This window comes from Macaca mulatta, chromosome X, assembly GCF_049350105.2.
Source record: "Macaca mulatta isolate MMU2019108-1 chromosome X, T2T-MMU8v2.0, whole genome shotgun sequence".
NCBI classification, from domain to species: Eukaryota; Metazoa; Chordata; class Mammalia; order Primates; family Cercopithecidae; genus Macaca; species Macaca mulatta.
In genome coordinates, this window is record NC_133426.1 from 114451231 (window position 1) to 114595409 (window position 144179).

General features: G+C 45.2%; 2 protein-coding genes across 15 annotated transcripts; one reads left to right on the forward strand and one right to left on the reverse strand.

Annotated features, from left to right (window-relative positions):
* Nucleotides 1-32250: 32250 nt before the first annotated feature.
* On the reverse strand, nucleotides 32251-96666 carry TSC22D3 (TSC22 domain family member 3). 14 transcript variants are annotated; one of them, XM_028841752.2, is made up of 4 exons: nucleotides 96287-96666; nucleotides 94414-94839; nucleotides 34943-34994; nucleotides 32251-33793 (listed from the first exon to the last, which is right to left on the reverse strand). In XM_028841752.2, exons 2-4 carry the CDS (start codon nucleotides 94731-94733, stop codon nucleotides 33563-33565), a joined length of 603 nt encoding a protein of 200 aa, XP_028697585.1. In that variant the 5' UTR covers nucleotides 94734-94839; nucleotides 96287-96666; the 3' UTR covers nucleotides 32251-33562.
* A 387-nt stretch (nucleotides 96667-97053) lies between these two features.
* Nucleotides 97054-114410, forward strand: NCBP2L (nuclear cap binding protein subunit 2 like). The gene is made up of 2 exons (XM_028842268.2): nucleotides 97054-97179; nucleotides 112708-114410. Exon 2 carries the CDS (start codon nucleotides 112780-112782, stop codon nucleotides 113239-113241), a length of 462 nt encoding a protein of 153 aa, XP_028698101.1. The 5' UTR covers nucleotides 97054-97179; nucleotides 112708-112779; the 3' UTR covers nucleotides 113242-114410.
* Nucleotides 114411-144179: the final 29769 nt, after the last annotated feature.

A 144179-nucleotide genomic window follows, 5' to 3' on the forward strand; every position in this document is an offset into this window, starting at 1 on the left:
TCCTAGCCCTTTGGAAGGCCGAGGTGGGAGGATTGCTTGAGGCCATGAGTTGGAGAACAGCCTGAACAACATAGCAAGACCCCATCTTAAAAAAATAAAATTAAAATAAGAGACCATCAAATCAGTCTGGCTGCAGTATGGGGAATGGATTGGAGTGAGGCTAACCTCAGTGTGGGGAGAGCAGTGAAAGAACTTCTGCAATGGCCCAGGCAAGAGTTAGTGAGCTCTGGCGCTAAGGTAGTGGCAGAGGGGCTGAAGAGGAGGGTTGAGAGTCAGAGGACATTTAGGAGGTTGAATCAGTGAGAGTAGATAAAAGGATTGAGGGGAGGGGATAAGTTAGACAGATGGAAGAGTCTAGGATGCCATTCTGGTTTCTGGCTTTGACAGGTGGGCAGATGGTGGTACTACCAAACCCCACAGGGCTCAGTACAGTGTCTAGCCCTCAGCACAAGTCTGTGGAATGAACACACGATTGAATGATTGAATGAAGTGTATTCATGTCCTCCCCTCCCTCTCTGTGGCTCCTTATCACCCACAGGGTAGACCTTTGAACCTCAGCATACTTGATTCCACCACTGCCCATTTAGAGGCATGGAGCAGCCTGGAGATTCTGCTGTTCCTGGGTTCAGCTCCAGGATACCATTATCTTATTTCTTTCCTTCTGGTCCAGAAACCGCCTGGTCACCCAAGAGATTCTTGGCCGGGGTGGAGGGATGGGGGGGGAACTTGGGATTGGATAGCCACCAAGGTTCTGAGGACCCTTGTCATGAGCTCAGGACCCTATCATATCATTAACCTGCATCCTCACCCAGGCTCTGCCACTCATCCACAAACCCGCCTCCTCCTACCCAGCTATGCCTCCCATCAATTAGTGATGCGACTGGAGTCCTCATTCCTAGGTTTCCCACTGTGGGCCTATGTTTCCTTTGAAGTTCCCACTGGAATAAGCCACTTGCCAATCCACCAGGCCGGCAGTGGGCCTCTCAGCATTCTCTTTGGACCACCTGCCTCAGAACCACGTGGATAGGGAGATTTATTAAACACGCAGATGGCCACACTCCATGTCTGCTCCACTAAATCAGATTCTACGGGGCTGGGTAGAAGGAATGCATCAGTCCTGCATGTTTCAGAGGTTCCCTGGGTGGTCCTGATACCCAGTAATGTGGGAGCTGCTGTGGTGGAGAGTGTGAGTGTGGATTAAGGGTGCATGTGCTCCTGCCACCCTGCACACAGCCCCTGGGGGCCACTCAATGGATCCTTCCTTAGAATGCTCTCCCAACATGGGCATGCTCCCTCAATGCTCATCTTTCCACCAGGAAACACACTCCTGCTCTGCCACTAATCAGATCTTGCAGTCTTCTGCCCCTCCTCCTTCCCCCACTAAATTTCCACAGGACAATCAGTACTCAATTGCTTTTTCCTCTGTCCTCCCAGGCACTTATCACAGTCTGACTTGTGTGAGAATTGGTTGTTTACATGTGAGCTCGTGAAGAGCCCGGGCCAAGTCTGGTAAGACTAATGCTTTTAGACTAGCAGCATCTAGGACAGGGCCAGGCATACAGTAGGTGCCTGATAGATACTTAGGGAATTGAATCCCTCATGAGAGCAGTAAGAGGCCTGAATAACATAAATCAAAGTCTTGTGCATTTGGCTTTAGGATGACTGCATTCCAGATCTTTTCCGAGAACAGATTTGCCTGACGGTGAGGTTAATAGGTCATCACCACTGCTTTGTAAGCCCCAGAGAGGTGGAAACAGAGTGACCTGCCAAGGCCATAGCAGGGTCAGGAGCTGTGGGGCTGGCACTGTGGACAGGCCAAGCTGGCAGGGAGCTTCTTGCATTCATTCTTTCAACCAATTTTTAGTGAGTTCCCCCTATGTGCTAGGCACTGCACAAAGTACCAAAGATAAAGCTGTGAATAAAACAGACAAGGTTCCTGCCCTTACAGTGTTTACAGTTTAGAAGGGGAGATGGGTGTTAATTAATTTCATAAAGAATTATAGTTATGATAAGTGCTGTAAAGGAAAAGAACAATGTGAACTGAATGTGCATATAATAGGAGGACTCGATTTAGCCTGACACGAGGGCAGTGGAGCTGTTCAAGGAGGGTTTACCCAAGGAAGTGGCCATAAACTGAGATCATAAGCATGCTCAGGAGTTAAACACAAAAACCTTGAAGAAGAGCATCCAGGCAGAGGGTGCAGCTATGTGAAGACCCAAGTCAGTTGCAAGTTTGGCATGTGTGAGGAACATGAAAGAGGCTGATGTGGGTAGAACAGAGGGACTGAAGGGGTGAGAGGCAGGAGTTGAGACTACATAGTTAGCTGGGGGCCAGGTCACTAGGGCTTTTGTGGGCCATGGTAAGGAGCTTGCATTTTACTAAAAGTGGAATGGGAAGGTTTTAAGCTGGGGAGTGGTACAATTTAACTGTGTGTGTGTGTGTGTGTGTGTGTGTGTGAATAGAGAGGGGAGTCTCACCATCTTGCCCAGGTTGGTCTTGAATCCCTGGGCTCAACCGATCCTCCCACCTCAGCCTCCCAAAGTGTTGGAATTATAGGCAGCGTGACCCACCACACCCGACCTCATTTGTGTTTTAAAGAGAGTCCCTTGGCTGCTGTGTTGTTGGTCATGGATTGAGGTGGGGACAAGAGTGGAAGCAGAGAGACAAGTTGGGAGGTTATGATGGTGACCTGGCAGTGGGTGGTGGCTGTGGAGGCCTCCTGTGAAAGTTGAGCCCACACATTTTACAAATGAGGAAACTGAGGCCCAGAGAAGGGGAGTGACTTTCCCAAGGTCATCCTGCTTCCTGGTCCTATTCTCCCATAAGAGGGAATTTAACAGAGAATCAAGCAGATAATTCTAAGTGAATTCGGTAGGACGAATTTGTTGGTGCACTGTGGCAAATTTGGAGTTCTGGAAGCTGATGCAGATGCTCAGAGTGGGAAGGAAATGAAGAATTCTGGTATTTGGGGTTCTCTGTTGTTCCAGTTCCTGGGGCTGCAGTAGGCTGGCATCAGCCCCCAGTTACATATCCCTACCCTGTTTAGTCTGGCCATTGCTCAGACAGGAGCTAAGTGCTTGCAGGCCAACTCCTTCCTGCCTCCATAGTATAAGGAAGTGTGAGCTGGGCAGGACTCCCAGTGCTCTCTTGGTCTTAGAGCAAGCAAGCAGAAACCTCATGAGGGGCCATGTGAGGTCAGGAGGGAGGGGTCCGAATACCTGAGCTTGGTTGAGATTGGCTGCTCTTTGACACACCACTTCTGTGGATGGCCAATCACAAGAGCCACAGTATCCTTGCTCACTTCTTCCCCTGCTTCACTTGTCCTTGCAAAAGCCACAGAACTTCCCGCCACAAAGTGAGCAGGCGAGAGAAGTTCCTTCCCTCCTCCACTCCATAACCGGTCCAAAAGGCCTTGGGGAGAGGCGCCTTGCTTACAGCCAAAGGACGAATGCCTTGCTTCCCAAAGCTTGGAGAGAAGTATTTGCTCTTTGTGGCAGACCAGGTTGAGCACCAATTAGGGAGAAATGACACCAAATGGATTTTCAACCAAGGCTTTGCCGAAATAGTCTAGACTGTAGATAATCGTGAAAATAATCCTAGACAGGAAAATCCCTCTTCTCACAAGGCCTTATCTCCTTCTCCTTCTCCTTCTTCTTTTTCTCTGTTGCCCGGGCTGGAGTGCAGTGGTGCGATCTCAGTTCACTGCAACCTCCTTCTCCTGGGTTCAAGTGATTCTTCTGCCTCAACCTCCAGGTAGATGGTATTACAGGCATACACCACCACGCCTGGATAATTTTTGTATTTTTAGTAGAGACGGGGTTTCACTATGTTGTCTAGGCTGGTCTCGAACTCCTGACCTCAGGTGATCCACCTGCCAGCCTCCCAAATTGCTGGAATTACAGGCATGAGCCACCGTGCCCGGCCAAGGCCTTACCTTGTAGACGGCACTGGTACCCTGTTACACTGCACCAGTCAAAGGGGCATTTGCCATCTCCCCAACCTGACCTCTAGCAGGTTGGGCCTCAGTTCACTACCTACCCATCTGCTTTGGACAAGAGAAATACCATAGTGGAGTGAAAAGGGTCAGGAAACCGTTTCTAATCCTTGTTCTTTTGTCGGTGAGTTGGATAACCTCCCCTCTAGACCCATTTCTCCATCTAGAAACTGAGGGAGTTGGAGTAAATACTCTCCAAGGTCACTTCCAGTTTTGACATGCTAAGGGTCAAATAGCTGCTATGCATTAGATACCAGGCTAAGCATTTTACATTTCTTATTTAATTTCATTCCCACAACAGCTCCTGTGAGGCAGATACTATTATGCCCCTCACCTCACACATAGACGTCGCAGATGAGGAAATCACGGCTCAGGGAGGTTAAGTGACTTACCCCAAAACACACAGCTAGCAAAGGGCACAGCCAGGATGTGGATTCAGGTCTGTCTGATCCTGATTCCACACTCCACACTCATAACTGCTTCCCTAAGCGCGACTTTACAGGTTCTATGCCATCCAAATTGCCCTTAAAGCCCTGATAAGCTGGGACGGCCGAGGAGCGAAAATGACCCTTCCTCCCAGTTTCACACTTTGAAGGTGGGATTGACATGTTGGTTGAAGCAGGTGGGCACTTGGATCCTGTGAGCTGAATTGCCAAGAGCGATCGCCTGGCAATAATCTACTGCCATGCTGGGGTGCCCTGGGCATCCGGGGAGAAGCAGGAGGGCACTGCCAGCTGGGAACGTTGGCAGGAAGAATGCCTCACAATCCCCTAACTTATGTTCTGAAATGTCTGACAAATCCTATACAGGTTCTCAGTGCTATACTCTAATGATATTAATGAGGTCAGGGGAGCCTAGTGAAAATTTAATAGACCAGGATAAAAAGTTGCACAGACTCTGTCTGCAGTTCTTTTGAAGGTCCACACAAAGCCACAGAGCTGCTTGGAACTCTCCATCCAAGGAAATTATTAACCTTCCTCATTTCTGGAGGACGATGCAATCTGTTTATTAAATGGCTAAATTAAAGGGAGAGGACACAGTGCAGTTGGGGGTTTTCCACCATAATTCATCTGAGGCTCTCGGTCAGGGAAATTTGAGCCTGGGGCCCACTCAGCTTCCTGACCACTTCCTGCTCCCAGGCTTCCTCCAACCCTGTGTCTTTAATAAGTTCAGGTTGTTTAGAGTTCAGCTCTAGTTAACTCTTTGAAGTCTGGGTGGATAAATCACAGCTCAAGTCCACAAACCACTTAATGTACATCAAAGATTGACCAGTGAAGCAATTGTTCCAGCATGGAAGCTCCTATCGTAAGGATCAAATGAGATAATGTATGAGTGTAAAATGAGATAATGTACGAGTGTAAAATGAGATAATGTATGAGTGTAAAAGCACTGTGTGATCTTTGAAGCACAGTAAATTACTTTTATGATTATTTTTCTCAATAGGATGGCTTGCTTATCTACAGGATAGATACCTGTTCTCATTGGAGGCCTTCAAACAAATCAAATTGGTACGTGTTGAGCCTGGAAGTACTAAATTTTCCTTGTACTTGCCTCCTGTGTTCTTCAAGCTACTTGACACCTGTTTAGGTAGCTTCTGATGGGCCTGTAGCCTTGTGTACTTGGATTAAGAGTAATTTGCTTATTGTTTCTCCTCAACAAAGAATGTGAAAGGCAGACGATGCAGGAGCATTTCCAGCAACATAAGGCTTGATTTTGTCCATTGCTCCCCATACCCCAACCCTGGGATGTGAGTGCTTAAGAGGCAGGTTGTGTTCTGAGTGCCTGAGGGGCCTTCGTGTGCACTGGGATGAATCAGTCACAGACAAAGACAGGTCAGCTAGGAAAGCGAGCTAGTTAATGTTCTGAAAACACCCTCTTTCAGAAACTCCTGAAGTGGCTCTCATATGTGGCTGGAGGGAAATAAAATTTGTACAGTATCTCACAAAATTATACATGCATTTATCTTTTGACTTACCAATCCCATTTTTAGGAATTTACCCTGAAGATACACCTCCAACAATAAGGAAATGCATATGTGCAAGTATTTTCATTGCAGTGTCATTTATGATTACAAAATATTAGAAACTACCCAAATGTCCATACATAGAAAAGTGGTTGGATTATGACATAGCCACAGAGTGAAGTATTACGCACCTGTGAAAAATAATGCAGATGCTGTCTATGCACTGATATGGAGTGATTTCCAGGATATATTGTTAAGTTAAAAAGTCACGTGCGAAAACAAACAAACAAACAACAACAACAAAACAAAAATGTCTGTAGTATGCTTCCTTTTGTGTAAGAAGGAAGGGGAAGTAAAAAAATTTAGAGCAGCATCTGCTCATTTGTACAAAAAGAGACACAAGAAGAATAAACCAGAAACTGATGGAATTGGTTACCTACAGGAGTGGGTAGGAACAGCTCATAATAGGTGCTTAATATGCATTTCCTGGTGGTGAATTATAGGACACTACAAAGGGAATGATTGACTCAGCCTGAGAGTATCGGAAAAGGTTTCTATTGCTGTCTTGAAAGATGAGTGTGTGGTCATCAGGTTTGCTGACCATAATGGGGAGATTGTTTCAGGCAGAGGGAACAGTTATGAGCAAAGATCCACACAGGGGAAGTAGCCTGGTATGTAAAGCGGCAGGAGCATTGGGTAGGATGGGGACTACTGTGAGAGAAGGCTGGACAGAGCAGGCAGGAACCAGAAGGTGGACTTCCTTCTATGCAATGGTAAAGAGTTTGCATTTTCATCTCAGTAAGATGATAACCCATTGGGATATTTTCAGCAGGATTGATATGGGCCAGTTTATGCTCCATCAATCCCTCTGCTCTAGAGTAGGTATGGACTGAAGGGGATGAGAGTGGAAGCAGGGAGGCCAGTTAGGAAGCTATTATAGCCATCCAGGTAAGAGAAGATTGTGGCTTGGACCAGAGAGGTAGTACAGGTTGAGCATCCTAAATCCAAAAATCTGAAATCTGAAATCTGAAATGCTTCCAAATCTAAAACTTGTTGACATGGCACTCAAAGGAAGTTCTCATTGGAGCATTTCGGATTTAAGATTTTTGGATTTGGGATGCTCAACCGGAAAGTATAATGCAAATATTCCTAAATTCAAAGTCTGAAACATTTCTGGTCCCAAGCATTTCAGATAAGGGATACTCAACCTGTAGTAGAAGTGGAAAGAGGTGGCCATGTCCTGGGTATATTTTGAAGGTAGACTCAGCAGGACAAATTGATGGCTTGGATATAAGGGAGGGTAAAGGAGAAAAAGAAGTCTTGGCTAATTCCCAGATTTCTGGATTAAGTGATGGGTGTCTGATGAAGCCATTTGGCAAGATGGGTAACAGGGAACAAGGAGCAAAATTCGTGGCATAAGGTGATGAGTTCAGTCTTGGATCTGTTACATGTGAGATGTCAGTGGGATACCTAGCAGTTGGACATATGGATCTGGGGCTCAGGGGAGAAGGCCTGGCTCAGGCCACGGATGTGGTAGCATATAGATGGAGGGGGGAAAGATGAGATTGGATGGGGCCAGAATGGGAGAGTGTATGTACTGGAGTGGGAAGAGGTCTGAGGACAGAGTCCTGGGGACCACTGACATGTAAAAGGGGCAGAGGAGGATGACTTAGTAAAGGTGGCTACAAAAGAGTGGTAATAGCACAGTAGGAAGTCTAGGAGAAAAGAGAGTTGGAGAAGGCTGAAGAGAAGAGAGTTTCCAGGGAAGCATGTTCAGTATGCTCAGGGCCCAGGGCTGAGAAGCCCTCTAATATAGGAGTGGAAAAACATCCATTGGGTCTGGTGTTTACATTGGATCTTTGAGCAGGTCCAGGGGAGTGTCACGGGCAGAAGCCAAACTGCAAGACTGAGGAATGAAGGGAAGGAGTGAGGTGGGATGGTAGCCAGGGGAGGAGTGGAGGGTGACAGGTTGGAGGAGAGTCCTTATTATAAGGGTAAGAGACAAGTAATCCTGTGTTAGCCACAGAGAAAGAGTCAGTAGACAGGCTAGGCTGAAAACCTAGAAGACAAAGGAATTAACTAGTGGAGCCATGTAGGGAGTGGAAGGTGGGGGCTTAGAACCCAAGAAGAGGGGTTCGAGTTGAGTAGGAGAAGGGATACCTCTCTTTGAAGGGTTATTTCTCATGAAATCATTTTCAATGTGAAGGAAGAAGCGAAGATTAAATTATCAATGCATGAATTGGGGCTTTTCTTTTTTCTTTTGCAAACTTGGATAGTGTGGCCTAATCATGTGTTGATTCAGATAGAACCCTGAGCCTTGGTCATAGGCATCTGGAGAGGACAGTGCTGACAGAGACATTGGTTCCCTGCTGGAATGTGCAAACGATGCTGCTTCAAATGTGCTTATACAGATTCAAACACATTTTAATGTATGCATGGGAACCTACGGTACTAATCAAGGTTTAAAAGTCTCCCTTAAAACAAATTATGAGCCTTTAGAATGAATAAATAGGATCTAATGAATAGGTGTGCTAATGGTTCTATCCTGCTCTGGACTTGGGCCAGGAGCAGGAGCATTAAAAACAGAACAGGGAGAAAGGCCTTGGGCTCCTTTTAAGTTTCTCCCCTCTGAGGCCTCCCCCAGCCCTGAAGATTCAGCAGAACTCATGGCAGAAGTGAGGCCTGGGCTTGGTAACAGCATTGATCTCTTATGAAGCAGAAGCCCACCAATCATAGTGTTTGCCTTCTAGGGAGAACGGCTTAGGGCTAAGATGTTCTGTCCCTTTGCAGACAATAGAACCTATAAGCTACTTCAGAAGAGCTCATGCTAGTCATTGTCTAACTGAAAAACAATGGCCTGACTCTTGCTACATGGCAGGGTGACATATATTGGACAGAGACGCAAGACATCTGGTTTTGACCCAGGCTGTGCTACAAGCCTGCTGTGTGACTTTGCGTAGGTACCTTCCACTTGCTGGGCCTCAGCTGCTCCATCAACCAAGTAAATGGAGTGGACAGATTGATCCCTTGGGGACCTGAGACCCCAACTTTCTTTTTTCTTTTCTTTTCTTTCTTTCTTTTTTTTTTTTTTTGAGACAGAATCTCTCTCTGTCACCCAGGCTGGAGTGCAGTGGCAGGATCTCCGCTCACTGCAAGCTCCGCCTCCCAGGTTCATGCCATTCTCCTGCCTCGGCCTCCCAAGTAGCTGGGACTATAGGCACCCCACCACCACGCCCGCCTAATTGTTTTTTTTTTTGTATTTTTGGTAGAGATGGAGTTTCACCGTGTCAGCCAGGATGGTCTTGATCTCCTGACCTCGTGATCCACCAACCTTGGCCTCCCAAAGTGCTGGGATTACAGGCATGAGCCACCGTGCCTGGCCTGTATTTTTTAAAAAATACACTTTATTTATTTATTTAGTTTTGAGACAGGATTTCACTCGGTCACCCAGGCTGGAGTGCAGTGGCGTGATTTTGGCTCACTGGAGCCTCCGCTTCCCGGGCTCAAGCGATTCTCCAGCCTCAGCCTCCTGAGTAGCTGGGACTACAGGTGCAAGCCACCATCACCTAGCTATTTTTTAATATTTTTTTCGTAGAGACAGATTTCACCATCTTGCTCAGGCTGGTCTCGAACTCCTGAGCTCAAAGTGATCCACCTGCCTCAGCCTCTCAAAGTGCCGGGATTACTGGCATGAGCCACCATGCCCAGCTTAAGCTTTATGTTTTAGAGAAGTTTCAGGTTCACAGCAAGGCTTAACAGAAAGTACAGAGTTCCCATGTAACTGCTTTCCCCGCCCACACACATGCCGCTCCACTATCAATATTCCCTATGGTACATTGGTTATAACTGATGTCCCTACACTGATACATCATTATCACTGAAAGACCTTAGTTTACATTAGGATTCATTCTTGCAATCATACCTTCTATGGGTTTTGACAAGTGTATGGTGACATGCATCTACCAGTACAGTATCATACAGGATAATTTCATTGCTTTAAAAAATCCCATGTTCCACCTATTCATCCATCCCTCTCCATTAACCCCTGGCAAGCCCTGATCTTTTTACTCTCTCCAAGATTTTGCTTTTTCCAAATTTCATCTAGTTAGAATCATATGGCATGTAGTGTATTCACATTGGCTCCTTTCACTTAGTAATATGCATTTAAAGTTCCTCCATGTATTTTCATAGCTTGAACACTCGTTACTTTTTAGCACTAAACAATATTTCATTGTCTAGATGTATGACAGTTTATTTATCCATTCATCTACTGAAGGACAACTTCGTTGCTTCCAGGCTTGGGCAATTATGAAAAAAGCTGCTATAAACATCCATGTGCAGGTTTTTGTGCAGACACAGGTTTTCAAATCATTTGGGTAAACACCCAGGAGTGTGATCAATGGATCATATGGTAAGAGGATGTTTAGTCTTGGAAGAAAACCGTCAAACTGTTTTCCAAAGTGACTGTACCATTTTGCATTCTCAACAGAAGTGAATGAGAGTTCCTATCGCTTCATATTTGGTGTTGTCAGTGTTCCAAATGTTGGCCATTCTAATAGGGGTCTGATTGTTGCTTAACTTTGCAATTATCTAATGACATGATGTTGAGCATTTTTTCTTATGCTTATTTTTCAGCTGTATATTTTCTTTGTTGAGCTTTCTTTTCATATATTTTGCCTATTGTAAAATCAAGTTGTTTGTTTTCTTATTGTTAAGTTTTAAGAGTTCTTGTGGCTTACGCCTGTAATCCCAGCACTTTGGGAGGCCGAGGGAGGGGGATCACTTGAGCCCAGGAACTCGAGACCAACCTGGGCAACATGAGAAGTCTCAGCCTCTACAAAAAACAAAATTAGCTGAGCATGGTGGCACACGCCTGTAGTTCCAGCTGCTCAGGAGGCTGAGGCGGGAGGACTGCTTGAGCCCAGGCGGTCAAAGCTGCAGTGAGCCGTAATTGTACCACTACACTCCAGCCTGGGTGACAGAGATCCTGTCTCAAAAAAAAAAAGAATTCTTTATATAATTTTGGTTAACAATTCTTTATCAGATGTATCTTTTTTTTTTTTTTTTTTTGAGATAGGGCCTCGTTCTGTCACCCAGGCTGAAGTGCGGTGTCATGATCACAGCTCACCGCAGCCTCAACTTCCCAGGCCCAAGTGATCCTCCCACCACAGCCTCCCAAGTAGCTGGGAGTACAAGTGTGCACAACCATGCCTGGCTAGTTTTTCTTGTGTTTTTCATAGTCATGGGGTTTCACCCTGTTGCCCAGGTTGGTTTGGAACTCCTGAGCTAAAGTGATCCACCTGCCTTGGCCTCCCAAAGTGCTGGGATTACAGGTGTGAGCCACCACGCCCGGCTCAGATGGGTCTTTTGCAAATCTTTTCTCCCAGTCTATGGCTTGTCTCTCACTCTTGACAGTGTCTTTCATAAAGCAGAAGTTTTTAGTTTTAATGAAGTCTAGTTTATAAGTTATTTATTTCATGGATTGTGCATTTGGTGTTGAATCTAAAAAGTCATCACCATACTCAAGGTCATCTAGGTTTTCTCCTATGTTATCTTCTAGGAGTTTTATAGTTTTGAATACTACATTTAGGTTTGTAATCCATTTAGAGTTAATTTTTGGGAAGGGTGTAAAGTCTGTGCCTTGATTCATTTTTATGAGAGTCTTATGATAAAAACTCTCCTGAATAATTTGAATTCATTAGTTGAATGAATAGGCCTATGCCATTTCTTTTTGTGTGACTTTTGGCGGATTGTATCTCTTAAAGAATTGGTGAATTTCAACTAGGTTATCAAATTTGTGGGCATAGAGTTGTTCATAAGATTATTTTATTATGCTTTTAATGTCCTTGGGAATTGTAGTAATATCCCTCTTTCATTTCTGATGTTAGTAATTTGTGTCTTTTCTTCTTAGTTTGCCTGGCTAGAGGTTTACCAATTTTATTGATCTTTTCAAAGAACCAGCTTTTAGTTTTGTTGACTTTTCTCTATTCATTTTCTGATTTCAATTTCATTGATTTCTGCACTATTTTTTATTATTGATTTTCATATGCTTACTTTGGGTTTAATTGGTTCTTCTTCCAGTTTCCTCAGGTGGAAGCTTAGATTATTGATTTTTCAACCTTTCTTCTTTTCTAAATACACGCTCAATGCTATAAAACTTCCTTCTAAGTGCACTGCTTTTGCTGCATTAAATAAATTTTAATAAGTTGTATTTTCATTTTCTTTTATTTCTTTTTTTGGGGGGGGTGATAGGATCTCTCTCTCTGTTGCCCAGGCTGGAGTGCAGTGGTGCAATCATAGCTCACTGCAACCTTGAATGTCTGGGCTCAAGTGATCCTCCCTCAGCCTCCCAAGAAGCTAGGACTATAGGCACTGTAGGCACATAGCTAGTCCTATTGGCTAGGACTATAGGCGTCATACCCAGTTAATTTTTAATTTTTATTTTCTTGTAGAGATGGGGTCTTGCTATGTTGCCCAGGGTGGTCTTGTATTCCTGGCCTCAAGCAATCTTCCCCCCCAGCCTCCTAAAGTGCTGGGATTACAGACATGAGCCAACATACCTGGCCTATATTTTCATTTTCATTTAGTTCAAAATATTTTAAAATTTCTGTTGAAACTTCTTTGATCCATGTATTACTTGGAAGTGTGTTGTTTAATCTCCAAGTATTTTCAGGATTTTCAACTATCTTCCTGTTATTTATTTCTAGTTTAATTCCATTGTGGTCTGAGAACAGACATTGAATAATTTATATTCTTTTATATTTGTTAAAGGTATGTTTTATATTCCAGAATGTGGTCTATCTTGGTGAATGCTCCACATGTTCTCAACAAGAGTGTGCCTTCTGCTGTTGTGGGATGAGGTAGTCTGAAGATTTCTATTATATTGAGTTGATTGATGGTGTTGTTGAGTTCAACTATATCTTTACTGATTATTTGCCTGCTGGATCTGTCCATTTCTGATAGAGGGGTGTTGAAGTCTGCAACTATAATAGTGAATTTATCTGTTTCTCCTTGCATTTCTTTCAATTTTTACCTCACATACTTTGACCCTCTTTTGTTAGACATGTACACATTAAAGATTATTGTGTCTTCTTGGAGAATTGACCTCTTTATCATTATGTAATTCCTCTCTCTTTATCCCTAATAACTTTCCTTGCTATGAAGTTTGCTCTGTCTGAAAATAATATAGGTACTCCCACTTTCTTTTGACTAGTGTTAGCATGGTACATCTTTCTCCATCCCTTTACTTTTAATGTATATGTGTCTTTATAAGGTAAAGCGAGTTTCTTGCAGACAATATATATTTGGGTCTTGGTTTGTGACATACTCTAACAATCTCTCTCTTTTAATTGGTATATTTAGACCAATGCTGTTTAAAGTGATTATTGATATAGTTGGATTAATATCTACCACATTTGTTACTGTTTTCTATTTGTTACCCTTTATCTTTGTTCCTATTTTTGTCTTCCATGCTTTTTCTGACTTTTGTGGTTTTGATTAAGCATTTTTATGATTCCATTTTCTCTCCTTTCTTGGCACATCAGTTATACTTTTTAAAAACAGTTTTAGTGTCTGCCTTTATGCAATATTGGGTTAACAACTAATCAAGTCCATTTTCAAACAACACTATACCACTTCAAAGTACTGCAAATATCTTATAATAACCACGTAATCCCAATTCTTCCCTCCTGTTCCTCGTACTATTGCTGTCATCCATTTAACTTCTTATATGTATAATAGAAGTTAATAATAGAATATGTATATTCTATTAATGTCTTGATATATATAACTTAATGAACTTCTTTATACAATAGAACTTCTATTATATGTAAAATAAAATACATTGTTAATATTATTATTTTTAACAAACTATTAGATTACTGAAGAATAAGAAAAATAAGAGTATCATGCTCTACAGACTGAGCTAGCCAGGCACTATGGAATACTACACAGTCATAAAAGAGTATGAAATGATGTCCTTTGCAGCAACATGGATGCAGCTGGAGGCCATTATCTTAAGTTAATTAATACAGAAGCAAAAAATCAAATACCACATGTTCTCACTTATAAGTGGGAGCTAAACCCTGGGTACACACACATATAAAGATGGAAATAATAGACACTAGAAACTCCAAAAGCAGGTTGGGAAGAAGAGGGACAAGGATTGAAAAACAAACTATTGGGTACTTTGTTTATTACTGTGGTGATAGGTTCAACAGAATCTGTACTCCCTGAATCTAAAATACAATTTATTAGAAATAATAAGAAAAATAATTTTTAAAAAATTTTACCTTCATTTATTACATTTCTGATCTATATGTTCTTGTCTCTGAGGAACTTATTTTAACATTTCTTGCAAGGCAGGTCTACTGGCTACAAATTCCCTCAATGTTTGTTTAAATCTTTATTTTTCCTTTACTTTTGAAAAAAATATTTCACAGGGTACAGAATTCTAGGTTAGTTAGTTTTTTTTTTTTTTTTTTTTTGGTCCTCTCTCAACACTTTAAATATTTCACTCCACTCGCTTTTTGCTAGCTTGGTTTTTGGGAAATCAGATGTAATTCTTTTTTTTTTTTTTTTTTTTTTTTTTAAGTCAGAGTCTCACTCTGTTGCCCAGGCTGGAGAGTGTAGTGGCGCACAATCTCGGCTCACTGCAAGCTCCACCTCCCAGGTTCATGCCATTCTTCTGCCTCAGCCTCCCGAGTAGCTGGGACTACAGGCGCCCGCCACCACGCCTGGCTAATTTTTTGTATTTTTAGTAGAGACGGGATTTCACTGTGTTAGCCAGGATGGTCTTGATCTCTTGACCTCATGATCCACCCACCTCGGCCTCCCAAAGTGCTGGGATTACAAGCATGAGCCACCACGCCCGGTCCAGATGTAATTTTTATCTTTGCTTCTCTATAGGTAAGGTGCTTTTTCCGCATCTGGCTTCTTTCAGATTTTTTTTCTCTAACTTTGATTTTCTGAAGTTTGAATAAGATATGCTCAGGTGTAGTTTTTTTGTGGGAGTTGGGGGTATTTATCCTGCTTGGTATTCTCTGAGCTTCCTGGATCTGTGGTTTGGTGTCTGACATTAATTTGGGGAAATTCTTAGTCATTACTTTCTTTCTTCTCATTCAGGTAGTCACATTACATGTATGTTATATTTTTTGTAGTTATTGCACAGTTCTTGCATATTCTGTTCTCTTTTTTTGATTTCAGTCTTTTTCTCTGCTTTTCAGATTCGGAAGTTTCTTTTCTTTCTTTCTTTCTTTCTTTCTTTCTTTCTTTCTTTCTTTCTTTCTTTCTTTCTTTCTTTCTTTCTTTTTTTTAGACGGAGTCCCGCTCTGTCGCCCAGGCTGGAGTGCAGTGGCCGGATCTCAGCTCACTGCAAGCTCCGCCTCCCGGGTTTACGCCATTCTCCTGCCTCAGCCTCCCGAGTAGCTGGGACCACAGGCGCCGCCACCTCGCCTGGCTAATTTTTTGTGTTTTTAGTAGAGACGGGGTTTCGCCGTGTTAGCCAGGATGGTCTCGATCTCCTGACCTTGTGATCCGCCCGTCTCGGCCTCCCAAAGTGCTGGGATTACAGGCTTGAGCCACCGCGCCCGGCCCTTCCTTCCTTCCTTCCTTCCTTCCTTCCTTCCTTCCTTCCTTCCTTCCTTCCTTCCTTCCTTCCTTCCTTCCTTCCTTCCTTCCTTTCTTTCTTTCTTTCTCTCTCTCTCTCTCTGTCTCTCTCTCTCTCTGTCTCTCTGTCTCTCTGTCTCTCTCTCTCTTTCTTTCTTATGAGATGGAGTTTCACTCTTGTTGCCCAGGCTGGAGTGCAATGGCGCAATCTCGGCTCACCACAACCTCCGCCTCCCAAGTTCAAGCGATTCTCCTGCCTCAGCCTCCCGAGTAGCTGGGGTGCGCCACCACGCCTGGCTGACTCTGTATTTTTAGTAGAGACGGGGTTTCTCCATGTCAGTCAGGCTGGTCTCGAACTCCAGACCTCAGGTGATCCACCTGCCTCAGCCTCCCAAAGTGCTAGGATTACAGCCATAAGCCACCGTGCCCGGCCCAGATTTGGAAATTTCTAATGACAATCTTCAACTTCAGGGATTCTTCCTTGGTTGGTCTAGTGCAGTGCTTCATGCCTATAATCTCAGCACTTTGGGAGGCTGAGATGAGTGGATCACTTGAGGCCAGGAGTTTCAGACCAGCCTGGGCAACATAGCAAGACCCAATCTCTACAAAAAAAAATATATATAAAATAGCTGGGCATGCTGGTGTGTGCCTGTGGTCCCAGGTACTCCGGGGAGGTCCAGGCGGCAGTGAACCATAATCAAACCACTGCACTCCATACTGGGCCACAGAGTGAGACTCTGTCTAAAAATAAAGAGATTTTTCCTCAGCCATGTCTAGTCTACTAATGAGCCCATCAAAGGCATTCTTTATTTCTGTTACTGTGTTTTTGACTTTTAGCATTTTTTAATTCTTTCTTAGAATTTTCATCTCTCTGCTTATGCTACCCATCTTTTTAAAAAATTTTTTTAGATTTTAAAAATTTAAAAAATTTTTTCTTTTTTCTTTTTTTTTTTCCTTACCAGCAGCTAAACCAATATCCATCTATCTTTGCATGTTGTCTCCTTTTTTCCATTAAATCTTTTAGCATATTGGTCATAGTTTTTAAACATCCCTAGTCTGATCATTTCAACATCCCTGCCATATCAGACTCTGTTTTGTTGTTGCTGTTGTTTGTTTGTTTGTTTTTGATACAAAATCTCACTGTGTGACCCACACTGGAGTGCAGTGGTGCGATCTCAGCTCACTGCAACCTTCACCTCCCAGGTTCAAGTGATTCCCCTGCCTCAGCCTCCTGAGTAGCTGGGATTATAGGCCCGTGCCACCACACTTGTCTAATTTTTGTATTTTTTAGTAGAGACGGGATTCACCAAGTTGACCAGGCTGGTCTCAAACTCCTGACCTCAAATGATCCACCAACCTTGGCCTCCGAAAGTGTTGGGATTACAGGCGTGAGCCACCGCGACCAACCCAGACTCCCAGACTCTAGTTCTTACGCTTGTTCACTCTCTTCAAACTATATATTTTTTGTCTTTAAGTATAGCTTGTAATTTTTTTTTTTTTTTGAGATGGAGTCTCGCTCTGTTGCCCAGGTTGGAGTGCAGTGGCCACAATCTCAGCTCATTGTAACCTCTGCCTCCCAGGTTCAAACGATTCTCCTGCCTCAGCCTCCCGAGTAGCTGGGATTATAGGTACACACCAGCATGCTCAGCAAATTTTTGTATTTTTAGTAGAGACAGAGTTTTGCCATGTTGGCCAGGCTGGTCTCAAACTCCTGACCTCAAGTGATCCACCCACCTCGGCTTCCCAAAATGTTGGGATTACAGGCGTGAGCCACTGCGCCTGGCCATAATTTTCTGTTGATGAGTGGAAATGATGTACTGGGTAAAAGTAACTGCTATAAATACTTAGGTTGGTGCAAAAGTAATTGCAGTTTTGGCCATTACTTTTAATGGAAAAAAACCACAATTACTTTTGCACCAGTTTAATAGTTCTCTGGTGATGTGTTGGTAAGTTGTGTGGGGAGGGGAAGTGCTCTCTAGTCCTATGATTAGTTCTTAGTCTTTTAGTTAGCCTGTGCCCCTAGGCAGTGAACTTCACCAATGCTTCTCAATCTCTATCCTCCTTAGATGGGACAAGATGGCTAGAGAGGACTGAATTTGTGTATTCCCTTTCCTAACATGGAAGGCTAGAGGAAGCTGCAGTTGGAGATTTCCATCCCCTGGGTTGGTTAGGCTCTGAGAAAACCCCATCAAGTTAGGCTTAGTTTTTGCTAAGAGCAGGCTTTTTTTTTTTTTTTTTTTTTTTTGAGACAGGGTCTTACTCTGTTGCCCAGCATGGAGTGCAGTGGCACCATCATGGTTCACTGCAGCCTTGGCCTCCTGTGCTCAAGTGATCCTCCCATTTCTCAGCCTCCTGGGTAGCTGGGACTAAAGGTGCACATCACCACATCTGGCTAATTTTTATTTATTTATTTATTTGTATTTTTTGCAGAGATGGGGTTTTGCCATGTTGCCCAGGCTGGTCTCGAACTCCTGAGCTCAAGCTATCTACCTGCCTTGGCCCTCCAAAGTGCTGGGGCTACAGGCATGAGCCACTGTGCCCAGCCTGGGCAGGCCTGTTTAAGAACAGAATGCTCTGGCATATTTCAAAATGGTTCCCTTTCCCCTCCTTCTTCAGGTAGCATAATATTTCTACCTGATATTCACTGTAAGGACATGTAGAACTTATGGAAGTAAAACTCACAAAAGTGTGGCACCTCCCTTCTCCCCACCATGACTGGTTCCCCCTGGAGTTTTTAAGTCTCAGGCTTGTCCACACTGAGCCTCCAGGAATTTGTCAATTATAATTCAGATTTTCTCCCTGGCACTGGTTCCCACAGAGATTTCTGTTCTTGAAAGTTGTGATTCTCTATATCAGCCTTTCTCTCTAATTTTTGAGGTAGCAGTTTTCCCTGTGATTCCACTCCCCTGAGAGATCTAAGAAGAGTTGTTAAACTTTCAGTTTGTTCAGCTTTTTACTTGTTGTTGGGATGGAGTGGCAACTGCTAACCTCCTTACATGCTGGACCTGAAACCAGAAGTCTCTCTGTTTTTTTGCTTTGTTTTGTTTATTCACTTTCTCTCCCTAACGATACTATAAACTCTGCAGGAACAGGAACCTTGTTTGTCATATTCATCCTATAAACTCAATGTCTAGTGCTGTGCCTGGAACATGGTAGGTGCTTAATATATGTTCAGAGAAAAAAGGAAGGTACTGAGAGTCAGAAGACCTGGACTGTGATCTCACGCGAGTTCCTTCCTCTCTCCCAGTCTCAGCTTCCTTACTATATGATGTTATTCTTGTTTGTTTCTCTATTGTCTGTCTGCCTCCCTCCACTAGAGTGTAACCTCCATGAGACTAGGAACCTCATCTGTCAAAGACCCTGCCGTATAATAGGTTCTCTATAAATATTTGTTGAATGAACAAATGAATGACTGAATGACTTAATCTACAAAAGGAAGGGATTGACCTTGATAATTTGATGGCAGGGATTTTTGGTAACTTTCCCCTTCCCTACTCAAATGGGTTACCTGTCTGGGCTAGTTTTAAGTACTCCTAAGAGAGATTAATGCCCTTCTAGGAGAGGAACTCAAATAGGTCACATGGATTAGAATGATCAGAAGTATATGGAAAAACAACTCGCCTAACTTTGGAACTCAGCAGCTTTTCTTCGTGTTATCCAGGAGAACACAGGCTGTGCTCCAACATGTGTGTGTGACAACAGTTTGAATCTCAATGTTCAGCCCTTTGAAACCACATAGACTTATGTAATGTGACCCAATTCCTTGGTTTTGCAAAGAAAGGGGGTGTGCAACTGGGAGAAGAGAATGCAGTTATTTACCAGTTTCTTCCTAAGAGCAAAAAACAGAATGTTCAGCATTTGTGGGAGGGGCAAGAGTTTGTGTTCTGCCTGAGTAATTCTTGCTCACTGGATGGGCAAGGTCAGGTGACAAACTTCCATATCTCTGCCTGGCACCAGCATGAGCCCTGCCCAGAGGCAGGAAAAAAATGTTTTAAGTCCTAGTTTCCCCAGCGGCTTGTAACAATGCCCTGGTGTCCCATTTCACAGGCTCAATGAGGGAGACTGAAGGTAATCAAACTATAGGACCTTCAAACAAAAAATCTCGAGGCAGAAGAGTTCAATTGGGAGCCCCCAAGACCAAAGAAGTTCCAAAGGGCCCCTTGCCTTTGCTAAAGGCAAACAACAACAACAGCAACAACAACAACAACAACAAAACATATGCTTTGACCTTCTGCAGGGCAGACACTGACAAGATGATATTGATGCCTTTGGAGGGAGAAGGAGAAAGAACTTATGGGGAATGATCTGGCCCTCAGTGATACTCAGGTGTCTATGTCATTCTCTATAAGGTTAGCAACTGCTCTTCAGCAAGGTTGAAGACTGTTGAAATGGATTCTGTAATCCTACATTTGGGGAAATAGGTGTTACTGAATAATTTTTACCCACAAAAAAATCTTTTAGCTCTGCAGAAAGCTACATTCCCATAAAAAATAATTCCCTCAAATTAACATCTCAACACAGCCTGTCTGTCCTAAATGTGAGACTACAGGGTGGAAGACAGTGTGATCAGTGGGAAGTGGTTTACTTGATGACTCTCAAGGCCTCTCCCAGTTCCAAGATTTGAAGATTCTGTGCTGTTGTTCCTTTTATAGCCATTAAAAACTAAGAGGATCTTTTCTAGAATTTTGACTTTGGATATCAGGGTCCCAGATTTTGACCTGAGGCTGCCCATTTTAAGGATCACTATCCCCTTTGCCTCCATAAAGACATTTAAGAGGATAGTCTGGGCTCCCAGTTTCTGCAATTTCTTTAGTAAGAGGCCTCTGGGGTCATTTCCTGAGATCTCCCTTGCCTGGGCCATTCTGGCAAAACAGCTCTGCAGCAGCAGGGACATTCCCCTAACCCTCAGGGATTTGCTCTTTTCACTGCCTTCCCAAAGCATATGGCCACACCTGCCAGCCAGCTCTGACCTGCTTGAGTAGGCATAGCCCTCTGTGTAGAAGTCATTGGTCACAGAGCCTGAGAAGCTCTTTCCTGTGCTCTCTTCCTCATTTCTTCTTCTCCCTCCTTTTCATCTCTCAATATATCCAAACACCTGAAGAAGAAACTGCTGGTTGCCTACTCCAATGTCTGTTCTTCCTTTCCTTAATAACAGAAACTTGAATCTGTTTGGGGCTAGCAATGTACTCCGTTCAAGAAAGCCCTTCTTTTAGTTAGGAGTGGGCAGACTAGAGTCTGGCTAATGAGCTATAAGCAGAAGTGTTATGCAGTATGTCTGGGAAGCTTTCTTAAAAGGGAGGAGCCATCTTTCTTCCCCTTTCTTCTTTCTGCGGCCTGGATTGTGGATACAATGACTGGAGCTTGAGCAGCCATCTCAGACAATGAGGCAATATGCTAAATATGGTGGGCAGCAACTAGGAAGAAGTTTGGGTATGTGGTGACTTTATAGAGCTGCCCTATGAACTCTGGACTGTGTACCTTCAGACTTCTCTGATGGGAAAGATGAATAAACTATCTTTTTAAAGCAACTGTTATTATTTTGTTCTGTTATTACAGTCAGGGCTAATCCTAACTTATGCTGTGTCACCCCCACCCTGAGAATGAGACTATGGCTTGACAAACAGATGCAGATAATGGTCTAGGGTTTTATGGGTTACAATATGGATATAGGGAAAAGTAAGCATTTGGAATGTCTTAGGTATGGAGGGGATGGGATCCCTAGTCAAGAGGCACAGGAATACTAGTAGACTGTAGGCAATTTCCCTTCATAGTACAATTTCCCTTCATAGTAAGCCCCATGAAGACCAGCACATGTCTCTCAGATTTACCACAGTATCCCCAGTGCTTAGCCTTGTGCCTGGCACATAGGACAGGCTATATTAAAAATTATTAACAGAGGCTGAGTGTGGTGGCTCACACCTGTAATCCCAGCACTTTGGGAGGCCGAGGCGGGCAGATCACTTGAGGTCAGGAGTTTGAGACCAGTCTGGCCAACATGGTGAAACTCGGTCTCTACTAAAAATACAAAAATTAGCCCAGCATGGTGGCGCACATCTGTAATCCCAGCTACTCGGGAGGCTGAGACATGAGAATCACTTGAACCCAGGAGACAAAGGTTGCAGTGAGCCAAGACCACACCACTGCACTCCAGCCTGGGTGACAGAGCAAGACTCTAATTGACAGAATAAACAACTCAATGTTTTCTTTTTTTTTTTTTTTTTTTTTTGAGACGGAGTCTCGCTGTGTCTCCCAGGCTGGAGTGCAGTGGCGTGATCTCGGCTCACTGCAAGCTCTGCCTCCCGGGTTCACGCCATTCTCCCGCCTCAGCCTCCCAAGTAGCTGAGACTACAGGCGCCCGCCACCACGCCCGGCTAGTTTTTTGTATTTTTAGTAGAGACGGGGTTTCACCATGTTAGCCAGGATAGTCTCGATCTCCTGACCTCGTGATCCACCCGCCTCGGCCTCCCAAAGTGCTGGGATTACAGGCTTGAGCCACCGCGCCCGGCCCTCAATGTTTTCATAATGGAAATAATCAACAGGCCACCAGTTTACTTACATGATATGAAAGAATCTGGGAAAGCTTTCCCACCCCACTGTCCCTACCCAAAAATGTCTTCCCCAATCCATGACTACTACAGCATGTGAAGCTCCCAGAAGTTTCTTTCTTTTCTTCTTTCTTTCTTTCTCTCTCTTTCTTTCTTTCTCTTTCTTTCTTTCTTTCTCTTTCTTTCTTTCTTTCTTTCTTTTTCTTTCTCTCTCTTTCTTTATTTTTTCTCTCTCTCTCTTTCTTTCTTTGTCTCCTTCCTTCCTTCCTTCTTTCATTTTGTTTGTTTGTTTGTTTGTTTTTTGTGTGTTTTATTTTTTATTTTTTTTGAGACGGAGTCTCGCTCACTCTATCACCCACACTGGAGTGCAGTGGCACGATCTTGGCTCACTGCAACCTCCACCTTCCAGGATCAAGCGATTCTCCTGCTTTGGCCTCCCGATTAGCTGGGATTATAGGCACGTGCCACCATGCCAGGTTAATTTTTTGTATTTTTAATAGAGACGGGGTTTCACCATGTTAGTCAGGACGGTCTCGATCTCCTGACCTTGTGATTCGCCTGCCTCGGCCTCCTAAAGTGCTGGGATCACATGCATGTGCCACCATGCCCAGCTTCTTTCTTTCTTTTCTTTCTTTTTTTTTTTTTTTTTTTTTTTTTTTGAGATGGAGTCTTACTCTATTGCCCAGGCTGGAGTGCAGTGGTGCGATCTCAGCTCATGGTAACCTCTGCCTCCCTGGTTCCAGTGATTCTTCTGCTTCAACCTCCTGAGTAGCTGAGATTACAGGCACCTGCCACCATGCCCGGCTAATTTTTGTATTTTTAGTAGAGACGGGATTTCACCATCTTGGCCAGGCTGGTCTTGAACTCTTGATCTCGTGATCCACCCACCTTGGCCTCCAAAAGTGCTGGGTTTACAAGCGTGAGCCACTGCGCCCGGCCTTATTTATTTCTTTATTTGGAGACAGAGTCTCACTCTCACCCAGGCTGGAGTGCGGTGGTGTGATCTCAGCTCACTGCAACCTCCTCCTCCCGGGTTCAAATGATTCTCCTTCTCAGCCTCCCGAGTAGATGAGAATGTAGGTGTGCGCCACCACGCCCGGCTAATTTTTGTATTTTTAGTAGAGATGCGGTTTCACCGTGTTGGCCAGGCTGGTCTCAAACTCCTGACCTCAGGTAATCCACCCACCTCGGCCTCCCAATGTGCTAGTGTTATAGGCATGAGTCACCATGCCTGGACCCAGAAATTTATTTTTTGATCAGCAAGTATCAGGCACTGTGTTCAGCTCTGAGGATATAGTGGTGAGCAAAATCCGTATGGGTCCTGCCCACAGGGATATTCCAGAGCGGTGAAGCAGAAACAGACAAAAATTTGTGAACAAATCATTACAATCTGGGATAAATGCAACAAAACAAAGGTAATGGAGAAAACTTCTTTAGACAGAGTGACAGGCGAAGATGTCTCAGAGGAAAGGAGAGCCCAAGGATTAGAACAAGCATCCAAGCGAAGAGTCGGGGGAGGGTGCTGGTGGAAGGTTCTGGTTTGAGGGAACCAGACACACAAAGGCTCTGAGGAGTATTTGAGGAATGAAAGCAGTTCAGTGGGCTGGAACTTGGTAAGAGCAGGGGAGTGACACGGGAAAAGGCTGGAGAGGTCAGTGGAGGCCAGATCACGCAGGCACTTGTAGGCCATGGGAAGGAGTTTGGACTTTACTAAGTACAATGATAAGCCACTGATAAGCCTAAAGCAAGGGAATGCCATGATCTGATTTTGCATTAAGAAGGAGGTCACTCTGGCTGCTATGTGGAATTGGACAGGGTCCAATGTGGAGGTAGGGAAACCAATGAGGCTTTTACCTTTGTGTGAAAGAAGAGGGTGGCTTAGATCAGGGAGTGGGAAGGGGGCTAGAGAGAAGTGGAGGGATTCAAGGTGTGTTCTGGAAGTTGAATGGACCAGACTGGGCAATGGATTGGATGTAGGAGCTAAAGGTTGGGGGAGGAATCAAGGTTTCTGGTTTAAGCAGCTATGTAGATGGTGGTGCCAAATACCAAGGTGGGATACGCTGCGGGAGGTGGGAGTCAGGACTTTGATTTTGGTCATGCAGATATTGACATACTTGTGACACAAACAAATGGACCTGTCAAGGAGACAGTTGAATATTGGAGTCTGGAGCTCAGGTGAATGCTTAGGACTGGAGATACAAATTTGGGAGTCATTAGCATGGCAAATGTTACTTAAGACCTTGGGAGTAAATGGAACTGACCAGGGAGAGAGTACAGAGAGGACAGAGCTGAGCTCAGAGACACTCCAAATAGGGGAAGAGAAGCCTGCAAAGGTGACTAAGAAGGGACCTTAAGATTATTTATATATTGCCCATCTCTGTAGAATGTTCTGGAGTTTGAGGACACTGATAAATAGCACCTCTTTTCTTCTACCTGAAGTCAGAATCAATCAAGACACACACACACACACACACACACACACACACACGCCAGCCAGGAAACAAAAATATTACCTTTAGCAATCATAAAGCTATTTGGAGAAAAAGGAATAAGGGTGCAGCTGAACAGACTTGCTAATATGCACTTTTGCCCAGTTAGACAGACTCAGGCATCCTGTCCCTGTCATAGGTGGACAAGCAGGGGATGAGCCTGCATCACTGAAGTTACTGCAGGGCTGTAAGAGCAGACCAGAATACAGAATATGTGTGCTCTGCAGGCTGAGAGAACCTAGAAGGTCGGGAGAGAGGAGGGGGCAACTCTCAGTGTGCTCTGTTTTGCCTTGCCAACTCCCCATTCTGACTTTCATCTGCTCTCACCATTGGAAAACATGAAATAAGCTCCAGGAGCACAGAGGCCTCGTATGACCTGGTCATTGTTTCACCCCTGTGCCTCACAGGGTACCTGGCACACAATAGGTGCCAATGTTTGTTGAATGAATTAATAAACAGATGTGGATGTCAAGACTAGAATAATCCTCACATATCATACAGGAATCACCTATGCCCAGGCCTCAATCCCAGACCAATTTTTATCAACATTTCTGAGGATGAGGTTCAGCATTCAGGATTTCTCTAAGCTCTCCCCAGGTGATTTCAATGTGCAGCTAAGGTGAAGAACTATTATCGCCCTGGTCCAACCCCTCATTTTACAGCAAAGTTATTTGTAGAGGGTGTTACATCAGAGGGCTTGTCCTGGCCCTACTGCTGACTGTGTGTGGGACTGGGACTTGCCTATTTCTCTGTCTGGCCCTCATTGCTCTCATGTGGGAAGTGAGGGGGTGGGGACAGATGATCTCTAGAGCCCTGTCCAGCTCTAATGGTGTATTACTCTCTATTCTGATCCCAGATATGAACTTAACTCACTGGGACATCAATTGTGCCTCACGATGCCTTTGCACGGTGGTTAGGTTAGTTTTGTGCTTGAGATGACAGAGCTCTGGATTGCAGTGGACAGCAAAGTAGAGATGTTTGGAAGAGTTCAGGACCTACAGACTCAGTCTTTGGTGGTTAATTCATCCTGTTTTTTCCTTGGGTGGTGGCAGCAAGTTGACCAGTGGAACAGCAAAGAAACAACAGAGGAGCCCAGCTAAGGAAGCTGCAATGAGCTAGGGCTGCCCTCTTTGCTCCTGCTCCTCCTCTTCTAGCTCTTGTCTTCCCCTGCCCATCCCCCTCCCAGTCATCTCTTTCTTATTCCTTTCCTGTCCTCTCCATGTATCTGCATCAATCACAAGTCTTTCAAAGGCAAGCCTATTATTTCTGTCTACCCGTGCAATCCACCCACCTCCCTCCCATTCTAGTTTGGTACCCCAGAGCTTGTAAGTGTGTTGTCACAATGCGGGCAATCAGAAGTGGCTCATGAAATGAAAAAGGGGGGAGGCCAGGTACAGTGGCTCATGCCTGTAATCCCAGCACTTTGGGAGACCAAGACAGGCGGATCACCTGAGGTAAGGAGTTCAAGACCAGCCTGGCCAACACGGTGAAGCCCCGTCTCTACTAAAAATATAAAAATTAGCTGGGCGTGTTGGTGCAGGCCTGTAATCCCAGCTAGTGGGGAGGCTGAGGGAAGAGAACGGGCTTGAACCTTGGAGGCAGAAGTTGCAGTGAGCTGAGATTGTGCCACTGCACTCCAGTCTGGGCGACAGAATGAGACTGTGTTTCAAAGAAAGGAAGAAGGCCTAGAACTTAAAGTATAATAAAAAAAAGAAAGGAAGAAGGAAGGAAGGAAGGAAAGAAGGAAGGAAGGAAGAAAGAAAGAAAGGAAGGAAGGAAAAGAAAGGGGAATAAAAAGGGAAGAAATAAGGCTGTAGGTGATTCTCTTCCTCTCCAAAATTGCATGGAGTCTTGAGGGTGCTGTGCCATGTATCCATCTTTAAAAGTGGCTATTTCCTCAGCATTCTTCAACCAGGGTTACTGGACAAGAGCTAGATATGAGGATGGATAGAATTTCGGGGCTAGAAGCAGAGCTGAGGCCTAGAGCAAAGAGGTAATGTATATGAGTCTCACAGCCAGAGGACTCCTCCTGGCCCCAGTACTCACAAAGCACTTGACTTATAAACGATCCTGTGTAGCCACCTTGTTTTGCAGATTGGAAAACCGAGGTCTAGAGATGCCAATGACTTGTCCAAGGTCATGTAGTTTGCTAGCCAAAGACTAGGACTACAGCCCAGAACTCCTGACTGCCTTTTCCTGAAATACTTCCGCTCCCTCAGCCTTCCTCAAAGTGCCTGTCAGTTTAATTTTATAAGATGGCAGGGCTTGTGGTAAGGACTCTGAAAAGAAAATGTCAAAAGAATAGACCAAATGATGGAAACAGGAGATTGCCAAGCCTCAGCGTTCTCTCCAGCTTTCCCTAGCCCTTTACCTGCCACCTCCACAGCCTGCCTGTCTTCCTACTCCCTGGAACATAAGGCTGCCCTGGGGACAGCCTCCCAGGGTCGGCTCTGGAGCTCCTGCTCATCCTCCTCTGCAGCCACTTCTCTGGGGCATCTGTCCGCACACGTCTTCAGCTCCTACGACACACAGACATGCCCGCATCTCGAGCTCTAGCCCTCGACTTCACCTTCACATTTGTCTTTCTATAGGATATTTCCATATGTAAATATGCCTCACTCAGCCAGAGATCAAAATTGGAATTCATCTTCCCTATGCAAAGCACAACCTTTTCCTACCCCTCTGTTTCTTTCAGGGCTTCCATAGTACACCAATCCTCCTGACTCAAAACTTCCGTGTCACCAGAGGCTGGGGGAGGGGGAAATGGGGTTGGGGGGCGGTTAGTGTTTAATGGGTACCCAGTGCCAGTTTGGGATGATGACAAAGTTCTTGAGAAGGATGGTGGTGATGGTTACACAACAATGTGACCATAATTAATGGCATTGGACTGTACATTTGAAACGGGTGAAAATGGTAAATTCTGTGTTATGTCTATTTCACCACAATTAAAAAAAAAAAAACCCAAACCCAAAATTCATGTCATCCTTGACTTGTGGCTACCTTGCTCTCTTCTCCCCAGCTTACTTTGCTACCAGGTCATTCTGATTTTTCACCTAGTGGAGATTCCTCAAACTTTTCCATACTCCAGAACCACTAGGGACTTGTTAGAGTTATCAATTCCCAAGTCCTACCCACCTCTTTGGTGTAGGGGTGGGGCGTGGAATCTACATTTTAAACTTCCCAACAAACCTGATGTGAGTGGACTGCAGACTGCACTTGGAGAAATAGTGCCTCTCAGTGTCTTTCGGTTTTGTCCCTTCCTCTTCCTTCTACTACCCCTATCCTTGCCCCGGCTGGCCCTCATCACCTCACACCTGGATTACAGCAACAGCTGGTCCGTCACTAGCCTTTCCCTATTCTAGCCTCTCCAGCTGCCAGGACCCATCTTCTACAAATATCTTTTGCATCACATCACTTCTCTGCTCGGAAGCCTACCATGGCTCCCTGAGACCTCTTAGATTCTATCTAAAGTCACTTGGCTGGAAGCCAGCCAAGTGAGCCTCCCACCCTCCCGCTTACCTTCTTCTCTGTTCACTGCCACCCCTCCCGTGCTCATTAGTCATTTATTTTCCTTATGTTAGTCCCTCTGCTAGTTTGGGGTGGTCTTTCTTCTACCTCACCCTTCCCACAATGAGCCCTGGAACACTTCTGATTACGTTGGAGGAATTGTGAAAACTGTTCAGATTCTCTATCCTGCTTCTCATTAATCTTGCCTTCCCCCATTGTGGGCTTTGCCATTCACCAGCTGTATGACTTTGGGCAAGTTGCTGAACCTCTCTGTGCCGTAGTGTTTTCACGTCCTCATGTGTAGAATGGTGATCTCAATAGGGCATACCTCATATGTCTGTGGACAGGATTAAGAGTCAACAGATGTAAAAAGTCTTATGACGGTTTCTAGCATAAAGTAAGTGCCATGTAAAGTGTTAGCTACTATTGGTAATTAGTATGATCACCTCCTCTTCCAGCCAGCTCCTCTCTGGAAACCATGTCTTCTTGGAATAGCTAACAGATGGAGTTCTCTGTTAAACCTTGCCTGATCTTGTGGAGGCGGTTAAGTATTAAGTGTTTGGGTTTCAACAAGCTCCTGTACATGAGATAACCTGAGGAACTGGGCTGTCTACAAAGCTGTAATTATGTCCATTAATTTCTAACCAAGTAGGAGGAAAGGGGCTGAGATTTGAAAGCAAGATTTTCCAGAATAAATAGGATTGACGTTGTGAGGGCAACTTCGCAATACCTTTTTTTTTTTTTTTTTGAGATGGAGTTTCACTCTTGTTGCCCAGGTTGGAATGCAATGGCATGATCTTGACTCACTGCAACGTCCGCCTCCCGGGTTCAAGCAATTCTTCTGCCTCGGCCTCCTGAGTAGCTGGGATTACAGGCATGCGCCACCATGCTCAGCTAATTTTGTATTTTTAGTAGAGATGGGGTTTCACCATGTTGGCCAGGCTTGTCTCAAACTCCTGGCCTCAGGTGATCTACCCGCCTTGGCCTCCCAAAGTGCTGGGATTGCAGGCGTGAGCCACTGCACCCAGCCAACTTCACAATACCTGAAGGGACAGTGGATCATGCATCTTGTTTCCTATGGTCTTTCTGGAGTCCTTCTGCTGATACTCCAGGTCCCGGAGGCCCTGCCCCTAGCTTTCTTGTCTGAGCCCTCCTAGAACACCCTCCCCTGTGGCCATCCCCAGCTTGAAAGCCTCTCACTTTGTGTCTTAAGCAGTCATTGTCTGGAAATAACCCATCACCCACATTTCTGTTCTAGTCTACTTTTTCTTTAAATTGACAGACACAACTAAAATTATATGCATTTGTGATGTTTTGAAATATATACGCATTGTGGAATGGCTCAATTTAGCTAATTAATATATGTGTTGTTGTTTTAGCTTTCAAATCCATGTCCTTGATTTTGTAGTGAATATAATTAATTCCTTTAAGGCCCACTGAATTCACAGTCAGTGTTTGTAATTATGTGTTCCCCCCAGCCCACCCGCATCTCTCTTTCTCTCTCTCAATGAATACCAAAAGTTCAAGTACTATAGAGTTGGGGGAGGTTTGGGAGTATTTTCGACATAAAAAAAGGGCCCTTATTGTCACTAAGGTTGGGAACCACTGCCCCGTGGGACATGTGGGAGCCATGGGAGTAGCACTAAGTTCTCTGGCTCTCAGTTTTCTCGTCTGTCAAATGGAGGTAAATCATAACTGCCTGTTTTTCCAAGGGCAGGAAACAGAGTGTTCTGTACTCAGGAGTGGGGCCAGGGAGCAGTGATCTTGTGATCCTTGCTGCTATGCTGGGAAGCCTCCATGAGGATGAGATGAGAGAATAGATGGGAGGGCACATGCAGAGGTGGCAAATGCAGGCAGGGGATGCGTACTGCTTCAAGCCTCATTATTATTTTCCTCGTTCTGGGTCCAGCTGGACCAGCTGAGCCCAGAAGCCTAAAACCCATGGAAGCCTTGCCAGGAGCAACGTGTTCTTTTGCCTTTCTCCACCCTTAGTTGCTTTTCTGTGGAGAAAAAACAACAGAGAGCTGCTCCTGTATGTGACTAAGAAACATCTACAAACTTCCTCTTATCTAGCCTAGTAACTGCTGTGGCCTCAGAAGTTGCAGTGTTTGTCTCTGTTTAGTCAGCGTTGCCTAGGAAACAAAGTTGTTCTCTCTTTACCACTACGTGACTGTGGGGCCAGTTTTTTCCCCTTTCTTGTAGAGAAAGGCTTGATGACCAGAGAGGTTTGGGGCGTTGCTGGGCTATTTTCTAGGTTTCCTTTTTTCATCTGCTTTTTCTTGTTCAGCTGGAAGTCTGGCGTGGGAAGTCTACAGAAGATTAACCAAATAGCCACAAAGTCTCTAAGCTAGTTTTGAAAGGGGGAGGGATTTGGGAGTAAGTGGGGATTGGGAGAATTGGTCAGGGTGAGAAATGGCTGCCAGGGGGCTTTGAATGCACTCGTTCGAAGTTTGTATCTGTACCAGCAGCTGTACAATCTGCATGCCATGAACCAGTTGGCAGGTATAGACAATGAACATGGCATTATGAATATCAAGGTTGGGAGCAGGTGGGGAAACTGGGATTTGAGAAGCCAGCAAGGAGGAGTTTGCAATGTTCTGAAGGGTTTTGGTGATTAGAAAAGAACAGGTCAGCTGGGTGCAGTGGCTCATGCCTATAATCCCTGCACTCTGGAGGGCCAAGGCAGGCAGGTTCCTTGAGTCCAGGAGCTCAAGACCAGCCTAGGCAACATGGCGAAACCTCCATCTCTACTAAAAATGCAAAAAAAAAATAAAAATAAAAATAAAAAAAATTCAGGAGTGGTGGTGCACACCTACAGCCCCAGCTACTCAGGAGGCTGAGGTGAGGATCATCTGAGCCCAGGGAGTTGAGGCTGCTGTGAGCTGTGATGGCCCCACTGCACTCCAGCCTGGGCAACAAGAGTGAGACCCTATCTCAATAAAAAAACAAAAAACGAAAAAACAAAAACAAAAACAAAATGTCAACGTGTATGACCTTTACAGAGGAAGAAGCAGGTCATTTTGATTACATTTAGGCAGTGGTTGATGTAAGGGGCAGAGGGCAAGACATCTTGGTCACCTTGAGGTTTGTGGCTTAGGAAAATCAAGGAATTCTGTTTCCCCAGTTTCAAGTGGGAAAAGGATAGGTATATATGCTACCAGAAGCTGAGATGGAATGGAATCACTTAAAGAGAGGTGATAGTTTCCCTTGGGAACATAGTGGGCTTAGAACACAGCTCAGAGTCCAGAGGAAGTTCAGGTTAGGGCGTGGTAGAGGAGACACTAAGCACTCATCAACAACCAATCAGAGAGCTGCTAGGACTCTGGATGCTGGGGACATGGAGCTGGGAAAGGGTGATGGGTGATAATGAACCCCAAAGAGAGGTGGATGAAGGAATCTGGAGTCGGGAGCCTTAGACTTGGCCCTGCCCAAGTGGTTGGTGCGTTTGGTGAGAGAACTTTCAGCAGTGTCCCTGAGAACTTTGAGCAGGGACTGAGGACATCTTTCCTTGGCTGGAAGTAAGGGGAAGAGCAAAGGAAAGGGGAGTGGTTTTGCTTCCTCATATATTCTCCCTCCTTCTCTTACTAGGGCCTTCTTAGCTCCTTTGCCAAGCCAAGTGTCACATGTGGATTGGTATTAAGGAGAATGCATTAAGTGACCCCAGTGATGTTTTCAGAAGAGAGGAGGCCCACGCCTGTTGATTTGGTTCCTCTCTTCTCGCTCCCTCCTATGTATACCCTGCCTGTTTCTTTTGGGCCTTCCTGGGGGTATCTTTTCTCCAAAATCATCCCCTCAAGCTACGGTTGTGTGTTATGAGTCACCTTGCCACTCACTCCGAAGCTCTCATATGAAAGCAGAGCAGGAGAGAGAGGAAGGATCTGGGCTTGAGTCCTAATTCCCATAATAGTCATGTGACTTCGGGCAAGTCACTTAAACTCACTGAGTCTCAGTTTCTTTATCCAGACAGTGAGGGCAAAGAGCATGTCCTTCATATGGGTATTGTGCAGATGACACGAGATCACGGCTGCAGCATAGGCCTGGCACTGACAGGGTGCTCAAGGGATATTCAGGGGGTCAGCAAAACAGCCCCTACTGGCTGAGGGGCCTCTCCCACCCAGTCCGTTTATACTCAGTCAGACACCAAGTTTATTTTTAGAAAAACAGAGCAAAGTTTATTGAAATTTCAAGCTACATTTGAAAAATCAAAATCCAAATCCTGGAACCATACATCAGGATAAGGTGTCAAAAAGTGGAAAGTGTTCACTCTCACAAAACCCGCTACAGACAAGCTTTCTGGGCACACCTCCCAGGCTCCATTGGATCAAAGCCATTCCCTTGTTCATCCCTCATCCACAGTAGGACACCATCCTTCTGTTCACTTGAAAGTTTTCCACAATAATTACAAAACAAAACAAAACAAAACAAAACAAAAAACGTTTTCAAATGACACTGTGAAGCCCAAACTGATCTTCTCTCAACCCCATTCTATGTAGTCAGCACCAGTGAATGGTGGGTTTGGCATTCAAAAGAGGACTTCACGTTTCAGTGGACAGCTGGGGAAAGGGTTGCAGCAGCAAGGCATCCGTGGCCGCATTCAGAGCCTGGCCCCTCTCCTTGCCTTTACTCTCGAGTCTTACTTAACCTAAAGGACAAACTGGGTCAACTTGGTAAATGAACACAGTCAAAGACTTAGCCATAAGAGGTAAGGGACCAGTCAATATTCCCAAGGCTGGTTAGGCCCTTCAACATGTAGGTGGATGTGTGTATGTATACATCGCTACACTAAGATACAGATCTAGCCCTATGGGTATATATACGCATTTATGGCTATATAGAAAAACTATGCCAATACTAACCAAACAGAACTTTGTAAGCGGTCATCCCAAAGCTGTAATCCCACACTGGGCTGTGCACAAAGCCATGCATTATACCATATTAACCAACAGAAGGCTGACTTGGCTCAATCTCTCCCATCTGTGTCCCCTGCCTTCATGAAGCAGGGGAGAAGAGAGAGGTTGTCTCTGCTTAAAACAAGTGGCTTCTTCATAGGAACAGTCATTGTCAGGTGAAGCTGCTGAAGATGTCCATGGAAATGAGAAACAGACCCCTTAAACTTTCTGGAGCAAACTGGTGTCACACCTCAAACTACCCTTCTCCTTTGCCAGTTGCAGCTAAGTTGCCCAGGCCCTGGGAGCCCCCAGGGCGCAGTAGCATTAGAGGCTCACTGGCTTGGTGTTACTAGGCCCCATGCAACTCAGCCTCCAGAGACCTGCTCTTGTCAGGGGGTCTGTCACTGGAGTGGACCCAGGTGGCCATGTCCTTAGGACATCTCTTGGCACCAGCTATGCTAGGTGTAAAGTTCTCCTCGTGAGATGACGCTTGGGGAGCCAAAAACAAACTGGAAAGAACTAGGTAAAACAAGTTTAGTGGCTCTGCCCACCCTGAGGACAGAGCCACTTACACCGCAGAACCACCAGGAGCCTCGGGCACTTGTGGGGATTCGGGAGCTGGCTCTTCAGGGCTCAGACAGGACTGGAACTTCTCCAGCTGCTCTGGGCTTGCCAGGGTCTTCAACAGGGTGTTCTCACGCTCTAGCTGGGAGTTCTTCTCCACCAGCTCTCGGATCTGCTCCTTCAGGATCTCCACCTCCTCTCTCACAGCATACATCAGATGATTCTTCACCAGATCCTGCCAATGAGGGAATCATAACAAAGCCATTCCTTAGCCATCATGGACCCTCTGCAGCACCTTTGCTCTGCCATTGGTGTGCCTGTGCTGTCCTTAATGCCAGGGCCCTCCAGCCTTCCCTCAGTGAACTGGTCTGGCAAGTCCAATTCCTCGTTCACCTTTCTCTGAAGCACTTAAACCCTCATTCAGGAGAGCTACATGATTTGGCTCATGCTGGAGTTGAGAGCCCAGCTTTGAACTAGATAGGTTCTCCCCTCCAAGTTTCCAATGACTTTCAAAGCTGGCTGCTGAGGGGCCTTTGGGATGACACTTCTGCTGGTTGCCGGTGGTTTGCTATGTCCCCCATTTTACATAAGCCCCTGCTGCTGCTGATCCAGATCTGGGGGAAGGGGAGACCTGCAATGCATCCCATACTGTTTGTCTGCTGTACAAATCTTAACCAAGAGAATAAAATTGGCTATTTTGGAGTCTCCTCCCCTCCATATGACCCAGCACATTGAATTGCAGCTGTCCTGCAGCCGGCCAGTTAGCATGCAGGACATTGGCCTTGGGGAAAGGTACAGAACTCCTGCATCCTCTCTGAATTTGATGACTGCAATGGGGGCAGGGAAGGTGTCCTTAAGCTCCAGGGCACAATTAAGTGGCTCCCAACCGCTGAAGTCCTAACCCTCTGCAGCCATTGTGGCTGCTCCTTGGAGTATGACCTCTACCTGGTAAGGAGAGGGACAGGGGTGAGGTGCTTCGCTTCCTGTTTCCACCCAACTCCTGACCCCAGTCCAGGCTCTGCAGAGGCACTGCAGTGCTGTTGCATCCAATGAGCTCTGCCCCTTGCTAGCTGCACGATGCACACAAATGCAAGAATCTGAGCTCCCTGCCCAGCAACAGGCCCAGAAGAGAGTCAGAGCCTGCTGCAAAGACCTGAGATGGAGGAGAGAGGAAGAAAGGAGGGAGCCCGGGAAGGGAAGACTGGAAATGCCCTAAAAAGTGTCACTGTAATCAGACTCCACCTCCAGTGGGGATAGGAGGCAGGCTGTCGGCTTCCTCAGGGTTTTGGCTAACGGCTTTTTCACCCATTCCCTCAATCCTGCCCAGAGTTACATAAGCAGCAGCTAAGTCAGGGGATGAGAATGACGCAGTGTTGCCACTCACCATGGCCTGTTCGATCTTGTTGTCTATGGCCACCACGCTGGCTCCGGAGGCACTGCCAAGACAAAAAGCAAAGCGACCTATTACCCACTCGGTTCTACTCTGAGTACATGGCAGTTGTGGCCAAAGTCCTCCACCTGCCTTGGCTCTTCCTCTCTATCTCTCTTTCTCGCCTCCCTGGCCCAGAGTTCCGGACACTTTGTCCCCAGATCCTTCCTTAGCCCCTGCAGGAAGCTGCATCTCCTCATCGAGGCCGGCTCAGCGCTGCTGCCGCCGCCCCGAGTTCCGCCCCGAGTTCCAACCGATCGGAGCTGCGTGCCAGTCCTGGGGCGCACAGGCCACCGTGGCCTGCTCAGACGATATGCAAACAATGGGGGGTGCGACCCGGGGAGTACCCCACCGTCGGCCTACAAGGTCCCGGGCAAACCTACCCGGCTCTAAAGCTAGCTAGGAATTCCTTCTCGGCTGGTAAGCTTCCGGCCTTCTCCCAAGCGGCGCACGGCACTCGGCCAGCCCCCTGCCCAGCCCTGCCTGGCCCTGCCCGCCGCCCCTCGGCCTCCGGCTGCCTCTGCGGCTGCAGCAGCTCGTTTTCACGGCGCAGCGGCCGCAGGGACGCTTCGACGACGGATCCCAGAGCGGCGGTGACCCCCCTCTTCCTGCGTCCCCTACCCCCGCCCCTTCCCAGGATGCTGCACCGCGGGGAACGGGGACCAGCGGCGCACAGCTCGCTCAGAGATCGGGCTGGTAGCCCAGCTCCGGCCGGCGCCCCGGCTCGGTAGGCTCCAGAGTCAGCGGTTACCTGTTGTCCAGCTTAACGGAAACCACATCCCCTCCAAGCAGGGAAGAGAAGAAGGAGATGGAGAAATTGTGCAGCTGATAGACCGCCACCTCCATGGGGGTCTGATACATTTCGGTGTTCATGACTCGGGCTGCTGGGGAGCTCTGGCCGGGTTTCCTGCCGTGCTGGGCTGCTGGGCGGCTGCTGGCAGGCTGCGCTGGGCTGGGCTCTGCGCTGGAGTCCGGCCCTGAGGCTAGGAGCGGGACGAAGGCTGCAGAACGAACCCAAAGCCAGGCAGGCGCTCCAGCTGGAGTGGAAGGGAAGTGACTCGAGGGGTGTCACCTCGTGTGTCACAAACTCCACGGCCGCCAGTCCAACCCAGACTCGGAGATATTTTGGCTCCTGCTTCTTTATATAGGAGGAGCCGGCTGCGTCACATGGCGTCAGGGGCCATGCAAATGAGTCCTGTACCGGGCTTTGTGGCCCAGTTAAACCACATCCCCTCCCTGAACCTTAGGCTGAGACTGTAAACAGTTCAGCGCTTTCTTGTACCAACTGGCATCTCCAAAGAGGGCTCTAGAGATTGATAAAAACCAAACTGGAGCTGATTTCTAGAGAAATAAGAAATACAAATGCCCTAACAAGAGGCAGAGGGCATTCAGTAGAGAACAGCGCTAGTTTGAAAAGCTCTTCTTCAGGTGGCAGCCAGCATGCCCCCATGGCTTTGCATGCTCTCCTATGTCATACTCCCTGACACCCGCCCTCACCATCACGGCCTCACCTTCTTCCCAGTCACTGCCCTCTCAGTCTCTCCCCTGCACACATACTTTGTCACCTGCACATTCACTTTCTAATCAACCCAGCTTTCCCCTCACCAGCCAGCTGGCATGCCGACCTGCCCTGAACCCCAGCACTCATCCACTTGCCCCTTCCTCTGAAAGTTCAGGTGTGGGAGTACTTGTCTGTGGACTGGCACATGTACAGGTCTGTGACATGCATGTAATGCATGCACAGGTCCACTCTAATCTACAGATGCATATGTATGGTGTGCGGGAGCTGAGGTGAGTGGGTGAACATGTATGGGAGAGCAGCTAGGTGGGTGACAGAGGAGGTGAGGAGGAGACAGGGCATGGGAGTGAGCATTGGCGTGACCACAAGACGCCAGCCCTTTTCTCTTTGGTCTACCACATTCTACTCTTCAAATAAAATACATTAAACATTATCCAGGATCCCGTGTCTCTATTTTTTAAAAACAAAACTTTGTTACTTTTCTTTAAAAAAGTGAATGACAACACTCTAAACCAAAGGTATAAATATATATAAACAATCCCAGGAAAACACCTGCCCTGTGATGGGCCCAGCCATGCACAGCATTAGAGGGTACTTCAGGAAAAACAGACTCCAAACCATAAACTAGATGAGGTGATTGTTCCATAATAAAAGTTACACGTTTCCATTAAAACATATTTTCTTTATATTCAGCCTCAAGCTGAGGGGGGGAAAAAAAAACAAAAGCACCAGAGACTTGAGGTCCTTTTCTTCCGCTTCTTCCTAAGTGAGGCCACCTGGTGGACAGAAGCAGGATTGCCACCAGAAGGAGCAAGAGGGGCAGGGACAGGTGATGGAACCCGGAATATTATTTACACAAACCCAGGACCAAAGGAGAACACTGGGTTCCACCACATATACAATAGTTTGGATGAAGTTAAGGCCAGTACCCATGAATCAGTGCTCCACAGGCTGTGGTCCAAAGAAAGATCCTAATGCAATCATGCTATTGGAAAAGTACTGGGGCCTCTTATCAGCAAAGAAGGTAATTATTATTTGCTTCAGGACATTTATCTTAACCAGGTGCCTGGCACCAACACCCTGGCCAAGGCCCCAGCCAAGCCCAGTCTGAAGGCCTTGATTTCCTCCCGGCTTCCAGGGCAGTTATGCCACTGAACAGCCAACATTTTTGGCTATGGTGTGGTGCTCTATTGGTGGATTCCAGTGGTGATAATATGTGTACAAGAGCCATTATATTGCAAAGTGCTGACCAATAAACTAAGTAAATCTGCTGCACTAGCCCGGGATGGTGTTTTTCTTCATCTCACTTTAGGTAGGAGACAATCCCGATCTCAGGACATTCCATTAACTTTAAGACGCAAGCTCTCTGAACATGGCGTTTGCACTAAGACAAGTGTAGTAGACAGAACAAAGTGCAGACTATACTTATGGATCATCAAGAGCATTCATTGAAAAAAAACTTCTTAAATCAGGAGCTTAACTAGTATCAGAATTCCCTGATATATTAGTATTAATCTGCCCTCCGCACCACATAGAGTTTTCTTGGTCCAGAAAGTCTCCGAGCTGACCTTTCATTGGCTTGTTAATTTTTCCTCAACTATTGCTTTCCCCTCCCCTCAAGATTCCAAGGAAGATGATGAGAAGAAAAGGGGACAGAGAAATAAGCTGGGCTGTCAGGGGAAAAACACCACCAGGAAAACAGGGCACAGGACAGAAGTAAAACAGCTCCTTCAACAGGGACTCCCTTATGTGGAGACAGAGGCAGAGAAATCCAGGGGGCATGGGAAGGGAAGGCAAAAGGGTTAAGGTTCCCAGCAAAGCTGCATTTGAATTGATCATTAATTTGTCTAGGGCCATACCTCCCTGAACACACCTGATCTCGTCTGAGTTGTTCATTAGTTGTACTTCAATTATGAAAGCAAACTGAGTCTGAGACTCACTGACAATTGTAGTTACTATTAATATAGCATCAGCTATGGGCAGACACTGTGCTGGCTGCGCCACCAACCCCAAGGTATAGGCACTGTCACTATCATTTTACAGATGAAGAAATCAAGGGTCTGAGAGGCTACCTTGCCCAAGGCGGCAAAGGTAATAAATTACAGAGCTGGAACTGCAGCCCAGGGTCTTCCTGACCCAGAGATCAAATTTGTTCCTACTGCACTGATCAGTGAGGCAGGGAATAGGTTTGTTGAATGGGTAGAGGCTTGAATGAGTGAGTTGAGGAAGTTGGTAGGGGGTTTGGAGGTGCCAGAGAGTGGTAAGGAGGAAGAAAGGGTGAGAAGCAGCAGTCCTACTGTTAGAGAGGTCCAGAGACTGCCTTTGAGTTCTGCGAGCCTTGGCTTTTCTAACACGTGAGGCAGAGGAGAGCTGCAATGGGTGACTGGAACAATATCCAACTGTCCAAATAAGTTTTATGAGACGGCCATGCTCACCCACATCAATCCAAAAGGCAGCCAAGCAATCCTCAAAGAAAGCTATCTGTTTGGGAAATAGGAGACATTAATCTAACAGGGTGGCTTCCAGAATGGAACATGTAGGCCTGGGGTGTACAATATTCCAAATCAAGTATGGAGTCTTGGCAGCACAATCACAATCCAGTCAAACTTTGAGTTCCTGAAGCCCCACTCACCGACACCCTTAATTAACTCCTTTTTCCTCCTATTCCAGCTGTGCTCAGCTTTTAGGAAAATGAGGTCAATAAGAAAACAAGTTCATATCAAAGATTTAGTTTAAAAAAAAAAAAAAAAGACTTGGAAAGGAGGTCCCAGGTTCATCCCAGACTCAGACAAGCTCTCATCCTCTCTACATCTCTGGTTCTGTTGAGTGAGATGTGATCACCCTGAGACCTTATGATCCTCCAATAGGAAAGAATGAATGGATCCCAGGGTCCACTAGCTCCCTAAAGGAAGAATATGGACTTAAATGTCTCTGTAGAAAGATTTTCTGGCCAGGCACAGTGACTCACGCCTGTAATCTCAGCACTTTGGGAGGCCGAGGCCGGTGGATCACCTCAGGTTAGGAATTCGAGACCAGCCTGGCCAACATGTTTCTATTAAAAATACAAAAAAATTAGCTGAGCATGGTGGCGCACGCCTGTAATCCCAGCTACTCGTGAGGCTGAGGCAGAAGAATCGCTTGAACCTGGGAGGCGGAAGTTGCAGTGAGCCAAGATCGTGGCATTGCACTCCAGCTTGGGCAACAAGAGTGAAACTCCGTCAAAAACAAAACAAAACAAACAAAAAACAAAAACAAAAAAAGATTTTCCAACAACAAGGGCAGGGGAGATAAGGGTGGGTAGGAAGGGTGGGGGTGGGGGAAGGAGGAGGAACCCAAAGAGTTTTCTGCTTAATCCTCAGCACACCAGAAAATTTCTCCATCCAGAATAGCTGTTCCATACCTTGCAGTGAGTGGAAATTTGTGCTGTACCTATCCATGATCTGATCCAATATTGAGACTCTCAGGGTCCTTGTGTCCCGTGGAAGTGGGCCCCAAACAGGAAACAGTTGCCTAGGCATTCAATGGCCCAGCTACCCCAACATTCACAAATGTTGCCAAATTCTCTTTCCGACATCCCATAACTCACAATGTAGGCTGAACCCAGAGCCAATACGGCAACAGTGCCTCACTGAGGAGCCAGGCCCTTTGCTGGCTCTCAGTTGTAGTTTTAATGGGACATACCAACAAAACAGACATAGCTGACCCTACCTTTCTCAGGGGTGACCTTCTAGATGGAGGGTGGCATAACGAGGACAGTGCCAATTCCCTTCATTTCAGGAGGCCTTAGAAGCCAGCATATTCCCTTTGAGCTGAAAGAAGTGCCTCAGCATTTCCTACTCATCTGTTCCCCTTCAAAAGCCAGACTGGACTCTCTAGGACAAGAGCCCTTCCTGTGCCAGGTTCCCATGGGACAGTAGAACAGAGACTGAGCAAAGTCTGGGTGGCATAACCCTGAGCAAGATCTCAGAGCCCTGATAGCGGTTGGACAGCAGATTCAGGGTGGGTGCGGTAGGTTGGGGGTGGTGATGAGGGGGAACATCTCACTTCCCTTTTTGTCACACTTGAAGTACTGTGTACCACACAGCCAGAAGGAAACTATTTATAGGCAAGTCTTCCTTATTATCTACAGGGAATGTTCCACCCAAAGATTCGGCAATGTTGCCAGCAAAACACAGGGTCCTGTGTCAGAAGAAGCGGAAAAAGACATGATGCGAGAGGTGCGGGAGAAGCCACAAAGCAAACATTGGGTTAGGAGCTGGAAAAGGAAATACAAAAAGGATATTGAGCACTAGAGCGTTAACACAGTGTTAATGGGATGGTTGAAAAACATCCCTCCCTACTTACTCCTCCACCGCGGGCCCCTTCCATCTGAAGCTCTGTCTAGTTCTAATTACTTACTTGTCCCTTTTTCTGAAGAGGCTGGGGGAATAAGGAGGCTGAAATGCCATGGTTTAATTTGTCCTTGCTTCTCACTTATCTTCTCTCTTCCCTTCTGGTTCCACTCCAGTGTGGGAGACTATAGACAGGAAGGCCACTGCCACTTACATAGTTACTTTGGTTTCATGGAAAATCCCCAAAGTCCAGAAGGAGGGAAGCAAGAAGGAAAGACGGAGAAAGAGAAAGTGCCTTGTTCTCTGTGGATCATGTGAACTGCCCTGCATGGCCAGGACCCAGAGCTCCGAATTTCGGGGGCAGGAAAATGGGGAGGAGGATGCAGATGCAGATGCAGAAGGCGATGACGAGTGGGAGGGAGCCCAAGGAGAATCTTGGCGGAGATATGGACACTGTCTTGGAAAAGCAGTTCTAGCAATTGATTTGGGGCAAACTCTGGCACTGAATGATGGCAGGGGCAATGAATTGTGCCTTTCAGCTTCCTCCCGTCCAAGGTCCCATGTGAGCATCACAAACAATCTCTGAGTGACACTAGGGACGACAGGCGCAACCAAACCTTGTTTTAACAAGGCATTTTACCCCTCCTGCCCTCACTCAGAGAAGTAAAAAACTGCTCTTGTCAAATCACCTTCGTCACCCTAACTTTGGTGGCTCACGATGGTGGGGGGTGGTTTGTTCTGCCATGTCAGCAGGACTGGAAGTATTGGCGACTTATCCAGGAATGCAGTTTAGCTCAGTGGATCTTAAATTTCATGAACCTTGTGTCAATATTTATGCCTGTCTCCCTTCCCCTTATGCCTTGCAGCTGGTAAAATTTACCTCCATAATTTTTCCAAGCCCTCCTCTTATTTTCCACCCTCCCCATTGTCCATCTACAAGTAGGAAATAGATATCCCTGAAAAAGGCGGTTGGTAAAACTAACCTTGGTAAATGGAGTCACTGTCCTCCTTTCCCCTACCCACACTAGTTGCCATTATCATTTAATTCAATTCAAATCAGTTCAATTCAAAGTTGAATGCTTATTCAAAGCGCAAGGCACATTTCAAGGAAATTTAAAACAGTAAATTGGCAGTACAAGTCCAAAATTGTGCTTCTTTCCAGAATATTCTAGGTCTGTGGCCAATTCAGAAGTCTCCAACTGGTTAGACCTTAGTGAAATGTTTGCTTCAGGAAAAAGCCTCAGGCTTGGGGGTGCTTGGGTTGGGGGGTGGCCTGGGGTTGGGAAGGACCATGCTACTACCATCTGGGGCATCATGGGGCAGAATGAGGCGTGCTTTTCTTCTCCCCACCCTGCCCCTCAACTGGTGCCCACCTAGATAGGATAATGCAGCAGCACAAAACTTGGGGTTTCTGTGGGATCTACCATTCCTTTAACATTGTGGCTGACAGTGCCAGGAAAGTTCTCTCACCCTTGTTCCCTTCCTTAACCCTAAGGCTTTGTAAAGCAAGGGAACAAGGCACAAGTATTTGCTTTCTGAGTTGCCAGTCCCTTTCTTCCAAGACGGGGGTCTTTGCTTAGCGTGGGCTCACCTCTCCCTGCCAACTTCTTGATCTTTGTCCTTTGACCAGCTCCTCTCAGCCTTACACTTGTCCCACCTCTTTCACAGGCAGGTGCTAAGGTTCCTTGCCCTCTCCTACAGACTGGCAAGCATTTTCAGGTAGACAAACAGGCTCCCTCGTCACAGCCCATCCTCTGGAAATCCCAGTGTCCTGCAGCCTTCCCAGGGGCTGGGAAAGAAAGCAGCAAGACTATGGCCACTCTTCACTTTTATGCGTCTGCACCAGCCCTCCACCAGTCTATCCAGGCCAGCGAGACACTGGCAAGGCCTCTCTCCATCCACTCTGCTCTGTGGAACAGTTCCAAGAGCCGAAATTCCAAGCCATTTTCTCTGGCAGTTGCCAGGGTTACTTTGAGTAGCATGTGGAGGACTCGGAGGCTATTGGCAATGCTTGGAAGACAGCAACCAGGAGGATCTTGTTGGGGATGGGGGTGCAGCAGACGAGGGGCCTATGAAGAGGGCAGGAGCACCTGTCTCCATTGTGGGCCCCACTATAGAATGGGTGACCTTTGAAGTGGCACAGGTTCTCTAGGGAACAAAAGGATGGTTAATAATGCTGGGCTCTTTAGTTCCTTGGCTATGATGCCTCCTAGGGCCCTTGCTTACCTCACAGCAGAGCTATTCACCATGAGCTCATTTGAGGTAGCTCCTTGATTCTCAGTTGTGGGACTCTATCACATGTGAAGGGGGGCTCTGCAGATTGCAAAGGGCCTCTGGCTCTCCAGCCATCACCACCCACTGCCTCCCACCTTCCAGGATGGATAGAAGGCAGCCTAGCTGGGGTGGGGGCAGTGGCAGGAGGCAGGGGGCACACTACTGCCAGAACAGAAAGAAAAGGAGAAACGGGGCCAGCTTCTCCCTGAGGAGGGCCCCCCAACCATGGGAACAGCACCAGGAATCTCAAAGGAGTGTTGGAAGGACTTAAGGAAGGTCTCCTGGCCTGGTTTGAGAATCACTGACAAGGAATACACACAACTTCTCAGGAAGAAAGAGTAGCACGGAAGCACATGCATTTGTGCAAACACCCTCTCCAGCCTTTCACACAGTCTAATAATTCACAGACAGCCAGGCAGAGAGGGGCATCTGCCCCCCTTCCCCGATGTTTTCACCTTCCCCATGACCCCAAAGGGGTAGTAAGGCCATAAGACATAGCAAGATAGCAAGGTAGGACACTCTAGACCATGCCAGAATGTCAAAAGTCATGGCCTCTGCGCTCTCTGACATCCAGAGCTAGCTGTGTGCTGTGCAAGGGTGACAGGTGACAGGGTCTTAGGGGAAGCTTGAGGTGGTATTCAGGTGGACACAGGGGGAACCAATTTGAAGCCTCACACTGCATACTGCAAACAGGAAGTCCTGGCACTGCCAGAAGCACAGTTTTCAAAGACGTCAATCATGCATTATAATGGGCTCTTTTAAATGAAGGAGAAATAAAAACAAGTACCATTTGTGCACAATCAATCATATGGACGCCTAAGAAATGATTCCCACAGGCTCCTCTTGAGGACAGTTCTAACTAGAGCCAGTCCTGGCATAGAGGCCCTCTGTGACCTGATAAGTGTGATCTGAAGGGCGGTGAGAAAAAAAAATATCCCTCTCAGTCAGCTGTTTTCCAGACCGCTACTGTGGTCCTTACAAATGCCACCATGAGAATCGTGCCTTTGGGTTCCAATGATCTCTCCTGGAGTTCTTCGTTTATACTTTGAGGAATGAGAACAGCTTCTTTTCCAATGCAAAAAGCCCTGGGAAGGTGCCACATTCAGCCACTATCAGTTCAAATACTTGAGTATGAACTATATTATAGTATTACTTTCAACAGAGTAGTCAGTGACCAATCAGCGTCAGCAGACAACTGGACACACAGCAGGTAAACCTTGATGGTGGGCTGCAGTGGGCCTAAGGGAGATTGTGGAAAATGCAGGCATCCTGGGCTGCAGCCCTAGCACGTCTAGTGGAATAGGTGTGGGGCAGGAGAAGGGTATTTCTCAGGTGTTTTGGATGCAGCTCTTTTGACACTAGTCCATGGAACTGCTTTTAGGAACTGCTGGCCTAAAGGTAAGAGCCAAGAAAGGATCTATCTGAAGAGCCCCTATGGTGCCAGGGGCACTGAGACCCACTTCGTGTGACACATTCGGACGAGGCTTGGCATATTCTAGACCTGCTGTCTGTTCTGCCCTTTCTTTCTCTCACTCCTGAAAGTTTGACCAGAATGTGAGTGAGAGCTACTATTAGAGAGATGATCCTGAACATGCTCTGATTTATATCCAAATCTTTGGCAATTTTTGCCTGCCTGTTAAGAGGAACAGATGCCTTTTAAGACACTTCACAGTGGTCAGTGAAAACTCTCAGTCTGGCAGGTCAGGGACATGCGGCGGGGGAGGGATGGGCATCGTTGTGGGAAAGAGAGAACCCAGCATAGAGAAGGGGAAGGGGCTGATTTTTCTCTAACAGCATAGTTTGGTCAATGAACTGGCCCAACCTCCCTTCTACAGGAACCAGCTCTTCTCCAGCCCTGTGGCTGTCACTGCCCGGTCAAACCTGGGTCAATTCCCAGGTGAAAGGGGTGTGACTCATTCCCCCCTCAAGAACCTGCTGGGGCTGACTATAAAGTCTTGCCAGGATCTCTGCAAACATGCCCGTCCCCACCCTGATCCAAGCCTGGAACTCACCCCTGCCTACCATCCTCACCCAATCCCATTGCTTGTGAGCCCCTCCCTGGCAACAAGGCCATCTCCCCTGCTCACTGACTCCCCTCTCCAAGGGGGAGCAGGAGAGGAATTTACTGTTCTCTGTGGTATGCATCCGGCCTGTCTTTTGGCCTTATTTTATTTTATTTTATTTTTATGTTTAATTTACATTGTTTGCTAGGTTTGGGGCTTAAATAAACAAAAGCTATGCTTCTCCCCAAGGCCTAGACTTCCTGGTTGCCTGCCAGCAACAGGGTGACCCTTTTAACCTCTTCTCTTGTTCCTTGAGACATTCAGTGTTGGGGTGGAGTTGAAAGAAAAAGATATTTAGGGTCAAAAACCTGGAAATTCTTAGTGCCAGCCTAAAATACCATCCCCGGCACTTGCCGACAGTATGAATGTTAAGCATTGAAGCCACCTTACCAAGGACAGGCGGCTTTTAAGCCCACAACAAGATTGTAAAAATAAAGCACAAAAATGGAAAGTTCAAAGTATTAGCATTGATTTCTTTTATTTCTTTCTTTCTTCTTCTTTTTTTAAATCTACTCTACAGATGTCTTTGTACCACCAAGCAAAGACAGAAGTGCCCGGGTCTCTGTGGGTGGGGCCTTTGTGGCACGAGCAACCTTAAGGACCTATAGACACCAGAGCATGGTGGGCCTGACCAAGAAGACTTCTTGCCAAAGCTCATACAACTTAAAAAATAAGGGGAACACTAGCCCCTATGTCCAAGGGATAGAGCTCTAACAGCAAACTAACGAATCCTGGTCAACAGTTCTGACATCCTGTTATTTGCTAAAACTAATAATACCATGGAGTTTGTTGACAGAGTTGCAGAAGAGCTAAAGTAAATATGGAAACCGAGGAACAGCCAAGTATAGACAGTTACTAGCTCAGCAGTTGAGAGGACAAGAGTTTCACGGATACTCCTTGGACATCTTGGGGCACCGGGCACTGAGCATGATTGGGAGATGACCCAGAAGGCATCTGTCAGGTCACTGGGTGATTTCTCTCCAACGATAGGCTGCTGCAATGATGGGTTTGGCCTACAGAGCTGGTACTGAGCTCTCAGACAGACAGTAATGAGATGAAAAATTGAGAGGGACTCCCCTGATGCATTTGTGAAGGGAGTTATGCCCCAAGAAACATCACTTTAGCTCCCATTTTAAATGAACTTGTTCAAGTGGGAAGAAAATATGTCCGAAGGTCAGAGTTTTTTTTCCACCTTGGCTGCTAGCCAGCTGGAGACTTCATGGAAGACCTCTAAACTCTCTATGCTGCTAGACCCGCATCCCTGAAATGGAAGTAATGCCACACAAGGTATGCGTGTTTTATGGATACCCTAATGTCTGGAAACATAAATATATAATTTTATTTTACTTTTTACAGATCAAAGATGTCTTTGATGACTTTATAAATATTTACCTATGGACTTTATGAACACCCTGTAGGAAGCATAACTGAGCTCTTTGGAGAGTGAAAAAAAGGGCTACAAGAACGTGACAAACTCTATGAAAAGTAAAAACTCTGGTTCCCAAACACTGCTGGCAAAATGGCTCCCCAAGTGAGCAGCCCTTTTAACACTGTTTCAAATTTATCTTTCTAACTTTCTGTCTGATTTCAATGTTTGTTCTCGTGGTTTTACATATAGTGCTACGGGGAGGGGGTAGTTCGAGAAGTTGTTGTTAAAATGGAGTCCATATTTAAATTATTCTCCTGAAGGTCCTAGCAATGTTTCCCTGTATGTAGAACTTCTAACTTGCACAACGTTTTGACCCCAAGGACCACTTTGATAGTACAAACAATCAGTAATCAGTAGGACCTCTATTCTTTCTAGCAGTACTGATGGCACAGTCAGACAAGACCACGACTGAAAATGGGTCATGCAAGGTCTCAGGTGAGCACTGATTGGCTTTCTACACTAGAATATAAACCTTGTGAGGGCAGGGGCTTATCTTACTTACTACTGTACAAGCAAGGCTTGGACCGGTGCCTGGCACGCAGTACAAATGCAGCAAATACATGCTTAGTAAGAAAAAAAAAAAGATTGTCTATGTGTTAGGACTTTGCTAATGGCCTCGTGGAGAACTATAGGCACATTCATGAATTAGTCTTCTGTTAACACTTTAATTTGGGGACAATCATTGCTTGAGAGAAACTGTGCAGTTACAAACACAAAAGACCTGTGAAAATCAAACATACTTGGGAAACCCAAACATAGTTTAATTTAGTAAGTGGCCGCTAATGACCTGGAAGCATGGCTCAACCACTTAAGTAAAAGGGATAATTCACCCATGTGTGTGCTCCTGGTTCTCCACTAATGCTAGGACTTTGGTCAGTTTCCATCTTTAGCTAAAGGGGCTGGGTCGGTTGGGAACAGGTCACCCACAGTGAGCAGTAGAGGGTGATAAAGCCCAGGAGCAGGGTGGCCAAGTCTCAGCTGGCACCAGTATCAAAGAGGGATTTAGGGCTAGCAGGCCTGACGCTCTGAGTGAGTGGCAGCCATATAGCTGGAATGACGGGAGTGGGGGGAGGACAAAAACCATCTGGACTAAAAATACCCTGATACTCACTAAGATAAAGGAAATTCTCACCATTAATGTCACCCTTGGGTTTGAAGTCTTGAGGTGCCCTGTTAAAATGGAAAGTCTTTCTCAGAAGGGGAATTGTTTAGTTTTTCTCAGGGAAGGGATGTGAAGACCTGCCTCAGCTTGATCAGAATAGTGGGAGGGGCTTCTGGGAGAAGTAACCCAGGCTGGCTAAGTATAGACTGGTGGGGTGCAGCCTAGGGTGGGGCATCACAATGGGTCCTGGTTATCTGGTGGCCTTGGGATTTCAGGGGACAGGCAAATGTGGCCAAATATTGAAGACTCACTGGCAAGAAACCAAACTGCCTCTGAGTGGGCAGCTTTAAGAGTAGTAGAGTTTAGGGCAAAGGAGATTGTTTTCTCCTTCTGTTCTTGGTAAATGAAAGCAAGCTGTTATGAAGATGTCGTGAGGAGCAGCAAGGCTGCCTTGAGCATATTAGGGATGTTAATCTTCAGCGCTCCCTGCCTGGGAGACCCCGTTTGCTTGCTCATCAAAACATCCTCCCCGGGCGCATCCTCCTCCAGCTCTACTGCCTCATTTATATGGTGGCATAGCTGAGAAATTAACCCCCAGAAGAGTCTGTGGCTGCTGGGGGTTGATGGATTCTTAATCCCTGGGGTAATTTCTTTTTACCAAGAGCCTGCTGTGAACCCAAAGGAATGAGTCTAGTGGGAGAAATTCCAGGCAGAAGGGCAGGACGCTGAAGGAGCTTTCTTTGACCATTTTCTGCCACTTTCTGCTGGCAGTGGCCTTCTCAGCCTGTGCACCAGTCAGCCCTGGCAGCAGACACAATACTGACACTAGAGCTGGCGAGGGAAGCCCTTGCCCCTCATCACCACTCCTTCTTGCCCTTGTAAAACTCTGGAAAAACCTCAGCCCTGGAGCTCCCTCTAGTTTGACCAGGTGATAGCCAATTGCCTGACACTAGGTAGAGCTGGGCGGATAGAGGGAGGCAGGAGAGTGGGGCTGGGCATCCCCCCCATCCACCCCCGGGGCCCCGTTGTGAGGTGTTGACAGCTGGGAGAGGACCTGAAACCAGTTAGCCTGGGGCTCCCAGCCAGCAGTGTATTTTCATCTTGTTTTGACTGGGACCGTCCTCCCCTGTGTAAACACATCCATGTCAGGGGGAAGAAAATGTAGAACAGCTTAAAATAAATGGGTGGAATGCCTCCCACTCATGAATCACCAGTGCAGGGAATGCCCTGCAGGTGGGCCTTGCTTTAAGCAAATCTGACATTATGAAAATTTTAACTTAACAAGAGGACAAGGATGGACAGCTGTTAGGACTTGACCTACCTCTGGGAGATCTCAAAGCGTCATCGGGTCCAAATAATATCAGCAGCTCCCATGTACTGATTGCTTAGTGAGCACTGCGCTAAAGACATTAGATACATTAACCTTTTGAATCTTGTCAACACTGTTAGGAGTTGGGTATTATCTTATCATTAGACCTGTTTTGTGGATGAGGAAACTGAGGCTCAGAGAGGTTAAATAACTTGCCTGGGGCTACACAGCAAGCAAGTGGCAGAGATCAGATGAAACTCCCTGGTGTGTGATTTTAAAGCACTGGGCTGTCTCTAGCTGGAATTGTGCTTTGTTCTGAGGAGGGTTCCAGGCCCAGCTGCACTCCAGGCAGTAACTGGAACCTGCACTAGTGTTCCTTCCCACTGAACTCTCTTCATACAGCTGCAGAGGAATTTGAAAAGGGTCCTTATCAGGGTCAGGGTGGGGAAGGCCTTGGGTGGGGGCTGTTTCTTTCAATTGACTAAAGGACTCCCAAGGCAATTAATTCCCTGGAAGAGTAAGCCCCCCTGGAATGTCAGGATGGGATGGATCATCTCCATTTCAATTCAGGGACTGGCAGATTGTTTATGGGCAGCTGCTTGACCAGTCTCAGGGCAGGCCACTCAGTAACTGCAAATAAGTACAAACTACCAGACAACAGGCTGGGGAGGGGACAAAAGACCAGTATAATCCAGTATAAGCAAAAACCGAATGTAAACACATATTTTGAAACAAAATGTCACCAATCATGGTCTGTGCAGGGCTGGCCCCCAGGGTAAACTGTGAAAGTATGAGTCTGTCTTCAGAACCTTCCTGCTTCCTTTTCGGGTACCTTCCTCCTGTCTGTTCCTTTATGCCACCTGTGCCCTCCTGCTGCCTGGAGTTTGATGGGTCCCATAGCTTCAGGGGTGCAGCAGGGGACCTGCCTTCCTTAGCAATGCCCTCTTTAAGAGAGACTCCCAGTCTTCTTCACAAAAATCAAACGTAAATGGCCTTTGGCATTTAAAAGGACAAATCGAAGAAATTTGTTTGTGTAAATTCTAGGTAATGGCTTAACAGGTTTTTCTCAGTCAGATCACAGGGGCTTTAATCCAAAGATTTCGGTCAATGCTATAATTTTAGTCATACGTAGGGGGTGGTGGGGAAAGAACAAGCTGGAGAGATACAACAGTGGGGGAAAGATTGCTTATCAGTGATGTTCAAATCTTGCCAAGTTGGCCACAATTGACTGTGACTCTAGGTAAGGCTGGTTGTATGAATGTACAGGGATGAATACTATGCTCTTAGCTTGTGCCGTATTCTTTCCAGAGCACAGTGGAAAGAGCACTGGAATGGTAGTCAGGAAACCTGGGTTCTGGTCTGAGTTTGCCCCTGACTACCAGAACAGAACAACAACCTTGAAAAGTTCCAGAACCATTCTGGGCCCATTTCCCCTAACTATAAAACGAGAGGGTTGAGGCTGTAAAATTGTATTTATTTGGGTGCTTTTTTGATGAATGATACCTCTATTTAGACTGGGAGCTATATCCAAAGTTTCCTACAACAGTGTCTGGCATATAGCATGTGCTCAATAAATGGATTGTGTTGAGTGAAATGAATGAATGAATGGCGAGAGTGACTTCTAAGGTGACTGCTCAGTTCTGATAGTCTCAGCCTCAATCTCCTCAGATGCAGCTATTTGCAACCATGCTTCTTGAGTCAAGAGGCCTTGGCAAAGAGCTGGGTGAGGTCTTCAGGCCCTTGCCCTCAGGACCAGATCATGTCTGCCCCCATGGGGTACAGGGGCAGCCTGAGCTGGGGATAAACAGATCTGAGACAAAGGCAGCAAGCAAGAGCTTCCAAGAGGTGCGGAAGGCTTGCAGGATGCTGGATGGGGGTCGGGGGAGGGAGAGGGCTGTAGGAAGGGCAGGGTAGGTCAGGAGGAGGAGCCAGGGGAGTAACTTTTACAACATTTTCTGTAAAACGGGAAACCTAGATAACAGAGACCTGACGGGTGTCTGGGCTGAGGTAGGGAAAAGTGCCCAGTCGCATGGTGACTCAAGGTCAGGAGCTGGAATGGGGCCCAGAGCTCTCAAGCCTCTGCTCACTCCCTTGGGACTGGCCCTTGGCTCCAGGCCAGCTCCCTGAATAGTTCCCCCAACCCCCACCCTGCCCCTCCAGGATTTCAGCTTCTTAGGCCAATCTGCTTCCTTGTCCAGCCACTGCCTCCACCGCCCTCCCTTCCCCTCCCTCTGCCAAGGCTACATGGAAGTCCTTCTCCAAACTCCCTCCAAGGACTCAGCACTGGGGCCCAGTGCAGTCACCCATTAGAGCTCTCCAAGGCCAGGCCAGCTTTTGGGCAGACTGGCCCGCCTTCCCAGTGTTGCCCACATTCACACTCTGACATAACTCCTCCCCTCCTTATGCAAAAGGAAGGAGGCTTTGCCAGCGCTACCTTCCTCCCCTTCAAACACCTCCCCCTCCCAACCCGCCCGCGCCCTACTCCAGCCTACTCCATCACCCAAGCCTCTAGGGACACTCCCAGACATTGTTCTCAGGTGCCAAGATGTTCTTCCTTTCCCTCCCTACTCTTTCCTTCAGCAGCACCCTTTCACATTATAACAGGGGCTGCAGTTCCAATCCAAAAGAGTGAATCTCCAGGGGTGAAATTTTAAGTATTAGTGAGTTGGGAGACAGAGAGATTTATGGGGCAGAATTCCTTCCCAGTATTCTTGACATAACACTATGGAGATAGTTACCCACTCTAGATACTCATTAGGCCAGTTCTGGACTTTGCTGCCCTGGGAGTTGGAAGGCTGAAGTTCTGGTCCCACCTCTGCCATTAAAATAGTCTATGTAGGCTGAGTGTGGTGGCTAACACCTGTAATCTCAGATCTTTAGGAAGCCGAGGCGGGAGGATCGCTTGAGGTCAGGAGTTCGAGACTAGCCTGGGCAACATTATGAAACCCCGTCTGTACAAAAGAATTTTTAAAAATTAGCCAGGCGTGGTGGTGCACACCTTTAGTCCCAGCTACTCCCGGCCGAGGAGGGAGGATTCCTTGAGCCCAGGAAGTCGAGGCTGCAGTGAGCTGTGATTGCACCACTACACTCCAGCCTGGGTGATAGAGTGAGACCCTGTCTCAAAAAAAAAAAAAAAAAAAAAAAATCTCTGTGTAACCTCTAGCAAATCACTTCATCTCTCTGCGTCTGAATTTCATCTGTCAAGTGGGGGTAATTACCCCTGCCATACCCACCTTGGCAGGGCTGTTACAAAAATTAGAGACAATGTGTGCATGCGTGCGTGCACAAGTGCACAGGCATGCATAACACAGAGAGAAAGCATGCGCACTTTCTACATGGCAAGACCCTGGACAAATATTAGGGATTATTATCCCCGCTCCCACCTCCACTGCAATGTGCTTGAAGTACTCATTCAGGTTACTTGGTAGAGCTCTCTTCACAAAAAAATGCCAGTGTACCTTAGGCCTGCCCCTTTCTTCTCTCCCAATTTCTGTCCCTCCCCCAAGGCTTGGCCCTTAGCCACATTTGGTCTCCTGCACACCTCCACCCTGCTTTAAGAACATCTCCCACCCCACCCTTATCCCCCTCACCACCCATCCTGTCCCCTCAAGCCTTCCTCCACCAGCTGAGGGCTTCTTGCCATGCTGTCTCCTTCTCTTGCTACTGTGCCGAATGACCCCGCTTTTACAGCCCTGACCTTGGGCCCTCTCCATCAAAGCTTTAAAGAGGAAGGGACTCTGGGGGGTAATGACTGAACCTAACAATTTTCTACAGAGACTGAGCACAATGCGGAACACCCAGCATGTGCTCCAAAAACACACCATTGTTTGGTTACTTGCGCTGGGGAAGATGTTTGGGGTGGAGTCTGCTTTGGGGCTCCTGAAATCTTGCCAGATAGACAACTGCCTGCCTCACCTCTAGGTTCGGCAGGCACTGCCCATCTGATCTTCCCACCCATTTTCCCCTTCACCTCTCAACCCAGAGAATAGGCTGGGCTGTTTCATCTCTAGGACCTGCACACTAGAATGTGATTTCAATCCTCCCTGGCCTAGTGCCACTGAGTTTCTCTGGTCTCCCCACCTTTCCCCCAGGGATGACAAGCTAAGGAGCAGTCTGGGGCACCCTCTAAATTTCCCAGCACAAACAATCAGCTCCCTCTGTAGGGCCACACCCAAGAGTCTTCTCACCTGAAGAAATCTGGGCTTCCCTTCCCAGAATTGAGGGTTTGGGCTTTGACCTAGGGGCTGGAAAATGGGGCCCACCATAGTACAGTGTGTATCTAACAGCTCTACTCCTATACACGGTGATGATATTCTCCTTGGCTGGAATGTCTCTCGCTCTGAAAAACACTGGGGAGAGTGTGTCTCCCAAATTGTGCAGGCAAAGCCCTTGCTTTCATCCAAATACTCCCTCCAGGCTGCATTTCAACCCTCCTCTTTGCAAAGAAGGAAATCATAAGCAAAAGGTGACCTTGCTAGACCTTGCCAGGGAACTGGTGACAGGGTGGCAATGCATGGCCTCATTTTTTGGCCCCTGCCACCTGTCTGTCTCCCTCCCTCTGTCTGCTGCTGGGGCCTCATGTTGGCAGGCAAGTTGGGAGGAGGTGGGACTCTCTGGAGAGGCCATCTGGGGAAGCTGGTCCTGTAATGGAGACGAAAAAGGTGGTCTTGGGGGACCAAGGCTCAGGCAGGTGAACGTGAAGACTCTGAAGCAAGTGAGGGAAGAGGGAAGTGGGAGGTTGGCAAGAAAGATCATAAATTGTCACTTTTTTTTTTTTTTTACCAGTAATGGTAAGAGTAATAACAATAATAATAGCTACTACTTATTGAGAGTTTATTATATACCAGGCACTGTCCAAGCACTTTTCTCGCATTATTTTATCTATTGTTCACAACAACTCTATGTAAAAAAAAAAAAAAAAAAAAAAGATTGCAGATGACAGATGAGGAAGCAGAACCTTATAGAGTTTGTAACCAGCCCAAGGTCACAGTTAGAGCTGGGATTTGACGATCCAGTTGACTCTAGAACCCACACTCTTCCCCCTTACCCAACCCTCACTGTCCTTGCCCCAAGCATGGGTCGTCACTGAAGGGCTCACCAGGCACCATCCACCACAGTTTGGCCTCTCAAGGCCCTTGGAGCCTCAGTTACTTGAAATTGTTTTGTTTTGTTTTGTTTTGTTTCACTCCATTTTTTTCTCCCTAAGAGGCCAACATACCAATGAGGGATTTGCTTAATAGCATCCAACAGATGGGGCAGGAATCACGCAAGAGTACTGGGCTCTGAATCAGGAGAAAGACCAACTTTGCCCCTGGTCCTGCCATGAAATTGTCATGTGACCCAAGGCAGGTTGAATGCCCTCTCAGGGCCTTGGTTTCCACACCTGTTCAGCGCTATTCTTGGTCCTGGGCAGGGATCAGTGATGTATAAAATTCAACAGTATCAAAGACTTAGTGATGGGCCCTTGACCTCACTCTCCCCAGTGGAAGAAGGCCTGGCAATTTGAAAGCATTTCAGCTCCCCACCTTCCACTTGGAAATCATGAGTCTGCTGTAGCATTCACCACCACCCTCAGCATTTGATTCCAGGACCAAGTAAGACCTCCATGCCAGGCAACGGCTCCTCACCAGCATGCCCTCCAACCAAGCCCTTTCTCACTGAACATGCGTTAATGTCCTTTCTAATCACCCCTCTGAGATGTCCTTGCCTTGCTTTTTCCTTCCTCTTCTCCTTTTTCCCCTCAGCACCCACCTCCCCAGCTGACTATTGCTCTCAGAATGCCATTCTCCTTCACTCTTGACATATGTAGCTGACCCATACCAACCAACTGGCTTCTTCCCTGAATGCACAGTTCTCCCCTTTGGCTTACTTGGCATCTTCTGGCTTCTTTTTGTTGTGTTTTGTTTTTTTACATATTCAAAGAGATGAAAGGAACTCTGAAGATGAACTGGTCCAATTCTCTCCCTTTTTGGAGTGAGGGAACTGAAATGTGGGTAGAGCCAATGACTTGCCCAAGGTCACACAGACAGGTAGGGACAGAGTCAGTACTCCAACCAGGCCCGTGTAATTCCAGAGCCTCTGCTCTTTTACTCTGCTCCCTTGGCCTTTAGGCCTTGGCTCGCCAGCCACCATCACCATCCCCTTCTCCAAGTGTACCTCTTTTTCATGACACACCACTGAGCACTGATTCTATTCTTTAATTGTTTGCTATGTGTATATCTAGTTTTCCTAACAACAAAGCAGTATGAGTGGTAAGGGGCTAACTCATTCCTCTCACTTGAATGAGGTACAGAGGAGGGAAGTGACCTGCCTAAGGTCACACAGCTCATTAGTGATAGAATTGGGAACAGGATCTTGGTCCCCAAGCCTCAACTTGGGGCCACTCCCACTACACCACAATGCAGCGCACCTCTCTTTCTCTCCCCATTTCCCCCTTCTGTGCTGTCGTGGAATTTTACAATCTTGTCTCTTTCTTCTTTATATTCTTCTTCTCATTCCTAAATTCTGCATTTTTCATAACAAGCCTGCTGGATTTTAGAACTGGAAGGGACCTCTACCTGTCACTTAACAGACGAGAAAACTGAGACCAGGAGAGGGAAAACAGAGTGCCTGAAATCACACAGCTCAATAGTGGCACACTGCTTGATTTGTTTGGCCGTTCTTGCTTGAAAAGCCCCTTTCCAGGCGTGACCAGATCCAGCAAGATCTGAGAGTGCTTGGGCCCAGGGTCACACAATGTCCCTGGGGAAAAGTAGAAGGAGCTGAGAGGCCCGGAACCACCCACATCCTCTCACATCCCACCCCGGGAAGCCCAATTTGGCCTTGCTGAGGGAGGTGACTATCAAGTATGTGTTGAGATAAAGTCATAGCCTCTCCAATTCTCAGTTCATGGCCTAGACAGTGGCGTCAAAGCCCAAATGGGCTGCAAAACGAGGTCAGTTAACTGTCCTCTCAATGGAAAAATCTTGTTAAATCAATAGCACTTAAAACGTCAACAGACCCAGAGACCTTTCCTTTGTTTGTTTTTTCCTCCTGGGCCGGTCTTTCTCACCCACCCTACTGTGAAGGCACAGACAACACAGGAATCCAGCAAGGGAAGTTGCAAAGGCCAGACCACAGCTCCCAGGGCCCCTGGACCAATGGGGGACAAGGGGCATGCTGAGGTATAAATGACTTGTGAAGACCCTGGCCAAATCCCTCCTTATTCCCCCAGGCAATGTTATTCAGATTCAAGGCCCTCCCTAGCAACTGGCACCTGGTTGGAAATAACCAGGAGCTACTCAAAACTCCAGTAGAGATTCTGGAAGCTCATCCCTGCCCCAGCTTTGCCACACAGGGGTTTCACTAAGTAAGAGAACAACCAGAAAGCCAATTAGACACCACCATGGGGCCTTCCTGCATTGGGAAGTGTCTGAGGTTCTCAGACTGGAGTGGATGTTGGCTCTTTTCCCAGACATCCTCCCCACTACACACCATGGGTGTATTCTACCTTCCCGCCACGCACAAAGAGGGTGGCTGCCTCCATGCTGTTTTTTTTTTTTTTTTTTCCAAACAAGCTTCTTCCTGCTCCCAAACTGATCCTACTGCAGAGCCTGTACTTTCTCCCATTAAATGAAGTCCTTCATATGAGAGTATTGTGAGTTGATTCCAACCAGGATTCATTTGACAAAAATTTATTGAGCCCTTACTTTGTGTCAGACACTGGTAGCTTCTCTCAACAGTGTTTTGTGCTATCAAAGACCATTGCATCCCATGAGTTCCCATTGGGAAAACAGGGCCAGATCAATGGCAGATTTGTTGCTACCAGGCAGAGAAAGCTCAGCAGAGATGTGAATTTAGGTTCTGGGAGTAAGTGTGTGCCATGGTGTGGGTCCCTGGACACTGGGATATTGATGTATGGGTGCCTGGGGTGGTGAGCTGGGAGATGCCCTTTCCATATGAACTCCTAAGACCAGGGACAAACACTACACCTCAGAGAAGTTGTCCTGGCTGGCTGCAAGGGGCAGAAGTGAGGACAATTCCAGGGCTTTCCATAGCTAAGAAACAACTGTGTCCTTTGGTCTTGGTCCTAGCAGCAGGGATCACTGCCTGTTGGCCTCCCAAGCAAGTCAAGGGACAGGCATTTTGGGAGACGCAGCCCCCTCTTTTTTGATATGTCCCCTGGGCACCTGAGTTTGGTTCCGTTGCTGGTCAAGACGCATCTAAGACATTTAAAGGCAATTAGGTAGCTCTTCAGCAGAAAGGTTTCCTGGTTAAACACCCCATCCCTACCTCTTGAATGCATGAACAAGATTTTGCAGCTCATCCTCTCCTAGGCAAGGTCTTGGCCCTGTGCCTGCTCCCCCAACCCTGCCCTCTGGGTGATCTTGCTCAAGGACGCCAAGGGAGTTGGTGGCAGAGGCTGGGAGCACAGCCCAGGTTTCCTGGATCCTGGCCTGGCACTCTTGCCACCAGACCCTGTTGCCGCTCCCTCTCCTCTCTTGCCCTTTGTGCCCAGTCTGCACCCTCTGGAGGCGCATGCCCCACATCCCACTAGTTTTCATGGGCGAGATGTTTCTATTCAACACCAGTTGGCAGTTCAGCCATATGGGGCATAGGGAGTCTGGCCTTCTGCTACCCATGGGGCCAGGCCTGGGTGAAGGGAGGGGGAGAGTAGGCTACCCAGCAGAGCTGGGCCCTTAAGGCAGTAATTTTTACCAGGGGCTGTAAGTGTGGCCCATGAGCTTGGCTTCCCAGAGCTAGGGCCAGGTCACTGTGGGGTCCCCCCACCCCCAGCCTTGTTGCCATGACACATGGTCCTACAAGTGCTGAGTGGCATTGTCAGAGCCGGATGCAAACAGCACGCAGCAGGGGCTAGCTGTGAGCCAGTTGGCCAGCTGACATTTCAGGGTCCAAAGAGCTTGTGTGTACTGGACAAGCTGTTTATTGTGGTCTTGGCACTGCCCGGCCCTTCAGACAGCAACAAATGCTCCCAAACTGGGAAAGGAGAGGAAATAAGGAATCAGTCGTAGCCAAAGAAGACCTGGACTCTCTTCCCTTACACCATTTGCTCCCTGCAGCTGACATGCTGCTGGTGCCAACCATCGGAAGTGCCCTTGCGAGGGAACTGGAGGGGCAAGCCCCACAAACCTCCATTCGTGAAGACCTACATCACAAATTGCGGGAATGCCCACGTCAGCATTCTCCTGACTGCCCAGCGCTCAGAAGCTGCTGCTGAGGGAAGGTGGAGCAATGGGTATATGGACTAGGAATGAGGAATCTTGATGTCACGAGGTTAACTGGTACTTCAATGCTGCAGGCTCCACACACACACACACACACACACACACACACACACACACACACGCATACACAGGCGTGTACACACACACACATGCACCCTTTCAGGGAAATGGTCATAAATGGGCTGTGATAAAAATGGTCCTTTCCAGTCCTGGCCTGGTCCTTCCAGATATACTCAAGGTTGACCTCACACACGCTGGGGAAAATGTGGCAAGGGCGTGTGTGTTGGAGCATAGGTGAGGTGCACAGGTGAGAAAAAGAAGACCCCACATGAGGGAAGCAAGGAAGCCAGAGTCTGGAGAAATTATGGGGAAGGTGGAGCTTCCCAGAAGACACTTATTTAGCCCCATGCCCAAGGGCCAGTCTAGTCTGTCCCATGGCCTGAGGGGAAGCTCTACCTGGGAGGGACGGAATCAGGGATAATGGGTTGAGCTCTGCCTCAGGCTCTTGACTTCTGCACCTCATTCCACCCAGGTTTGTAATTGCCAGGGCTGAACATACATAATTACTGAAGTGTCTTCTTAGTGTCCTGCTCGGGGTCTTTGATCTGTCTATGGTTGATCTAACATAGTCAGTCCTATCAGCCCATTAGTGTGTGATCGACATGCTTGATCATCACATATACACTGGGCAACGGGAATGAACACCAGCAGCTAACAGACATTAAGCACCTGCTTTTTGCCAAATGTGGCTCAAAGCACTTCATATACAGTATATATGTTATCTCAATCAACTTTCTCAACTCAGGAGGTCAATATTGTTTGTATCACTTCCAGTTTGCCGAGGGAAAATCTGAGGCTCAGAGAGGCAAAGTAACTTACCCAAAGTCATACCGGATAGAGAAAGTGGCTGACTAGGGATTCAAATTGATGTCTGGCTGCCTCCAAAGCCTGAGCTCATTACACTTCAGGGCCACTTATGACTAAGCATATGAGCATGCCCATTTGTAGAAGAAACCTCAGGGAAGGAAAGAACAGTAAGAGAGATCCAACCGGGCGTGGTGGCTCACGCCTGTAATCCCAGCACTTTGGGAGGCCGAGGCGGGCAGATCGCGAGGTCAAGAGGTCGAGACCATCCTGGCCAACATGGTGAAACCCGGCTCTACTAACAATACAAAAATTAGCTAGGCCTGGTGGCGCACGTCTGTAGTCCCAGCTGCTTGGGAGGCTGAGGCAGGAGAATCGCTTGAACCCGGGAGGTGGAGATTGAAGTGAGCCGAGATCGTGCCACTGCACTCCAGCCTGGCAACAGAGCAAGACTCAGTCTAAAAAAAAAAAAAAAAAAAAAAACAGAGAGAGAGAGAGAGAAGATCCGAGAGCTTGGCTGAGGTTGAAGAACCATGATGGTGAAACAGTGGGTGGGTGTACCACAGAGGAAGGATGGGAAGCAGAGTGCCCAGCAGATGCCAGAAGCTAAGCATTATGTAAGTTTGTGGCCTTGCCCCTCTTGGTAACCCCCATAGCAACCAAAACTGGTGTCTGCCATTTCACTGGTACTCATTCAGTCAAACTCTGCTAAAGAATGAATAAGCTCAACATGGCAACCTTGGGAAATACACACAGACCAAGTCACCGCCTCCCACTTGGTAAGACCCGAGCTTTAAAGTGAGTTTCCCCAGAGTCCGGGTCACCAGACATTACTTAAGCCCCAAGCACATGACAGGCATTGGGAGTAGAGAGATGAACATCACAAGGATCCTGCCCTTGAGGTGTGGCCAGGCTGGCAGGGGAGATGTTAGGTTTGCCTAAGTCACTTCCAGGGGTCTACTGAGGTATGGGCTATAGTTAGGGAAGAGAATGAAGCCCCTAGACCTCCTGAGGGATGGGGCTGTTGCCTTCAGCTCCCAGAACTCAGCACTGCCACTCACAGAACTAGGCAGCCCCAGTGGCATCTTTCTCCATGGGGTTGCTTCTACAAACGCAGCTTGGAGCTGCCTTTTGGGGCTATGCTGGCCACTTTAGCTGGCAAACTGGGAGCTTGAAATGAGTGAGGACTGGGAGAAGGGGTGAAGCCACTGTAGATCCCCCTTTCCCATTCTTTCTTAGTGTCTGGCAGTGAAGCCCCCTCAACCACACCCCAGCAAGCAGAGAACAACTTTCCTCAGAGCTCTCCCCCACTCCCACATTGTCTCCTCCCACTCTGGGAAGCCCAAGGCTTAGAGAAACGAATCCAAGTAATTAACTAATTAATGAATATGGATGGCAAAGTTGCTGAGGTTGCTGGAAAACACCCTGTTGCCGCCAACACACACAGCCCAGCCAGACGCCCGCTTCCCACAATGGGCGAAAGGAGGCTAAGGAGAAACTACTGGACTGTATCTCCTTAAGGCTCTAGCTGCAGCAGAAGTGCCCACGACCCAGCAGACCCTTGCTCAGTGCCTGGAGACCAGCTCATGGGTAACACATCCCCTTGCAAGAACGGCCTCCTCCAATCCAGCTGGGGCAGCAATCTGCTCAGTTGCTTAGCATCAAGGGTATTCTCTGTGGTCCAAGGAAGTCTGTCTGTAGGGCTAGCCCAGTGCAAAGTGCAAGGCTGCAAGAGATGGATGGATGGAGATAGGAAAAGGGGAGAGAAAAGGAGAAGGAGAGACTGAGAGGCACACACAGCTGGCAAGAGCCCATCTCCAGCTGTTGGGAGGGCTGTTTCCTTTGATAAAGCACTTGGCAGTACTCCCAGTTCTGTAGTTTCTGGCCTGCGAAAGCACACCCGGAGCACGAGCCTGCCTGTGGGAGGACTTCAGCCTTGCTTTGTTTTCTTTCTTTCCTCTTTTTAAGCTTTAGAAAAGGCCCCTCCCCTCCCAAGGAACCTTGTCCCTCCCCCAGCACCTGGGCAAAGTGAAGTTGCACCAGCAGGTGATGTGGGCTGGGCTTCCGGGTGCCTTCACAGAAAGTCAGTGCCACAGAGCCATGTTAAAGGGCCTGGGATGGGTGTGCAGTTAAGTCTCAGCATATACTTTCAGGCACATGTATGTAAGGGAGCGTGTCTATGTGTGTGCACGCGCACGTGCGTGTGTAGTGTGTAGGAAAGGGGAAGGGAGCGGGGGGGGGGAGGGAGGGAGGGAGGGAGAGAAAGAGAGAGAGAGAGGGAGAGAGACTGAGTTGTGTGTGTCTGAGAGGCTCTGCTTGTTTGTTGTGGCTTATGCTGCCTTCTGTGTGGCACATCAGCACTGTTCTCCCTGCCGAGGCTCCTTTCAGCTCACTAATGCTTCCCTGGAAGGCCCGGGAAATAGAGGGAGTCCCCGTGTCACATGATCACGCAGAACAACAAGATTTATCTCTGCCCTCTGGTCTTCTGGCTTTGTGGAAGCCCGTCTCTCCCCCTTCCCCCTCCTTCATAAAAGGAGCAAGGGGACTTGAAGGCACCCAAGGTCCCTAGGAGGGACCAGAGCCTGCAATGTGGCAAGTCTGCCTGCCCACTCCCTGCATTTACAGCCCAATGACCCAACGCCCCCAGACCCCAGACAGTTTAACCAGCCCCCGCAGGGCCTCCCTGCGAGTTTCCCAGATTCCTGAGAGGAACCTGATCCCACCCTGGGATCAGCATGGGCTCTTCACATCATCCCCCAGAGATCTCTGCTCCTCAGGAGCCCTGAGAGCAGCGCCCGTTCCCACAGGTAGCCAGCCCCACAGCACCTGTGGTTGGGAGGTGACCTCCCAGAGTCAGTGGTGAGGCCGCCCAGGGAGAGGGCCCTGTGGCCGGGCAGGAAACACGAGCAGAAGCAACAGAACTTCCCCTTGCCAGCCCAGGCTGCCAGGATAACCCTGGACACTGCCCCGTCTGACCCGCTGCCCCACCATGCCCGTCCAAGGCTGGAGCCAGAGCGGCCCTTGGCCCTGAGCGATGGGAGAAGCCAGTTCAAAAGAAGCAAACACGGCACAGCGACAAACACAGCCTGGGAACTTTGCACCAGCTTCCACACTGGAAGGCCTCAAACGTCCCTTGTTCCAAACAACCCCCCACACCCCCCAATAAAATTATTTACCTCATGAAGAAAGGGAGGGCGCTAGACTCACAGAACAGACAGCAGAGCCAGAAGGGCGATCATCTAGTCTGACCCTTTCATCTTACATATGGGGAAACTGAGGCCCACAGTGAGGAAGAGACTTTCGCTGGCTAGCAGAAGAACTGGCAGTAGAAGTCAAGGCACTTCCCCAAACACTTCCAGGTCCTAGCCATGGTTGAAAGAAGATATACCAACCTGAGGCCCAAGCAGGTATTTCGGGCCCCAGACGCAGTAATCCTGGCTCCAGAGTTGGACTTGTGAGCTGAGGATGGCCAGGACGCTTGTGTGGTGCAGGGAGCACTCTAGACCCCTTTACTTGTCAATAGACATGCCTGTTGACACTGCTGGACCAGGTGGGCATCACATGTGGGGCTCGATGTCAAGCCTGAGCTGGATTGAAGACCTTTGCTCTTTCCTGCCCTCATTCTTTCTAGAGTGCTCTTCCTACCCAGGGCTCAATCTCTGGAAGGGAGGGGAAGCATGGCCCTAGTTTTTCCACTGGTTGTGGGTGAGGGGGGAATCAACAGGGGAACAAACCCATGTCTGTAGCCTTTACCACTCCTTTGGGATTCAGATCCCACCTTGCTCCTTCCCAGTCTAGATGTAGTAATACTCCAGTTGAGGCCCAAGTGTGTAGCCTGAAATGAGCACAAGAGAAGTGGGTGGGTGGGAGTGCCCACCAGCTTTGAGAAGGTGATAAGCCATGGGAAACTTTCTTAACATTTAAGCCTGCTCCATGGCCAGACTGTAGGTAGATGGCAAGGTTCACTAGGCTGACCCAGGTATGCCCAGGCCAAAATTAAATCAATCAGGTCGATTGATTTAATATATGCTCAAGCCACAGGCCAGGGCTGAAGCTGAAGCCACTGATACTGCTGTCCTGCCCTCTCTGACATGGCCAACCTTCCAATACTGCCAGCCGCTAACCCTTCACTATAGCCAGTGTGGAAATAGCACACTATGTTCTGAGATAGGGTGACCTGGATATCTGGGAGAAAATCCATTAAAATGAAGAGCTCAGGCTGGGCGTGGTGACTCACATCTGTAATACCAGAATTTTGGGAGGTTTAGGTGGGCGGATCGCTTGAGCCCAGGAGGCAGAGGTTGCAGTGAGCTGAGACCATGCCACTGCACTCCAGCCTGTGGGTGATAGAGTGAGACTCCGTTTCAAAAAAAAAAAAAGAAAAAGAAAAAAAAAGAAAAATTTTTAAAAAGCCCAGCATCAAAGAAAACCATGCCTACTACTTTCCATACTTACACACATGCTATGAAACCTATTCTAACCACCTGTATTCTTGTTCTTGCTGATGACTGTGATATACATGCAACATTTAGAACAAGGTCTTCTTTGGTCTTCCACACATGAAATTCTGCACCAAGATTCCAGACAGTTGCAACTGCCACCTAATTCCTCCTAATGCCAGAGCCCATCATTTTATAGGATATTTTGGTTTGTGCTATTTTGCTCCTGTGGATATACTCCTTTATAATTGTTCTTGAGTGATTTTTTCCATGTGTATCCCATCTCTCTAACTTGACCCAAAGCTTCCGAAGGGTGGGAAGCAGGCTTTTGGTGTTTTCTTTTTACTCCCCTCCTCCCTTCTCCTGTGGCACCAAGTACAGTTGTGTGGGCAAGAATATGGTCTCAATGGTGCTTTTTCAACTCAGTAACAACAATTGGGGAGACCAGTATAATTTCTGAATTCATCTGCAAAGTGCATCCAGTGATGACGGAAATCTGCAGCTGGATGTATCTGTTGCAGCAAAGAAAGAGCTATTCTTGGAGGGACACCCAAAGCCAGCATGTCAGTAGACTTAACCACCCCCTCCCTGTCCCATCTTGATGAAATAACAAATAAGTAGTTGGGACAAAGGTGGGGTGCCTCACACCAAGCAGCCATTAAGCCTATGAGCTGGACATTTCATTCCATCCCAGCATCCTCTCCTCTGTTTCATCCATCTCTTTGGCAACAGGATTTTAGGGGGATTTCTAGGTTCCTTTCCAGAAGTGGCAGTCTCCCTGAATCTGGCCACGTGACTACATCAGATCCAAAGAGAGTTACTGATAGGAAATCATTTGATACTAGATATCATGTTTGTTCATTAATGTGTATTAACATATACCTTGTTTATGGGTTTACCTATGAGAAAATACAAGGAGGCTGGTTTTGATGGTGGACACACATTTATGGATGGGAGCCGTGAATAATTAGGAATACTTTACCTAAAATACCCCTCAAATCAGAACTGTCTCTAGTTTGTACTTCTCTTCTGCTTTGCAAGTAGCTTTACAGACTGAGTAGCTTGAAATTTTAAATTTTTAACATGAAGAATACAAAAGTAGCCTGCGACCTATATTATAGCTAAAGACTGAGAATTTAGCTAATATCTTGAAAGAGAGAACCACTTACTATTAACCAAGTCATTAATTAGGGTCATGTTTGCACTTCAATTGTCAGCTCCAAACATCTGTTTGCTTAAACCAAGGTCACTTTAGTTTATTACAGTTATAGCCACTGGTGAGATAATCTGCTTAGATTTCACAAGTATGTGTGAATTGCCTACCTCAGCCCTTATTTTCACAGAATAAGAGTTCTCTTGAAGGCACAGGGTCAGACTAAAGATAATAAATGATTTTCCTTCTCAATAGAACTAAAAACAAGGCTTTAATTAATTCACCAAAATTCTAGGATTGAATATCTATATTACATTTCTTGACGACGTTAATCTCTCCAAGGGTGACCCACAGGATTCCCATTGATCCAAGAACAATCTTTAGGCAGACATTTCATTGGCTTGGAGATTGTTTCCCAATCATTGAGCCCTGCAATTCTCACTGGCGGAGTCACCCCCACTTTGTTGGAAGAGACTGCAGGTGGCCTGGGAGAGGGGGCACCTCTCTCTGTATCTTATGAAAAAGAGAAAGGAGGGACACATGGTACAAAATATCTCCCTAAGAAGGAGGAAGCAGAGGCAAAGAACTAAGGAGGTCTGGGAGTGCAGAAAAGGGAAGAGGGGCCAGGACGGTTCTCCCAGGCAGGTCCAAGACTTGAGGACAGTCCAGACATATACACTCTCACTAGACAGACAGACAAGACAGACACACACAGACACAGACATACACACACACTCATGCCTGCATACACAGGCAGGTACACATACCTCTTTCGCTTCCTTGGTCATCCTGACTCTCAAGGAGTACTACTTCCATACACAGGATTTGACTCAGATGGAGTCACATACACAAGAACACCAACCCTCCCAGATGCTATACTTCCAGCTGTCCCTTCACAAATACTGGTAGGCCCCCATAAGTATATTTACCATACATTTTTCCATACCTTTTTGCATACAGCGTAACAGATGTTTTTTACGTACACCCTCATCACTCCTCAAGTCCCTTCCACCCACTCAAGTCCTGACATATGTACAGAGTTACACATACACACATTCATGTGTGTCCTCCTTCCCAACAAAGGCAAAAGGAGTCTGCGCTCAATACGTTCTTTGTTCTTTCTTCTTTGGTGGATTACATTTGGAGGAGTGACTGGACAGCTAGGTGAACTGGATAAATACTTTTTCTAATGGTTCTTAGCATGATGGAAAAGTCCATCAAGGACATTTGAAATCCCTCACAGAGTTCACTCCCTTGGCCTATAGACAAGACACCAGTGGTAACCTTTAGTGACTGCCAAAAGCTTCTAAGATTCTCTTAGTCCTGCTATGCTAGCTGACCTTTGCAAGGAATCTTGGGTATTCCAAACTAAGAACATTTAGTATAAGAAACAAAACCAAAACAAAATCTTTCCCTGATAGTTAAGAATAATATGAAAATATCTGTCCAAATTAGCAGGCCTGGCCTGCAGCAAGACGGTAAAGAAAGAAAAGTTGATGTGAAAGCCCACTCTGCTGTGTGTCCTCTTGCAGCTTGCTCACTCCCCCTTATCACACACGCCCTGGGACCGCATCTTGTCCCCTGCCAGGCTTACTCTGTTCTGGCCATAGAGGCCTAGAGCTGGGAAAAGGACTTTTGGATTTGACTAGAAGGAAGTCATGGGGAAGCTCAGAAAGAGAAGTGGGCCTGTCAGATCTAAGCAGAATGTAGTGTGACATCTAAGTGGTGGGCACTGTGATCTACGCAGTGCAGTCTGCACAGAAAACCTAGCGACCAGTGAGTTTTTACCCAGTCCCACCAGCCTGCCCATTAAAAAGTTCAAATGTGGCTCGGCTGAAAAGCAATCAGATCTGTTATTGACACTGTTTCATTCTGAATAGCACAGAGGACTAAAGGCTTTCTTTACTTAGTTCATTAGTTAGCTAACAAGCATTTTTCAAGCACCTACTGTGCATGGAGCACTGTCCCAGACACTCGACTGTTGCCATTGCTGCTCTGCTATTGAATTTCTAAATACAGGCTGTTGCCAGACATCCAATTTTCTGAGTGCTTGCTCTGACAGGGAACAATGACTAATGAACCAAACATCAGGGAGGGCCCTCTGATCTCCAGCACAGAACATGCCCATAACAGCAGATTCTAATTTGTTCAGCAAGCAGCTGCCAATTCTTCTGGGATCTTAATTACCTGGAGCAGTTTATGTGGGTGAATCCCCTTGGGAGAGAAACCCTGAACCCTGTCTTTCTCACACCCTATCATACTCCAGGCCCTATAAGTGGCTTTAACTCCCAGCCACTGCATATGGGTCCAAGGTCCAAGCCACAGCAGTTCACCAGACAGGCATTCCAGGCACTGCCCACAGCCTTCTTCACACCCCTGCACACACACCCCTGCACACACCCCTTCACACACATGCACACACATGGAGGGATCAGTATGTAAATAGTGGAAAACTCAATGGACTGCAAGTTAGGAGACACGGGTTTCAATCCAACTCTGCTTCTCCTTCTCTGTGTGACCTTGGGCAAGACTTTTTCTATCTCTGGGCTTCTATTTCCACTTCTGGAAAATGAGGGGCTGGACTAGATAATCTCTATGAGCCTTTCCAATTCTAGTACTTGAAATTCTGCTCCTCAGAATGAAATGAGACTCAAGGGAGCTGTGACAAGATCAGATTTGTGGAGTGGGGATGAGATAAGGTAAGGCCAGTGGTCAGCTCGGAAGCCCCAGAAGCCACAGTCATGGAGAAGGAAAAATCGCTGCCTTCTTGGGTCAGCCCTTCCCAAAGTTCCATACTGCTTCTGAAATGATTCACAAATAAGGCTGGTGGATCTGGGGCACAGTGGGATCTTCCTCCCTTCTGCCTCATCTCCCTCCCCTTTCATTCCTTTTACAACCCTTGTTCCAACTCTTGTTCCCTTTAACTAGCCCATCAGCTCACACCGACTAGTTCTTTTTAGCAAACTCTTCAGAAAGGCCAGCAATTAAATGGTCTCAAGAGTCTCCCGAGTCTGTAAAATGTAAATAATAGCCCCTGCCCTGGCGGCCTTCACAGGCTTTCCAGAGGATCAAATAAGATAAAGTCTGTGAAAGTGCTTTAGAAATTGTCAAGTGCTATGCAAATGCGAGGGATTATTATTAATGATGGGTGAGGAGGCAGCCACATGATGTGAGAAGCAGAGTGCCAACCTGCCTGCTTTGCTTACCATCTTAACTGGGTAAAGGCATTGGCATTGCCAGCCTATAGCTAGCCTGTAGTAGGGACGGTTATTTGCTTAGCATCCTCCCCCACTGGACTCTGTCTGCTAGCAGAGGGCAGAGCCAGAGGGAAGAGGAAAAAAGGACAGGACAGGTCAGGTGCGGTGGCTCACGCCTGTGATCCCAGCACTTTGGGAGGCCGTGGCGGGTGAATCACCTGAGCTCAGGAGTTCAAGACCAGCCTGGCCAACATGGTGAAACCCCGTCTCTACTAAACACACACACACACACACACACACACACACACACTAGCCGGGCGTAGTGGTAGGCACCTGTAATCCCAGCTACTCAGGAGGCTGAGGCAGGAGATTGCTTCAACCTGTGAGGCAGATGTTGCAGTGAGCTGAGATCGTACCATTGCACTCCAGCCTGGGCGACAGAGCGAGAGTTCGTCTCAAAAAAAGAAAAGAAAAGGACAGGAGGATAGGAGGCGGTTAATTCTGATATGGAGAGAGAAAGGCCTAGAGTAGTGATCTTTTTTTTTCTTTTAGAAACAGGGTCTTGCCAAGTTGCTCAAGCTGATCTTGAACTTCTGGACTCAAGCGACCCTCCAACTTTGGCCTCCCAAAGCACTGGGATTATAGGCATGAGCCACCATGCTTGGCAGATTTAAAATAGAATCTCACATAGAAAATCCAACTTATAAAACAGACAAAAGCAGAGCTACTCAGGGTGAAGTTGGGGTGATGGGCATGGGGTCCCACTGGCTGGATCCTCCACTTGTCCTTGTGATCACTCCAGTGGCACACAGTGTAATTGGGAGTGTTGAGCAGGAGCCCTTGCTTAACACCTGGTGCTCCCAGGCATCTCCAGGGGGCAGCCACAGCCTCGACACTGGAGGACTTGGGGTGCAGGGCACAGTGAAGAAGGGGAAGAATGCTATAGAAAGGCAGACAGAGTTATGCAGCTTCATCGAGTGTCCCCACAATAGGCCTACATTCTCCGGTTACCCTAGAATGGGGTTGCAGCTTTAGCGATCAGTACTGGAAAGCCTATTAAAAATGTGGATCCAAGAGGGGTATGGTGGCATGCGCCTGTAGTCCCAGTTACTTGGGAGGCTAGGCAGGAGGACTGCTTGAGCCCAGGAGTTCGATGCTATTTTATGCTATGACTGCACCTGTGAATAGCCACTGTACTCCAGCCTGGGCAACATAGCAACATAATAATAAAAATGTGGATTCAGAAACAGGTTAAACAAAGCTGTGGGCCAAGTGGACGTGAGCAGTACTCTTGCTTTCTCGCTTAGTGGTTTTTTTTTTTTTTTTTTTTTTTTTTTTTTTTTTGGTGGTGTGGCGGAATGGGGAGCAGTTGCTCCCTAGGGTGAGTCCGCTGAAGCAGCACCTTCCACCTGTGGTCCCACCAAGAATAAGCATCCCTGGCATGGTGAGAAGGCAAAGGCCAAAAGGAATTGGCCAGACATCTTCAGGTGGGCTCAGTGGCCAGGCAGGTAGAAACCTGACACCAGCTCAGAAGCTGAGCAGAGGAGAAATGCTGGAAGTGGCGGGCAAGACGGCAAAGTGAGGACTGCAAGCAAAACTGCAGACCCAGCATCACGGGCAAGGGGCATTGGGCCTGACCAGCATTAGAACCCAGAAACAGGAGACAGAACAAAGAGAGAGAGCTGGGGAGTTGGGAGAGGGGGCGGCTGAGAACAGTTCCCTCATGAAGCACTTGCCCCATTTTCCCATCCTCCCCACCCAAGCAGGCTCAGCAACAGGGCACATCTGACTAGGCAGAAACTGATCAGATACTGCAGGTAGGTACTCATTGGAGGCTCCAAGCTGGATAGGGGTATGTGTGCCCAAGACTTTCACATAGGCAGGAGATGGGTGGTAGCTGACTCCCTGAGGCAGATGGCACAGTGTCAGGGATTTTGTTAAAGTCATGGAAACTGGGAGGACAGAATCATAATTCTAAGGTCACCTTAGAGTAAATTATGCTGGCATTCTAGAAACATCTGCTGCTGGTATTTCTATATTATTAAAGCCGTTTACAAAAACCCAGCATCTTTCTCTAGGAGATTCTTATTCCACATGTGTCTTCCCCTGATTCCTTTTCCACATGTGATGGCCTAGAGCTACTTCTCAAATTACCCTGAGGTAGCTGCTCCAGAGACATGTTTGCTGTGCCAAGGCTGAGCAGGAAATGGGTAACCCAGAGTAGAGGATCAGCAGCAAAAGCCATTTATGCTCAAAGGAAACAAGAGCATTTGGAATTCCGGTGTGCTTGGGTGGAGGGGAAGAGGTCGTTATGTTGACCCAGACAGTCTTTGTCCCTGTTCTTCTGGAAAGGAGCAATGGGACCATCTTGGAAAATGTGTTGGATGAGAGAATCACTTGGCGAGGGGTTACTTCCCCTGCGTAAGCTGTGTGAGTACAGACACCGGGAAGGAGGTGGGGAGAGAGGCTCCTGAGGGGCCTAGAGGGGAACAGAACTCAAGGAGGAAAGAAGAGCAAATGAGCCAAAAATAGCTTTTCAACAGACCATTCGGAAGGACTGTAACTCTTATTCTGTAAGTGGTTAGAGTTCCTCCCTTTAACCGAGAATGGTTTTGCTATTACAAGTAATTGCCTCATGCTTGTGTTCTCAGATATTTAAAAAGTCAACTGAGTCAGGTACACACAAGGGAGGATTTCCAGTTTCTTCCCTACATCTTCCATAAGTGCCTGCCTGGCTGGTCAGGGGAGGGACCAGAGGCCTAGGTAGAATTCAGCTATTGCTCTGCAGGCTAAACTGGGGACTTCACCTAGATAGGATTTCCTCAGTTCCCTCTACTTAAGTTAACCACATTTTCAGGGATGGCCTTACACATAGATGGACAGGGTGGCTGCCTGCATGGTATGATTTGAGGGGATAAAGATCAAAGGCACCATGCCCCAAAAGTTCAACTCTACTTGCCCTGGACTGAGCCTGAAATCCTCACTTTGCTTACTCCTTTTGAAGGTCCAGGTTTAAATAAAATTGCACCTTGGGAAGGGGAGCACATTCAGCTATTATAAGCTGTTTACACCTCAGCTGGATTCATCATATCACATTAGCATTAGCAGAAAGTAAGACCTCGAGGCCATGGTTAAGAGGCAGGAGATCAGGAAAGTTTTGGAACATGAGCTGTCATCCTATAGTTGAGAGTCTTAAGCAGCGGCGGGGGGTAGCATGAAGAGCTTGTGCTAGAAGGGAGAAGGAGTGAGACAAGGGAGTATCAAAAACAAAGCCTATACTGTTCACCATCTGTTTTCTGAGGGATGAGCTTGATTCCTCTATCCAAGCTGAAAGTGGTTCTGATTTGGCAGCTAGGTTTACAACAAGGGAAACACAATCTCCTCTCCAGACTGAGACATTTACTCAGAATTCATACTAACCTCTTCCCACGTAATACAGGGACCATGTGCTGGTGAGGAGGAAACTAGGTCTGCAGCCTGGGTGGGATTCACTTTCCCTACTCAACTTCAAGGCCTGGCATGACCCACCTCTTGCTTCCAGAGGAGGGGAATGGTGAAAACAGTCATTAGTTCTTTGTTATGGGTGGTGAGTTGGGGGATGATCTGCCTCCTTGGCCAAGCTTCCTGCCCTGGAGACAAAGAGCAAGGAAGGGAAGCGCAAAGAGCTATGCCTGGAGGTGTGGACTTTCTCATAGCCTGTCTCAAACAATGAGTGGGTGCTCCTAAAGAAGGCTGGTTTTGATTTTTCAGCTGGAGTCCCTTTGCACTGGAGAGGTTAGGAGCCACCTGGATGGATGAGAGCCCTAAAGATGGAGCACTGCTGCCCAGTTTAGATTCCCCATGGACACCACTGGAGCCTAATGAGGTTGCCAGGGAGCTGGTCCAGCAGCCTTGCAGAGGAGAAGGGGCATGAAGAAAAGACTCCGTCCCAGGCTCAGCAAGAGATCCCATAGCCAAGATACGCACAGCAGGCCAGAATGTAAAAATCAATTCACAAAGACAGCAAGAATTAAGTCTAGACAGAACCCAACTGAGTGAACTTGCTGGTCTCCGTGGGCTGCAAGAACCAGAGAAGCCCCATCCACTCAGGTTGCCACTAGCTTCAGCCATGGTGACATGGCATCAGCTGCAAGCCTACTGTGGCTGGCTCAAAGGTCTGGGACTTGTCCCTCGGGCCTCTAACTGCCAGGCTAAGAGCACTACAAGCCTCTCCTATCCTTCCCTTTACCTACTGCTTGGCCGCTGGCAGGGTGCACCTGGCTAGCTCAGCTCTGTTTTCTTAAGTGTTTGCTGAGCCAGAGAGGAGAGAGGAGGGAGGATGGACTCAGGGAAGGGAGGAAGGGCCAGGATGCTGGCCTCCTGAGGTAGCATAGATTCCCCATGAATACACTGCTGCCTATGATAGGTAGCAGTGCTGCCTCTTCCAATTCTAGCACTTCTGGGAGTCATTTCTCAGCTCACACTTCCCTCCTGTGACAGATACATAAATCCTTGGCTGAAGAGGCTGCCGTGCCCCTTCCTGTCTCAGATGTGATTTTCCTCAGATGAATTGCGCCACCTCCTTCAGACTCACACGGGTCAGATGATCAGACCAGGCATTGTGATACAGCCATCAGGTTATAGTGAGGAAGAAGGGAACTATCGTTTTCCTGGGAACTCCTTGGATCTGTCTCCCCAAGTCAAACTAGGTACCATTACGCAGGTCCCTTAGGTCTTCATGGACAAATCCACAGCGTACACAACTATATGACATTTTCCAAAGACACACAGAAATGACTTCGGTATGCTTGAAAATCAACTCCCAAGTATTTCCAGGTGGCTTCTCCACTTTGTGAAACAGCAGTGGCAATACTTGGTTTCAGCTTAGCTTCTCCCTACATCCAGTTTCTTCTAGTTTCTGTACACTCCAGGGGTGCAAGCTTATTTTCATATCAGCCCAAATAATTAAGAAGGGAGATCTACTGAAAAATATTAAACTCATGGTGCAATTTTTCTTCCTTTTCTTTTCTTTTTTTCTTTTTTTTGAGACAGAGCCTCACTCTGTTGCCCAGGCTGGAGTGCAGTAGTATGATTTTGGCTCACTGCAACCTCCACATCCCAGGTTCAAGTGATTCTCCTGTCTCAGCCTCCCGAGTAGTTGGGATTACAGAAGTGTGCCACCATGCCTAGCTATTTTTTTTTTTTTTTGTATTTTTAGTAGAGATGGGGGTTTCATTATGTTGGCCATGCTGGTCTCGAACTCTTGACCTCATGATCTGCCTGCCTCAGCCTCTCACCGGCTGGGATTACAAGCGTGAACCACTGCACCTGGCTCACTATGGTGCAATTTCAAAGCTAGCTAGACATGACGTTTCTCCTACATTATCTCTTATTTTGGATTATCCATGCCACGTGACCTATGTCACCCTAGCCATGTGAAACTCAGCCATACTTGGATTTGGAATCCATGTGTGAATGGGTAATTTATTTTTGAAAAAAACTATCTTTATGCACTACTTGGGCTGGTATTAAAGTGATCCTGCACCCCAGAGTTCCCAGAAACTAGCTAGAAGGTCGGTGGGGGGCAGCCTGGAATTTTGTGATTGCTGTAGATAATCCACAAAATGAGTAATGAATATAGGAATAGTCAAAACTCTACCCAGATACAAGAATGGGGCTATGTGGGTAGGCAGCTAGCAGCAGAGGCTGCAATGAGTCGCTAGCACACAATTTAGTATCATTAAGGAACAAGCATGATCCTGGATGCTCTAAATATGAAAGAAGCTTGTAGGAACTATGAGGTCATCTTCCTTCTCTATTCCATGGTCATTGGCCACTAATGAAATCTTACACAGCTACAGTTTCCTGTAAAACAGCTAGCTCAGGGGGTTAGGGCAGGTGATTGGGTCCTCTGCAGTTCAGTTAACCCATTTATGACAGAGGTTGTGATGTTTTGTGTGTGTGTGTGAAAAATCAGACCTTGGCGATAACCTTGAGCAGTAGGACATAAATAACTCCCACAAGCTTAGTGTTCCAATAATGGAACACCAGGCACAAATGGGTTAATTTTGCTCCTTTCCTAACCTGCTATCTTGCAAATGTGTGTCACTGATCAGAGGACGGATTGGGGTGACTGGCTAAGGGCAAAGGTTTTCATGTCACAATCTCAGCTGTTACAGAGGACAGAATGAAACCTCTGGTGGATAACTTGGACATTATCTAAAAGATGGAGAAATGAAAGCTAGTTCAAAGTTTTTTCTTTTTAAAAAAAATGGATTTAGCTAATTTGGAAAATAAGACCGACAAGGGACGGGATAACTACAATTTAAGCATATTAAATTTATTGCACATAGGAAAGCTGGAGGACAGAATTAGGAGGAATAATGTCAGAGAGCAGAAGTTGTTAAACACTGGAATGTATGACCAAAGGACTTTGTGGTATTTCCTTTCTTGGAGGTGTTTGAAGATCAACTGCCTCTGCTTGAGGCTTTTGCTAAAGACTGTTCAAGGGACTGGCTAACATAGGAAAGACACACAAGGCTCCCAAGGTGTGACTCAGCCAGAAGGCAGGAGACCAGACCCAGAGCCTTCATCGCCTTTGTGCTTCCCTCCAGGGCTCGCCTTCGTGAAATCCACAAGGTGAGCCCTGGGAGGTAGCAGGACTAATAATCATGTTTTGTATCACAGGGAATGGAAAGAAGTGAACCAAACATGTTTACACACAACCTATCATAAACTCCTGGTAGAAGTGGGAACCCTCTTGTATAGTCTGATTTTGTACATATTTCCCACCAAATCTTATCCGAATCTGTCAGGAAATCAGAGCAAGTCCATGTGAAATTGCCACAGTGACATATTTCCTGTCCTTCTACTGTGGCTTTGTGCATTCAAAGAAATATTGTAACCTCTTGATTGGCTTCCTGGAAATACCTCCCTTAATTTGGGTTGAATAAAGCCTGTGAACGATGCCAAGAAGAAATCAATGGAGGCTGGTGAGGACAGACCCACCAATTCTCCAGTGCCTATTTCCCCATGTCTGCCAGGAACATGGTAGAGACAGTGCCTTCAACCAAAGGAAAGGCCTGCTGCTAATCTGGAGTGTTGAGTGTCATGGGGCAGAGCAGGACACTGGGGATATAAAAATAGCAGGTTGCTATTACACTTGGAAGAAGGCTGTCAGAGGGGGACTTCAAGCTAGGTATACATGGAAAAGACCATCTCAAACCATACTATACGGCTCCTGTTACATATCCTCTGGCCCCTCTTGCCACACGTCTGCTAACACACAGTGTAATAGCATGTCCTTGACTCCAGTTACTTGTCTACCACTTTCAAGATTTTTGCCATATCTGAGTATTGTTATTTACTTAATATTTACTGTAAATTAACTTTAAGCAGATTCCCTTTTTAAAAAATGCCTCATCCTTAGAAATAATATTTTTTTAAATCATGGAGTGTATGTGTTACCTATATATTCCCCCAATACATGTTAAATAAATAAATAGCTATAAAAATAGAAAAAGTTAGTCCACGTACCATCTAAAATCATCTTGCACACCACCAGCGTATGTTTACCACACTTGGGGAAACAGTGCTCTCTGTATAGTGCACACAGATGGTCCCCACCGCCAACAAGCACGGCTTTATTTCTTTCTCCAATGTAAAGCCGGCAGGGCTTTAGACTGCTCCAAATGGCCAGGATATGGTCCTGAGCCTGCCTCCCTCCCTCCTTCCTCTCAGGGCCAGGGCACTGGCCGTTATTTTTTTTTCTCCTTTCAGGTGACAGCCCCAGCCAAGGCTGGGGTTTGCAACAGAACACAGGGCCCTTATTCCTGGTCAAGTGTTCCTTCCCTCGAGCTATTTCCCTTGCCGAGAATTCCATACTAGACTTCACTCAACTCGGCCAGTGCCCTTTGTGGAGTGGACTTCCTCTGCTTTAGCCCCAGGGGCTGCATTGGCTGGAGTGCCCCATGCCCACATCAGTGACCTGCCTGTCCACGCCGAGCTCACATAGGCCCCTTGGAGCACGTGGTGCCCCCAGTTGGGAACTTGGTCTTCCCCAGGAAGCCAGGGGCCACTCCCCTCCTTCTAGAGTCTGCTCCCCGGTGTTCAGGAGACAAAAAAGGCCTTCAGTGGAAACAGGAGAGGAGGGACCAAAGCATTCTGTGGGCAAGATGTGTGCTGATTTTGACTAAACAGACAGACAGTCTAACAATCAGGGCCAACAAACAAGGGAAGTATGTAGATTGCCTTTGAGCTGAAGCAGCCTGTCCACCCTCTGGGAGTGCTTTAGAAGAGATTCTTGTAGCAGCTGGGAAGTTAACATCCTTCTGTGGCTTACAACTTAGTTTGTTGTTGTTGTTTAACAGATAATCATCCCTAATCCCTACCCCACTCCCAGGTCTAATGTGGGAGGTCTCAGGGTCTCTGGATACAAAGTCCTTACAGGAGTGGAACTGCTCTGAAGGAGGCAGGGCTGAGGCCAGGAGCTCCACCCACCCAGCCCACAGGTCTCCCCCAAACATCCATCACCCACTTGGAGATGCCTTCTAGTTAGGAGGAGCTTAGCTTGAAAATTCTCTGGTGAGGAAATATAAGCCAGGTGATGAACAAAACCCTACAAACTTTAAAAGAAACATATAGAATCTTATTTGCAACCTTGTTTCCATATGTAGCCCATATTTGGTGAGGGCTGTGGCACAATCTACCTCTCCTCTTTTTGTCCTCCACACACTCTCCCCTTCCCCTTCCCTCCCTCATATTCACCTTTGCCTCTGCTCTCATACCCCAAACTCTCTTCCCTTTCCCCCTTCCCCCCCCCCTTTCCCACAGCCCCTAAGGTGCCAAGGAGGACCCTAAGGGTTCTTTGAAAACCATTGTCCTGAGGGAATTCTAAGATCCTCTCCCTTAGGAATCTATAATTGATTAACTTCCAGCCTGGGCAACATGGTGAAACTCTGTCTCTACAAAAAAAAAAAAAACAAAGAAAATAAAAGTTAGCCAGGTGTGGTGGTGCACAGTCCCAGCTACTGGGGAGGCTGCTTGAGCCCCGGAGGTGGAGGTTGCAGTGATCTGAGATTGCACCACTGCGCTCCAGCCTGGGCGACAAAGCAAAGACCCTGTCTCAAACAAACAAAACAACAACAAAAGATTAACTGAGTGGCCAGAAATCACCCAAGAAATTATTGTTGAAAGAATGAACAGAGCCAAGAAGAAGGAGGGCTAGCAGGGAGGGAGGAGACTGTGCAGTAATGAGCACACTAGGACTGTGGGCAGGTGTCTGGACAGGTGGAGGAAGGTTCTTCGTCTACTCACTCTCACCATCACACTTTGCCCAGCAGTGTTAGATACTGGTGGTTATGTGGTTGGAGGAGCACATTGTAGATGATCTGTGATATAGGGAGCCCTGATATATCATGCCTAGCCTGGAAAGGCACTCTCTGGTTAGTGGAAGGTCACCTGCTATGGTTTAAGAGACTCTCACCATGTAATCCAGAGAGAGATGACTGATTTTGATGAAATTTTAATGCAGTGAAATGTACCAGATATCAACACCCACCAAGCAGATTGGCTTTTGGTAGCTCATCTGTGCATTATTTGGGGGAGAGTAGCTGTATATAGCAGCAGTCAGATTCTCAAAGGGACCTGCACTGAGTCATGCAACAGTGGGTCTGGTGAGAGTGGGGATTTACAAAGAAAGGAGGTTTTCAGAAAGAGGGCCAGACCAGTCTCTCTTTGTAGATTTGCTTTTTAAATCTGGACATCACTATCTGAAAATCCCTCACAATTCAACAGAGAATTTCTGCAAAGACATACGTAAAGAACTCAAGAAATGCATTCTGCATTCAGCGCTTGCATTTTGGGGCACATGGGATCACTGGGAGACATGTGGTTAAGGACCTTATTAACAACTGCACATTAATGACACTTCCAAACACCCAGATTTTCGTTACTAACTGGTTCCAAGCCCATCATCCTTGATTTTTTTTTTTTTCTTTCTGAGATGGAGTCTCACTCTGTCGCACAGGCTGGAATGCAGTGGCGCAATCTCGGCTCACTGCAACCTTCACCTCCCAGGTTCAAGTGATTCTCCGGCTTCAGCCTCCCGAGTAGCTGGGATTACAGGTACAGGCCACCACGCCTGGCTAGTTGTTGCATTTTCTTTTTTAGTAGAGACGGGTTTCACCATGCTGGCCAGGCTGGTCTCAAACTCCTGACCTCAGGTGATCCGCCCGCCTTGGCCACCTAAAGTGCTGGAATTACAGGCGTGAGCCACTGTGCCCAGCCCATCCTTGAGGTTTGAAAATAGACCTTAATGTTCTGTTCAGCCGGGACCCCCTCTTGGGGTCATGACTCTTACCTATGTACTACCTTCTCATTCTCTTTCTTTTGTCTTGTTTATGTGAACTCCCTCTCCCTGCACAATACCATTCTGACATTCTGGGGTTCAGTGACTTCCTCATTCAAGTTTCCATGCATCCCATCCTCACATATCAAGACTTTAGAAACATAGTCTTCCAGAATATCTGCGTTGAAAGAGACCCTACAGACCATCCTGTCTCTCCCCTCCCCCATTTTGTAAGTAGGCAAAGCAGCCGACAGAAGGGCAGGAGTTACTTACTCAAGCTCAAGCATCAGATTGGTGGCAAAGTCTGGACTCGAACCCAAATCTTCTGGATCCAAATCTGACCCACTTTCTACCACCTCGAGCTGTAGCTCCTCCAGGAACTGGGCCTCCTCCCCAAGCTCTGGGTCCTCCCCGAGTTGGGGTTCCTCCACGAGCTGGGGCTCCTCCAGCCTTTCCACCTTCATCTCACAGCTGCCCAAGCCTTGATTACCTGGCTGGGGGCTTCCCTCCTTTCTTTTAGTAGAGCGTGCTCTCACGCTCTGGCTCTCTTCTCTCTTGCTTGCCTTCTCTCCCTTTCTCTGTAGCTGCCGGGTTAGGGCGGGACAACTGGAACTCTAGGCTCAGAAGAAAAAGTGCTCAGGGAGCCTCAGGGCCAGCCTGGGCTGGCTCGGCTGTTGGGGCGGGAGGAAATTCACGGTCCTGAGTGTCTTCAGGAGCTCCCAGGCCCTGAGGGAAGACTGGAGCTCCTGGGGCAAGCGCTGCCCTCGGGATCTTCTGCCGAGACCGGGCCAGTTTCCTAAACTAACTCTCAGACTGAAAGGGAGGGCCGGATCCTCCGGGAGAGCCCAGACGGCGGCTCTGCCAGCCAGCCCCTGTGGTTGGAACTTTCAAAAAGACCAATGTTTCAGCAACTGATTTCTTTTCCAACCCGAACAGCAGGCCTTTCTGTCCCCCTTGCATGACTGTGGCTGTGGCATGCAGCCCCAGCCCGAGCAGAAGCAAGATTCCAGGGCTGGGGCTTCATAACACCCAAACCATTGGTCAATTCCATTAAACAAAATCAAATTTTTAAAAAATCACCATTTTTGGCATCAGGTGTACCCAAAGCTGGTCTCCTGGCATGGAGATGTTGTGTACCTACTGGGATGGGATGCTGCACAGCCGTCTAGAGACGAGAAGTCAGAAGATCATTGGATCAGAGAATCAGGAGACATGGTTTCCCTTTGCAGCTAGTCACTAATTGGTTGTTTGGTTTGGGGCAGGTACCCACCCCACGCTGGGCCTCAGTTTCCTTATCTGTAATGGGAGAGGGTCAGGCAGATGGCTGAGAAAACTCCTACCAGTACTGAGCCTCTGCGTCTCCATCTAAGGTGCATGTGGAGGTACAAGGTGTGGTCACCAACCCTGAAAAGGGAGAGGCTCAGGAGCTTGAAGAGAACGTCCTCGGGCCCACTGTCCTCTGAGATCTTCCTCAGTTACTAGCAATGCCAGTAGGGCACCTTCGTGCTTTCTGTAGGTTTTGATCTCTGGTAAAAATTTCAAAGTTCTCCACAGCTCCCCACTCTCCCCTCCCTGAAGAAAGGAAACCAGAAGTGTTCTCAGTCATTTATACCTAAGTGTGAATGAAGAAAGTTGAGAGAGCAAGCCTTGACAGGGAGAAAGCTTGCCAGGCTGGGTTTCAGATGTCATCTGGCTCTGTGCAGAAGAGGGTATGTGAGTGACAGAGCAAGAAGAGGACTGGTGAGAGAAGGATTTCGGGAGAGAGGGAGGCAAGGCCAGTCAGATAAGGTTTTGTTCTGGTACCACATTTGACTTGGCTAATACTAATAAAGAGACACTCAGTGCTTTCTAGGAGCATCGTCTCACTTCACTTTCCCAGCCACATCACCACCAATTTCTAGTGGAGGAAACTGAGGTCTAGAGAGATTGTCACTTGCCAAGGTCACAGTCTGTCAGATGTTGTCTATTAGACGCAAAGCACTTGTGCTTCATGATTGCATACTGGCTAATGTCCTCTGCTCCTTGGTGGCCTCTCCAGGGCCTTGTGAGAGCAGAGAAGCCCATCCTAGCTCCCCACAAGGGCTAGAACTTCCTGCCCCTCTGACAGGGAAAAACAGAGTGGGGCCCCACCTCTCTAGGATCCTGGCTCCCCAGGACTGGGCTCCTGCTCAAAGGCCCTGGGGCACACCTTGCAGCTAATACTAGAATATACCAGGAAAGCCTACCACATTTAAAGAGGAGACGGAGGACATAGAATTTTGGAGACATGGCCACTGCTGGGGGTCAATTTCAAGTGCAATTTTCACTCATTAGTTCTTTCTTCTCTTCACTGACCTCCATCCTGTACACCTGGCAAGTGATGAGCTCTTCACAGTCTTCCTGATCCTGATTTTCAGCTGATGAGCCATTATGACCCTTAGAGAGTCACTTGCCTAAATCAAGGCTGCCTGATCTTAGCAGTGAGAAAATTTCCCTGCTCCTATCTGACAGGGCTTCAGTAAGCCGGAGGAGCTTCAAAATCCACATCTTAGGGCATTAGCAGTGACTGGGTTCATTTTGCCTTTCCACTACTGATTTTTGGGCAAGAACCACTCACAGCAGGGTACTTGCAGTGCCCCATGTCTTTACATGATGAATTTTCTTTTGTGGATTTTCTAATTCTGGGTGAAGTCCCCTTAGCCTGTGTTCTCCCGACTTCCTGCACTTTTCCTTCATTACCATCAATTGTGATGATGTTGTTATTTGTGTAATTACTATTTGATGTCTGTCTCTGCCACCAAATTGTAAGTTTCCTGTGGCAGGGATCCTGCCTGGTTTGTTGTTTGCCACTGTACTCCTTGTATTTAATTTAATTTAATTTAATTTGTATCGCCTATGTCTAATCTTGTTTGTGTGCATGAAGAGGAAAACATTCTCCTCTGCAACAAGTACTTGGAGTGGGCGGCCCTACTCCAATGCCCCCAGCAGAGAAGTGTGCTCTAAAATTGTTAAAATGTAAAAGATAGGGGACCCCCTTGAGACTAATTTATCCAGGAGACAAGAGAGCTGAAGGATACTACAAGGGGCCCTACCAGCTCCTCAGTCCATTCTCCCACACTTTTCCAGTTACAGGAGAATGTATGCTAGTTTTACTGACTTATCTCCAGTGGAAACTTCATTGACATTTTTATTATAAAAGTATTTTCATGAAAACACCTTCACCTTTCACACATACACTTTCTTTTTTCTTATAAGCACCTGCTCCTAACCTCTTTGCTTTCCCCACCTGTCTGTCCACTTTTGGCCATGGTCCTTATAAAACCAGGACTCTCACACTTTTATCCAATTCTTTATCACTACTGTCATCACCTTCCCCATAGGTATAAATTACATACAACATCCCTTGGTAATTTTGTCCAGCTCCTCTGAATGCTTGTAGTCAGGAAGTTCTTTCTGCTATCTAATTTCAATTCTTTATGCTACAATGTAGGCCTGTTTCCTCTTGTTCTCTTCCCAGTGTAGATGGGAAACAGCTAGTCACCATCTCTGAGTTGTGACTTTTCTTGTATTTGCTTTTTACTAAAAAAAAAAAAAAAAAAAAAACCTGCACATGTACTTTTCTTTCTTTCTTTTTTTTTTTTTTTTTTAGACGGAGTCTCGCTCTGTCGCCCAGGCTGGAGTGCAGTGGCCGGATCTCAGCTCACTGCAAGTTCTGCCTCCCGGGTTTACACCATTCTCCTGCCTCAGCCTCCCGAGTAGCTGGGACTACAGGCGCCCGCCACCTCGCCCGGCTAGTTTTTTGTATTTTTAGTAGAGACAGGGTTTCACCATGTTAGCCAGGATGGTCTCGATCTCCTGACCTTGTGATCCGCCCGTCTCGGCCTCCCAAAGTGCTGGGATTACAGGCTTGAGCCACCGCGCCCGGCCTCTTTCTTTCTTTCTTTTTTTTTTTCTGAGATGGAGTCTTGCTCTTGTTTCCCAGGCTGGAGTGCAATAGCATGATCTTGGATCACTGCAACCTCTGCCTCCCTGGTTCAAGCGAATCTCCTGCCTCAGCCTCCCAAGTGTCTGGGATTACAGGTGCCCACCACCACACCCAGCTAATTTTTGTAGTTTAGACGGGGTTTCTCCATGTTGGCCAGGCTGGTCTCGAACTCCTGACCTCATGACCCACCCGCCTTGGCCTCCCAAAGTGCTAGGATTACAGGCGTGAGCCACCACACCCGGCCCGTACTTTTCTTATATTTGAAGATTGACCTCTCTTCTTGCTCTCTACCACCTTCCACCCCACCCTTAAACTTCTCGTAGATCAATATCTTAGTTCCTTTCGCTTTGCCCCACAGGTCCCTAGAGTCCCATGTTTGTCTCCTGTTGGCTAAATAAGTCCTGTTGGCCTTTTCCTGACACTTCACAATCAGATTCCCTTGGATCACACTGGGCTGTTAGCTATCACCTGCTTTGCCATTGTGGAGGGCATACCCACCATTTGAGAGAGGGGCTACCTCTCTCAAATGAACACTCCTTGGGGCCCCTTGATCAATTTATTTGTCCTTCCCAGAAGAAAGTCTAGCCTTCCTCCCCTTCTTCATTCAGGCTGTTTTTCAGCCTGGATAAGTATCTGATATTTGCAGCCCAGAAAATTTACACCTTGGGCCCCAGAAAAGTGCAGCCTGAAGCTCTGTGCCCCACTGCCTCTGTACAATGAGAAGCATTCATAACTCAGAAGGAAGCCCGCAAAGGGAAAAGAAAACCCAGACAATCCCCCGTTTCTTTTTCCTTTACAGTAAATAATTTACAAAAACAAATTTTCCTTCCCACAGGCTATACCCACTTTATCACTGGTCCCCAGGGCTAGCCTTTACACATTTCCATACTGTCATGGACTATTTTTAGCAAAGGATGACATTAAATACTAGTTACCCCATGAGCTTCAAACTCATCTCTTCCTCTTGTCAGAAAATTGTCAGTCCTCCCCTTTGGGACCTGCTGGCTGCTCATGGCCTAGAGATATTTCCAGGGGTGTGAGAACTACCTACGTGGTATGGCTTCAGGGGTTCCTCAGAAAGTCTTCCATCTGAAAATATCACCTTTGGCCTGGGTCTGATTATTAGAATTTCAGTGCTAGAGACTCATTTCTTTAGCTCAAATGTAACTTCTCCAGGAAGGCTTTTCTGACCCTTTGTTATACTCTTTGACAGAAGTCTATTCCTTTTCTCTCTTGGCATCTAGTTTGTAACTATACTTTATTAGCGTGACTATCTGGTTAATGCCTATCTCCCCCACTCCGTGGACTACTCTATGACAGTTTTCGTGGGTTTTCCATTATATCCCCAGTACCTGCCACTGAGTCTGGCACATGAAAGTGTGCAATGAATATTTGTTATTGACTGAAGCTATTCATGAACTTAAACATGAATTCTCCAGAGTACTGGTGGGAAAGGATGTGGGCACAGGTGTGTGCAAGACACTAACCTGGGGAGAGGGTCCCAGAGAGTGAGGATGAAACGTTGACCATGAACAACACCTTTTTTCCCCAGTTTACCTGAGACTGCTTCCTTTTGCCACCCTAGTTCTGTCTCCCTTCCTGTCAGCTTGAGGCTTCTTACCTTTCTCAACCCTACCCTGAGGCTTTCATTTATAGGGTATCTGGGAAGCTGGTTTGACCAAGGTGCAAACAAGGTTAAAATGCCACCCTGCAGGGCCATCAGCAACTTTTTTTCCAGAAATACTTGGGTGGATTGTCTATATATTCTCATGGTAGCACCTTGACACACCCCTGCTTCTGTTACCCACCTTAGAAGGGGCCTCATGGAGACCGAAGCCAGAGATGCACAGATAGGAAGTCACAGCCTCCAGGCTCCTCTGGTGCCCACCCTCGACTGCACCCCTTGGTTCTACCCAACTCAACTCTCCTTGTTCTGCTGGGCTTTCTCCAGGATAAAGGGGAGGTGCCTCCCTACTCATAGGCCCCGAAGGCCTCTGCCTCCCCAGGGCTAGCCCAGGTTGCCAAGGAGAGGGTGCTAGGGTCCGGCTTGCCCTGTGTCAAAGAGGGGCATTGAGGGGAGGGCCAGAGTGGGCCTTTCTCTCTTGTTCCTGAATCAGTGGTGACTCTGGCTTCCAGCCTGGAAGGAATCAAAAGTGTCCCCACCCCAGGTCAGCCCCTTCCTACTCAAGAGCCCTGCTGGACTAGCGAGGTTCTCCTCCCTTCTCCTAATCTGAAAGCCCTGCTGCTTTCCATCGTGCCAAAGCCAACCCATTCTTTGAGGCCCTGCTGGAAGCTGCCGCCATAAAGAGACTCTCCCTTCCTAGTTTGCTTTGGCACCATCCAAGCTCCAGACCTGCGGACCCCGGGAGCAGTAAGCTTAAGGCCTTTCCCTTAAGGAGCAGGAGGCTGGACCAGGTTTGCAGAGGCCTGCGGTCATGCCAGTGCTTTGTTCTCCATTGAACTTGGGTGTAGCTGCTCCACTCCTACTTGCTATACCCTCAGCTCCTCAGGGCCCTTGTCCTAGCCTCTGACGTCTCCTGTGTCCTCTACAGTGATTAGCAGGATAGGCATTCAATAAATCCCCAGTCGGTACTCAATACATAGCAGGCCCTTAGTTAATAAATGATGGATTGATTAATTGAAGTACTTGGTCACTTTGGTAGAAGGTCGAATGAGGTGCTGCCATCATTCATTTATCTGTGCACCTGGGCAGGCAGATTATGTTGCCTTAAAACTGAGCAGTTCTTTTCTTATTATTTATTTCTTTGTTTTGTTTTCTTTGTTTCTTTTTCTTTTTTACTGCTACAGCCTATGAACCAAAAGGGCAGAGGGGATAGGGAGAAGAAAGGGGCTGGAAGCCTGGGAGGAGTCCCACGAAGGAAAATTCTGCATCTGCATCTCAGGTCCCCTAATTTTCACTGGATTCTGTGATCTGGGGGGCTAGGGGTGCCAAGCTCTTCTGAGCCCTGAGATGGTAGTCTTAAGCTTGTTCAAGAACTTATGATTCAGCTTTGGATGCAAATCATGCCTGCTGGTAATTCCCACACCACCTTTTTGACTTTGTTTCCCTGTTTCTCCTCTCTTTCTTGGAGTGGAGAGCAGTGTCCCCACCTACTCACGACCTGTGAGCCATTTACCTGATGGCAACACATGTGAGACAGACTGGGGCAAAGACAAAGGAAGAGAAGAAGAGGAGCTATTGGTTTAGTCACAAACCTTGAGCTAGTGGAATATTAGATTGATGGGGATATTCTGTGCTGTAGATAGTCACATTCGTTATTAGAGAAATCTATCATAGAATCTGGCAATACTGACTTCACTGGGGGCTCAGTTCCACTAAGCCGGTAATGTAATTTTCTGAATAGGCCAGGCAGAGAGCTAAGAATCATTGTGAATTCAGGTCAACCTGGGGATTTTGAGACTTCATGGAGCATGGACTGGAAATTGGCTCTTGAAAGGCCTTCCTTTAAACAGCTCCTCCATCTTCCGGTAAACCCCCTCCGGCTTCCGGTAAACCCTTTCACCTGGTGTCAGTCAGCCTGGAGTTTCCACTCCCCACCCCCCACAACTCCCCCCACCCCAGCCCACCCCCCCCACCCCAGCCCACCCAATAGTTTCTGAACCAACAAGCAGATACAAAAGGAAGAGGGACTTCTGCGACCTGTTCTGGGGCCTTTCCATGCACCACGCAGTTTCTTTAGCAGTGCATTGTAGTAGGTTCCTCCCTGTCACCTCCAAAATGCCTCAAGCCAAACTAAGTCCACTCCAGCTTGCCTGTCTGCTTACATTTACTGCTGAGTGTGGAGGCTGAGTGTGGGGCCGGGTCAGGCTTTGCGGCCTGGCATTTGTCTCTGAGCAGACTGCTTGCCTGACACTGGGGAGAGTAGGCTTTTCCTTGGGAAGTATGATGAGCTTGACTTGGACCCCCAGCAGGCTTCCAAATGCCTGCCCCCAGGGAAGCCTACCACTGAGTAAGCAGAAGTGTGATGCCTCAGTAACCTGGCTCTGTTACATAAGACATGCTAGTTATGAGTCAGGGCCCTCAGGCTGGCCTAGGCCCAGCCTAGTCTGGGAGTGAGGCTAAACGGCAGCACTGAAGGAGGGGTGTCTTGGGAGTGGGGTAAGCCAGGAAGGAGCTGCTGGAGTTGCTTCCTTTCCTCTCACTTCTCACCCCCTTCTTCCTTAGGGATAGCTCTAGCCAATCAACAGCCTAGATAGCATGGAGTGGGAATCCTGGCCAGACCCCTAAGCTGTGAACAGCTGCTCTCCATCTCCCCTGAAGAGAAGATTAGAGGAAGTGGGTTGAATACTCAAGGCTATTCTGTGAGTAAAGTCTTCCTTCGAGGAAGGATGGGGAAGGTCCCTGTGGTGCACTGTCCATAGGCAGGGGCCCGATTTCTGGCTGGACCTATTTGAGGAAAGTGGCTTCCAGGAGAGGAAGGCCAATGGTGAGCCTGGGTCATCAGTGATCCAACCTGCTTCCAGCTCCTGTTTTCCCTTGGGCTAGTGTCTGTACAATGGGAAGCTTCCCATTCAGTCTTCTGTACTGGCTGGGATCTTACTGCCTCTTACACAGTTTCCAGAAGGGCCACAGCTACTTTGGGGCAGGAATTTTCAGCTAGAAGGTACAAGTGAACTTACCTTGCCTACTGATAAAATTTCCTCCTGCCTGGAATAGCATTGAGAAAAGCTTGTTTTCTGCTCTCACAGATCGCATCTTAGCCCCACTCCAACTCTAGTTAAGCTGGATTTCAGCATGGTAGACAGTGGCCTCCAAAAGATATTTTTTCCCTGACCTGACTCTTCATCAAACCTAGGTTGCCCTGAAACTGGGATCTAGCCTTCTGGCCTTCATGGGGCTCCTTCTAGCCCATGGGGTTCTATGGAGGGCCTTCTCTGCCAAAGCTGTGGTACTACAGCAATGCCCTAACCCTTGTTCCATTATTGCAGACTTTGGGACAACACAGTATGTTCTGGGCCATTACTGCTCTCTTTATTTAAAACGAAATTTCATCTTTCTGACCCCTGTGGTCATGGAATGCTCTCCCTTGAGTTCACTGAGCACACAAAATACCCCATCAAATGAACCCATGTTTTAGTCTCAACTTAGCACATTGGTTTTTCCAGGGCTCAAGAGGCTATTGCACGACACCAACCAATTGGTTATGTAAACCCAGCCAGCCATAGCAGATTATGACTTTATAGTTATCTTTAGGGATGGCTTACATAAGAAGAAGAGAAAGTTCAGGTAGGAGCAGAATCACGATGAGCCAACAGCGCAACACCACCACCAGGTGCAGACATGGCCAACCTCATTCCTCCCAACCAACCCACCAGTTGGGGGCAAGAATTCTGCAGAGTTCCATCACCCAGGATACCTAGAGGTCTTGGCAGTCTTGGCCAGATACATCCATCTCCATTTTACCCAGACTCCCTGGTCTTCAGGACCTGATCTGGAAAGGAGCCAACCCTCTACCTGAAATGGAGAGTTTGTTGGTTTATCTGCAAGTGCAAATATAAGCAGGAGTGTTAACCTTCTCTTCAGGCAGGGAAGAAAACTAAGGTCACCCTGGAAAGCATTATTTACTGAGGTGTGGACTCAGTAAATTATAGTCCACTTCTGGCAAAAACTGAGGAGTAGATGAAATTCAAGCTCTGTGCTTCCCACCTTTCTTTAAGAGCATGAACTTTCCAAACAGATCTTTTGAACTCTCATGCTGTCCAGGCCCCATGCTGTAACAGCCCAAGCTAGGCCTTCCATGGACTCCAGCTCCATCTCTCTACCTCTCTCCTCCAAACTTCGCTTTGCCATATTCTAGTCCCTCAGGACCCTATTCCCAGTGAGCTGTCACCATGACTGGAGGTCTGATAAACAAATCCATACAAAGTAGTTAATGGCAAGTAATGGTGTCACATGTTACTCTTTTAAAAGGTACACTAGACCTTGGCCATTCATGAGAGATACACACTAAAACTTTTACCAGTCTCCAACTGATGGATGCAATCTCTAAAGCATGTCATTTCTCCCATAAAACGTCTATTTCCAAGTAGCACCATCACTTTGCTAAACTTTGTAGCTTTCTTTTCATTGTAATCAGTAGCACCAGCAGCTGGCTTAGAGAGGGAGCATTCTCCTCAAGGAATGCCCTGAGACATTTGCTCATTTTATGACAGGTTCCTACGTATGTGTGGACTACGAGAAGCAGGCCACAAAATTGTGTTGAAAAGTAGGTGCTGGGCAATGCCACATCTAGATACATACCCCAAAGAATTAAAAGCAGGGACTTGAACAGATACTTGTACACCAGTGTTCATAGCAGCATTCTTCATAATAGCCAAAAGAGGGAAGCAACCTAAGTGTCCACTGACAGATGAATGGATAAGCCAAAGAGGTATATCCATACAATGGAATTTTATTCAGCCATAAAAAGAATGAAGTACTGATACATGCTACAACATGGATGAAGTTTAAAACATACTGAATGAAAGAAGCCAGACATAAAATATTGTATGATTCCATTTATCTGAAATATCTAAATAGGCAAATCCATAGAGACGGAAAGTAGAATGGAGGTTACCAGAGGGTAGTGGGAGGGGGAAATGGGGAAATGGGGAGTTATTGTTTAATAGGTACAGAGTTTTTGTTTGGGATGATGACAGCATTTTGGGAATGATAATGGTTGCAGAACATTGTTAATGTACCTAATGCCACTGAATCGTACACTTAGAAATGGTTAAAATGGCAAATTTTATATCTATTTTACCACTATATATATATGTACTATGTACAATATATACATATAATATATCTCTCTCTTTCTCTTTCACACACACACACACACACACACACACACACACACACACACACACACGTAGATGTGGGGTAGGGCACCAGGCTCACTCATTGGTGAAAGGACTGGTCCCCACATACTAGCCTCCTAACACATGTGATTCACATCTGTGCCTCAGCAAAAAGACAGTTTCTTACAAGTCTGAGTTCTCATGAAGTATCCAAACCATGAATGTTAAGTTTGCAAATGCATTTGTGCTTTTAATGGAGAATGTCCCTTAATCCAAGAATGCCTATTCTTTGTCAGACCACTAGGCACTCAGGAAATAGTTATTTTAAATTACTTTGGGCTATGAAAGGACTTTTGAAGCTTGATACCAAAAGCAAAAATCACAAAGGCAAAGAATGACAGGCTTAACCACACAGAAACCCAAAACCGCTCTACAGCAAGTAACTCCATCCTCAAAATCAAATGGTAAATTAGTTGACAATGGGTTGCAATCTCTAATACAGGGTTTCTCACAGTGTGGTCTACATACCAGCGGTGCTCTGGCAGAGGAATTTTAGATGGTACATGGACAGAGAACTGAATCTTAAATAGTATGAACTTAGGCATTTTACTGCAGCAGGCAGCCAATCAAATCATGCCGTGTGAGTGGCCACCACCTCAGAAGCCAGGTCCAGGAATATACATTATGAAATTACTTGTTCTGAGACTCACTTAGAGAAGCACAAATAATTTTTGCACAATTTTTTCTTGAAAACCTGATTTCCGAATCTTTATCCTTCCCCTTTGTTACTATATTAATAGGAGTATTACATGAATTAGCACACATAAAGCAATTAGAAATGTTTGCTATTTTTATCATTTTCTGAGCATTTATGTGTGGGAACCAGCTGGGGCCAGATCAGAAGCTTAAAGGTAGAATCCTAGGGTTTTTAGAGCCGGAAGGGAAATCGGATTCAGAGTATTTCAGATCACACTTGCCAGGTATGCTCTGGGGTCAAAGGTAGAATAGAGCTGATTAAGAGGTTTTGGGTAAAATCTTAGAAAAAAATTTGAGGTTACAGCAACAACAATCACAACAAATACTGCCAAAGCTCCCGTTCCAGATTGTTATACCTTACAGGTCAGAAAAATTAAGGAAGGCTCTTCAAATGTCAACTTGGGAAGATTTTTCATATGCTACGTTTAAATTGGAAACTTCTGCTGTTTGCCCAGAATATTCTATCTCCCTCCTAAGTTTTCCAGTATTAGAAACATATTCAAATGACAAGGGGGAGTCCCCTAACAATAGGGTGACCAACCATCCCAGTTTCCCTAGGACTGTTCCAGTTTGAGCATAGGCAGTCTGTATCCCAGGACTGGGATGGTTGGTTTCCCTACCTAATAAGGACATTTTGACCATTTTGAAAGGTTCTGAGCTCACATTTACCTCTGCTTCATAGACAATTCTGAAGTGTTCCAATAATTTCTTTAGCATTAGTTTAGTTACTGAGTGTTCTTAACAATTCTTTCTTCATAGACAATTCATGCTCTGCTCTTCATTGTGATGCATTGGGCAAGATACTTAATTTTTTCCAAGCCTCAATTTCCTTCTTTATAAAATGAAAATGCATGACAATAGTACCCATTTGGTCCGGTGCAGTGGCTCACGCCTGTAATCCCAGCACTTTGGGAGGCCAAGGCTGGTGGATCATTTGAGATCAGGAGTTTGAGACCAGCCTGACTAATATGTTGAAACTCCATCTCTACTAAAGATACAAAAGTTAGCCGAGTGTGGTGGCATGTGCCTGTAGTCCCAGCTACTGAGGAGGCTGAGACAGGAGAATTGCTTGAACCCAGGAGGTGGAGATTGCAGTGAGCTGAGATCATGCCACTGCACTCCAGCCCGGGCAACAGAGCAAGACTCCGTCTCAAAATAAATAAATAAATAAATAAATAAATAAATAAATAAATGTACCCGTTCCATAGAGTTGATGTAAATAAGATTATGCAGATACATTGTGAATGTTCAAGAAGTGTTAGTTATTAATCTATTATGGTTATTAGTTACACAATACAAGATTAAAGGGATAGTGTTTAAAATACACTTCTTCCCCAACCCAATGGTGTACAGGTCCATTTACATAACGATAGGCTGCATGCCCATTCTCACTGATTCATATGTATATACACAATACTATCAGGACTTCCATCAGGCTAGGAGAGTTACTGCATGCGGTTAAAAGGAAGGAAAACAACTTTTAAACATTAATAAGAATTTTCTAGCACAGTATAAAGTTGTAAAATCTTTACAAGGGACCACGTCAATATTTAAGTAGTCATCCAACTAAAGAAACCTTTATTGAATATTGGCTGTATAACTAAAAGCCAAGGGAAAACCAAGCAAGTAAAATACAGGCCTGCCCTCAAATTGCTTATACTCTTGTATTCCAAGGAAACCAAGAACGAAGCTGGGAGCCAGGGACAGGTCAAAGCAGACAAACCAGATGTAAATCAAGAATGTGCCCTGCCCCCTTCTTCCTAAGAATATAGGAGGCCTCTCGGCAGAGGAATGGACTGCAGGAGGAGGGGTGGGGAGACTAGCTTCTCCAGCAGGAGAGGCCTTGAAAGTTGACAAAGGAAAAAAGCACCCAACAGGAACCTGAAATGTCAAATCATTAAATTGAATAGAAGTAAAAACGATGACTGAAGTATGATGATAGAAACCCAGGAAATTTAATGAAATAACAAGGGAAATGTCCACTTAGGAGAAGGCTGTCCACCCCACATATTGGAGAAGCCCCATGACTAGCAATAATGGTCTTCTAGTTTGCTAATGGAGCATGTCATACTGGGCAAAACCTAAACCGAATTCAGAATCCCCAGTCTCTAAGGTCCCAGTTGTCAAGGAAAACAAGAGGGGATCAATGGCTCACGCCTGTGATCCCGGCACTTTGAGAGGCTGAGGTGGGCGGATCGCTTGAGCCCAGGAGTTCGAGACAAGCCTGCGCAACATGGCAAGATCCCGTCTCTGTAAAAAAAAAAAAAACAAAAAACAAAAAACAAAAAAATTAGCTGGGTATGGTGGTATATGCCTGTAGTCCCAGCTACCTGGGAGGCTGAAGTGGGAGGATTGATGGAGCCCAGGAGTTTGAGGCTGCGGTAAACTGTGATCACGCAACTGCACTCCAGCCTGGGTGACAGAGTGAGATCCTATCTCAGGAAAAAAAAAAAAAAAAAAAAGGGCAAGAGATTGCTTTGTCCTCTTAGAACTATAAGACTGTTACCACAGGACCCTGTTACTCCCCAGCCTTAGCAAAGCCTGAGAGCTTGCTGGTTAGCTCCTCAGTGGTTTTGAACGCTGAGTGAGTTGCTCTGATCGAAGGAGACAGGGTGCTCACACACATCTTTCCTACAATTTGTGCTTCTCCCTCAACCAATACCTATAACGCCACCCGCCTACATCTCCACCCTGTAGCATTTCCAGGCTTTGCCAGAAACCAAGGGTCACTAAACTCGTATTAGTGGAGTAGATGACAAAGGAGGTATTCCCTTTCCAGAAACCCAAACAACCAGGATGCTCCCGACGTGTGGCACAAGTAAACACTTTGATCTCAGGCTTTTAGCTTCACACTTCCCTCACCCAGGTTTGATCCTCCTAGGCCCAGAACCAGAGGAAGCGTCTCCTCTCACACTTTCCTAAAGCCTGGAGTGGCACTTTCTCTCCCAGTTGAACAAATGCAAATGCTACAAGTGCTCTTTCCAGGTTTTTCTACTATCCCTCCCCTGCTGCCACTCTCCAACAGAGACAGGCGGGATCCTTAGGAGCCTGTTAGGGCTTTCGCTCCGCAGGATTTCAGCATCTGTGGGCTGAATACACTTGTAGTAATCTTTCACCAGAAATGAAGATTCCCTCAAAACCTTTCTGTCCGCAGCCTGGTTTATTTTATTTTATTATTTTTTAAAAAATCAGCCTGGTTTATTTTAGACAATGAGATAATTTGATGCCTAAAGTGAAATAATAGATGAGAAAGGGCTTCAATGGTGTCGAAAATTCCCGAGGAATACGACTTGTTATAATAACACTAACGAGGTTAGCAGCCCTGCTTGTCTTGCCCAGAACCACTGGGGCTGGGCTGGGGCGGAGGCGATGGTGGATTTGTCTTGGGGCAAGGGAGGCAAACCTGCTCTTAGCATTAAGTGAGGATAGCGCCTGCCTTTCTCGATTGCTTTTAAAATTTCCTATTTGAGCCTGCTTACATTCCAAATATTTTGTAGGTGCTCAGAATTTCTTATCACTTTGGGCACATCACCTGCCTACAACCTAGAATCTCAGAGCTAAAAGGAACCTTAGAGAGACTAGAGCGGTCAGGCGACCTGCTCAGGCTCATACAAACAGGTGAAGTCATAACTTGTGCCACAACCCAGGTCTCCCATAGCGGCGATGTCTTTCTTTTACATAACCTGTGTTGTTGAGCAAGAATAAATCCTCCCTTATACACTCTCACACACATGCTGGTGCCCTATCCTGATGGCGCTAAGGACACTAAATCCATGGCTGGGTTTCCTGATGTTGTCTGCCCTGCCTCTAAATTGCCTCAGTTGTTCCCAGAGACTGGTTCTTGCCAGGGTGTCTGAAACTGAAGGACAGCAGCCGCCTTGGGTCTTCCCATTGTGTTTTTCCCTCCCTTGTCCTCCCCTTGCCTCCCCAGCAGGATTTCTAGAAAGCTTGACCCGTACTCCAACACATGCTTGCAACGACATGGATTCATCCGCCCTCCTGCCACACATAGTTCTTGAGGCACTCAAGGTGTCCTAGGGTGCTCTCTGGGGTTGCGCTTAGCTTACATTTGAAATTGAAGGCTGTGATCCATGAAGGAGGCGAATCCCTCCCATCCAGAGGCTCAAGAAATTCTCACAAGTCTCTGATTTTTAAAAATTTTCCCCTCCCCCTCTCCCACCACCAGCAGTTTAATTTGTCTTGACATTTTGCTTGCCCTCACTGTCAGTCAGGGCCACTCAGTAATTTTAAAGCCCTTGCAGTTTCAATCTGCGTTTGCACATTTAGAAATGGGCTTTGGAGAAGGGTAGAACTTGAAACTCAAGGAGACCCCATGGCAGAATCTCCAAAGGGGCTATGGAAGTGTGTCCATTTGAGGAGGGGGTACTTTCAGCTACCTCCAAACCATCTGGTGTCTGCCCACCTTCTAGGGCCCAGTGTCCCCATCAGAAAGCCTTTGCAGGCACCTTTCAGAATAGGGCTTGCACCTGCCAGGCCTCCCCTCAGCTCCGCGGTACTCCAGGCAACCTCAAGGTCCAGTCACTGCAGCCTGTGAGTCAGACCTCCCCAGTAACCCTCGTGAACTTCCTAGTTGCCCCTTTTGTCAGAGGTGAGGGTGCAGCAGAGGCTGGTGCGAGCAAGGACTGAGTTCCCGCCGTGTGCCGAGCCACCCACCTGTGGAAGAAGAGCAGGATGGAGAGCATGGTCTGGTCGATGTTGCGGTTGCAGATGCCCTCGTTGATCAGGTAGCAGGGGTCGCGCAGCACCGGCTCTAGCGAATCCTGCCGCATTATGCTGTTGAGCTTGTCGGTATTGAGGTTCTCAAAGACCAGCTTTTCCTGCAGCTGCCGAAAGTTGCTCACTGTAGGGCTGCCCGGGTTGTTGTTCTCCCCGCTGTTGCCTCGCTGGAGTCCGCTCCGGTGGGCCAGGTCCAGGCAGCAGTTGCAGCAGTCGAGGCCGACAGGTGAGCGGCAGTCGAGCTTGGACTGGGCCATCTTCTCAGGCTCGGAGGTCGCCTGGCCTGCGAGGTCAGGGGCGGCTGGCAGGTGCGCACCCGCCGGGCTGGCCTGAGGGGACTCCAGGGTGCCTAGAAAAGACAAGCTGTGAGGAAAAGAGTTGGAAATTAGCGCCTAAAGCCAGCCACCCTCGGCTCGGCCCCCTTCTGGCTGTACTGCTCCGGGTGCGAATAGAAACAGCTGGACAAACAGCTCTGAGCGGATCCTTCGGGCTCACTTCCTCCTCTTCCTCCTTCTCCTCCCCCTCTTCTTGAGGCCGGGGCCGTCCCCCTGAGGTGCCACACGCGGCCCCAGCGCAGTCCCAAGTTTCCCAAGTGTGAGCGGGGATTGGGGCGGACCTGTGGAGGCAGGAAGGGCGGGCAGCAGGGCAGAGGGGGAGCCGGGGCGCGCCCTTGCTCCCTCCCTCCTTTGCTCCCTCCCTCCTCGGTTTGCAGGCTCTCCGGTTCTCGGGCTCCCCTGGGCTGTGACGGCTGAGCGGTGGCAGGAGCTGAGAGCGAGTGAGCTAGTGAGCGATCTGCACACCCGAGAGTCAGCACTGGGATATGACAGCATGTAAATTACCCTAGAGGGGCCGGCGGAGGACGCTCCTCCGCCGCTTCTCCGGCGGGCTGGCGGGGGCCCCGAGCGGGCTGGATCCTGCCTCTCCACCCCTCGCCCCGCCCCGCCGCACCCTCGTGCCCTGGCACCCACGCTGCCGCTTGCACCCTCGCCCGCGCTCCTGGGAGCCGGCCGGGCTCTCACTCTCTCGGCGAGCCGGACGCTTCGGTTCAGGCTCTTTCAGCGCTCATGGCGCATCCTCCGCCAGAAATACGCACGCAGCCCACCCGGGCTGCCGTGCCCCCCTAGTGGCCTGGTCTCGCGGGGTTCGAGCTCAGTGTGAGGGCAAATGTCTCTAGTCTCACCTCGAATGGGTCCCCCTACAGAAGAGACGACGCCCTCGAGAGCCCCAAGTGTTGTAGCCTTAAACCGCCGCCCTCCATCCGTCTCCCCCCCCGCTTTTTTGAGGGCGGGCGGCGTGTAAGGAGAGCGGTTGCCTCAGTAGAGAGAGAGTGCCAGGCACACATCAGGAGTACCCAATAAATGCTGTAAACAAAACTCACAGAAGCACGCTCAAACTCTCCTCAGTTTCTGTCTCTTTCTGCTTACTTAACGATATCGTCACCTCCTTTCCCCGGCTCGCTGTGTCCTCTCTTCCCTGAACCCCTCAGAGGCAGTCCCTTTCCCGGCTTCCCTCTGCCCCTTCGCCGTCTCTCCTCAATCCTCCCCTTCCTTCTCTCTGCTCTTCTGCTCCCGCTCATTTCACTATTTCCCTTCTTTTTTCTCTTTTCTTTTTTTTTTCTTTACCCATTTCCTCTACTTTCTCCCTCATTTCCATTCCTTTACTTTTCTTTCCTTGTTTCTTTTCTCCTTTTCTCTATTTCCCCATTTCCCCTTTCTCCCCTTTCCTCTTTTTCTCTTCCCCCCCCCGCCATTTCCCTTATTTTCCCCTCATTTCTTACTTCAGCACCCCTCTTTTTCCTCACTTCACTTACCTTCTCCTATTTCTCCAAATTTGCTCTCCTTCTCCCTTTCTGAACCTCACCTGCCACCTTAGTTGATCTCCGTCTGTCGTTACCCTTTCAATAGATGTAGCGATTGCATGTTCACAGGCCTGAGGGGCGTACCCCAGCTCTGTAAGATGGAGGGATGTTCGGGCTGGGCAAGTGGGTTTCCAGGGTGTTTCAGGACTCAGAGACTTGGAATACTTTAAATGTATAGGATTAAATAATTATTAGTGCCTGAAAAAATTAAACTTTTCATGATGTTCAGTTTTCACGTAAAACTGACTTACGTTTCAGTCAGTACTCCCCACCCCCCATCGGCTCCTTCATTCACAAGTCCGGCCTTTGAAATAGGGCAGTATATACTGCCATCTAGTGCCCAAGACATTGAACGTTCTCTGCCTGCGTCACAGAAGCTCGGAGAGGCACCAGAGGCGCCTCCTGGTGGAACCCACAGTGCGTTGGTTCTAAGAGCAGCAGGGAAGAAGCGTAGGAGGCGGAGCTCCTACAATGAGAGCTCCGTGGCCAAGCTAATAGGCAGGAACACGCTCCTACACTAAGAGAGCTCCAGCTAATAGGCAGGAACACCAATCAGGGCCAGAGCCGTCCTTTTTTCTAGTGGAGCTTCACTTGGCCTGAGTCCCTCCAAATCTATGGAGATTGGACTTCCATAGATTTGAAACTTCCTCCAGGTACCACAAACATCAGTCCTGTGATTAAGAGCAAAGAGCGACCAACTACTATAATTCTTATTCCCAAGGCCCCGTGGGTCCTATATGTGCCCTGCAATTTGGGGAAAATGGAGGTGGGGTTGTGGTCTCTATGCTGTAGCAGCCAGAAAGTCAGAAAAAAGCTGTACCTCTAGCTCTTGACAGGATCCCAAGGTCAGAGGTGAAAGAGGTGCTGGGGGTCACTGACCATACCTGCAAAACTGAGAGTATGGTCCTTTTGTTCTAACAGACTGCTGAGGAGTCTCTATTTCTCCTCTCAAAAGCAAACCCTTTAGATGTATTAATTTCCCTTTTTCTTCTTCTTCGCTTTTTTTTTTTTATGTTCTTGGGTAAAAGCCAGAGGAGGTAGTAGAATATGAAATTTCATCTGCATTGTGTATACTTATAGCCTACTAAATTGTTTTTTAATTACAGTGTTTATGTTTTTCCCCTTGTTTATAAATATTTCATGTTAAACGTTATAACAAAATATATTAGATCCATAAATGTTTATTTAAGTTGTGTTTCGTGAACTGCTGGGACTTTTATTTCTATATTTGCCTGAGTCCTCTTATCTTTGTGCCTAACCTTGGGATGAGGCCCTGGTAGAAGTATTTCCTTCTTGGCATTTGGCACCATTAAACTCAAGAGTCTGTCCCCTTGACATTTCCCTTGTTGTGGTCCTTGCTCTCAAGCAGTATTGTTAATAATTCAGTATAGCTTTCCATACTATATCCAGGCTGATCAAGAGTAAATATAATTGAGATATAAAAAAACTAGATAGTTCAGAGATAGCGTTCAGGAGCTGGTATGTATTTGCATACAAGTCCAGCTTGTACTGACATATTGCATACCTCCTCGGGGGAAGGCTGACTGGGCAGGGCCACCTTGGCTCCCTTCTGTGAAGCCTTGCTTTGCTGACATATATTGTGCTGGATGGAGAGACTCCAAGCAGCAAAACGTTCTTGCATAAACTCAGAAAGCAGGGGGTGGGGGGCCACTTCCAGATAGAGCTGGTAGCTTTCTGGGTGGAGCAGAAAGAGGGTATAAGGGGCATCTCTTTCTCAGGTGAACTCATTCAACAGTCACTGTGCGCTTATCCTGTGCTGGTTATGGTGTAAGTGGGGATTCACAGGTAAACAAAACAGCCCAAGCTCCCAAAAACTTCATGGTCAGGCTGGAGAAAGAGATGTAGACAGACAAAAACAGTACAAATACTAAGTGGTGATGGAGGCCTGGTGTGTGTGAGGAGAATGGGGGGTGGCATGTCTTGTGAGGGTGTGGAGGAAGGGTTAGCTCTGGCAGAAGAGAAGGACAATCTAGGTAGAGAGACTAGTGAACAGAGGCTTGGGGCTGAGAACAGTGTGTATGCTGATATCTGGGTGTGGATTACAAAACAGTTCAGTGTTACTGGAGAATAAAATGTAAGACATGGAAGCTGGTATGGTTATAGAAGTGCTTGTTATTAATGTAATAAATAACAAGATATAGAAGCAACTCTCATAACCATGGCAACTTGAAAGTAATGATAATTGTAAACATATTTAAAGATACCTGTAGTAACAGTAATGTGACATAAAATTGTGATTTCTATTGGGGACAAAGTCACAGGTACTGCTAACACTATCGTGATCTGTTCTCTGCATTTGTAGTTGAAGGAAATCTAAATTTCAGTTAGAGATTGGTGAAAACAAAGATGTAATATTTTCCCATCTGAGTTAATTTATCCCCTGAATATTTATTTATTTATTTATTTTAGAAGGAGTCTTGCTTTTGTTGCCCAGGCCAGGCAATGGTGCGATTTTGACTCACTGCAACCTCCGCCTCCCAGGTTCAAGCAATTCTCCTGCCTCAGCCTCCCAAGTAGCTTGGATTACAGGCATACGCCACCACCACACCAGGCTAATTTTGTATTTTTAGTAGAGACGGGGTTTTGCCACATTGGCCAGGCTGGTTTTGAACCCCTGACCTAGATGATCCAACAGCCTCGGCCTCCTAAAGTGCTGGGATTACAGGTGTGAGCCACGGTGCCCAGCCTATCCCCTGAATTTTTTTTTTTTTTTTTTTTTGAGACCAAGTCTCGCTGTGTCGCCCAGGCTGGAGTGCAGTGGCATGATCTCAGCTTACTGCAAGCTCCGCCTCCCAGGTTCATGCCATTCTCCTGCCTCAGCCTCCCAAGTAGTTGGGACTACAGGTGCCCGCCACCACGACTGGCTAATTTTTTTGTATTTTTAGTAGAGACGGGGTTTCACCGTGTTAGCCAGGATGGTCTCGATCTCCTGACCTCGTGATCCACCTGTCTCGGCCTCCCAAAGTGCTGGGATTACAGGTGTGAGCCACCACACCCAGCCTCCCCTGAATTTTTAAGCGTCCGTGTTCTAAGGCCGGGTGCAGTGGCCCATGCCTGTAATCCCAGCACTTTGAGAGGCCGGGGTGGGCAGATCCCTTGAGGCCAGGATTTCAAGACCAGCCTGGGCCACACGGCAAAACACTATCTCTACAAAAAGTATGAAAATTCCCTGGGCATGCTGGCATGCATCTGTAGTCCCAGCTACGCAGGGAGGATCACCTGAGCCCGGGTAGGTCGAGGCTGCAGTGAGCCGTTATTGCTCCACTGCACTCCAGCCTGGGAGAAGAGTTCTAGACCAACCTCCTTATAATATTAATAACAATATTAGATGAATGAGCCTTTACTATATGCCAAGCCCTGTGCTAAAAGCTTTACAGCCGTTTTCTACTGACTCATCATCACAGGCCTGTGAGGCAACGTTGTTTTCATGGCTCTCAGAGACATGGAATTGTTTTCTAAGGTTACACAGCTGGCAAGGGGCAGAGATGGGACTTGACCCTGAGTCAGTGTCACTTAAGCCCCACCCAAACTTCAGGCCTTGGATCTGCACCAGGATGGCTACATTAGAATTAGAATCACCTGGTAAGTTCACTTTTTTTTTTTTTTTTTTTTTTTTTAAAAAGACAGAATCTCGCTTGGTCACCAAGGTTGGAGTGCAGTGGCACAATCTCGGCTCACTGCAACCTCTGCCTCCCGGGTTCGAGCGATTCTTGTGCTTCAGCGTCCCGAGTAGCTGGGATTACAGGCACACACCACCACGTAGGACTCATTTATGTATTTTTAGCAGAGACGGGGTTGCTCCATGTTGCCCAGGCTGGTCTTGAACTCCTGAGCTTCAGATCCACCCGCCTTGGCCTCCCGAAGTTCTGGGATTACAGGAGCCACCAAGCCCCGCCTTATTATTATTATAATTACTGAAACAGTATCTTGCTCTGTCGCCCAGAGCTGGAGTGCAGTGGTGCAATCTCAGCTCACTGCAGTCTCGACCTCCTGGGCTCCAGGGGGTCCTCCCACCTCAGCCTTCTGAGTAGCTGGGACTACAAGCGTGTGCTACCACGCCCAGCTAATTTTTGTAGAGACAGGGTCTCGCCATTTTGCCCAGGCTGGTCTCAAACTCCTGGCTCAAGTAATCTGCCTGCCTTGGGCTTCCCATAGTGCTGGGATTACAGGCATGAGCCACAAAGGCCAGCTTTTTTTTTTTTTTTTTTTTTTTTTTGACAGGGTTTGGCTCTGCAGCCCAGTCTGGGGTGCAGTGGCATGATCTCGGCTCACCGCAGCCTCGGCCTCCCTGCCTCAAGAGGTCCTCCCTCCCAGCCTTCAGAGTAGCTGGGACTACAGGTGAGTACCACCACGCCTGGCTAATTTATTTTTTATTTTTTATTTTTGTAGAGATGGGGCTTTGCCATGTTGCTCAGGCAGGTTTTGAACTCCCGAGCTCAAGCAATCCGCCTGCCTCCGCCTCTAAGGTGCTGGGATTACAGGCGTGAGCCACCATGCCCAGCCTGGGATCCATCTATCGTTCTCTCTCTCTCTCTCTCTCTCTCTCTCTACATATACACACACACACACACACACGTATATACATACATATATACACACATATATACATACATATATATACATACATATATACATATATGGTTTTTTTTTTCTTTGAAGCAGAGTCTCGCTCTGTCTAATTTTGGTATTTTTAGTAGAGACGGGGTTTTACCATGTTAGCCAGGCTGGTCTCAAACTCCTGACCTGAGGTGATCTGCCCACCTCGGCTTCCCAAAGTGCTGTGATTACAGGTGTGAGCCACTGCGCCCAGCAGGGATCTGTATTTTTAAAAGGTCCCCAGATGATTCTTAAAGGTAGCCAGGTTTGGGAGCTTTAATGTTCTCAACCACAGATTTTTTGTTTTTATTTTACATTTTAATCGAAATTGTATATTATTTAAGGTGTACATCATGACTGGATATAGATATAGATATAGATATAGGTATATCCCCACACATATATACACACATAGACTACAGTCAAGCTAACATATCCATCTCTTCACATAGTTAACTTTGTGTGTGTGTGCGTGTGTGTGCAGTGAGATCTACGCTGTTAGCAAATTTCAAGTAAACAATAAGGTATTGTTAACTATAGTCCCCATGTTGTACATTATATCTCTAGAACTTATCCATCCTATATAACTGAAGCTTTGAACCCTTTGACCAACATCTCCCCATGTGTTCCCCACCCTACCCCTGGTAACCACCATCTACTCTCTGCTTTGATGAATTCAGTTTTTTTAGATTCCACATATAAGTGAGATCATATAGCATTTTTCTTTCTGTGTTTGGCTTATTTCACTTAGCAAAATATTCTCCAGGATCATTTATGTTATTACAAATGGCAGGATTTCCTTCTAAGGCTAAATAATATTTTATTATATATATACATGCATACACATATATACACATAATATACACACATATATAAACATAATATACACATATACACATATACATATATACTCATATACACATATGCACACACATACGTGTGTGTGTGTGTATATATATATATACACACCACAATTTCTATATTTAGAAATTGAATTTTTTAGAAAAAAGTTAGAAATTAGATTGGAAATTGAATGGATAAAAACTCATTTTTATCCATCAATGGACACTTAGGTTGTTTCCACGAGCTTTCTTAGCACAGTGCTTGGGCATGGTAGATACCTAATAAATATCTGATTAACCAAGGGGAAATAAAATATGAAGATGGGGAACTGAGGGAAACTGAAAAGCTGTCCTTGGGGGCCAGATACAGTGGCTCACGCCTGTAATTCTAGCACTTTGGGAGGCCGAGGCGGTGAGATCAAGACAAGCCTGGCCAACAGGGTGAAACCCTGTCTCCACTACAAATATAAAAATTAGTCTGGCATGGTGGCACGTGCCTTTTTTTTTTTTTTTTTTTTTAATTTAGAGGGAGTCTCACTCTGTCGCCAAGGCTGGAATGCAGTGGCGCGATCTCGGCTCACTGCAACTTCTGCCTCCCGGGTTCAGGTGATTCTCCTGCCTCAGCCTCCCGAGTAGCTGGAATTACAGACATGTGCCACCATGCCCAGCTAGTTTTTGTATTTTTAGTAGAGACAGGGTTTCACCATGTTGGCCAGGCTGGTCTTGAACTCCTGACTTCAAGTGATTCATCTGCCTCGGCCTCCCAAAGTGCTGGGATTACAGACGTGAACCACTGCACCTGGCCAAGAATTGTATATATTTAAGGTGTACTCCATGATGTTTTGATATACATTGTGAAATGATTACCACAATCAAGCTAATTAATATATACATCAACCTGTCTTTGTAGAACTGTTTCACGGAGGCCATATATTATTACATCCTAATATCTACAGTGTTTTCTTCTGGAGCTCACAGTCTGGTGCGTGTGTGTGTGTGTGTGTGTGTGTGTGTGTGTGTGTGTGTGTGTTTGTCCAGTGTGGGAGCACAGGCAAGTAAAGAGACAATCACAGTATATATGAAAAGGATTGTCATGGAATGAAGCACAGAATGGTGATGGAAGGAACAAAGAGTGGGCATACCAAACACAGATTGGAAGGGTAAAGGAAGGCTTCCTAGAGGAGATGATGGCTTGAAGGATGAATTGAGAAGGACAAAGTGCTTATCCAAGCCCATTTTTAGTGCCTAGTAGGCATTCATCTAATGAGATGGTGGATGTATAACACTTAGTACCTACCACATAGTCACAGCTCAATATGTGGTAGACGTCATTATTGTTACCTGACCTTTTCAAACAAACATGAATGGTAAGTTACGTTTACTATGAGGAATACATAAGATAATGCATGGCATGGAAAGTACTTAATATAGTGTCTGGCGTATAATAATTGCCCAGCAAATGGTGGCAGTTGATAGTGTTATTGTTGCTGCTATCGTTATTTTTAGGTTTGACTGGACTAAGATAGATGGAATCTTCCATCTCTGATCTTTTGGGTCATTCAATTCTGCAATTTATACATGTTACATTATTTCATATTACACAAAAATTACATATTACATGTTTATATATGTAATATGAAATTTCATGTTACACATAACATTTTTTCAGATATAATGTCTGCAAGCATGCTTATGTTCAGAACTTTTCCCGATGACAATCTCTGGCCCCAACCACCGCTACCACCATCACCAGCCACGTGGTGTTCTCAAGTTGTAGTCTCCACAAGGCATATAGAAAATAGAGGAGCTGGGTGGATGTGGTGGCTCACGCCTGTAATTCCAACACTTCGGGAAGCTGAGGCCGGTGGATCACTTAAGCTCAGGAGTTCAAGAGCAGCCTGGGCAACATGGCAAAACCCCCTCTCTACAAAAAAAAAAAAAAAAAAAAAAAAAAATTAGCCAGGTGTGGTGGCATGCACCTGTGGTTTCAGCTACTCAGGAGGCTGAGGTGGGAAGATTGTTTGAGCCCGGGAGGTTGAGGCTGCAGTGAGCTGTGACTGTGCCACTGCACTCCAGCCTGGGCCACAGAGCGAGACCTTGTCTCAAAAACAAACAAACAAACAAAAACAAAATAAAAAAGAGGAAATAAAGAAAAGAAATAAAATAAAATAGAGGAACTGATGGTAGAAGAAGTGGAACAGAGCTGCTGCTGCCTCTGAAAATATTTTCTGTATAGTAAAGGGATGACATTGGTTTTCTGATCAGCCTTTGTATTTCCAATCTAAGGACAGTTGGTAGAAGTGAATCAAAAGCTTTCCCCAACTTTGTTTTGCATTTTTGCTGTTCTAGATAGGAGGGTAGAGTGTATGTAGGTTATAAATATGTTCCTCAGTCCAACCCCATCTCCCCACAACAGCTAGCAGAAATTCCTTCTCCATTAGCAATCAACAGTCCCTTTTCCCCTAGTTTCTGTAGCTAGTGCAAGTTTTAGTTTTTTGTTGCAGAGCTTCATGGATATTTTAATGGGCATTCCTAGATGGTGAGTATCAGACTGTGTTATCTTGCTGCCATGTTAACCTGGAGTTCCCCCAGATACAATTGGTTTTCTTGCTAACGACTTCAGGGAGAAGGCACAAAAGTCCTTTGCTTTTTCATGGTCCTATGTTACTGTCTTTCCAGCCCTCTCCATCCTGGGGGCCTGTTTTCACCAGTCATCTCATTTTACCCAATACAGGAGTCCTCATCCTTTTTGTAAGGAAAAACTGTGTTGTATATTCCTGATGCCTTGATCTCCCTGGGAAGAGGGAAATTAAGGGTAGAAGGAAGTTGACTGAATCTGGGGGCTGGCTGTCAGGGTGTGGGAGTGAAGAGGATTGGGGAGATACTGCTTACTGTCTTCCTCTCTGAGCTGAGAATCCAGGCAAACTGCAGAGAGCAGGGCAGGAGAAGGGTGATCATGTTGGAGAGTTAGCTTGCAAGGCCTTGATATTGTTTGCAGATCCCAAGGTACCGATTAGGGGCTCCTGACCTAATACAGTAAAAAAAAAAATGGTTTGTGTTGTCATTGTGGCTATTTTTTAATATCCTTCCAGAGGTATATCTCCCTTCCTGTATTAGCTTTCTAAATCTTGATACTGTGTACACAGATTGATCCTTTTGCCCTACTTTCCACTCCTGGTAGCATTCTCATTTGTCTTTCAGCCACCTCTGGAATTCTGGACTTGGTTTACCTAGCCTTTGTGACCACTCCATATATTGACATACAGGGAGCCTCCAACTTACAGACAGGCTGAGCTCTCAAAGTTCACTCTCAAGTCAATTGTTTGGAAGGTGACGTGCATTTTTCCATAGGAGAAAAAAATTGTTATAAATTGAACTACATTTCCAGGCCAGCCCACAAAAGACTTCTTTAGCTTTAATGTACTAAAAATGTGGGCCATTTGCAATGAAAAAGTAAGAAATCTTGGTAATTCAGCAAAAACAAGAAGACAATCCAAGGGAATAAGAAATACTTTTGCTTGGCTACTGGCACCGGAGTCAAGAAAGCTGAATTGGATGAGGTACACAGGGCTTTCCGGAGGCTCTCCAGAAAGACTCATGGGGACTTTGAAAGTCTGTGGAATCATAACATAGTTCTAAGTTTACTTCAAAACTTATGGCTTTCAATAATAATGACTACCATATACTGAGCACTTACTGTGTGTCAGGTGCTGTGCTAGGCAGTTTACATACCTTCCCCTCATTTCATTTCATTCTCACAACAACACTATGAGGTAAATACTATAAAGACCCTTATTTTACAGACTGAGGCTCAGAAAGGTCAATTAAGTTGACAAAAGTTATACAGACAGCACAATTAGAGGCCAAGTCAATGGTTTCCTACTGCCCAAACCTGTGCTTTACAATATATATCTGATGACTCGTTTCTTTTCTTTTCTTTATCTGGGTATATCGGGAACACCACTTTTGGGGCTATCAGCCATGATTAGAGTTATTTGCCAGATCACAAGGAAACAAAGATTGGGAAACTAGGAGAGGTGGTACGAGGGAGAGAAGGAAGGAGGAAGGAACAGAGAATTTTGTTAGGCAAAAGTTCAACTAAGAAGCCACATATGTCAATGTTTCTCAAACTGTACGGTGCACTCAAAGCACCCAAAACTCATTAAAATGCAGATCATTATTTAGCAGGTCTAGGGAGGGGACTGAGATCCTGCATTTCTAAAAAGCTCCCAGGTGTGCTGCTCCTGCTGGTCCATGGACAACACTTTAAACAGTAAGGCCATATAGTGCAAATGATGAACAAAAACATTCAAGCACCCATTAACACCTGCTTCCTAATTTAATCCAGATCAGCTTCTACACTAAACAGTCACTTATTATCCTCTTTTCTCCTGTAGGCTGTCTCAGGGCATTGTCTCCACTTTAGTTCTGCCAGTCTGTTTCAGCTTATGTTTATTTATTTATTTATTTGTACAAATTTAAGGGGTTCAAGTGCAGTTTTGGTACATGGATATATTGCAGAGTGGTGAAGTCTGGGCTTTTAATGTAACCGTCACTCAAACAGTATAGATTGTACCCATTAAGTAATTTCTCATCTCTCACCCCCATGACATGTTTATGTTTAACTACTCATTTAAATACAGGTGTTAAATACATATGAACATCTTCTGTCACTCTGAGCACTAAGCAGTCTCAATCAAACATGAGTTTCTCTTGGCACAAAGTAGGTATTTGGCCACAGGGTTCCACTTCTTAACAATGGCTCTCGGCTCTCTCTCCCATTAGGAACAGTCTTATAAAGGTAAGGCATGTAGTAACACTACTGTCCCAGCGCTTTCTAATTTCCTTTCTCAGAGCTATTGCCTTCATCTGGAGCAGGAAGCAGCCTGGCTTTTTAAAGAGTCCAGATCCTTGTTTCTTTCACATAGTTGAAACAATCCCAGCATTAGTTTAAGGCAATCATTGAAAAGATTCTTTGCAGAGTCCTGCCAACTCCAAAAGCCCAGTGAAATTTGTTTCCTGGAAGATTATTTACTTTATTTTGCCACCTCCTCTCCTCCGTCTCTTAGGATTTTGACTGATCATTTTGAGCCATTCTTCATGTTTTTATTTTTAGACTCTCTGACTAATTTTCCCCAGTAGCAAGAGTCAAGGAAAGCTTTCCACTCCAACCAAGCTCTACTTTTTAGGTAGGAAATATTCTCTCACAGTGTTTACAGATCAACTTGATGATCTGTGGTCCCTGGCAACTGGATTGCTTTTCTATCTTCTCTTTAACCTTTGGGGAGGTTAACCTTGGGGGTGACCCTTCTAACACCTTCAGCAGGTAGGTGTTCATGCAGCCTCCACATGAATAGATTAGGTAAGTTCACATTCTATCACTGGATGAATTTAAAACTCTGCGAAAAAAGAATTGTAATCTGTTTTTTAACTTCTATCCATTAATCTTACTTTTATCATATGAAGCAGAAATAGCGCTTTCAATGTTTCCTGACATTTGTCATATCCTCCTTTAACCATCTCTTTGCTAGACTAAACATCCCCAATTTCTAATCAGTCCTCAGTTACTTCTTGACCCTTCATTCATTCAATAAACATTAGATGCACTATGATTTATAAATGTTCACTTTAAAATACGGTACCTCGAAATGGAACATACTGCTCACTGTGTAGTTTGACCAGCATGGAGTACCTTGGGACTGCCTCTTCTTGTGATGGTCTGATGCAATTTTATGATCATGCTAGCTTAAGAAGGAGTAACTCACTTCTTCACATCTATTGAGTACCTACTTTGGGTCAGGTACCTAACATCTACTAGAAACCTCCGTTTTCAGTGGTAGAGGTTCTCTGTTCTTTCTTACTGCATGGGGCCTGGAGATGGTACAGCCACCCTCTTCCAATCCTTCCTACTGTCATCTGCTATACTTTAGAACTCTCACTTATTGAGGACTTCACCTCCTCACTGATAGTCTTCCTTTAAGTGACCCATAAGCTTCATCCTTTCAATCATTTTACCTCCACTCTGCTTCACCAACCATTTTCAATGATCCACTTTATTCTCAGCAGATGATCTCACCTCTCATTCCATTATGAAAATCTAGGTCATTGGATGCTAACACCCATTTTCCTGCCCTCACCCCACCCTGCCACATAGTTGTGTCCTTACATGTCCTAACCTCTCTCTCTCTCTCTTTTTTTTTTTTGATCTTGCAGAAATAGACATAGCTTCTCCAGTTCACAGCTAATTTCTCTACGTGTGCTTTGGAGCCCATTCTTTCTCACCTCCTTGAGGACTTACTTCATCAGTTATCCCTCCTCTCATCTGTATCTTCAACAACTCCTTCTCTGCTTACTAACTGCTTCCCATCAACCTTCAGACATGATCAACTTTCACTCCTAAAAAAGGAAACAAACAAATTTTCCTTCACCTCTATCCCCAACTGGCATTTGCCCTATTTCTCTTCTTTTATTGTTATGGAATCTTTTCTAAAGTATAGACACTCTCCATTTCCTCACCTCCTGTTAAAAACTCAGCCCCCACTATGGCTTTTCTGTTCCCAGAACACCACTGTTATTTCTCTTGTTAAGTAAACCAATGGCATCCTAATTGCCAAATCTAATGAACAATGTTAAGTCTTTATTTTGCTGGACCTCTCTCTGATGTATTTAACATAATTGATTGCTCTCACCCTACTTCTGTCCTCATGAATCTCTTGAAAGTGTCTACTCCTTGGCTTTGGTGATGTTGCACATCTTCTGGCTGTCCTCATTCCTCTCTGATTACTCCTTATGCTCTTTTGTGGACTCTTCGTCTGCCACCCCTTAAATGCCAGTCTTTCCCAGGTTTTTTCATTCCTCACCTTTCCCCTAGATCATCTCATCAATACCCATTGTTTTATCTACCATACTTTGAGCCCCAAATATGTGTCTGTAGTCCCAGACCTCTGTTGAGAGCTCCAAACCTGTATACTAGTTGATACTTGACAGGTATAATATGGCACATCCTACAGGTACCTCAAGACCAAACTCAGTATGTTCCAAATGCCTCTTTTTTACTCTAATCTGCCCTTCCTCCTCTATCTGCCCACTGACACCATGGTGACTCAGACCTCTATCTACACAGTTGACCCCTATCTACACAGTGCTGAAACTTGGTAGTCATCCTAAATTTCTCATTCAACCAGTCACCAAGACCTGTTCAGTCTATCTTCTAAGTATCTATCTGATATGTCTTTCCTTTATGTTACTACAACATATTATTAGACTAGGCTTTCCATCATCTTTTCATTTTTTAGCTATTCAAATAGCTCCTTAACTGGTCTTCCTGCCTCTTGGCCTGCTCCCCCTTAGCCTATCCTTCACATTGTGATAGAATGCATTTTCTCTAATGCAAATCAGATCACATCACTCCTCTGCTTGCAGCCCTATCATGGTTCTCACTGCTTACTGGTACAGTCCATGCTGCTCCACAAAGCTTACAAGGCCCCTCACAATCTGGCCTTGTCTACCCTTCCAATCTTATCTCCTATCATCTTTTCCTTATTTTCTTTGCCCAAATAATGTCAGACTGAATACCCCCCACTATGCCTTCATGCCTTCATACACACTGTTCTCTCTGCCTAGAATGACCCCTTGGTCTTCCAGTCAAATCTTCATTCAGCTTTCAAAATTGGACTCAGTATGTCTGGGTAGATACACAAGAAACTAGTGACAATGATTGGGTGGCTGGGGCACAGGAGTGGGAATAAGACTTACTTTTTCCACCTATTTGTACATTCTGTATTTTGTAACACAAATCTGAATTCACTATTCAAAAAAGTAAATACTATGTACATTTTTTGTTAAAAAAGCTCAGGAATCAGGTCCTTTAGAAAGTTGTTTTCCCCTCCTCATTCTCTTCTGTAGTTTTGTACTACCTTCTTTGTGCTACCTCCAGGCCTACTGTGTGCTCCTGTGATTAGAATAATTACATTGCATTGCAATTTATATGGAAGTTGTCCATCTCCTCAGATTGTGAGCTACCTGAGGGAAGGGGCTGCATCTTAGTTTTTATTGTTTCCCCAGAATTTAACATAGTGCTCTATAAATGTTTATTGAATGAATGGAGAAACAAGTGGAGAGAGGAATAAAGTAGGGGATGCCTCAAATTATAAAACAAAGCTCCCAAGTCAGTTATCTTTCCCAATATCCATCAATCTGTCCTTTTGCCATGTGTTGAGGTTAAAAATAATATTTTACATTTATACTTTTTTAAAAATTTTCTGAGACAGAGTCTCACTCTGTCACCCAGGTTGGAGTACACTGGCACAATTATGGCTCATTTCAGCCTCGATCTCCTGGGCTCTAGATCCTCCCACCTCAGCCTTCCAAGTAGCTGAGTGATTGGGTGATATTGCCAGTAAATGGTGAAGTTGAGATTTGAACCAAGGTCTTTTGACTTCAAAATTCATGCTTGATTCATAACACTACATTGATTCAAAGGGACATCTCCACTGCTTGACTACTGGGTGCCTAGCTCAAGGCAGCCCATTATCTTCGGACTGCTCTGACCATTTTAAAAGCTCTTGTTTGTAGTGAGCCAGGTTATAAATGAGCCAAACAAGACATGGCCAATAATAGGGTCTTTTGGCTCTCTACTAGAACTTTCCTTCCAGTCTGACACCAAACCATTTGTTCGCTTCTTTGGCTATAGTTGTTCAACTAGTTATAGGCTCATCTCAACAAATGCCTGAAGCATCCAGCTTATATTTTGCCATATCATCTACAAGGGAATTATGGGAAACTTTGTCCAATGCCTGGATGAAATGAAATCCACTATAGCTATCACATTCTCTGATAGCTTATCTAGTAACCAGATCAAAAAAAAAAAAAAAAAGGAAATGAAGTCTAGGAGGGATATTTGTTTTTTAACGGGGCAATTTGTCAATGACTTAAAGTAATGAGTTTCCAGTGGTATACTTTCAGACATCCTTGACAGGCTGTCAGGAAGATGATTTTTGGCCAGTGGGCTTCCTACTTTTCTTCAAATGACATCAAATAGGGACTCCCATTTTCATTGCTTTGAATTGCACAGCACTGTTGTTTACATCTAGTTTTATTTAATCTTCCATTTCAGTTTTCCGGGCTTTTATTTTTTCTTTGTGTTCTGCCCTTGCATATGTTCCCTCTGCCTGGTTCATTCCCTAAACTACAACCTGGCCCCACAACACACACATACACATACCTTACTTGTCCTTTGAGAATCAGTGCATGCAGTCCCTTCTCCAGAAGCCTTCTCTGTTGTCCCCAGACTGAGGTAACTGCTTCTCCTCCTGGGTGTTGTAGTGGCAAGCGAGCACAGTGCCTGTCACAAAGTAGATCCCCCGTAAATGTTAACTCCCTTCTCCCCTTCCTCCATGAATATCTCTAAAATAGTATTCATTACACCATATGGTATTTTCTTGTTTACTTGTCTGCCTTCATTACTCAATTATGAGCTCATTCTTTCATCCACTCATTAACAAATATTTATTGTGTGTCTATGGTGTACAAGGCATTGTTCATGTAGGTGCTGGGGACACAGTGATTTCTGAAAATTGTATTTTCACTGTGTCTTTTCACTGTTGTACTTATAGCACCTGTCACAGTGTCTGGCAAGTAGAGTGCTTAGTAAATGTTTGTTAAAGGAATGCACTTCCTCAGCAGAGTTTCTCAAAGTGTGATCCTTGGACTATTTGCATCTGGATCACTGAGGGGTGTAGGTTAAAATGTTAATTCTTGGGTCCCTCTCCAAGTCTACTGAATCAGAATATCTTAAGAGTGGGCTGTAAGAATCTGTATTTTAATCTCGTTTTGCGGTATTTCTTTCATGCTAAAATTTGGGAACCACTGCAAAACAGAATAGAAATAGGGAGACCTAATGCCTATTATTGAAAAGTGTAGCTAAAACCAACTAAATCATGTTTAATGCCTCTGAATGCTATAGCAAATTTTAGTGAAAGAGAAAAAAGAATTTTTACCTGTTGAACAAGTGGAATTATTGCTAATAAAATCTAATCTTAATTTAGGTCAAATTTATGATACCAGAGAGTTTTCTTTTTTTTTTTTTTTTGAGACGAAGTCTCGCTCTGTCGCCCAGGCTGGAGTGCAGTGGCCAGATCTCAGCTCACTGCAAGCTCTGCCTCCCGGGTTTTTACGCCATTCTCCTGCCTCAGCCTCCCGAGTAGCCAGGACTACAGGCGCCCGCCACCTCGCCCGGCTAGTTTTTTGTATTTTTTAGTAGAGACGGGGTTTCACCGTGTTAGCCAGGATGGTCTCGAACTCCTGACCTCGTGATCCGCCCGTCTCGGCCTCCCAAAGTGCTGGGATTACAGGCTTGAGCCACCGCGCCCGGCCAGAGAGTTTTCATTTTTATAGCGTTACTTGTATATTTGATGGTATATAGGGACCCTTTGTGTAACCCAACAATACAATATATTGATTCCATGTTATAGACTTGAATTGCAAATTAAGAAAGAGTATGTCCAAACTATACTTGTGCTTTAACATTGATTATATGTGATTTATCTGATGTTTAGTTCTTAATCAGAATTGTCAGTGCTCATTCTCTGTGCAAATTTGATCCATTTAACTGTTTTATGCCATATTTTCTAAGAGCATGCTGTTATTAAAAGTGCTCTTTGGTAATAGATTAGGTATATAAGATCTAAGTCAACCAAGGACAGCACAACTTCCCTTTCAGGAAGACTTGACAAGTTGGATTTTATGACCATGTTTTGGAGACTGGAGCTGTCTATTTTTAGTGTGCCTTAACATGATCCTTATGGTCAGGAGCTGAAGTGTTCTTGTATCTGAACACAAATATGTTAAATATTCACAGATTTATACTTCTATTTCCCTCCTTTTGACATCCCTCTTTTTTTCAACTCAACTTAGGTTTTCAGTGGTGGTGTCACCGCTTCCAAACTAAACCGAAAATGGCCATCTGCATGCTGCCCAACCAGCACCATGTCCAAAGGCCTGAAAATTCTGTGTAAAGACCCTGTTTTGGAGCTGAGCTGCTGCCGGGACCATCAGTTCAGTGGCAGTAAATTTCAGCAGGAAAAATTACTGAAGGAAAGCTCCACAATGAATATGAGGAACCTTTCATTTTATACAACCGAAGAGAAAATACATGAGCTCTTTAGTAGATCTGATATCAGGAATATCTTTATGGGCCTGGATAAAATAAAGAAAACAGCATGTGGCTTCTGCTTTGTAGAATGCCATAACAGAGCTGATGCTGAAAATGCCATGCGGTTTCTAAATGGGACCTGCCTAGATGAATGGATTATCTGCACTGATTGGGATATAGGTTTTAGAGAAGGTCAACAGTATGGTCGCGGTAAATCTGGCGGTCAGGTAAGGGATGAGTTTCGTGAAGATTTTCATTCTGGTAGAGGAGGCTTTGGAAGACAGAGTCAGATCTAAAACAATCCATAGAGAAAAAGTTTTAACTCTAACCCCTTGAAAAGTGTGTTATAGACCAACCTCAAGTCTGCAAATAGCCAATTTCAAGTTTAAATTACCTTATTATTGATGTATTTTTTTCTCTGAAAATTTATTAAATGGCAGAAACAAAAAAAAAATCCATTTGCTTTTGTCTGAATTTTGAAGGTGTTTTCAGATTACCAGTTTGACTGTTAGGTGGTCTAAAGTGAAGTGTTTTTCGGGAACAAATTAGGTATGTAAGATCAGAGTCAACCAAAGCACAACTTCCCTTTTAAGAAGATTTCCATAGGATTCTATGGCCATGTTCCTGCAGCCCGAAATTATAATTTTTTTAAGAGCTTGCATAAAACACAGTTAAATAAGTGGAAATTTTAAAAAATTATCAAGAGAAACACAAGCACTGTTATTTGAAAACATAGAAAAGTCTGGAAGAATTTGTAATAAAAACAAAAATCCTCCTGCCCCACCTCTTCCTATCCTACGCCTATTCCCTGGATGATAACGCTTAATTATTTTTTATTAGTTTTTGGTTTGTTTGTTTCTTTGTAGTTTCCTCCATATCTCCAAATAACATGGCTGCTTACTTTCTTTTTAAATGCTATCTACTGACTTCCTGCTTTCAGAGATGAGGATTTAGCTCACTTACACCCCCATTTGCAGTTCTCTACTCTCCATCCTCTCAATGTAGTTCACAACACTTTACAGACAGTTCCTGAGTTACAATGGCTTGGCTTACAATGTTTTGACTTTACAATGGTATAAAAGTGATATGCATTCAGTAGAAACCATACTTCAGGTACCCATACAACTATTTCGTTTTTCACTTTCAGTATAGTATTCAACAAATTGCTTGAGATACTTAACACTTTGTTATAAAATAGGCTTTGGGTTAGGTGATTTTGCCCAAGTGTAGGCTAATGTAAAGTGTTCTGAGCACGTTTAAGGTAGGTTATGCTATGCTATATTTAAGAGGTTAGATGCATTAAATGCATTTTCAACTTAACAATATATTCAATTTACAATGAGCCTATCAGGATGTAACCCCATCATAAGTCAATGAGCATCTGTACTTACTTTCTTTATTGTTACATAGCATAACTTAGGTTATGCTGCAGTAATAAACAATCAAAAAATTTTAGTGCTTAAAATTACTAAGCTCTGTTCCTCCCACTACATTCCCATTGCTGATTACATGGTGCGGGGGTCTGCTGCATGCCATGATTGTCCTCCTTCTGGGGCCCAGGCTAATAGTATAATCACTATCTGGAAGGATGGTGACAGAGGGAAAAACAGAGTGACAAATCATGTCCTGGCTCCTCAAGTTTCCACCCAGAAATGATATCCGTCACTTTTGCTCACATTTCCATTCTCAAAACATGTTGTCAAAACTGATTCTGAGGGAGTGGAGAAGGATCTGTAGGAAGAGACCCTGAATATTAGTGATGAGTTATACAGTTTACTACAGGTCCTCCTATAACTTTAATATATACAAATATAACTCCATTTTTGTTTTGTTCCACCATATAGTACTCCCCACTTTGTAAGATGAAGATGTTAATGTCCTTTTGCCTTTTCTTCATCTTTCCTCCTCCCCCTTCTACTTTCTGGCTTTTTTCATCTACATTTGTGTTTTTACATTGTCAAAGTTGATGATAAAGTTGTCTGTGCTCTGTCTTTCTGTTAATTCCAGAAGTTTACAATTAGTAAAGAGTATTTTATTACTGTGACTATATAAATATTGTTCCCTGGCCAGGTGCAGTGGCTCATGCTTCTAATCCCAGCATTTTGGGAGACTGAGGTAGGCAGATCACTTGAGGTCAGGAGTTCAGGACCAGCCTGGGCAACATGGCGAAGCCCTGTCTTTATCAAAAATACAAAAATTGCTGGGCATGGTGGTATGTGCCAGTGGTCCCAGCTACTCAGCAGGGTGAGGTAGTAGGATAGTGATTCCTCCTGAGCCCAGGAGACGGAGGTCACCGTGAACTGAAGTTGTTCCACTGCACTCCAGCCTGGCTGGCAGAGTGAGACCCTATCTCAAAAATAAGTAAATAAATAAATAAATAAATAAATAAAGTTCCCTGCAAAGCCAGGGAGAGTCCAACAACTGTATCTTTTCTTCTGGAAATTTTATTTACCATTCTCTATTTCTTTTATTTGCCATTATTGCACCCCTTAATTTCCTTCAAACTCTGTAAAAAATTAAGCTTTCCGTGGATATTCTACTTTTTTTTTTTTCAAAGTCTCACTGTGTTGCCCAGGTTGGAGTTCAGTGGCACGATCTCAGCTCGCTGCAACCTCTCCCTCCTGGGTTCAAGCAATTCTTCTGCCTCAGCCTCCCGAGTAGCTGGGACTACAGGTGCGTGCCACCACACACGGCTAATTTTTGTATTTTTTTAGTAGAGACAGGGTTTCACCATATCGGCCAGGCTGGTCTCGAACAGTGATCCGCCAACCTCGGCCTCCCAAAGTGTTGGGATTACAGGCGTGAGCCACCGCGCCTGACAATTCTCCTACTTTCCTCTCCATGATCTGTCTGTTCTCCTATTCTGATCTGGATTTGTTACTCTCTAGACCAGGATTTCTCAATCGCAGCCCTACTGATGTTTTGGACCAGAGAATTATTTGTTGTGAAAGGCTGTGTTGTGCATTGTAGAATTCAGTATACTTGGCCTCATATACCCACTAAATATAGTAGCACACATTTGTGCACACACACACGCACACACACACTCCAACTTGTGACAACCAAAAATGTCTCCAGACATTACCAATTGTTTCTGCCAGGCCAGTGGGGAGGCAAAATCACAACTGGCTGCAAACCACTGCCCTCGGCAATAGTTCCCATCCAGAGATTTTTCTTCACTGTAGTCCTGAATTGGACTGACTATTTCATGGATCCTGTGTTTATCCCTTTTGTGGTTTATTCCTATATTAGTCCATTTTCACGCTGCTGTAAAGAACTACCTGAGACTGGGTAATTTATGAAGCAAAAAGGTATAATTGATTCACAGTTCTGTAGGCTTAACAGGAGGCATGACTGAGATTCCTCAGGAAACTTAGAATCATGGCAGGAGGGGAAGGGGAAGTAAGCACATCTTACCATTGTGGGGTAGGAGAGAGAGTGAGAGAGCAATGGGGGAAGTGCCACACACTTTTAAATCATCAGATCTCATGATAACTCACTATCACAAGAACGGCAAGGGGGAAATCCACCCCCATGATTCAGTCACCTCCAACCAGTCCCCTCCTCCAATTAGACATGAGATTTGGACAGGACACAAATTCAAACCATGTCATTTCACCCCTGTCTTCTCCCAAATCTCATGTCCTTCTCACATTGCAAAATACAATCATCCTTTCTGAATAGTCCCCCAGTCTTAACTCACTTCAGTATTAACTCCAAAGTCCACATTCCAAAATCTCATCTGAGACAAGATAAGTCCCTTCTACCTATGAGCCTGTAAAATCAAAAACAAGTTAATTACTTCCAAGATACAATGTGGGTACAGGCATCGGATAAATGCTCCCATTCAAAATGGAAGAAATTGGCCAAAACAAAGGGCCTACCGGTCCCATGCAAGTCTGAAACCCAGTAGGACAGTCATTAAATCTTAAGCCCCGGATCACTTACTTGTAGTTTCTTCCCTTCCATTTCCTCTGCTGTTTCTGTAACTCCTCTTAGCTGGATACTGGACATTTTGGATTAATTCCCTAATTTTCATGGTCCTGATTAGTGTAAATCAGTTATGATAATCCTGTCCCTCTTGCTAGTGATTGGTTTAGGAACCTAGGCTTAAGCCAATCAGAAGTGGACAATTCTAAAGTTATATTAATAAGTTGAGGGATGGACAACGACCAATGGAGACCCCAGTGAGCTCGAATGAAGGATTTTTAGTTTTAGCATGAAGGAGAGGCTGTATCTCTCCTTCCTATTGGATATGAATAAGCATGCATGTAGTGATTACTGCAGACAGCTTTCTTAAAACCACAAAATAAACTAGCTTTAGGATGAATAGGACATTTTAGATGGCAGAGAGAGGGACCAAAGAACCTGTATTGCTCATGAGATTATCTAGTTGCTGAGTCAACTAACCTTGCAGCATGCACTATGTCTGGATGTTCTGTATATGAGATGATACATTATATTTTATTGTTTAAGCCAGCTTGTGGCAGGATTTTCTGTTAACATACAGTCAAAAGCACTCTGAGGAATCAACCCAAATGTCCATCAATGATAGACTGGATACAGAAAATGTGGTACATATACATCATAGAATACTGTGTAGCTATAAAAGAAAGAATGAGATTATGTCCTTTGCAGGGACATGGATGGAGCTGGAAGCGATTATCCTCAGCAAACTAACGCGGGAAGAGAAAACCAAAAACCACAGGTTCTCACTTATAAGTGGGAGCTGAACAATAAGAAAACGTGGACTCAGGGAGGGGAACAACATACACTGGGACCTGTTGGTGGGGGATGGGAGAGGGCATCAGGATAAACAGCTAATGCATGTGGGGCTTAATCTGTGCAGCAAACCACCATGGCACATATTTATTTATGTAACAAACCTGAACGTCCTGCACATGTATCCTGGAACTTAAAATTAAATTAAGTTAAATTTTAAAAAAGCACTCTGATACCAAGACTTACACACTTTCCCTTTAGCTTAATCCTTGTATAAAGAAACTAAATTGATACCGCATGAAACCAAGCATGTATCTCCAGGTTCATGACCTTTTGTCTGGAAAGTTTGAAAAAATAAATGTCTAGCTCCTGAATCCTTTACTCTATAACTTGAATTAATTCTCTCTGATCAGTAACTTTTTTTTTCTGAATCAGGGAGGAATTGGAATGTCAATTTTTATGGAGTAACTATTATGTGCTAGGCATTTTGCCAGAGGCTTTAAAACACAATATCTTATTCTTAACCACTCTGTGCCGATTATAAAGGTGAGGAAACTGAGGATTGAAGAGGTAAAGTAATTTGCTCAAAGTCACTAACTAGGAAGTGGCAGAGCTGGGATTCAAACCAAAGGAGTCTGTGTCAAAGCTGGTGCCCTTAATCAAGGTACTATATTGTCTCTTTCCCTTTCCTTCACTCACGCCGTAAATGCAAGCCTCTCTTTGAGTTTCCTTTTTCTCAGGGAATTATCCCACTGACTATATTGCATCTGAGCTTTGTCTCCTTCAAGCAAACTTCTTAACTGTGCTCTCCTTTCTGCCTTGACATCCAGAATCACTCAGACTCCACAATCTAGTGGGAGAAGGAAGAACATCTAACTGTATTTCTGGCCAATTTAGCTTATTCTGCATATAGTCATGGAGTTTACTAATGTTTGAGTATCTCTCCTCTGTAACTTTCCCAAAATAAAAAAAGGGGTTTGCAAAGTCACACAACTAAAATTTGTTGTTATCACAGAGTGTTTCTTGAGGGGTATATTGGAGTATCTTTCAACCACTGTTTCTAGTGGCTGTCCACTTGGATTGCTCCTGAAGAGCAATTGTTTTCCTAGGCTCAGAAAAAGCTTTTAACAATGTCTTGTGAAACATATTTTTGGTTAAGTAAAGGGACTTTCCTACTGTGTGACTAGAAGACTCCTCCAGTAGTTCTTACAATATGTTCTTCAAAATCGTGCTGAGTGCATCAATAGAATAAAGGATAAAAACCACACAGTCATCTCAAAAGACCCAGAAAAAGTATTTGAAAAAATTCAATACCCTTTTCATGATAAAAACACTCAACAAACTAGGAATAGAACAGAACTTCCTCACTCTGATAAAGGGCATCTGAAAACCCCACAGCTAACATCATCAATTGCGAAAGACTGATAGCTTTCCTAGGATCAGGAAGAAGACATTTCTATTCAACATTGTACTGAAGGTTCTAGTTAGGACAATTAGGCAAGAAAATGAAATAAAAGACACCTAGATTGGAAAAAATAAGCAAAATTATCTTTATTTACAGGTGGCATGCTCTTGTATATAGAAAATTCTAAGGCATCCACAAAAAGGTCTATTAGAGCTCATAGTTCAGCAATGTATCATACAAGATTAATATACAAAATCAACTGTATTTCTATACACTAGCAATAAATCCAAAATCAAATTAAGAAAGCAATTTCATTTACAATAGCGTCAAAAAGAACAAAATGCTTAAAAACAGGTTTAACAAAAGAAGCGCCAAACGTATACTCTGAAAACTACAAAACATTGTCAAAAGTAATTAAAGAAGACCTAAATAAATGGAAAGATATTCCATATTCATGGATTGGAAGAATTAATATTGTTAAGAGGACAATAACCTGCAAATTAATCTATAGATTCAATGCAATTCCTATCAAAAGTTTCAGCTGGCTTTTTTTTTTTTTTTTGTAGGAATTGATAGGCTCTTAAGTGTTTTTTCAAACTACTAGGAAAAAAAATTGACAAGCGGATCCTAAAATTCATATGGAAATACAATAGTCAGCTTAGCCAAAACAATCTTGAAAGAGAAGAACAAAGTTGGAGAACTCACACTTCCTGATTTCAAAACTTACTACAAAGCTACAATACATAAGACAGCATGGAACTGGCATAAGAATAGACATGTAGATCAATGGGATAGAATTGACAATCCAGAGGTAACCCTCACATTTACAGTCAATTGATTTTTGATAACAGTGTTAAAGACCATTAAATGGGAGAAAGAAGAAACTTTTAAGCAAATGGTGCACAACTGGGTATACACAGGGTGGACAATGGATACACATGTGCAAAAGAATAAATTTGGGTCTATACCTCACACCATATACTAAAATTAACCCAAAATGGATAAATGAGCTAAATGTAAGAGCTAATACAATAAAATTCTTGGAAGAAAACGTAGATATAAATCTTCAAGATCTTGGGCTGGGTGCAGTGGCTCATGCCTATAATCCCAGCACTTTGGGAGGCCAAGGTGGGTGGACTGCTCGAGCTCACGAGTTCAAGACCAGCCTGGGCAACATGGCAAAACCCTATCTCTACAAAAATACAAAAATTAGCCAGGTGTGGTAGCACATGCCTGTAGTCCCAGCTACTCGGGAGCTGAGGTGGGAGGATGGCTTGAACTTGGGAGTCAGAGGTTGTAGTGAGCCAAGATCATGGCACTGCACTCCAGCATGAGTGACAGAACAAGACTCAATCTCAGGAAAAAAAAAATGTAGAAAGACAACCCACAGAATGGGAGAAACAGTTTGCAAATCATATGTTTGTTAAGGGACTTGTATCTAGAATATGTAAAGAACTCTTACAACTCAACAATACAAAGACTAATAACCCAATTTAAACATGGGAAAAGAGTCTGAATAGACATTTCTTCAAAAAAGAGATACACATAGCCAATAAACACGTAAAAAGATCTTCAACATCATTAACTATCAGGGAATGCAAATCAAAATCACAATGAGATACTAGTTCACACCCACATGATAAATGTAACTAAAAAGTCAGATAATAAGTGTTGAGAATGTAGAGAAATTGGAACTCTCATATACTGCTGATGGGAATGTAAAGTGGTGCAGCATTTTGAAAACAGCCTGGCAGTTTTTTGAAATGTTAAACATGGAGGACCATATGACCCAACAGTTCTACTCCTAGTTATATACTCAAGAGAAATGAAAAAAAAATGTCCACACAAAAATTTTTTATTTCATTTTTATTTTTATAACATCAACTTTTATTTTAGATTTTGGGGTTACATGTACAGGTTTGTTACTTGGGTGTATTACATGATGCTTGGGTTTGGGGTATAACTGGTCCTGTCACCCAGGTACTGAGCATAGTTTCTAATAGTTTTTCAACCCTTCCCCCCACTGATAAGTCACCATTGTCTATTTTTGCCATCTTCATGTCCATTAATACCAAATGTTTAGCTCCCACTTATAAGTGAGAACATGTGGTGTTTGTTTTTCTGTTTTTGCATTAGTTATATTAGGGTAATATTCTCTAGCTGCATCCATGTTGCTGCAAAGGACATAATTTCACTTTTTTAAAGAATGTGTGGTATTCCATGGCCACACAAAAACTGTACATGAATGTTCATAGCACCATTATCCATAATAGCCAAAAAGTGGAAACAGCCCAAATGCCCATCTACTGATTATTGGATAAATAAATGTGGTATATCAATATAATGGAATAGTATTCAGTCATAAAAAGGAATGGAATACTGATACATGCCACAAAATGGATAAACTTTTAAAATATTATCTTAAATGAAAGAAAGCAGTCAAAAAGGACCACAGATTGTATGATTCCACTTATGTGAAATTTCCAGAGTAGGTAAATCTGTAGACAGAAAGCAGGTTAATAATTGCCAGGAGCCAGGGTTGGGGATAGGGGAGGAAGTGACCACTAATGATTATAAGGCTTCCTTTTTTTTTTGAGATGGAGTCTCACTCTGTCACTCAGGCTGGAGTATGCAGTGATGCAATCTCGGCTCAATGCAATCTCTGCCTCCTGGGTTCAAGTGATTCACCTGCCTCAGCCTCCCAGGTAGCTGGGACTATAGGCACCTGCCACCACACCAGGCTAATTTTTATTTCAGTAGAGAGGGGGTTTCACCATGTTGACCAGGCTGGCCTCAAACTCTTGACCTCAAGTGATCCACCCACCTTGGCCTCCCAAAGTACAGGTGTGAGCCACCATGCCAAGGCTTCCTTTTAGAGTGGCAAAAATGACATTTAAATCCATGAGAATCGGCTGGGCATGATGGCTCAGGTTTGTAATCCTAGCAATATGGGAAGCTGAGGCAGGCATATAGCTTGAGCCCAGGAGTTCGAGACCAGCCTGGACAACATGGTGAGACCCCATCTCTACAAAAAAATACAAAAACTAGCTTAATGTGGTGGCACGTGCCTGTAGTCTTAGCTACTCAGGAGGCTGAGGTGGGAAAATCTCTGGAGCCCAGGGCGCAGAGGTTGCAGGGAGCTGGGATGGTGCCACTGCACTCCAGCCTGACAGATAGAGTAAGATCCTGTCATAAAAATAAATAAATAAATAAATAAATAAATAAATAAATAAATGCATTAAATTTGTGAGAATGGATGAGATCACCCAATGAAAGAATGTGGAGTGAAAAGAGGAGGGTATAGGGCAAATCACTGAAGAATACTAATATTTAAACATAAGGTAAAGGAAGAACAGGTAGCAAAGGAGAGTGAGGAGTAGTTAAGAAGTTAGGAGAAAAACCAAAACATTATGGTGTCAAGAAAGGCAAAAGGAAAGTGTACTTCAAAATGAAAGGAGTGGTCAACCGTGCTGAATACTGCTGACAGTGTGAGTAAAATGAGGACAGATAAGTGCCCATTCAATTTGGCAACATGTAGGTCATTGGTGACAATAACTGTTTTGGTGAAATGGTAAGGGGGTGAAGGTCTGACTGAAATGGATTGAGGATTTAATGGGACAGCAGGAAGTGGAGACAACATATGTTGACAATTTTATATATGAGAAGTTGGTAATATAGAGGAACAAATAAATGGGATAGAAGTTGGAGGTAGATTTATCTTGGTCAAGGGAGACTGTTTTTTAAGATTAGCAGTACTAGAGCTTGCTTGAACTCTGATGGAAATGATCCAAAGGAGAAGGAGATATTGTTATTGCAGAAGAGAAAGAAGATAACTGAAGAAACAGATTCCTTGAGGAGAAAAAGAGGGATGGGATTCAGAGCACAATCGAGGAACTCTTGACCTTTGTGTTTCATGGACTGTAAGGGACACTTAAGATCCATTCTCATGGATCTAACTTAAAATGAAACCAATCAGTTCAATTGTGTGATATTCTCCTGCACTATTCAGCAGTTTGGGTGCAGGCTCCAAAATGACAAATTACAAAGTTCATATAGTGTTGGAGCTTTGCCAGTGGAGTAAAATGGAGAATTGGGCAAGGGAGTTGAGTGTGTATTCACAAAGATGAAACATGGATTCAGAATGGTTAAGTAAACAGACAATCTACAGAATGGGAGAAAAGATTTGCAAACTAGGCATCCAACAAAGGTCTAATAACCAGAATCTATTATATAAACCAGTTAAACAATTCAACATGCCCAGAGCAGTGGCTCTCGCCTGTAATCCCAGCACTTTGGGAGGCTGAGGCAGGCATTTGAGAGCCCAGAAGTTTGAGACCAGCCTGGGCAACATAGTGAAAACCCGTCTCTACAAGAAATACAAAAATTAGCCGGGAATGGTGGCATGCACCTGTATTCCCAGTTACTCAGAAGGCTGAGGTGAAAAAATCACTTGAGCCTGGGAGGCTGAAGCTGCAGTGAGCCATGATTATGCTGCTGCACTCCAGCCTGAGCGACAGAGCGAGACCCTGTCTCAAAAAAAAAAAAAAAAAACCAAAAAAACAAACAAACAAAAAACAAGCAAAAACCAAGGAACTCCATTTAAAAATGAGCAAAGGACATGAACAGACACTCACTCTCATCACCAACAGTGAGAAACCTGACTCCTGTTATCCACAATACATCATATACACTTCTATGGAGTATCGTTATGTTGCCCCAGCAGGTCTTGAACTCCTGGGCTCAAGCTATCCTCCCACCTCTGCCTCCCTAAATGCTGGGATTACAGGTCTGAGTCACTGCACCTGGCTGCAGTCTCTTCTTAGGTAAATTTATCTGCTCTCATAATTCCAGTGTGCATGTTCATGACATCCACATCTATGTCTTTAGTTCTTATCTCTCTTCTGAGCAACTCATTCAAATAACCATTTGTCTTCTCAACAATTCTACTTAGTTGTTCCATAGACTGCTCAAACACAACATGTCCAAAACTGATCTCATTATCCTTCCCCATCCTCATTTCTTTTTAAAATTCTATTTATTTTAGTTTTATTTTTTCCTATTCCCATTTCTTCTGAAAGTCTGCTCCTCTGTCTGCATTCCCTATCCCAGTTAGTGGCACCACCTCCAGTACCCAATCAGAAAACTGACTCTTCACTTTTATTTATTTATTTATTTATTTATTTTCAGAGTCTCACTCAATTGCCCAGGCTGGAGGGCAGTGGCATGATTTCCGCTTACCACAACTTCCGCCTCCTGGGTTCAAGCGATTCTTGTGCCTCAGCCTCCCAAGTAGCTGGGATTACAGGCATGTGTCACCATGCCTGGCTAATTCTCGTATTTTTAGTAGAGACAGGCTTTTTGCCATGTTGGCCAGTCCTGTCTCAAACTCCTGGCCTCGAGTGATCCCCCCACCTCAGCCTCCCAAAGGGCTGGCATTACAGGCGTGAGCCACCGTGCCCGGCTTCCCTCACTTATTACGTCACAAAATTCCATTCAACTTTTACAATTTTATTTATTTATTTATTTATTTATTTATTTATTTATTTATTTATTTTGGACAGAGTCTTGCTCTGTCCCCCAGGCCGGAGTGCAGTGGCGCGATCTCGGCTCACTGCAAGCTCCGCCTCCCGGGTTGACGCCATTCTGCTGCCTCAGCCTCCCAAGTAGCTGGGACTACCGGCGCCCGCCACAGCGCCCGGCTAGTTTTTTTTTTGTATTTTTAGTGGAGAGGGGTTTCACCGTGTTAGCCAGGATGGCTACGATCTCCTGACCTCGTGATCCGCCCGCCTCGGTCTCCGAAAGTGCTGCGATTACAGGCGTGAGCAACCGCGCCCGGCCATTTCTTTCAAATATATGTTCTCCTTTTTATCTCTTGCTTAACATAGTGCAATTGTTTCTCAACATCTTTCCTGCTTCATTCTCATTCCCTTCAAATCCACCCTTCCCGCAGCTATCTGAGTAAATTTTTTTAAATAAAAATTTCATCGTGCCATTCTCTTATTTAAAACCATTCAAAGATTCTGGATAACGTTCATAATCCTTGGAATTTCATAATTCTATCCATAGTTACTGGATAATGTCCATACTTTTTGGAATGGCATAAAGAACGTTTGTGATCTATCCTCTGACTATTTCATCTACCTTTTCTCTTCATTGCACTCCACACTCAACCTATGTTCCTACAATATTATCAGAAGTTGTTACATTCTCTTTGGCCTTTGTGCTGTTGGGCATGCTGTGCTATCTTTCTGAAATGCCCTTCTTCCCTTATATAACCGCTACTCTACTTTCAGGACTCATCTTTCCCTGACTACCCTTCTGCTACTTCCGTGGCCTGTTATGACACCATCCACAAGCTCGTATTGATATCTCAGTATTTCATCACACTTTATTGCAATTGTCTGTTTACTTATCTTTTCTCTACTAGAATGTGGGCTCCTTGAGGATAGGGATCCAATATATATTGAACAATTAAACTCCAGAATAACGAGTTTGATTTATGTAAGGCATCCAGGAGAACCAATGAAATTGCTTTGGAATCACAAGCTTATATCTTGTTTTATTACATATACATACATTAAAAATTCTTTGAAATAAAAGATTGATATATTAATTGTCATATTTTTGGTATACTATATTTTCTAATCCTCTAATTCTGTCCATCTGCACTGCATTTCCACTCCTTGAAACTTTTATTTCCTTAGAAAGAAACTTAAAGTCACTTCGAAACTATTATCTTCAGTGAACAGGTATATTTGTTCATAGTCACACATAACTGAGTTCTTCATCTTCTCCTGAAAATGTGTCAGAAATTAGGGACTCCGAGGGTTGAAAACGACCTTTATTGGTCTCATTTTTCAGTGTTTCCCAACATGATAGTTCATCAGAAGGAGTCTGTAAATATATAGATTCTCAAGCCCCATCGCAGAGATACAATGCTATGCAACCTGAGACCAGTATTTCTAAATTTCCCTTGATAAGTCCAAATGAACAACTGATTTTTAGAAACCTTCAGCTGGTCTAGCCATCCTGCCAGGGCTTACATACCCTAGATAACAGTACACTCAACATTCTACAGCCATAGGTTCCACATCAGTGGATTCAACCAATCACAGATCAAAAATATTTGAGGGCTAGGTATGGTGGCTCATGCCTGTAATCCCAGCACTTTAGGAGGCTGAGGTGGGAGAATAACTTGAGCCCAGGAGTTCAAGACCAGCCTGGGCAACATAGTGAGACCCCATCTCTATTAAAAAATATATTTGAAAAAAATTGTGTCTGTGCTGAACATGTACAGACTTCTTGTCATTATTCTCTAAACAATGCAGTGTAACAATGATTTACATAGCATTTGCATTGTATTAGTTATTATAAGTAATCTAGAGATGATTCAAAGTATACAGGAGGATGCATGTAGGTTATGTACAAATACTACACCATTTTATATCAAAGACTTGAACATCCACAGATTTTGGTACCTGCAGGAGGCCCTGGAAGCAATCCTCCACGCTACCCGAAGGACAACAATATAGCATATGCAATTCTTCTGAAACCTTAATGTGAAATTTCATTTAGTAGGTCTGAGTAAGGGCCTGATATTCTGCATTTCTGGGAAACTATCCTGTAATAGGATGCTGGTGGTCCTTGGGTCACATTTTGAATAGTAAGGCATTAAAAGCACACAACAGTGGAGTCAGAGAAACCTGGGTTTAAATCCTACTTCCTCCATTTGTCTCATCCTCAGTTTCCCCATTTCTTTCTTTGTTTTGTTTTATAACTTTTTAAAATTTTTTATAGAGACAGGGTCTCCGTATGTTGTCCAGGTTAGTCTCCAATTCCTGGACTCAAGCAATCCTCTCAACTCAGCCTCCCAAAATGCTGGAATTACAGGCAGCAGCCACCATGCCCAGCCGGTTTCCCTATTTCTAAAAGTGATACAATAGTGCCTCACTGAGCTGCCCTGGAGACTGTTTTAAAGTATACAAATTGACACACATATATTCTTTTGAAAATTATAGCAATTCAAACAAAGTGGACTCTGTCTTCATCTTAGTTATGCAGACTAGTTTGTAAGAAATATCTTTACAATACTGTGTCTTTTAATACAAGAATATGTCTCTTTTTATTGAAGTGTTTTTTATGTGCTATGATTAAATTAAATGAGATAATGCTTTAAAAGCACTTAGTATGGTTCCTAGCACATCACAGGTGCTCATTACATGGTAGCAGGTAACTTTTTTTTTTTTTTTTTTTTTTGAGAAAGGTGTCACTCTGCCGCCTAGGTACTAGAGTGCAGTGGTGCGATCTCAGCTCACTACAACCACTCGGGCTCAAGCAATCCTCCCACCTCAGGCTCCAAAGTAGCTGGGACTACAGGTGCTAACCACCACGCCCGGCTAATTTTTTGTATTTTTAGTAGAAACCAGGTTTCACAATGTTGCCCAGGCTGGTCTTGAATTCCTGAGCTTAAGCGGTCTGCCCACCTTGGCCTCCCAAAGTGCTGGGATTACAGGCATAAGCCACCACTCCTGGCTTCAACCCTACTTATGAATCACTTTCCCTGAAAACAGAGGCATGGATGCAGCCACACTCATCAGAAGATGACTTGTAATTGCTGCTCAGGGTCCAGGCAACCTGTGTGTAACAGGTGGCCTATAACATTGGAGTGTGAGTGCAAGCCCACCTGTCCCCTAACCTATCTTTGCTGCTCTGCCCTTGCACCACATGCCTCTCAGAGGGAGCCAGGGATGAAACAGCATATGTGCATGGAAATTTGTGGGTTGAGCGTTATGTCAAAAAGCAGCCTTCAAAATATGCATGTGGCTCCCAGGTGGTCCCCTCATACTCTACCATCTGCCCATTGTTATGGGACTCCCTGTGCTCCTCCACCTGGGGTCTGAGCCCGCAGAGCATGTGGCAATGTTCTGGCAGACACGAAAAGCCACAGTTACAATGTGGCCCATACTCCTGACACATTTGAATTTTTCTCCAAGGTTTTGGAGGAAAATATCATTGTGATGACGAATTAAATATTTCTGAAAGTATCATGTGAGGAATGCAAACATTGAATGCCTTTTAAAGAATACATCTGCCTCAATCTGCCCATCTTGGCCTCCCAAAGTGCTGAGATTACAGACATAAGCCACAGCGCCTGGCATCCCCTGAATTATTTTAAAGCAAATACTGGACATCCATATAATTTCCTCCATGGAAACTTCAGTGTATATCTTTAAAAGATGAAGCCCCTCCCCCTTTTTTCTCTCTCTCCCTCCTTCTCTCTCATTATAACCATTTTACTATTATTTTCACCTAAAAATTAACACAAAATCCTTAATATAATCAAATATCCAATCAGCATTCAAAAATTCCCAATCGTCGCCAGGCGCGGTGACTGACGCCTGTAAGCTCAGCACTTTGGGAGGCTGAGGAGGGCGGATCACGAGGTCAGGAGATCAAGACCATCCTGACTAACACGATGAAACCCCATCTCTACTAAAAATAATAAGAGCTATTTATGACAAACCCACAGCCAATATCATACTGAATGGGCAAAAACTGGAAAAATTCCCTTTGAAAACTGGCACAAGACAGGGATGCCCTCTTTCACCACTCCTGTTCAACATAGTGTTGGAAGTTCTGGCTAGGGCAATCAGGCAAGAGAAAGAAATCAAGGGTATTCAGTTAGGAAAAGAAGAAGTCAAATTGTCCCTCTTTGCAGATGACATGATTGTATATTTAGAAAATCCCATTGTCTCAGCCCAAAATCTCCTTAAGCTGATAAGCAACTTCAGCAAAGTCTCAGGATACAAAATTAATGTGCAAAAATCACAAGCATTCGTTTACACCAGTAACAGACAAACAGAGAGCCAAATCATGAATGAACTTCCATTCACAATTGCTTCAAAGAGAATAAAATACCTAAGAATCCAACTTACAAGGGATGTAAAGGACCTCTTCAGGGAGAACTACAAACCACTGCTCAGTGAAATAAAAGAGGACACAAACAAATGGAAGAACATACCATGCTCATGGATAGGAAGAATCAATATCGTGAAAATGGCCATACTGCCCAAGGTTATTTATAGATTCAATGCCATCTCCATCAAGCGACCAATGAGTTTCTTCACAGAATTGGAAAAAACTGCTTTAAAGTTCATATGGAACCAAAAAAGAGCCCGCATCTCCAAGACAATCCTAAGTCAAAAGAACAAAGCTGGAGGCATCACGCTACCTGACTTCAAACTATACTACAAGGCTACAGTAACCAAAACAGCATGGTACTGGTACCAAAACAGAGATATAGACCAATGGAACAGAACAGAGTCCTCAGAAATAATACCACACATCTACAGCCATCTGATCTTTGACAAACCTGAGAGAAACAAGAAATGGGGAAAGGATTCCCTATTTAATAAATGGTGCTGGGAAAATTGGCTAGCCATAAGTAGAAAGCTGAAACTGGATCCTTTCCTTACTCCTTATACGAAAATTAATTCAAGATGGATTAGAGACTTAAATGTTAGACCTAGTACCATAAAAACCCTAGAGGAAAACCTAGGTATTACCATTCAGGACATAGGCATGGGCAAAGACTTCATGTCTAAAACACCAAAAGCAACGGCAGCAAAAGCCAAAATTGACAAATGGGATCTCATTAAACTAAAGAGCTTCTGCACAGCAAAAGAAACTACCATCAGAGTGAACAGGCAACCTACAGAATGGGAGAAAATTTTTGCAATCTACTCATCTGACAAAGGGCTAATATCCAGAACCTACAAAGAACTCAAACAAATTGACAAGAAAAAAACAAACAACCCCATCAAAAAGTGGGCAAAGGATATGAACAGACATTTCTCAAAAGAAGACATTCATACAGCCAACAGACACATGAAAAAATGCTCATCATCACTGGCCATCAGAGAAATGCAAATCAAAACCACAATGAGATACCATCTCACACCAGTTAGAATGGCGATCATTAAAAAGTCAGGAAACAACAGGTGCTGGAGAGGATGTGGAGAAATAGGAACACTTTTACACTGTTGGTGGGATTGTAAACTAGTTCAACCATTATGGAAAACAGTATGGTGATTCCTCAAGGATCTAGAACTAGATGTACCATATGACCCAGCCATCCCATTACTGGGTATATACCCAAAGGATTATAAATCATGCTGCTATAAAGACACATGCACACGTATGTTTATTGCAGCACTATTCACAATAGCAAAGACTTGGAATCAACCCAAATGTCCATCAGTGACAGACTGGATTAAGAAAATGTGGCACATATACACCATGGAATACTATGCAGCCATAAAAAAGGATGAGTTTGTGTCCTTTGTAGGGACATAGATGCAGCTGGAAACCATCATTCTTAGCAAACTATCACAAGAACAGAAAACCAAACACCGCATGTTCTCACTCATAGGTGGGAACTGAACAATGAGATCACTTGGACTTGGGAAGGGGAACATCACACACCGGGGCCTATCATGGGGAGGGGGGAGGGGGGAGGGATTGCACTGGGAATTATACCTGATGTAAATGACGAGTTGATGGGTGCTGACGAGTTGATGGGTGCAGCACAGCAACATGGCACAAGTATACATATGTAACAAACCTGCACGTTATGCACATGTACCCTAGAACTTAAAGTATAATAATAATAAAAAAAATACAAAAAATTAGCTGGGGGTGGTGGTGGGCGCCTGTAGTCCCAGCTACTCGGAAGCCTGAGGCAGGAGAATGGCTGGAACCTGGGAGGTGGAGCTTGCAGTGAGCCGCGATTGCGCCATTGCACTCCAGCCTGGGCGGCAGAGTGAGACGCTGTCTCAATAAATAAATAAATCTAAAAATAAAATTCCCAATTGTTATAAACACCTTTTCAAGGTTGTCTTGAAAAATGTTTATGACAATTACGAATTTCTGAATCAGGATAAAGATGGTATCTGTATTATTATTACAGATCATATTATCATTGCAACCTTTGCCAAAGAAACTTCTAGCCTATACATTGACCTCTAGTGACACGGAGCTTGCTAGGTCCCATGACAGCTCATTTTAATCTTTAGATAGCATGACTATGAGGTTTTCATTCAGCATAAATAAATATTTTGTCTTCCTATATCTCCCATCCTTTGGGTGTCACACAGAACAAATCTGCTCCCTCCACTCCATGACAGCCTATATTAGTTTCCTGTGACTGCCATGACAAAGTACTACAAACTTGATGACTTAAAACAACAGAAATTAATTATCTCACAGTTCTGGAGACTGGGCTGGAATTCTGAAATCAAGGTATCAGCAAGACTATGTTCCCTCTGAATGCTCTAAAGGAGAATCCTTCCTTACCTCTTCCAGTTTGTAGGGGGGCTCCCATTCCTTGACCTGTGGCAGTGTAATTCCAATTTCTGCCTCCATCTTTTCATGGCTGTCTTCGCTCTATGTCTGTGTCCCAATTTCCCTCTTCTCATGAAGACACCAGTCGTATTGGCGTAAAGGACCACCCTCTTCCAATATGACCTTATATTATTAGCTAATTATACCTGCAAAGACCCCATTGTCAAATAAGGTCACATTCTGAGGTTCTGGGGGTTAGGACATCCACATATTTTGCAGGGGGCACACAATTCCCTTCATAACACAGCCCTTCAAATATTTGAAGAAAACCATCAAATACCTCACAGTCTTCCCTTATCCTGGCTAAACCTTCCCTGTTCCTTCAACCCTTTTTTTTTTTTTTTTTTTTTTTTTTTTTTTTTTTTTGAGACAGGGTCTCACTCTGTCGCCCAAGCTGAGTGCATTGGTGAGATCATGGTTCAGCACAGGCTTGAACTCCCAGGCTCAAGTGATTCTCCCACCTCAGCCTCCCAAGTAGCTGGGACTACAAGCATGTACCACCATGCCCAGTTACTTTTTTATTATTTGTAGAGCAGCCTCGGTCTCACTATGTTGCCCAGCTCACAAACTCCTGGGCTCAAGCAGTCCTCCTACCTTGGCCTCCAAAAGTGCTGGGATTGGAGGTCTGAGCCACTATACCCAGCCCCTTCAACCATTTCTGAGGTTTAGCTTTATTTTTTCTGAACCACTGCCATTTATCGAATAATCCAACTTACCTGTTATTCAGGTGTAGTTTGGCCATGCAGAATAGATCCACACTGTTTCCTCCCTGGATTTGTGTACTCTATTTCTATTACTGCTGCCTAAGTTTGAGTTAGTGTATTTTCTGTATCTCCTCTTCCTTCCATTCCACTCACCTCAGGCCAAGTTAGGTGTCTCTTTTCTGTTGTTTTGCTTTACCTCTATCATTGTACTTACCACACTATGTAATAATTACATGTGTGAAAGAGAATTAAAGTTGTTATAAGTCAATGAAATGAGGCAACAGTGTATGGTGGTCATAAAATAGCTGGCTCATTAAGCATTAATTGAATTCTGTCTGTGTGCCAGGTACTGTACGTAACACTGTGGGTACAACTTTGGATAAGGTATAGTTCTTGCTCTCAGGAACTACATAGTCTAATGAGGGATACAGACATGTGAACAGGCAAGAAAAATACAGAAGAATAAGTGCTGTGATAAAGGCAAATTTAGAATGTCTCGGTTGGGCATGGCGGCTCACTCCTATAATCCCAGTACTTTGGGAGTCTGAGGTGGTAGAATTGCTTGAGCCAGGGAGTTCCAGACCAGCCTGGGCAACATAATGAGACCCTGCCTCTACAAATCATAATTTAAAAAATTAGGTGAGCATGGTGGTGCATGTCTGTAGTTCCACCTACTCAGGAGGCTGAGGTGGGAGGATCTCCTGAGCCCAGGAGTTTGAGGCTGCAGTGAGCTAGATTGCACCACTGCGCTCCAGGCTGGGTGACAGAGTGAGACCCCATCCCCCCAACCCCTCAAAAAAGGATGCCTTGAAAGCATAGAAGATGGACACCTAACCCAGCCCAGGATGGGGCATGTTAAGGGAAGCCTTCCTGGAGGAGATAGTGCATGGGCTCAATCTGAGAGGATGATAAGAAGTCAGCCAGGCAAAATGGGAGTAAGTGGTAAGGGTTGGGATGAGCCTCAGTATAGAAGCTATGGCATAAACAAAGGCAGAGAAGTACCTACATGAGAATTGCAATGTTGCATGCAGTTTGGAATTGTGGAAACATTAGCTGTGAGTAAACTAGTGTAACCCGACAGATTCTTCCTGCCCACTGCACAAACAAAATCAATTCACAGAGCCCATGGCATTACAGTGAAGAAAGTTTAATTGATGAGAGGCCAGCTATGCCACCTGGAAGACAGAGTTATTATTCAAATCAACCTCACCGAAAGCTCAGAGATTAGGAGTTCTTAAAGGCAGTTTTGGGGAGGGGGTGGGAGTGGCTAGATTATGGGTGCTTGCTCTTGGTTGGTTGGGGATGCAATCATATGGGGGTGGGAAATGGTCCTCTTGCACCTTGAGTCACTCCTCTGTGGGGCCACAGGAGCAGTTGGGGGATCCAGGTGGAGCCATCCGTGGTCAGATCTGCAAAAAACCTGAAAACATATCTCAAAAAACCGATTTTAGGTTCTACAATTGTGATGTTATCTGCAGGAGTAATTAGGTAAGTTGCATATCTTGTGACATCTGAAATAATGACTTGTAATTGTTTATGTCTACACCTTAGCAGAATTCAAGCTCCTCTATCCTCCTAAACTGTTGGTCTCTCATTAACTTTACAAAGGCGGTTGGCTGAGTTCTGGGGAAGTGCTTTTATCATTTAAACTATAAACTAAATGTTTCCCAAAGTTACCTCGGCCCAAGTCCAGAAATAATTAAGGGCAGCTTGAAGGTCAAAGGCAAGATGGGGGTTGGCCAGATCAGATCTCCTCCACTACCATAATTTTCACGCTGTTGTAATTTTTGCAAAGGCAGTTTTAATAGTAGCCAGCAAGTTTGAGGAGATTTATATGGTCCTGATGTAGCTTGGACTCCATCTTGTAGGCAATAAGGTGTTGCATGATCATGTTTTCATTTAAAAATTCTGATGACTGTGTGGAGAATTGGATAGGGTCAAAACAAGAGGCAGAGAGACTGGTTAAGAGTTGGTTACGGCTAGTAGGTGTGTGGAGCTGAGAAATATTTAAGAAGTAAAAATCATTTAGTTTGGGTCGGTGTTTAGATATGGAGTGAGTGAGAGAGGTGAGGGTGCAAACATGACTTTCAGGTTCTAGAGTGGGGCGACTGAGTGATGCTATTAATTGAGACTGGGAATATAAGAAAAGGAATAGATTTGAGGAAGAGATCATGAGTTTGGTTTTGGACATGTTAAACTTGAAGTCCCTGTGTGAATTTTTAGGCTTGGAGTAAAGTTCAGGCCTGGAGTTATAGATTGAGGTGTCATCAGGATGAGGGTAAAAATGGAAACATCCACATTTTAGGGGCTGATGATGAAGGAGGATCACATGAAGGACAAGGTAAGAACAGTAAGGTGTTCAGGAAACTAGGAAAGTGTGGTGTCATGGAAATCAATAAAGAAAGCATTAAACATTTAACAGCAATAAATTTAACAGCATTAAATGACAAAGAAAGTTCTAGTAAGAAAAGGGTTTGAGAAATGCAGATCAAAACCACAGTGAGACACCATCTCATGCCAATCAGAAAGGCGCTTATTAAAAAGTCAAGAAACAACAGATACTGGAAAGGTTGCAGGAAAAAAAAAGGAATACTTTTGCACTGTTGGTGGGAATGTAAATTAGTCCCACCATTGTGGTAGACAGTGTGGTGATTCCTCAAAGATCTAGAAGCAGAAATACCATTTGATCCAGAAATCCCATTACTGGGTGTATAGTCAGAGGAATATAAATCATTCTATTATAAAAATACATGCACATGTATGTTCATTGCAGTGAAAAACAATAGCAAAGGCATGGAATCAACCCAAATTTCCACCAACATCACACTGGATAAAGAAAAGGTAGTACATAGACACCATGGAATACTATGCAGCCATAAAAATGAACAAGATCATATACTTTGCAGGAACATGGATGGAACTGGAAGCCATTATCCTCAGCAAACTAATACGGGAACAGAAAACCAAACACTACATGTTCTCGCTTATAAGTGGGAGCCGAACAATGAGAACACACGGTGGTGGAGGGAATAACACACACTGGGGTCTGTCGGGTAGAGGGCTGGGAGAGGGAGAGCATCAGGAAGAATAGCCAATGGATGTTGGGCTTAATTCCTAGGTGATGGGTTGATTTGTGCAGCAAACCACCATGGCACATGTTTAACTATGTAACAAATCTGCACATCTGCACATGTACCCTAGAACTTAAAATAAAAGTTGAAAAAAAAGAAAAAAAAAGATTTCAGGAAAGATCTTGTTTAATGCTTTTCTAAAATCCAAAGAAATGGGATTCTATTCCCATTTCCTTGTTTCCTGTATCTATTAGCCTCATCAAAGAAGGAAATCAGGTTAGTGTGACTCATTCTTGGTAAATACTGTCTCCCTTTAGTTATCTGAGTGTCTTAGAATTTTTATTAAATTGGCAAATATTTATTGACCACTTATTATACGTCAAACACTCTTCTAGGCTCTGTTCTAGGGTCATCAGTAAACAAGACAAAATCTCTGCTCTTGTGGAGCTTATAATTGAGTTGTAGTATAGAACAATGCTTATAAGCCTGGACCTAAATCCTGAAATCACCACTGGCTAACATATTTGGTTGTGAATAAAATAGTTAATCTCGCAGCCTTTGTTTTTTCACCTATAAAATGGGGAGATTAAGGATTATTGTCAGGAGGTTACTATTAAGATGAAAAGAATTAATATATATAAAGTGTTTAGAACAATGCCAGGTACATAATAAGAGCTTAATAAATGTTAATTATTATTCTGGTTTGTGTGTGGGGAGGAAACAAGTCAATAAACAACAAAATATCAGTTAGTGATATGTGCAGTGGAGATAATTAAAATTGGAATATTTGAAAGCAACTCAGTGTGTAATTACTTTAGATTGGGCGATGTAATCTAAGAAAATGATGTTTGAGCTGAATTATGAACATAAAAGATTATTCATGTGAGGGTCCTGGCAAAGTACACTCCAGATGGAACAGCTATGGCCCTTGAGCCAAATCTGGTTCACAGCCTGTTTTTGAAAATAAAGTTTCATTGTTTATGTATTATCTATGGCTGCTTTTGCACTCAACAGCAGAGCTAAGTAGTTGGGCCAGAGATCATATAGCCCACAAAACCTAAAATATTTACCACTGGCTTATTACAGAAAAAGTGTGCTGATCCCTGCTGTATGTAAAGTGAACAGCAAATGCAAAAACCCTAGGCAAGGATGAGCACAGAGGGATCAAGGAAGAGAAAGAAGCTCTGGAATGGGTGAGAGGAAGAGTGGTATGAATGTTGTCTCAAATCAACATTAAGCCCACTGCACTGGTCTTTTGTTTGTAGAATCCACCTTTCCCATTTTGAAAGCTGGTCATTTGTAGTCTTTGGGGATCTGATACTGATACTTCTCCCAGTTGTATATTTCCCCAGAAATCACTGACAGGGATTCATCAATCTTATTTACAGGTTCTCAGTGGCCTAGGGGTAATTCATTCAGGCCAGAATATTGGAACTAATTTACAGCAATACTCATAACTAACTATAAGCCAATATCCTCCTAAAAGGTTTTTAATTGAATGCACTATCTCCAATTGTTGCCTTACCGTAAACTTGAATTTCCTCCATCTCATCTCATGGACATCTTTGAGTTGGAATTTATTGCCACGAGTCTTAAGTTCACTTTGATTAATATCCATAATATAGACACACACACATGCACACATGCACACACAAACACACACATACATATACACACATCTCCATCTTTATATTATATATTTAGGCAGTGCTTACAGAACTATAGTTTGAGAGACACTAGTGACCTGTGAGATATTAATAAGTGAGTAGAACATAAATGTTCCATGGTCAAATACGTTTGGGAAATGCTAAACAAACTTACAATGCGTTTTATTTCTGACAGGACTCCTTAGAGCCTTAATATGCTAATGTGTACTGTGAGTCTCCAAGAGAAAGATTCAGTCTGCAGCATTCCCTAAACATGTTAGATCAAGTCATTTTTTTCCCTCAGAACACCAGTTAATATCTTGAGGGACTCTAGTGTTTCTTGAGTAAGTTTGAGAATTGCTGGTATATAGGGAGTTGAGGCCCTGAGTAATGTGTCTGACCTCCCAGCATGAACCTGCTGTAAATGCACTAGTTCTGCCAAAAGGACATCTCTGAGTGTGATATTTTTACTGCAGATTGAAGATTGGGGTAAGTCTATATCAGGGTTGTGAAAGTCATCTCTGAACCGTACTTTTCCCTCTGTTTACTGCTGTTCATCCAGCAAATATCAGCACCTGCTGTGAGCCAGGTACTGTTTTAGGTTTGGAGATATACTAGTGATAGAGACAGACAAGGTTGTTGCTCTCATGATATGTATATTTAGTGTGTGTGTGTGTGTGTGTGTGTGCGCGTGTGCATGGGCACACATACAATAATTTTAGCTAGTGATAAGTGATCTGTAGGAAAGGAATGGAGTGCTATATTAGAGAATAATGTAGAAGGGTTACTTTATATAGGGTGGTTAGGGAAGGCTTCTCTGAGAAGGTGATGTGTATAACCTGAGAGAATGCACTAGATAGCCATGAGAAGATCAGAAGGAAGAGCACTCTAGCAGAAGGAAAAGAACATGTAAACTTCTTGGGGTAGCCAGGATCATGACATGGTTCAAGGGATGTCAGAAGGCTAGTGTGTTTGGATTGTAGTGAGCAAGGGTGAGAGTGGAATAGGATGAGTTCAGAGAGGGAGGCAAGGACCAGCTAATGCCAGGTCTTATAGACCACATTAAATAATTTGAATTTTACTCTAATTGCAGTTCACTGATTGAAACTGAAGGGTTTCAATCAGGGGATGAGGATAAAATGATCAGCTTTCCATTTGAAAAGATTACTTTGGCTGCATTACTGATTGGAAGTGGAAGTAGAGAGACCAAAATAAGACTCGATGATGTATTGAATGTTGGACACTGGGGAGAGTAAGGTGTCAAGGACATCCCAGTATCTGGCTTATGCAGTTGGATGGTGCCATTTACTGAAATGGAGAGGAATAGAAACCAAGAGTTCTGGTTTGGTTGCATTAAGTTAGTACTGTCTGTGTGATAGTCAGGTGGAGAAGTAAAATAGGTAGATATGCAAGTCTGGACCCAAGGGAGAAATCTGAACTAAAAAGGTAAAATTGGGATCCATAAGCTTATGGATTATACTTAAAATCATGGGACTAGAGGAGGTCACCTAGGAAGTGAGTGTAGATGGAGACGAGAGTCAAGGACTAAGTCCTGAGGCACATTAACCTTCACGGGTACAATAGAAGAGCAGGAGGAGGAAGCAACAGAACCAGAGGAATAGGCAGTGAGATGAGAGGAAAACCAGCAGGATGTAGAATCATGAAAGCCAGATTCTAAGTGACCGGGTGCTGCTGGTTAGGAAGGCATGGCCAGCTGTAAGGTTTAGGTTGAAGACACATTAAAACTCCAGAAAAGTGTTTACCAATGTAATATACTTATCCAACATACATGTTTATTATAACAAATGTAATTCAGGTAAGTTCAAAATAGATAAAGGCAATAGCAAAATATAGATCAAAGAAGACTAAAAAATAGCAAGGTGATATGGTTTGAATCTGTGGCCCCACCAAATCTCATGTCGAAATGTAATCCTCAGTGTTGGAGGTGGGGCCTGGTGGGAGGTGATTGGATAATAAGAGTGGATCCTTCATGAATAGTTTAGCACCATCTCCCCCATTGTACTGTCCTCACAATAGTGAGCTCTCGTGAAATCTGGTCCTTTAAAAGTGTATGGCACTTCCCTGTTTGCTCTCTCTTCCTTCTACTCCCACCATATGAGATGTCTGATTTCCCCAGTCATAGGTATTTCTTTATAGCAATGCAACAATGGCCTAATACAGAAAGTTGGTACCAAAGAGTGGGGCATTTCAACAAAGATACCTGAAAATATAGAAGAGACTTTGGAACTGGGTAATAGGAAGAGGTTGGAAGACTGTGGAGGGCTCAGTAGAAGACAGGAAGATGAGGGAGAATTTGGAACTTCCTAGAGACTTGTTGAATGGTTGTGACCCAAATGCTGACAGTGATATGCACAGAAGTGGCCAGGCTGGTGAGGTCTCAGATGGAAATGAGGAACTTATTGGGAACTAGAGCAAAGATCACTTTTGTTATGCCTCAGCAAAGCAATTGGCTGTATTGCGCTCCTGCCCTAGGGATCTGTGGAACTTTGAACTTGAAAGAGATGATTTAGGGTATCTGGCAGAAGAAATTTCTAAGGAGCAAAGTGTTCAAGATGTGGCCTGGCTGCCTCTAACAACCAGCAAATAAATGACCTGGAACTGGAACTTACATTTAAAAGGGAAGCAGAGCATAAAAGTTTGGAAAATTTGCAGCCTGGCCATGTGGTAGAAGAGAAAAACTCATTTCCAAGGGAGGAATTCAAGCAAGCTGCAGAAATTTGCATAACTAAAAGGAAGGCAACTGCCCATTGCCAAGATAATGGGAAGAAGGCCTTGAAGTTATTTCAGAGAACTGAACAGCAGTCACTCCCATCTCAGGCCCAGAGGCCTAGAAGGACTAAATGGTTTCCTGGATCAGGGCCAGGGCCCCCGCTGCCCTGCACAGCCTTGGGACCCTGCTCCCTGCATCTTAGCTGCTCCATCTCCAGCTGTGGTTAGAGGGGTCCAAGTACAGCTCAGGTCACTGCTTCAGAGGGTGCAAGCTGTAAGCCCTGGTGGCTTCCACACAGTGTTAAGCTTGTGGTGCACAGAATGCAAGAGTTGAGGCTTGGGCACCTCTGCCTAGATTTCAAAGGCTGTATGGAGAAGCCTAGCTGTCCAGGCAGAAGCATGATACAGAGGCAGAGCTCTCATGGAAAACTTCTCCTAGGGCAGTGTAGAGGGGAAATGTGGGGTTGGATCTCCAACACAGAGTCCTCACTGGGGTACTCCCTAATGGAGCTGTGAGAACAGGGCCACCATCCTCCAGCTCCCAGAATCATAGATTCATTGACAACTTGCACCCTGCTCCTGGAAAAGCCACAGGCACTCAATGCCAACCCTTGAGAGAAGTCACGGGGACTGAACCCTGCAAAGCCACAGGGGTGGGGCTGCCCAAGACCTTGAAAGCTCACCCCTTGCATCAGTGTGCACTGGATGTAAGATGTAGAGTCCAAGGAGATTATTTTGGAGCTTTAAGATTTAATGAGAACCTTGCTGGGTTTCAGACTTGCACGGAGCCTGTAGCCCCTTTCTTTTGACTAATTTTTCCCTTTTGGAATGGGAGCATTTACCCAATGCCTGTAACCCCATTGTATCTTGGAAGTAACTAACTTGTTTTTGATTTTACAGACTCAGAAGTGAAAGGGACTAGCCTTATTCCAGACGAGACTTTGGACTTTGGACTTTTGAGTAAATGCTGGAATGAGTTAAGACTTTGGGGGGCTGTTGGGAAGGCATAATTGATTATATTTTGTAATGTGAGAAGGACATGAGATTTGGGTGGGGCCAGGGGGCAGAATGATACAGTTTGAATCTGTGCCCCACTCGAATCTTGTATCAAATTGTAATCCCCAATGTTGACAGGGGGGCCTGGTAAAAGGTGATTGGATCATGGGAGTGGATCCTTCATGAATACTTTATCACCATCCCTTGCGTTGTACTGCCCTCATGATAACGAGTTCTCATGAGACCTGGTGCTTTAAAAGTGTGTGGCACCTCCCTCTTCACTCTGTCTTCCTCCTGCTTCCAACCATGTGAGATGCCTCTCTTCCCTTTTGCTTTTTGCCATGATTGTAAGTTTTCTGAGGCCAAGCAGATGCCGGCATCATGCTTCCTGTACAGCCTGTGGAACTGTAGCCAATTAAACCTCATTTCTTTATGAATTACCCAGTCTTGGGTATTTCTTTGTAGCAATGCCAAAATAGCCTAATACACAGGGGCATGCCATTTCTTCATACTGGGGACATATTTATTTTAAACCACTCTCTCTTAAGCAGCCTAGAGGGCTTGTTCACAACTAGTTTTAGAACAATGTCCTATTGATGAGTCCATGGCAAAAGTGCTTTTCTTCTCACCATCCTGTTAAAAGCCCCTGGTTAGAAAAGCCTTTGGTCAACCTCTGGATTTCAGACAACTAGCTGCTTCTTTTGAGTGTAGTACGAAGGTCCCCTTCTGCAGAATCTCTTACACAACAAAACCATCCTTTTGTGGTTTTCCTTCTGGAACAGACTGGGCTCTGTGCTGCTCTCTGTAGAAAGTATCTGGAGCCGTTCCTCCAATACCCTCCCAACATTCTTAGCAGGAAAAAGCAGCCCATGAGCTGTCCCTTTCATATTGTCGGTCTGTGGTACAGTTAGCCTGCATCAGATTAATCCAATTAAAACACCTCAAGCTGAATCTGTCGTGTCTTTTTTTTTTTTTCATGAGTCAGATTTATTTTGTTAATAGGATCAACATATGTTATATACAAAGGTAACCATTAAATAATTATAAACACATAATTTCATGACATACTCCCCGGCAATTTTGCATCTCCTGCCAGATACAAAACATTTACTTTTCATAAATTTACAGTGAGCAATTTGCATAAAACCAGTGAAAGTGGGGATATTTTCAAAGCAGCTGCTTATGTGATATGATTAGCAAAATCTCCCCTCCCCACCCCATCATCCCCACCCACATACGCTATTAGTCATTCCTTTGAATTAATACATTGAAGGCCTGTGTTAAAATTAAAATATTATCTACTAATAGGGAGACAAATGAAGCTATTAACAGTTAGCTAAAATTGGTTGATTGAATTCCTTAATCATTTAGTAAGGTCCTTTGTGAAAACGAGCCAGAAGTAGTTAAGTTTTGACAAGGGAAAGGAAATGTCCAGAACATGGACTGATGCTTGGAGAGGGAAGATAGGGTTCTGGAGCTCAGTATAGAGCTCTGGTAAGCTAGAGACTAGTTTGAAAGCATTGGCAGCTCAGGTGAAAGGGAGACTGCTAACAAGTGAAGGCTAAGATGATTTCTAATGGACGGTTAAGGTCATTAAAAGCAAATCTTCTTTACTGCCTGTTTTGCTAAGAGCTAGCTTGCTTTGTTCAGGTATGTCCATAATGAAAGAGATCACTTCTTCACATTTTTAGAAAACTCTCCAGCTCTCTGTGGAGATCACACAAAGTGAGATTGAAGAATTTTTAGAGATCAATTGACTTCTGACTGAACTTTGGGTTCAACTTCTTTTTGGAGACATACCTTAAATTTTTTTTTCAAACTACAAAAGAAAGTGTCATTGCAGAATATTCAAACAGTTAAAAAATAAGTAGAATCGAAATGGAAACATCCTTTCAAACACCCACCCCAATTCCAGGCCCACACTGTTTACAGGATGCTCCTTACAGGTTCTTTTCTTTTCTTTTTTTGAGGCAGAATCTCACTCTCTTGCCCAGGCTGGAGTGCAATGGTGCAATGGTGTGATCTCGGCTCACTGCAACCTCCGTCTCCCGGGTTCAAATGATTCTTGTGCTTCAGCCTATCAAATAGCTGGGATTACAGGTGCCCACCACCATGCCCAGCTAGTTTTTGTATTTTTAGTAGAGACAAAGTTTCGCTGTGTTGGCCAGGCTGGTCTGGAACTTCTGGTTAGAAAAGCCTTTGGTCAACCTCTGGATTTCAGACAACTAGTAGGAAGGTCCCCTTCTGCAGAATCTCTTACACAACAAAACCATCCTTTTGTGGTTTTCCTTCTGGAACAGACTGGGCTCTGTGCTGCTCTCGGCCTCCCAAAGTGCTGGGATTGCAGGAGTGAGCCACTATGCCCGGCCCCTTATAGGTTCTTTTCTATGCATTTGCCGACATATATATATATATGTGTCTGTTTTCTTTTTTTATTTTTCATTTTTTGTAAAAATAAAAAGACACACGTTCTCACTATGTTGCCCAGGCTGGTCTCGAACTTCTGCACTCAAGTAATCCTCCCATCTTGGCTTCTCAAAGTGCTAGGATTACAGGCATGGGCCATTGTGTCCAGACTATATCTGTTTTCTTACAAAATAGAATAATCTGTACTTGTTCTGTAGACCTCCTCCTTTTATTTTTTTGATTTGTTCTATGGTGGTAAATATACATAAAATAATATTTATCTTTTTTTTTTTGAGACAGAGTCATACTCTGTCACCAGGCTGGAGCACAGTGGTGTGATCTCGGCTCACTGCAGCCTCCATCTCCCTGGTTCAAGCAATTCTCCTGCCTTAGCTTCCCTAGTAGCTGGAATTACAGGCACACACTACCACGCCCAGCTAATTTTTGTATTTTTAGTAGAGACGGGGTTTTACCATGTTGACCAGGATGGTCTCCATCTCCTGACCTTGTGATCCGCCTGCCTCGGCCTCCCAAAGTGCTGGGATTACAGGCGTGAGCCATTGCACCCAGCGAAGAGTTACTATTTTAACTATTTTTGAGTGTAAAATTCAGTGGCATTAAGTACATTCACAATGTTGCATAACACTATTTTCAGAATTATTTCATCATCCCAGTCAGAAATTCTGTATTCTTTAAATAATAATTCCTCATTTCCTCTCCCTTCAGTTCCTGGTGACCTCCACTTTACTTTCTGTCTCCAGGCTCCTTGCTCATAATTGTTTTTGAAAAGGTAATACATGAACATTATAAAAAACTTAAACAATACAAAAGAGCATATGCAATGTTAAATACTTCCTCCTATGCTTGACTCCCAGGCAACCAGTGTAACCAGTTTCTTAGGTATCTTTCAGAAGAGTCTATGCTCATACAAGCATTCATAGACATATACCTGCCTGCTTCTTTACGCGAATAGTAAGAAATCATACTCAGTTCTGCACGTTGCTTTTTTCATTTCATAATATCTGAGATTCTTATATATATGTGTGTGTGTGTATCATACATATGCATATATATAATTATTTTAATGGCTACATAGGTTATTTATCCCCTCTTCTATTAGGCTGGGTTCAGCAGACTTCTGACTCATTAACT

Excerpts from the sequence above, each read along its gene's own strand:
- TSC22D3 (XM_028841752.2), bottom strand. The coding sequence starts at position 94,733 with ATGGCCCAGTCCAAGCTCGACTGCCGCTCACCTGTCGGCCTCGACTGC. Across the intron at positions 34,995-94,413 it reads ATCCTGCTCTTCTTCCACAG|TGCCTCCGGAGCCAGCGTGG; the intron begins GTGGGTGGCTCG and ends TTGTCTTGGCAG. Across the intron at positions 33,794-34,942 it reads ACAAGATCGAACAGGCCATG|GATCTGGTGAAGAATCATCT; the intron begins GTGAGTGGCAAC and ends CCTCATTGGCAG.
- NCBP2L (XM_028842268.2), top strand. The coding sequence starts at position 112,780 with ATGTCCAAAGGCCTGAAAATTCTGTGTAAAGACCCTGTTTTGGAGCTG.